We start from the raw sequence: 140,877 nt of genomic DNA, 5'->3' as shown, positions 1-140,877 counted from the left end.
TGACTGGTCTGAAACCTGCTAACGTGTCTATCCTTGTGTACTATCTGTGTGGTTTTGTGTCTGTGTCTGGATCAGTGACAGGTCTGAAACCTGCTAACGTGTCTATCCTTGTGTACTATCTGTGTGGTTTTGTGTCTGTGTCTGGATCAGTGACAGGTCTGAAACCTGCTAACGTGTCTATCCTTGTGTACTCTCTGTGTGGTTTTGTGTCTGTGTCTGGATCAGTGACAGGTCTGAAACCTGCTAACATGTCTATCCTTGTGTACTATCTGTGTGGTTTTGTGTCTGTGTCTGGATCAGTGACAGGTCTGAAACCTGCTAACATGTCTATCCTTGTGTACCATCTGTGTGGTTTTGTGTCTGTGTCTGGATCAGTGACAGGTCTGAAACCTGCTAACGTGTCTATCCTTGTGTACTATCTGTGTGGTTTTGTGTCTGTGTCTGGATCAGTGACAGGTCTGAAACCTGCTAACGTGTCTATCCTTGTGTACTATCTGTGTGGTTTTGTGTCTGTGTCTGGATCAGTGACAGGTCTGAAACCTGCTAACGTGTCTATCCTTGTGTACTATCTGTGTGGTTTTGTGTCTGTGTCTGGATCAGTGACAGGTCTGAAACCTGCTAACATGTCTATCCTTGTGTACTCTCTGTGTGGTTTTGTACGGTTTTGTTTCCAGCTGCATCCAGAGTTCTGATTGTGTCGGGCTGCTGATGGATGGTCATCTCACACGGGCCACCCTATCTAGCAGCGCTGTGCTCCGCTTGTTTAGAACTACACTGGCTGTAGAGTTACGTTGCTGAAACAGCTTCCCCCTCCATGCTTATGGCCATAGAGTTGATCAATTATTTCCCCCCTCGGTGAAACATAGCCGTGCCTTTCCTGTCCACTTCAGCCTGCCTCACAGAGTCCCTGCTAAGCCCCCGGAGCTGAAAGCAGGCCGGACCACCAGTACAGGCCCTCAGCTCCTCCATGTTGTAGTAGGCCACTGGTAGAAGGACTCTCTGGATGCTGACAGTGGTCATGGTCATGTCTGTCTCTGCCTGGTTTCCCTGGTGATGTGGTATATATATTCAGCTCTCCCAGCCTAGCTTCCACTAACCCCAAATATATATATATTTTTTAAACCTTCAAGGGCAAACAGCCGCGGCGTAATGTAATGAGATTGCAGACAGAAGCGACCAAACTGAAAGCAGCCATTTTCTACAGCTGTCAACTTCTTGTTGAAAGGGCCGACTTATTCCGATAGCTCGAATGGCAGCGCCATGGTGAGGGGGTGGGGGTTGGGGGGGGGGGGGGAGGCAAGGGTGCAGAGAAGAGAGGGGCGCAGGGAGAGGAGGAGGGAGAGGGTGGAACCTCCGGGGTTATAGCTGCTTTGCATATTGAATGTTTTCTCTCCTCTTACCCCGTTGCAGCCCGTTCCTGTCCTAGCAGGACTAGTGCAGCCTTTCAGATCAAGCCTATTTCCACACCACACGCTTAATATTTTAAAAGCTGGGTGCATAGGTTTGCGTGTGTATGTGTGCACGTGGCGTGCCCGTGTGTCCTTCTGCCTCTTTTGCATTTAGGGATATTTATTTGTGGGGACGTGTGCGTTCTCCCCGGCCAGCGTATCCATGGGTTTTGTCGAAAATGGAAGACTGATGGGAAACGTTATGTCTGTGTTGTCATCTTGAAGAATGACACATATCTAGTGATTACCCTGATGTTTCCACCATCATCGAAGCTCTGCTGTGGAATGCCAACAGGACAGTGGAACAGTACGTCTAGAATATCACACTTCCATACACAACCACATTTCCAGCCTTCAACATCATCCACTACCCCCCACCCAACACCACTCAGCCTCAGTTGAACTGATTTCCCTGCAACCACCATGGCTAAGCTTCATCCCAAATGGCAGACTATTCCCTATATAGTGCCCTGGTCAAAAACAGCGCACTATTAGGCAACAGGGTGCGGATTGGGACATAGTCTAAGTCCCTTAGTCTTGTTCCAGTCCCTCCCTGCAGTGTGTCACATTTGGTCCTCTGGTATTCAGGCCTCCTCTCATCCCATAGAAAGCACTAGTAAGTGACCATAGGTTGGACTGCCGGGGAGGGAAGGGGGTCACAACATATCCCTTTTAATGCCCAGCCAGAACATCTCTAATCCCAGTGCAGAGGTCGGGTCTGATGGTATAGTATGGAGTGTGAGGTGTAGCCAGTCCCAATATTCTGTCTTGTCTGTTACACTGGAATTTGTGCTACATTTCCTATATACTACTGTATGGATGACACATGTATGTACTGTACAGCAGTATACTATATGGATGACACATGTATGTACTGTACAGCAGTATACTGTATGGATGACACACATATGTACTGTACAGCAGTATACTGTATGGATGACACATGTATGTACTGTACAGCAGTATACTGTATGGATGACACACATATGTACTGTACAGCAGTATACTGTATGGATGACACACATATGTACTGTACAGCAGTATACTGTATGGATGACACACATATGTACTGTACAGCAGTATACTGTATGGATGACACATGTATGTACTGTACAGCAGTATACTATATGGATGACACACATATTTACTGTACAGCAGTATACTGTATGGATGACACACGTATGTACTGTACAGCAGTATACTGTATGGATGACACACATATGTACTGTACAGCAGTATACTGTATGGATGACACACATATGTACTGTACAGCAGTATACTGTATGGATGACACACATATGTACTGTACAGCAGTATACTGTATGGATGACACATGTATGTACTGTACAGCAGTATACTGTATGGATGGCACACGTATGTACTGCACAGCAGTATAATGTATGGATGACACACATATGTACTGTGTACAGTATACTGTATGGTTGAGATTGTATGTGCTGTGTACTGTATATTGTATGGTTGAGATTGTATGTGCTGTGTACAGTATACTGTATGGTTGAGATTGTATGTGCTGTGTACTGTATATTGTATGGTTGAGATTGTATGTGCTGTGTACTGTATATTGTATGGTTGAGATTGTATGTGCTGTGTACTGTATATTGTATGGTTGAGATTGTATGTGCTGTGTACTGTATATTGTATGGACGACACACATATGTACTGTGTACAGTATACTGTATGGTTGAGATTGTATGTGCTGTGTACAGTATACTGTATGGTTGAGATTGTATGTGCTGTGTACTGTATATTGTATGGTTGAGATTGTATGTACTGTGTACAGTATACTGTATGGTTGAGATTGTATGTGCTGTGTACAGTATACTGTATGGTTGAGACTGTATGTGCTGTGTACTGTATATTGTATGGTTGAGATTGTATGTACTGTGTACAGTATACTGTATGGTTGAGATTGTATGTGCTGTGTACAGTATACTGTATGGTTGAGACTGTATGTGCTGTGTACAGTATACTGTATGGTTGAGATTGTATGTGCTGTGTACAGTATACTGTATGGTTGAGATTGTATGTGCTGTGTACTGTATATTGTATGGTTGAGATTGTATGTGCTGTGTACTGTATATTGCATGGTCGCAAATCTATGTATTAACAGTCATTTGATCACTCTTGTTTCTGAGAAATGCAGATGAGCTTTGTGATTGACACAAAATCCCTGAAAACACACAGTTATATTAACAGTATTGCACCCTTCATGTAGCCTCATTTTGACCAGCTAATAGCACACCGATCAAGCAACATTCTGTATTAAACATTAAAATCCTGTTGCTGCAGGATTATTTTTCTGCGACAATATAAGTCAAATGAAGATCCTACATCTGTATAGTTTACTGTATGATAATGATCCTATATACTGTATGATAATGATCCTATATACTGTATGATAATGATCCTATATACTGTATGATAATGATCCTATATACTGTATGATAATGATCCTATTTACTGTATGATAATGATCCTATATACTGTATGATAATGATCCTATATACTGTATGATAATGATCCTATATACTGTATGATAATGATCATATATACTGTATGATAATGATCCTATATACTGTATGATAATGATCCTATATACTGTATGATAATGATCATATATACTGTATGATAATGATCCTATATTACTGTGTGTTGTATGGTTGTGATCCTATATACTGTGTGTTGTATGGTTGTGATCCTATATACTGCGTGTTGTATGGTTGTGATTCTATATACTGTATGTTGTATGGTTGTGATCCTATATACTGTATGTTGTATGGTTGTGATCCTATATACTGTGTGTTGTATGGTTGTGATCCTATATACTGTGTGTTGTATGGCTGTGATCCTATATACTGTATGTTGGTTGTATGATTGTGATCCTATATACTGTGTGTTGTATAGTTGTGATCCTATATACTGTGTGTTGTATGGTTGTGATCCTATATACTGTATGTTGGTTGTATGGTTGTGATCCTATATACTGTATGTTGGTTGTATGGTTGTGATCCTATATACTGTATGTTGGTTGTATGGTTGTGATCCTATATACTGTATGTTGGTTGTATGGTCGTGATCCTATATACTGTATGTTGTATGGTCGTGATCCTATATACTGTATGTTGTATGGTTGTGATCCTACATACTGTGTGTTGTATGGTTGTGATCCTATATACTGTGTGTTGTATGGTTGTGATCCTATATACTGTATGTTGGTTGTATGGTCGTGATCCTATATACTGTATGTTGTATGGTCGTGATCCTATATACTGTATGTTGTATGGTTGTGATCCTACATACTGTGTGTTGTATGGTTGTGATCCTATATACTGTGTGTTGTATGGTCGTGATCCTATATACTGTATGTTGTATGGTTGTGATCCTACATACTGTGTGTTGTATGGTTGTGATCCTACATACTGTGTGTTGTATGGTTGTGATCCTATATACTGTATGTTGTATGGTTGTGATCCTATATACTGTATGTTGTATGGTTGTGATCCTATATACTGTATGTTGTATGGTTGTGATCCTATATACTGTATGTTGTATGCCTGTGATCCTATATACTGTATGTTGTATGGTTGTGATCCTATATACTGTATGTTGTATGGTTGTGATCCTACATACTGTGTGTTGTATGGTTGTGATCCTATATACTGTATGTTGTATGGTTGTGATCCTATATACTGTATGTTGTATGGTTGTGATCCTATATACTGTATGTTGGTTGTATGGTTGTGATCCTATATACTGTATGTTGGTTGTATGGTTGTGATCCTATATACTGTATGTTGGTTGTATGGTTGTGATCCTATATACTGTGTGTTGTATAGTTGTGATCCTATATACTGTGTGTTGTATGGTTGTGATCCTATATACTGTATGTTGGTTGTATGGTTGTGATCCTATATACTGTGTGTTGTATGGTTGTGATCCTATATACTGTATGTTGGTTGTATGGTTGTGATCCTATATACTGTATGTTGGTTGTATGGTCGTGATCCTATATACTGTATGTTGTATGGTTGTGATCCTACATACTGTGTGTTGTATGGTTGTGATCCTATATACTGTATGTTGTATGGTTGTGATCCTATATACTGTATGTTGGTTGTATGGTTGTGATCCTACATACTGTGTGTTGTATGGTTGTGATCCTATATACTGTATGTTGTATGGTTGTGATCCTATATACTGTATGTTGTATGGTTGTGATCCTATATACTGTATGTTGTATGGTTGTGATCCTATATACTGTATGTTGGTTGTATGCCTGTGATCCTATATACTGTGTGTTGTATGGTTGTGATCCTATATACTGTATGTTGTATGGTTGTGATCCTATATACTGTGTGTTGTATGGTTGTGATCCTATATACTGTGTGTTGTATGCCTGTGATCCTATATGCTGTATGTTGTATGGTTGTGATCCTATATACTGTGTGTTGTATGGTTGTGATCCTATATACTGTATGTTGTATGGTTGTGATCCTATATACTGTGTGTTGTATGGTTGTGATCCTATATACTGTATGTTGTATGGTTGTGATCCTATATACTGTATGTTGTATGGTTGTGATCCTATATACTGTACACTGTATGAACAATATACTGAATGTCTGCCATGGCTGGCAACCTTGGTGTTTTGACTGTGTTAGAGAAGCACCAGGAATAACATCGGTGATGTACAGGATTGAAGGAGAGGAGGGAAGGAGAGAAGGAGAGGAATGAAGGCAGTGACTCACAGTGCCCCTCTATCTTTGTGTTCACAGGCAATCTGGAGGAACCGTCATTAAGAACAGGTAAGGAGGAGGAGGGGAGGAGGAGGGGAGGAGGAGGGAGGAGGAGGAGGGGCGGAGGGAGGAGAGGGGGGCAGGGGAGGAGATGGTTGCACAAGATAACAGACTAAATAAACTCTACAGGATACACAGTTACCCATGTTCACATGTACTACATAGACTTGCATTCACTTACAGTACAAATACACACACATATTTACCATCAAGTTCCCACATGTACAACACACACACACACACACACCACTGACATTATGTTGTCTAGCAGTGAACAGTTCTATTCTACCTCATTCGGCGACACTGATTTCCTCGCTCCGTTCACACATTCAGAGCACTGTCTCACCTTTCATGTGTCACTACATGCACTGTTTGTACGTTTCACTTCTGATGAGTCTCTACGTGCCCTGGCACCACACAGCCCAGGTCCTTCTGATGAGTCTCTACGTGCCCTGGCACCAGACAGCCCAGGTCCTTCTGATGAGTCTCTACATGCCCTGGCACCACACAGCCCAGGTCCTTCTGATGAGTCTCTACGTGCCCTGGCACCAGACAGCCCAGGTCCTTCTGATGAGTCTCTACGTGCCCTGGCACCACACAGCCCAGGTCCTTCTGATGACTCTACGTGCCCTGGCACCAGACAGCCCAGGTCCTTCTGATGAGTCTCTACGTGCCCTGGCACCACACAGCCCAGGTCCTTCTGATGAGTCTCTACGTGCCCTGGCACCACACAGCCCAGGTCCTTCTGATGAGTCTCTACGTGCCCTGGCACCACACAGTCCAGGTCCTTCTGATGAGTCTCTACGTGCCCTGGCACCACACAGCCCAGGTCCTTCTGATGAGTCTCTACGTGCCCTGGCACCAGACAGCCCAGGTCCTTCTGATGAGTCTCTACGTGCCCTGGCACCACACAGCCCAGGTCCTTCTGATGAGTCTCTACGTGCCCTGGCACCACACAGCCCAGGTCCTTCTGATGAGTCTCTACGTGCCCTGGCACCAGACAGCCCAGGTCCTTCTGATGAGTCTCTACGTGCCCTGGCACCACACAGCCCAGGTCCTTCTGATGAGTCTCTACGTGCCCTGGCACCACACAGCCCAGGTCCTTCTGATGAGTCTCTACGTGCCCTGGCACCACACAGCCCAGGTCCTTCTGATGAGTCTCTACGTGCCCTGGCACCACACAGCCCAGGTCCTTCTGATGAGTCTCTACGTGCCCTGGCACCACACAGCCCAGGTCCTTCTGATGAGTTTCTACGTGCCCTGGCACCACACAGCCCAGGTCCTTCTGATGAGTCTCTACGTGCCCTGGCACCACACAGCCCAGGTCCTTCTGATGAGTCTCTACGTGCCCTGGCACCACACAGCCCAGGTCCTTCTGATGAGTCTCTACGTGCCCTGGCACCACACAGCCCAGGTCCTTCTGATGAGTCTCTACGTGCCCTGGCACCACACAGCCCAGGTCCTTCTGATGAGTCTCTACGTGCCCTGGCACCAGACAGCCCAGGTCCTTCTGATGAGTCTCTACGTGCCCTGGCACCACACAGCCCAGGTCCTTCTGATGAGTCTCTACGTGCCCTGGCACCACACAGCCCAGGTCCTTCTGATGAGTCTCTACGTGCCCTGGCACCACACAGCCCAGGTCCTTCTGATGAGTCTCTACGTGCCCTGGCACCACACAGCCCAGGTCCTTCTGATGAGTCTCTACGTGCCCTGGCACCAGACAGCCCAGGTCCTTCTGATGAGTCTCTACGTGCCCTGGCACCACACAGCCCAGGTCCTTCTGATGAGTCTCTACGTGCCCTGGCACCAGACAGCCCAGGTCCTTCTGATGAGTCTCTACGTGCCCTGGCACCACACAGCCCAGGTCCTTCTGATGAGTCTCTACGTGCCCTGGCACCACACAGCCCAGGTCCTTCTGATGAGTCTCTACGTGCCCTGGCACCACACAGCCCAGGTCCTTCTGATGAGTCTCTACGTGCCCTGGCACCACACAGCCCAGGTCCTTCTGATGAGTCTCTACGTGCCCTGGCACCACACAGCCCAGGTCCTTCTGATGAGTCTCTACGTGCCCTGGCACCAGACAGCCCAGGTCCTTCTGATGAGTCTCTACGTGCCCTGGCACCACACAGCCCAGGTCCTTCTGATGAGTCTCTACGTGCCCTGGCACCACACAGCCCAGGTCCTTCTGATGAGTCTCTACGTGCCCTGGCACCAGACAGCCCAGGTCCTTCTGATGAGTCTCTACGTGCCCTGGCACCACACAGCCCAGGTCCTTCTGATGAGTCTCTACGTGCCCTGGCACCACACAGCCCAGGTCCTTCTGATGAGTCTCTACGTGCCCTGGCACCACACAGCCCAGGTCCTTCTGATGAGTCTCTACGTGCCCTGGCACCACACAGCCCAGGTCTTCTGAGAAACCCACGGCCAGACCCAGAGAGAGACAGAAGAATGATACTGTACCTTGGAAAAACAGATGCTGCATCCTCACGTTCTCACTGTAGAGTGTGGATAATGCAATGTCGACGTGTGGGTCCTGAAGTGAAATGACCTAGGTTAACTAGGCTCTGTGTCTCTCTCTTGCCTCCCTGTGCCCGTTGTGTGCCACCCTGTCTGTGCCAGTCTGGGCGAGGAGTTCTACAGAGAGGCCATCGAGCACTGCCGCAGCTACAATGCCCGCCTGTGTGCTGAGCGCTCCATGCGCCTGCCCTTCCTGGACTCCCAGACCGGCGTGGCACAGAGCAACTGCTACATCTGGATGGAGAAGAACCACCGCGGCCCAGGTGTGTGTGTGTGTCTGTCCTTGTGCGTGTATGAGGTCTAGGTTGCGTGCATGTGCGTGTATGTGTTCGTGGACAGCATTTTAGAGTGTGTTCCAATGTATGAAGCACTGTAACAAAACACAGGGTAAGAGGCAGCATGAAGAGGTATGAGGCCTGGGGTAGTGAGGTCTGGAACACAGCCTCCAGGCGTTCCGAGTTCAGTTCTCCTCTGCTCTCAGCAGCCCTTTGTCCTCTGTGTTGTTCTCCCATCTTCTCCCTCTCTCTATCTTTCTCTCTCCCCTCTACCCTCTCTATCTTTCTCTCTCCCCTTTCCTATCTATCTTTCTCTCTCCCCTCTACTCCCTCTCTCTATCTTTCTCTCTCCCTTCTCCTCCCTCTATATTTCTCTCCCCATCTTTCTCTCTCTCCTCTCCTTCCTCCCAATCTCTTTCTCTCTCCCCTCTCCTCCCTCACTCTATCCTTCTCTCTCCCCTCTCCTCCCTCCCTCTATCTTTCTCTCTCCTATCTCCTCCCTCACTCTATCCTTCTCTCTCCCTCTCCTCCTTCACTCTATCCTTCTTTCTCCCCTCTCCTCCCTCACTCTATCCTTCTTCTCTCCCTCTCCTCCCTCACTCTATCCTTCTCTCTCCCCTCTCCTCCCTCACTCTATCCTTCTATCTCCCCTCTCCTCCCTCACTCTATCCTTCTCTCTCCCCTCTCCTCCCTCACTCTATCCTTCTCTCTCCCCTCTCCTCCCTCACTCTATCCTTCTTCTCTCCCTCTCCTCCCTCACTCTATCCTTCTTTCTCCCCTCTCCTCCCTCACTCTATCCTTCTTTCTCCCCTCTCCTCCCTCACTCTATCCTTCTCTCTCCCCTCTCCTCCCTCACTCTATCCTTCTCTCTCCCCTCTCCTTCCTCTCTATCTTTCTCTCTCCCCTCTCCTCCCTCACTCTATCCTTCTTTCTCCATTCTCCTCCCTCACTCTATCCTTCTTTCTCCCCTCTCCTCCCTCACTCTATCCTTCTTTCTCCCCTCTCCTCCCTCACTCTATCCTTCTCTCTTCCCTCTCCTCCCTCACTCTATCCTTCTCTCTCCCCTCTCCTCCCTCACTCTATCCTTCTCTCTTCCCTCTCCTCCATCACTCTATCCTTATTTCTCCCCTCTCCTCCCTCACTCTATCCTTCTTTCTCCCCTCTCCTCCCTCACTCTATCCTTCTTCTCTCCCTCTCCTCCCTCACTCTATCCTTCTCTCTCCCCTCTCCTCCCTCACTCTATCCTTCTCTCTCCCCCCTCCTCCCTCACTCTATCCTTCTCTCTCCCCTCTCCTCCCTCCCTCACTCTATCCTTCTTTCTCCCCTCTCCTCCCTCACTCTATCCTTCTTTCTCCCCTCTCCTCCGTCACTCTATCCTTCTCTCTCCCCTCTCCTCCCTCACTCTATCCTTCTCTCTCCCCTCTCCTCCCTCACTCTATCCTTCTCTCCCTTCTCCTCCCTCACTCTATCCTTCTTTCTCCCCTCTCCTCCCTCACTCTATCCTTCTTTCTCCCCTCTCCTCCCTCACTCTATCCTTCTCTCTCCCCTCTCCTTCCTCTCTATCTTTCTCTCTCCCTTCTCCTCCATCACTCTATCCTTATTTCTCCCTCTCCTCCCTCACTCTATCCTTCTTTCTCCCCTCTCCTCCCTCACTCTATCCTTCTCTCTCCCTCTCCTCCCTCACTCTATCCTTCTTTCTCCCCTCTCCTCCCTCACTCTATCCTTCTCTCTCCCCTCTCCTCCCTCTCTCTCTTTCTCTCTCCCCTCTCCTCCCTCTCTCTTTCTCTCTCCCCTCTCCTCCCTCTCTATCTTTCTCTCTCCCCTCTCCTCCCTCTATCTTTTTCTCTCCCCTCCCCTCTCCTCCCTCTCTCTATCGTTCTCTCTCCTCCCTCTCTATCTTTCTCTCTCCCCCTCTCTCACACCTATATGTAGTATCAGTGTACAGAATGTATGTGCATGTGTACATAGTTTAGAGTTTGTTATGTGTGTGTGTGTTTTGAGTGTGTATGAGTGACACAGTGTTGTTTTTACTAACATAAATAACCGATGGAGGTATAGGTTTGTCAAGCACAGAGACCGATGGAGGTATAGGTTTGTCAAGCACAGAGACTGATGGAGGTATAGGTTTGTCAAGCACAGAGACTGATGGAGGTATAGGTTTGTCAAGCACAGAGACTGATGGAGGTACAGGTTTGTCAAGCACAGAGACCGATGGAGGTATAGGTTTGTCAAGCACAGAGACCGATGGAGGTATAGGTTTGTCAAGCACAGAGACTGATGGAGGTATAGGTTTGTCAAGCACAGAGACCGATGGCGGTATAGGTTTGTCAAGCACAGAGACTGATGGAGGTATAGGTTTGTCAAGCACAGAGACTGATGGAGGTATAGGTTTGTCAAGCACAGAGACTGATGGAGGTATAGGTTTGTCAAGCACAGAGACTGATGGAGGTATAGGTTTGTCAAGCACAGAGACTGATGGAGGTACAGGTTTGTCAAGCATAGAGACTGATGGAGGTACAGGTTTGTCAAGCACAGAGACTGATTGAGGTACAGGGTTGTCAAGCACAGAGACTGATGGAGGTACAGGTTTGTCAAGCACAGAGACTGATTGAGGTACAGGTTTGTCAAGCACAGAGACTGATTGAGGTACAGGTTTGTCAAGCACAGAGACTGATTGAGGTACAGGTTTGTCAAGCACAGAGACTGATTGAGGTACAGGTTTGTCAAGCACAGAGACTGATGGAGGTATAGGTTTGTCAAGCACAGAGACTGATGGAGGTACAGGTTTGTCAAGCACAGAGACTGATGGAGGTACAGGTTTGTCAAGCACAGAGACTGATGGAGGTACAGGTTTGTCAAGCACAGAGACTTCTGGAGGTATAGGTTTGTCAAGCACAGAGACTGATGGAGGTATAGGTTTGTCAAGCACAGAGACTGATGGAGGTACAGGTTTGTCAAGCACAGAGACTGATGGAGGTAAAGGTTTGTCAAGCACAGAGACTGATGGAGGTACAGGTTTGTCAAGCACAGAGAGTGATTGAGGTACAGGCTTGTCAAGCACAGAGACTGATGGAGGTACAGGTTTGTCAAGCACAGAGACTGATGGAGGTACAGGTTTGTCAAGCACAGAGACTGATGGAGGTACAGGTTTGTCAAGCACAGGGACTGATGGAGGTACAGGTTTGTCAAGCACAGAGACTTATGGAGGTATAGGTTTGTCAAGCACAGGGACTTATGGAGGTACAGGTTTGTCAAGCACAGGGACTTATGGAGGTATAGGTTTGTCAAGCACAGAGACTTATGGAGGAATAGGTTTGTCAAGCACAGAGAAACGAACATGTCCCTTCTATTTAAAGTGGATAACATCATCACCTTAACCCCCACATTATAGTTTAGTCTGCTTTTGCAGTTTTTCACGGCCTGTTGCATTGTTCTTGGTTTGGCCCCTAGGTTTGGCCCCAGGACAGCTGTATACTTACCCTGCACGCTGCTGGCGCAAGAAGAGACGGCTAAACATTCTGGAGGACCCGCGCCTCGGACCCATTGAGTTTAAGATCGGTACGAGACAAGAGAACTGGAAAGGAGGATGAGGAGGCCGTAGAATGACGGAGAAAAACCACAGGAGGCTGGTGGCTTTTTAACTGTGGAGAACAGGCTCCTGGTAATGGCTTCAGTGGGAAAGTGGAATGGTAACAAATACATCAGAAACATGGTTTCCAGGTGTTTGATGCCATTCCATTCACTCCGTTCCAGACATTATTATGAGCCGTCCTCCCCTCAGCAGCCTCCTGTGGTGTACTGTAGCTGTACTTGTGTTAGTCTGTCAGGGCAAAGGGGTAGCTGGGAATGAATTCTAACATGTAGTATCAGAGGAGTGTTACTGTAACGTACGGTATGGTGTGTGTGTGTGTTCAGACTACGAGGCGTCTCTGAAGAAGGAAGGGGGCTTGCCGGAGGGGCCGGTGTTGGAATCACTGCTCAGTGGAGAGACTCTGGACAAGAAGGTGGAGACCAAGGAAGAGGAACCTATGAGCGAGTGCCAGGTAAGAGGAGCTTAGAATCACTCATGGTGGCCCACACACACACACACACACACACACACACACACACACACACACACACACACACACACACACACACACACACACACCCTTTGTCATGATCTCTTGGAGCCCTCTGACCCATTCCTCTACGTCTTCACCTTCAACGAGTTGCTGTGTAGTTTCTTTATTCTCCTCTCTCCCTCTCTGATTCTCTCTCCAGCTCTCTGATTCTCTCTAGCTCTCTGGTTCTCTCTCTAGCTCTCTGATTCTCTCTCTAGCTCTCTGGTTCTCTTTCTAGTTCTCTGATTCTCTCTCTAGCTCTCTGGTTCTCTCTCTAGCTCTCTGGTTCTCTCTCTAGCTCTCTGGTTCTCTCTCTCCCTCTCTGGTTCTCTCTCTAGCTCTCTGGTTCTATCTCTAGCTCTCTGGTTCTCTCTCTCCCTCTCTGGTTCTCTCTCTAGCTCTCTGGTTCTCTCTCTCCCTCTCTGGTTCTCTCTCTAGCTCTCTGATTCTCTCTCTCCCTCTCTGGTTCTCTCTCTCCCTCTCTGGTTCTCTCTCTCCCTCTCTGGTTCTCTCTCTCCTTCTCTGGTTCTCTCTCTAGCTCTCTGATTCTCTCTCTCCCTCTCTGGTTCTCTCTCTAGCTCTCTGGTTCTCTCTCTCCCTCTCTGGTTCTCTCTGTAGCTCTCTGGTTCCCTCTCTCCCTCTCTGGTTCTCTCTCTAGCTCTCTGGTTCTCTCTCTAGCTCTCTGGTTCTCTCTCTCCCTCTCTGGTTCTCTCTCTAGCTCTCTGATTCTCTCTCTAGCTCACTGGTTCTCTCTCTGGTTCTCTCTCTAGCTCTCTGGTTCTCTCTCTAGCTCTCTGGTTCTCTCTCTCCCTCTCTGGTTCTCTCTCTAGCTCTCTGGTTCTCTCTCTCCCTCTCTGGTTCTCTCTCTAGCTCTCTGATTCTCTCTCTCCCTCTCTGGTTCTCTCTCTCCCTCTCTGGTTCTCTCTCTCCCTCTCTGGTTCTCTCTCTCCTTCTCTGGTTCTCTCTCTAGCTCTCTGATTCTCTCTCTCCCTCTCTGGTTCTCTCTCTAGCTCTCTGGTTCTCTCTCTCCCTCTCTGGTTCTCTCTGTAGCTCTCTGGTTCCCTCTCTCCCTCTCTGGTTCTCTCTCTAGCTCTCTGGTTCTCTCTCTAGCTCTCTGGTTCTCTCTCTCCCTCTCTGGTTCTCTCTCTAGCTCTCTGATTCTCTCTCTAGCTCACTGGTTCTCTCTCTGGTTCTCTCTCTAGCTCTCTGGTTCTCTCTCTAGCTCTCTGGTTCTCTCTCTCCCTCTCTGGTTCTCTCTCTAGCTCTCTGATTCTCTCTCTAGCTCTCTGGTTCTCTCTCTGGTTCTCTCTCTAGCTCTCTGGTTCTCTCTCTAGCTCTCTGGTTCTCTCTCTCCCTCTCTAGTTCTCTCTCTAGCTCTCTGGTACTCTCTCTAGCTCCCTGGTTCTCTCTCTCCCTCTCCGGTTCTCTCTCTAGCTCTCTGATTCTCTCTCTAGCTCTCTGGTTCTCTCTATGGTTCTCTCTCTAGCTCTCCGGTTCTCTCTCTCCCTCTCTGGTTCTCTCTCTAGCTCTCCGGTTCTCTCTCTCCCTCTCTGGTTCTCTCTCTAGCTCTCTGGTTCTCTCTCTCTCTCCCTCTCTGGTTCTCTCTCTCCCTCTCTGGTTCTCTCTCTTTAGCTCCCTGGTTCTCTCTCTCCCACTATGGTTCTCTCTGTCCCTCTCTGTTTCTCTCTCTCCCTCTCTGGTTCTCTCTCTCCCTCTCTGGGTCTCTCTCTAGCTCTCCGGTTCTCTCTCTCCCTCTCTGGTTCTCTCTCTAGCTCTCTGGTTCTCTCTCTCTCTCCCTCTCTGGTTCTCTCTCTCCCTCTCTGGTTCTCTCTCTCCCTCTCTGGTTCTCTCTCTCCCTCTCTGGTTCTCTCTCTCCCTCTCTGGTTCTCTCTCTCCCTCTCTGGTTCTCTCTCTCCCTCTCTGGTTCTCTCTCTCTTGCTCTCTTGTTTTCTATCTCCCTCTCTGGTTCGCTCTCTCCCTCTCTGGTTCTCTCTCTCTGAGCGCTTTGGTTCTCTCTCTCTAGCTCTCTGGTTCTCTCTCTCCCACTATGGTTCTCTCTCTCTCTCTCTGGTTCTCTCTCTAGCTCTCTGGTTCTCTCTCCCCCTCACTGGTTCTCTCTGTCCCTCTCTGGTTCTCTCTCTCCCTCTCTGGTTCTCTCTCTCCCTCTCTGGTTCTCTCTCTCACTCTCTGGTTCCCTCTCTCCCTCTCTGGTTCGCTCTCTCCCTCTCTGGTTCTCTCTCTCTTAGCGCTCTGGTTCTCTCTCTCCCTCACTGGTTCTCTCTCTCTAGCTCTCTGGTTCTCTCTCTCCCACTATGGTTCTCTCTCTCTCTCTCTGGTTCTCTCTCTAGCTCTCTGGTTCTCTCTCTCCCTCACTGGTTCTCTCTCTCCCTCTCTGGTTCTCTCTCTCCCTCTCTGGTTCTCTCTCTCCCTCTCTGGTTCTCTCTCTCCCTCTCTGGTTCTCTCTCTTTAGCTCCGTGGTTCTCTCTCTCCCACTATGGTTCTCTCTGTCCCTCTCTGGTTCTCTCTCTCCCTCTCTGGTTCTCTCTCTCCCACTATGGTTCTCTCTGTCCCTCTCTGGTTCTCTCTCTCCCTCTCTGGGTCTCTCTCTAGCTCTCCGGTTCTCTCTCTCCCTCTCTGGTTCTCTCTCTAGCTCTCTGGTTCTCTCTCTCTCTCCCTCTCTGGTTCTCTCTCTCCCTCTCTGGTTCTCTCTCTCCCTCTCTGGTTCTCTCTCTCCCTCTCTGGTTCTCTCTCTCCCTCTCTGGTTCTCTCTCTTTAGCTCCCTGGTTCTCTCTCTCCCACTATGGTTCTCTCTGTCCCTCTCTGGTTCTCTCTCTCCCTCTCTTGTTCTCTCTCTCCATCTCTGGTTCTCTCTCTCCCAGTATGGTTCTCTCTCTCCCTCTCTGGTTCTCTCTCTCCTCTCTGGTTCTCTCTCTCCCTTTCTGGTTCTCTCTCTCCCTCTCTGGTTCTCTCTCCCCTCTCTGGTTCTCTCTCTCCCTCTCTGGTTCTCTCATTCCCTCTCTGGTTCTCTCGCTCCCTCTCTGGTTCTCTCTCTCCCTCTCTGGTTCTCTCTCCCTCTGGTTCTCTCTCTCCCTCTCTGGTACTCTCTCTCTCCCTCTTTGGTTCTCTCTCCCTCTCTGGTTCTCTCTCTCCCTCTCTGGTTCTCTCTCTCCCACTATGGTTCTCTCTCTCCCTCTCTGGTTCTCTCTCTCTCTCTCTGGTTCTCTCTGGTTCTCTCTTGCTCTCTTGTTTTCTCTCTCCCTCTCTGGTTCTCTCTCCCTCTCTGGTTCTCTGTCTCTGAGCGCTTTGGTTCTCTCTCTCTCTAGCTCTCTGGTTCTCTCTCTCCTCTCACTGGTTCTCTCTCTCTAGCTCTCTGGTTCTCTCTCTCCCACTATGGTTCTCACTCTCTCTCTCTGGTTCTCTCTCTAGCTCTCTGGTTCTCTCTCTCCCTCACTGGTTCTCTCTCTCCCTCTCTGGTTCTCTCTCTCCCTCTCTGGTTCTCTCTCTCCCTCTCTGGTTCTCTCTCTTTAGCTCCCTGGTTCTCTCTCTCCCACTATGGTTCTCTGTCCCTCTCTGGTTCTCTCTCTCTAGCTCTCTGGTTCTCTCTCACTCCCTCTCTGGTTCTCTCTCTCCCTCTCTGGTTCTCTCTCTCCCTCTCTGGGTCTCTCTCTAGCTCTCCGGTTCTCTCTCTCCCTCTCTGGTTCTCTCTCTCTCTCTGGTTCTCTCTCTCCCTCTATGGTTCTCTCTCCCTCTCTGGATCTCTCTCTCCCTCTGGTTCTCTCTCTGTAGCGCTCTGGTTCTCTCTCTCTCCCTCTCTGGTTCTCTCTCTCCCTCTCTGGGTCTCTCTCTAGCTCTCCGGTTCTCTCTCTCCCTCTCTGGTTCTCTCTCTCTCTCTGGTTCTCTCTCTCCCTTTCTGGTTCTCTCTCTCCCTCTCTGGTTCTCTCTCTAGCTCTCTGGTTCTCTCTCTCCCTCTCTGGTTCTCTCTCTCCCTCTCTGGTTCTCTCATTCCCTCTCTGGTTCTCTCTCTCCCTCTCTGGTTCTCTCTCTCCCTCTTTGGTTCTCTCTCCCTCTCTGGTTCTCTCTCTCCCTCTCTGGTTCTCTCTCTCCCACTATGGTTCTCTCTCTCCTCTCTGGTTCTCTGTCTCCCTCTCTGGTTCTCTGTCTCCCACTATGGTTCTCTCTCTCCCTCTCTGGTTCTCTCTCTCTCCCTCTCTGGTTCTCTCTCTAGCTCACTGGTTCTCTCTCTCCCTCTCTGGTTCTCTCTCTCCCTCTCTGGTGCTCTCATTCCCTCTCTGGTTCTCTCTCTCCCTCTCTGGTTCTCTCTCTCCCTCTTTGGTTCTCTCTCCCTCTCTGGTTCTCTCTCTCCCTCTCTGGTTCTCTCTCTTCCTCTCTGTTTCTCTCTCTTTAGCTCCCTGGTTCTCTCTCTCCCACTATGGTTCTCTCTGTCCCTCTCTGGTTCTCTCTCTCCCTCACTTGTTCTCTCTCTCCATCTCTGGTTCTCTCTCTCCCAGTATGGTTCTCTCTCTCCCTCTCTGGTTCTCTCTCTCCCTCTCTGGTTCTCTCTCTCCCTCTCTGGTTCTCTCATTCCCTCTCTGGTTCTCTCGCTCCCTCTCTGGTTCTCTCTCTCCCTCTGGTTCTCTCTCCCTCTGGTTCTCTTTCTCCCTCTCTGGTACTCTCTCTCTAGCTCTCTGGTTCTCTCTCATTCCCTCTCTGGTTCTCTCTCTCCCTCTCTGGTTCTCTCTCTCCCTCTCTGGGTCTCTCTCTAGCTCTCCGGTTCTCTCTCTCCCTCTCTGGTTCTCTCTCTCTGGTTCTCTCTCTCCCTCTATGGTTCTCTCTCCCTCTCTGGTTCTCTCTCTCCCTCTGGTTCTCTCTCTGTAGCGCTCTGGTTCTCTCTCTCTCCCTCTCTGGTTCTCTCTCTCCCTCTCTGGGTCTCTCTCTAGCTCTCCGGTTCTCTCTCTCCCCTCTCTGGTTCTCTCTCTCTCTCTGGTTCTCTCTCTCCCTTTCTGGTTCTCTTCTCTCTCCTCTCTGGTTCTCTCTCTAGCTCTCTGGTTCTCTCTCTCCCTCTCTGGTTCTCTCTCTCCTCTCTGGTTCTCTCATTCCCTCTCTGGTTCTCTCTCTCCCTCTCTGGTTCTCTCTCCCTGGGTTCTCTTTGGTTCTCTCTCCCTCTCTGGTTCTCTCTCTCCCTCTCTGGTTCTCTCTCTCCCACTATGGTTCTCTCTCTCCCTCTCTGGTTCTCTGTCTCCCACTATGGTTCTCTCTCTCCCTCTCTGGTTCTCTCTCTCTAGCTCTCTGGTTCTCTCTCTCTTGCTCTCTTGTTTTCTCTCTCCCTCTCTGGTTCGCTCTCTCCCTCTCTGGTTCTCTCTCTCTGAGCGCTTTGGTTCTCTCTCTCTAGCTCTCTGGTTCTCTCTCTCCCTCACTGGTTCTCTCTCTCTAGCTCTTTGGTTCTCTCTCTCCCACTATGGTTCTCCCTCTCTCTCTCTGGTTCTCTCTCTAGCTCTCTGGTTCTCTCTCTCCCTCACTGGTTCTCTCTCTCCCTCTCTGGTTCTCTCTCTCCCTCTCTGGTTCTCTCTCTCCCTCTCTGGTTCTCTCTCTTTAGCTCCCTGGTTCTCTCTCTCCCACTATGGTTCTCTGTCCCTCTCTGGTTCTCTCTCTCTAGCTCTCTGGTTCTCTCTCACTCCCTCTCTGGTTCTCTCTCTCCCTCTCTGGTTCTCTCTCTCCCTCTCTGGGTCTCTCTCTAGCTCTCCGGTTCTCTCTCTCCCTCTCTGGTTCTCTCTCTGTCTCTGGTTCTCTCTCTCCCTCTATGGTTCTCTCTCCCTCTCTGGTTCTCTCTCTCCCTCTGGTTCTCTCTCCCTCTGGTTCTCTCTCTCTCCCTCTCTGGGTCTCTCTCTCCCTCTCTGGGTCTCTCTCTAGCTCTCCGGTTCTCTCTCTCCCTCTCTGGTTCTCTCTCTCTCTCTGGTTCTCTCTCTCCCTTTCTGGTTCTCTCTCTCCCTCTCTGGTTCTCTCTCTAGCTCTCTGGTTCTCTCTCTCCCTCTCTGGTTCTCTCTCTCCCTCTCTGGTTCTCTCATTCCCTCTCTGGTTCTCTCTCTCCCTCTCTGGTTCTCTCTCTCCCTCTTTGGTTCTCTCTCCCTCTCTGGTTCTCTCTCTCCCTCTCTGGTTCTCTCTCTCCCACTATGGTTCTCTCTCTCCCTCTCTGGTTCTCTGTCTCCCTCTCTGGTTCTCTGTCTCCCACTATGGTTCTCTCTCTCCCTCTCTGGTTCTCTCTCTCTAGCTCTCTGGTTCTCTCTCTCTTCCTCTCTTGTTTTCTCTCTCCCTCTCTGGTTCGCTCTCTCCCTCTCTGGTTCTCTCTCTCTGAGCGCTTTGGTTCTCTCTCTCTAGCTCTCTGGTTCTCTCTCTCCCTCACTGGTTCTCTCTCTCTAGCTCTCTGGTTCTCTCTCTCCCACTATGGTTCTCCCTCTCTCTCTCTGGTTCTCTCTCTAGCTCTCTGGTTCTCTCTCTCCCTCACTGGTTCTCTCTCTCCATCTCTGGTTCTCTCTCTCCCAGTATGGTTCTCTCTCTCCCTCTCTGGTTCTCTCTCTTCCTCTCTGGTTCTCTCTCTCCCTTTCTGGTTCTCTCTCTCCCTCTCTGGTTCTCTCTCTCCCTCTCTGGTTCTCTCTCTACCTCTCTGGTTCTCTCTTCCCTCTCTGGTTCTCTCGCTCCCTCTCTGGTTCTCTCTCTCCCTCTCTGGTTCTCTCTCCCTCTGGTTCTCTCTTTCCCTCTCTGGTACTCTCTCTCTAGCTCTCTGGTTCTCTCTCTCTCCCTCTCTGGTTCTCTCTCTCTCCCTCTCTGGTTCTCTCTCTCCCTCTCTGGTTCTCTCTCTCCCTCTCTGGTTCTCTCTCTCCCTCTTTCGTTCTCTCTCCCTCTCTGGTTCTCTCTCTCCCTCTCTGTTTCTCTCTCTTTAGCTCCCTGGTTCTCTCTCTCCCACTATGGTTCTCTCTGTCCCTCTCTGGTTCTCTCTCTCCCTCACTTGTTCTCTCTCTCCATCTCTGGTTCTCTCTCTCCCAGTATGGTTCTCTCTCTCCCTCTCTGGTTCTCTCTCTCCCTCTCTGGTTCTCTCTCTCCCTCTCTGGTTCTCTCATTCCCTCTCTGGTTCTCTCGCTCTCTCTCTGGTTCTCTCTCTCCCTCTGGTTCTCTCTCCCTCTGGTTCTCTCTCTCCCTCTCTGGTACTCTCTCTCTAGCTCTCTGGTTCTCTCTCACTCCCTCTCTGGTTCTCTCTCTCCCTCTCTGGTTCTCTCTCTCCCTCTCTGGGTCTCTCTCTAGCTCTCCGGTTCTCTCTCTCTGGGTTCTCTCTCTCTCTCTCTGGTTCTCTCTCTCCCTCTATGGTTCTCTCTCCCTCTCTGGTTCTCTCTCTCCCTCTGGTTCTCTCTCTGTAGCGCTCTGGTTCTCTCTCTCTCCCTCTCTGGTTCTCTCTCTCCCTCTCTGGGTCTCTCTCTAGCTCTCCGGTTCTCTCTCTCCCTCTCTGGTTCTCTCTCTCTCTCTGGTTCTCTCTCTCCCTTTCTGGTTCTCTCTCTCCCTCTCTGGTTCTCTCTCTAGCTCTCTGGTTCTCTCTCTCCCTCTCTGGTTCTCTCTCTCCCTCTCTGGTTCTCTCATTCCCTCTCTGGTTCTCTCTCTCCCTCTCTGGTTCTCTCTCTCCCTCTTTGGTTCTCTCTCCCTCTCTGGTTCTCTCTCTCCCTCTCTGGTTCTCTCTCTCCCACTATGGTTCTCTCTCTCCCTCTCTGGTTCTCTGTCTCCCACTATGGTTCTCTCTCTCCCTCTCTGGTTCTCTCTCTCTAGCTCTCTGGTTCTCTCTCTCTTGCTCTCTTGTTTTCTCTCTCCCTCTCTGGTTCTCTCTCTCCCTCTCTGGTTCTCTCTCTTTAGCTCCCTGGTTCTCTCTCTCCCACTATGGTTCTCTCTGTCCCTCTCTGGTTCTCTCTCTCCCTCTCTTGTTCTCTCTCTCCATCTCTGGTTCTCTCTCTCCCAGTATGGTTCTCTCTCTCCCTCTCTGGTTCTCTCTCTCCCTCTCTGGTTCTCTCTCTCCCTCTCTGGTTCTCTCTCTCCCTCTCTGGTTCTCTCTCCCTCTCTGGTTCTCTCTCTCCCTCTCTGGTTCTCTCATTCCCTCTCTGGTTCTCTCGCTCCCTCTCTGGTTCTCTCTCTCCCTCTCTGGTTCTCTCTCCCTCTGGTTCTCTCTCTCCCTCTCTGGTTCTCTCTCTCCCTCTCTGGTTCTCTCTCCCTCTCTGGTTCTCTCTCTCCCTCTCTGGTTCTCTCTCTCCCACTATGGTTCTCTCTCTCCCTCTCTGGTTCTCTGTCTCCCACTATGGTTCTCTCTCTCCCTCTCTGGTTCTCTCTCTCTAGCTCTCTGGTTCTCTCTCTCTTGCTCTCTTGTTTTCTCTCTCCCTCTCTGGTTCGCTCTCTCCCTCTCTGGTTCTCTCTCTCTCCCTCTCTGGTTCTCTCTCTCTAGCTCTCTGGTTCTCTCTCTCCCTCACTGGTTCTCTCTCTCTAGCTCTCTGGTTCTCTCTCTCCCACTATGGTTCTCCCTCTCTCTCTCTGGTTCTCTCTCTCTCTCTGGTTCTCTCTCTCCCTCACTGGTTCTCTCTCTCCCTCTCTGGTTCTCTCTCTCCCTCTCTGGTTCTCTCTCTCCCTCTCTGGTTCTCTCTCTTTAGCTCCCTGGTTCTCTCTCTCCCACTATGGTCTCTCTCCCCTCTCTGGTTCTCTCTCTCTAGCTCTCTGGTTCTCTCTCACTCCCTCTCTGGTTCTCTCTCTCCCTCTCTGGTTCTCTCTCTCCCTCTCTGGGTCTCTCTCTAGCTCTCCGGTTCTCTCTCTCCCTCTCTGGTTCTCTCTCTCTCTCTGGTTCTCTCTCTCCCTCTATGGTTCTCTCTCCCTCTCTGGTTCTCTCTCTCCCTCTGGTTCTCTCTCTGTAGCGCTCTGGTTCTCTCTCTCTCCCTCTCTGGTTCTCTCTCTCCCTCTCTGGGTCTCTCTCTCCCTCTCAGGTTCTCTCTCTCCCTCTCTGGTTCTCTCTCTCTCTCTGGTTCTCTCTCTCCCTTCTGGTTCTCTCTCTCCCTCTCTGGTTCTCTCTCCCTAGCTCTCTGGTTCTCTCTCTCCCTCTCTGGTTCTCTCTCTCCCTCTCTGGTTCTCTCATTCCCTCTCTGGTTCTCTCTCTCCCTCTCTGGTTCTCTCTCTCCCTCTCTGGTTCTCTCTCTCCTCTCTGGTTCTCTCTCTCTCCCTCCTCTCTGGTTCTCTCTCTCCCACTATGGTTCTCTCTCTCCCTCTCTGGTTCTCTGTCTCCCTCTCTGGTTCTCTGTCTCCCACTATGGTTCTCTCTCTCCCTCTCTGGTTCTCTCTCTCTCCCTCTCTGGTTCTCTCTCTAGCTCACTGGTTCTCTCTCTCCCTCTCTGGTTCTCTCTCTCCCTCTCTGGTTCTCTCTGGTTCTCTCTCTCTCCTCTCTGGTTCTCTCTCTCCTCTCTGGTTCTCTCTCCCTCTCTGGTTCTCTCTCTCCCTCTCTGGTTCTCTCTCTTCCTCTCTGTTTCTCTCTCTTTAGCTCCCTGGTTCTCTCTCTCCCACTATGGTTCTCTCTGTCCCTCTCTGGTTCTCTCTCTCCCTCACTTGTTCTCTCTCTCCATCTCTGGTTCTCTCTCTCCCAGTATGGTTCTCTCTCTCCCTCTCTGGTTCTCTCTCTCCCTCTCTGGTTCTCTCTCTCCCTCTCTGGTTCTCTCCCTCTCTGGTTCTCTCTTCCTCTCTGGTTCTCTCTCTCCCTCTCTGCTCCCTCTCTGGTTCTCTCTCTCCCTCTGGTTCTCTCTCCCTCTGGTTCTCTCTTCTCCCTCTCTGGTACTCTCTCTCTAGCTCTCTGGTTCTCTCTCATTCCCTCTCTGGTTCTCTCTCTCCCTCTCTGGTTCTCTCTCTCCCTCTCTGGGTCTCTCTCTAGCTCTCCGGTTCTCTCTCTCCCTCTCTGGTTCTCTCTCTCTCTCTGGTTCTCTCTCTCCCTCTATGGTTCTCTCTCCCTCTCTGGTTCTCTCTCTCCCTCTGGTTCTCTCTCTGTAGCGCTCTGGTTCTCTCTCTCTCTCTCTGGTTCTCTCTCTCCCTCTCTGGGTCTCTCTCTAGCTCTCCGGTTCTCTCTCTCCCTCTCTGGTTCTCTCTCTCTCTCTCTGGTTCTCTCTCTCCCTTTCTGGTTCTCTCTCTCCCTCTCTGGTTCTCTCTCTAGCTCTCTGGTTCTCTCTCTCCCTCTCTGGTTCTCTCTCTCCCTCTCTGGTTCTCTCATTCCCTCTCTGGTTCTCTCTCTCCCTCTCTGGTTCTCTCTCTCCCTCTTTGGTTCTCTCTCCCTCTCTGGTTCTCTCTCTCCCTCTCTGGTTCTCTCTCTCCCACTATGGTTCTCTCTCTCCCTCTCTGTTTCTCTCTCTCTAGCTCTCTGGTTCTCTCTCTCTTGCTCTCTTGTTTTTCTCTCTCCCTCTCTGGTTCGCTCTCTCCCTCTCTGGTTCTCTCTCTCTGAGCGCTTTGGTTCTCTCTCTCTAGCTCTCTGGTTCTCTCTCTCCCTCACTGGTTCTCTCTCTCTAGCTCTCTGGTTCTCTCTCTCCCACTATGGTTCTCCCTCTCTCTCTCTGGTTCTCTCTCTAGCTCTCTGGTTCTCTCTCTCCCTCACTGGTTCTCTCTCTCCCTCTCTGGTTCTCTCTCTCCCTCTCTGGTTCTCTCTCTCCCTCTCTGGGTCTCTCTCTAGCTCTCCGGTTCTCTCTCTCCCTCTCTGGTTCTCTCTCTAGCACTCTGGTTCTCTCTCTCCCTCTCTGGTTCTCTCTCTCCCTCTCTGGTTCTCTCTCTCCCTCTCTGGTTCTCTCTCTTTATCTCCCTGGTTCTCTCTCTCCCACTATGGTTCTCTCTGTCCCTCTCTGGTTCTCTCTCTCCCTCTCTTGTTCTCTCTCTCCCTCTCTGGTTCTCTCTCTAGCTCTCTGGTTCTCTCTATCCCTCTCTGGGTCTCTCTCTAGCTCTCCGGTTCTCTCTCCCCCTCTCTGGTTCTCTCTCTAGCTCTCTGGTTCTCTCTCTCTCGCTCTCTGGTTCTCTCTCTCTAGCTCTCTGGTTCTCTCTCTCCCTCTCTGGTTCTCTCTCTCTAGCGCTCTGGTTCTCTCTCTCTAGCTCTCTGGTTCTCTCTCTCCCTCACTGGTTCTCTCTCTCCCTCTCTGGTTCTCTCTCTCCCACTATGGTTCTTTCTCTCCCTCTCTGGTTCTCTCTCCCTCTCTGGTTCTCTCTCTAGCTCCCTGGTTCTCTCTCTCCCACTATGGTTCTCTCTCTCCCTCTCTGGTTCTCTCTCTCTAGCTCTCTGGTTCTCTCTCTCTGCTCTCTTGTTTTCTCTCTCCCTCTCTGGTTCTCTCTCTCCCTCTCTGGTTCTCTCTCTCTCCCCTCTCTGGTTCTCTCTTTCTAGCTCTCTGGTTCTCTCTCTCTAGCTCTCTGGTTCTCTCTCTCCCTCTCTGGTTCTCTCTCTCCCTCTCTGGTTCTCTCTCTCCCTCTCTGGTTCTCTCTCTAGCTCTCTGGTTCTCTCTCTCTAGCTCTCTTGTTTTCTCTCTCCCTCTCTGGTTCTCTCTCTCCCTCTCCGGTTCTCTCTCTCCCTCTCTGGTTCTCTCTCTCTAGCGCTCTGGTTCTCTCGCTCTAGCTCTCTGGTTCTCTCTCTCCCTCACTGGTTCTCTCTCTCCCTCTCTGGTTCTCTCTCTCCCACTATGGTTCTTTCTCTCCCTCTCTGGTTCTCTCTCCCTCTCTGGTTCTCTCTCTCTAGCTCCCTGGTTCTCTCTCTCCCACTATGGTTCTCTCTCTCCCTCTCTGGTTCTCTCTCTAGCTCTCTGGTTCTCTCTCTCCCTCTCTGGTTCTCTCTCTCCCTCTCTGGTTCTCTCTCTCTAGCTCCCTGGTTCTCTCTCTCCCACTATGGTTCTCTCTCTCCTTCTCTGGTTCTCTCTCTCCCTCTCTGGTTCTCTCTCTCCCACTATGGTTCTCTCTCTCCCTCTCTGGTTCTCTCTCTCTAGCTCTCTGGTTCTCTCTCTCTTGCTCTCTTGTTTTTCTCTCTCCCTCTCTGGTTCGCTCTCTCCCTCTCTGGTTCTCTCTCTCTGAGCGCTTTGGTTCTCTCTCTCTAGCTCTCTGGTTCTCTCTCTCCCTCACTGGTTCTCTCTCTCTAGCTCTCTGGTTCTCTCTCTCCCACTATGGTTCTCCCTCTCTCTCTCTGGTTCTCTCTCTCCCTCTCTGGTTCTCTCTCTCCCACTATGGTTCTCTCTCTCCCTCTCTGGTTCTCTCTCTCTAGCTCTCTGGTTCTCTCTCTCTTGCTCTCTTGTTTTTCTCTCTCCCTCTCTGGTTCGCTCTCTCCCTCTCTGGTTCTCTCTCTCTGAGCGCTTTGGTTCTCTCTCTCTAGCTCTCTGGTTCTCTCTCTCCCTCTCTGGTTCTCTCTCTCCCTCTCTGGTTCTCTCTCTTTAGCTCCCTGGTTCTCTCTCTCCCACTATGGTTCTCTGTCCCTCTCTGGTTCTCTCTCTCCCTCTCTGGTTCTCTCTCTCCCTCTCTGGGTCTCTCTCTAGCTCTCCGGTTCTCTCTCTCCCTCTCTGGTTCTCTCTCTCCCTCTCTGGTTCTCTTTCTCCCTCTCTGGTTCTCTCTCTCCCTCTCTGGTTCTCTCTCTTTATCTCCCTGGTTCTCTCTCTCCCTCTATGGTTCTCTCTGTCCCTCTCTGGTTCTCTCTCTCCCTCTCTTGTTCTCTCTCTCCCTCTCTGGTTCTCTCTCTAGCTCTCTGGTTCTCTCTATCCCTCTCTGGGTCTCTCTCTAGCTCTCCGGTTCTCTCTCCCCCTCTCTGGTTCTCTCTCTAGCTCTCTGGTTCTCTCTCTCCCTCTCTAGTTCTCTCTCTCCCTCTCTGGTTCTCTCTCTCCCTCTCTGGTTCTCTCTCTTTATCTCCCTGGTTCTCTCTCTCCCTCTCTGGGTCTCTCTCTGGCTCTCCGGTTCTCTCTCTCCCTCTCTGGTTCTCTCTCTCTCTCTGGTTCTCTCTCTCCCTCTATGGTTCTCTCTCCCTCTCTGGTTCTCTCTCTCCCTCTGGTTCTCTCTCTGTAGCGCTCTGGTTCTCTCTCTCTCCCTCTCTGGTTCTCTCTCTCCCTCTCTGGGTCTCTCTCTAGCTCTCCGGTTCTCTCTCTCCCTCTCTTGTTCTCTCTCCCTTTCTGGTTCTCTCTCTCCCTCTCTGGTTCTCTCTCTAGCTCTCTGGTTCTCTCTCTAGCTCTCTGGTTCTCTCTCTCCCTCTCTGGTTCTCTCTCTCCCTCTCTGGTTCTCTCATTCCCTCTCTGGTTCTCTCTCTCCCTCTCTGGTTCTCTCTCTCCCTCTTTGGTTCTCTCTCCCTCTCTGGTTCTCTCTCTCCCTCTCTGGTTCTCTCTCTCCCACTATGGTTCTCTCTCTCCCTCTCTGGTTCTCTCTCTCTGAGCGCTTTGGTTCTCTCTCTCTAGCTCTCTGGTTCTCTCTCTCCCTCACTGGTTCTCTCTCTCTAGCTCTCTGGTTCTCTCTCTCCCACTATGGTTCTCCCTCTCTCTCTCTGGTTCTCTCTCTAGCTCTCTGGTTCTCTCTCTCCCTCACTGGTTCTCTCTCTCCCTCTCTGGTTCTCTCTCTCCCTCTCTGGTTCTCTCTCTCCCTCTCTGGTTCTCTCTCTTTAGCTCCCTGGTTCTCTCTCTCCCACTATGGTTCTCTGTCCCTCTCTGGTTCTCTCTCTCCCTCTCTGGTTCTCTCTCTCCCTCTCTGGGTCTCTCTCTAGCTCTCCGGTTCTCTCTCTCCCTCTCTGGTTCTCTCTCTAGCACTCTGGTTCTCTCTCTCCCTCTCTGGTTCTCTCTCTCCCTCTCTGGTTCTCTCTCTCCCTCTCTGGTTCTCTCTCTTTATCTCCCTGGTTCTCTCTCTCCCACTATGGTTCTCTCTGTCCCTCTCTGGTTCTCTCTCTCCCTCTCTTGTTCTCTCTCTCCCTCTCTGGTTCTCTCTCTAGCTCTCTGGTTCTCTCTATCCCTCTCTGGGTCTCTCTCTAGCTCTCCGGTTCTCTCTCCCCTCTCTGGTTCTCTCTCTAGCTCTCTGGTTCTCTCTCCCTCTCTGGTTCTCTCTCTCCCTCTCTGGTTCTCTCTCTCCCTCTCTGGTTCTCTCTCTTTATCTCCCTGGTTCTCTCTCTCCCACTATGGTTCTCTCTGTCCCTCTCTGGTTCTCTCTCTCCCTCTCTGGTTCTCTCTCTAGCTCTCTGGTTCTCTCTCTCCCTCACTGGGTTCTCTCTCTCTAGCTCTCTGGTTCTCTCTCTCCCACTATGGTTCTCTCTCTCTCTCTGGTTCTCTCTCTAGCTCTCTGGTTCTCTCTCTCCCTCACTGGTTCTCTCTCTCCCTCTCTGGTTCTCTCTCTCCCTCTCTGGTTCTCTCTCTCCCTCTCTGGTTCTCTCTCTTTAGCTCCCTGGTTCTCTCTCTCCCACTATGGTTCTCTGTCCCTCTCTGGTTCTCTCTCTCCCTCTCTGGTTCTCTCTCTCCCTCTCTGGGTCTCTCTCTAGCTCTCCGGTTCTCTCTCTCCCTCTCTGGTCCTCTCTCTAGCTCTCTGGTTCTCTCTCTCCCTCTCTGGTTCTCTCTCCCTCCCTGGTTCTCTCTCTCTCCCCCTCTGGTTCACTCTCTCTCCTTCTGTGGTTCTCTCTCTCTCCCTCTCTGGTTCTCTCTCTCCCTCTCTGGTTCTCTCTCTCCCTCTCTGGTTCTCTCTCTCCCTCTCTGGTTCTCTCTCTCCCTCTCTGGTTCTCTCTCTAGCTCTCTGGTTCTCTCTCTCCCTCTCTGGTTCTCTCTCTCTCTAGCTCTCTGGTTCCCTCTCTCCCTCTCTGGTTCTCTCTCTCCCTCTCTGGTTCTCTCTCTCCCTCTCTGGTTCTCTCTCTAGCTCTCTGGTTCTCTCTCTCCCTCTCTGGTTCTCTCTCTCCCTCTCTGGTTATCTCTCTCCCTCTCTGGTTCTCTCTCTCCCTCTCTGGTTCTTTCTCCCTCTCTGGTTCTCTCTCTCCCTCTCTGGTTCTCTCTCTCTAGCTCTCTGGTTCTCTCTCTCTTGCTCTCTTGTTTTCTCTCTCCCTCTCTGGTTCTCTCTCTCTCCCTCTCTGGTTCTCTCTTTCTAGCTCTCTGGTTCTCTCTCTCTAGCTCTCTGGTTCTCTCTCTCCCTCTCTGGTTCTCTCTCTCCCTCTCTGGTTCTCTCTCTCCCTCTCTGGTTCTCTCTCTCCCACTATGGTTCTTTCTCTCCCTCTCTGGTTCTCTCTCCCTCTCTGGTTCTCTCTCTCCCACTATGGTTCTCTCTCTCCCTCTCTGGTTCTCTCTCTCTAGCTCTCTGGTTCTCTCTCTCTTGCTCTCTTGTTTTCTCTCTCCCTCTCTGGTTCTCTCTCTCCCTCTCTGGTTCTCTCTCTCCCTCTCTGGTTCTCTCTTTCTAGCTCTCTGGTTCTCTCTCTCTAGCTCTCTGGTTCTCTCTCTCTAGCTCTCTGGTTCTCTCTCTCCCTCTCTGGTTCTCTCTCTCCCTCTCTGTTTTCTCTCTCCCTCTCTGGTTCTCTCTCTCCCTCTCTGGTTCTCTCTCTCCCTCTCTGGTTCTCTCTCTCTAGCGCTCTGGTTCTCTCTCTCTAGCTCTCTGGTTCTCTCTCTCCCTCACTGGTTCTCTCTCTCCCTCTCTTGTTTTCTCTCTCCCTCTCTGGTTCTCTCTCTCCCTCTCTGGTTCTCTCTCTCCCTCTCTGGTTCTCTCTCTCTAGCGCTCTGGTTCTCTCTCTCTAGCTCTCTGGTTCTCTCTCTCCCTCACTGGTTCTCTCTCTCCCTCTCTGGTTCTCTCTCTCCCACTATGGTTCTTTCTCTCCCTCTCTGGTTCTCTCTCCCTCTCTGGTTCTCTCTCTCTAGCTCGCTGGTTCTCTCTCTCCCACTATGGTTCTCTCTCTCCCTCTCTGGTTCTCTCTCTCTAGCTCTCTGGTTCTCTCTCTCTTGCTCTCTTGTTTTCTCTCTCCCTCTCTGGTTCTCTCTCTCCCTCTCTGGTTCTCTCTCTCTCCCTCTCTGGTTCTCTCTTTCTAGCTCTCTGGTTCTCTCTCTCTAGCTCTCTGGTTCTCTCTCTCCCTCTCTGGTTCTCTCTCTCCCTCTCTGGTTCTCTCTCTCCCTCTCTGGTTCTCTCTCTCCCTCTCCGGTTCTCTCTCTCCCTCTCTGGTTCTCTCTCTCTAGCGCTCTGGTTCTCTCGCTCTAGCTCTCTGGTTCTCTCTCTCCCTCACTGGTTCTCTCCCTCTCTGGTTCTCTCTCTCCCACTATGGTTCTTTCTCTCCCTCTCTGGTTCTCTCTCCCTCTCTGGTTCTCTCTCTCTAGCTCCCTGGTTCTTTCTCTCCCACTATGGTTCTCTCTCTCCCTCTCTGGTTCTCTCTCTCTAGCTCTCTGGTTCTCTCTCTCTTGCTCTCTTGTTTTCTCTCTCCCTCTCTGGTTCTCTCTCTCCCTCTCTGGTTCTCTCTCTCTCCCTCTCTGGTTCTCTCTTTCTAGCTCTCTGGTTCTCTCTCTCTCTGCTCTCTGGTTCTCTCTCTCTAGCTCTCTGGTTCTCTCTCTCCTCTCTGGTTCTCTCTCTCCCTCTCTTGTTTTCTCTCTCCCCTCTCTGGTTCTCTCTCTCCCTCTCTGGTTCTCTCTCTCTAGCGCTCTGGTTCTCTCTCTCTAGCTCTCTGGTTCTCTCTCTCCTCACTGGTTCTCTCTCTCCCTCTCTGGTTCTCTCTCTCCCACTATGGTTCTCTCTCTCCCTCTCTGGTTCTCTCTCTCTAGCTCTCTGGTTCTCTCTCTCTTGCTCTCTTGTTTTCTCTCTCCCTCTCTGGTTCTCTCTCTCCCTCTCTGGTTCTCTCTCTCTCCTCTCTGGTTCTCTCTATCTAGCTCTCTGGTTCTCTCTCTCTAGCTCTCTGGTTCTCTCTCTCCCTCTCTGGTTCTCTCTCTCCCTCTCTGGTTCTCTCTCTCCCTCTCTGGTTCTCTCTGTCCCTCTCCGGTTCTCTCTCTCCCTCTCTGGTTCTCTCTCTCTAGCGCTCTGGTTCTCTCGCTCTAGCTCTCTGGTTCTCTCTCTCCCTCACTGGTTCTCTCCCTCTCTGGTTCTCTCTCTCCCACTATGGTTCTTTCTCTCCCTCTCTGGTTCTCTCTCCCTCTCTGGTTCTCTCTCTCTAGCTCCCTGGTTCTTTCTCTCCCACTATGGTTCTCTCTCTCCCTCTCTGATTCTCTCTCTCTAGCTCTCTGGTTCTCTCTCTCTTGCTCTCTTGTTTTCTCTCTCCCTCTCTGGTTCTCTCTCTCCCTCTCTGGTTCTCTCTCTCTCACCTCTCTGGTTCTCTCTTTCTAGCTCTCTGGTTCTCTCTCTCTCGCTCTCTGGTTCTCTCTCTCTAGCTCTCTGGTTCTCTCTCTCCCTCTCTGGTTCTCTCTCTCCCTCTCTTGTTTTCTCTCTCCCTCTCTGGTTCTCTCTCTCCCTCTCTGGTTCTCTCTCTAGCTCTCTGGTTCTCTCTCTCTAGCTCTCTGGTTCTCTCTCTCCCTCTCTGGTTCTCTCTCTCCCTCTCTGGTTCTCTCTCTCCCACTATGGTTCTCTCTCTCCCTCTCTGGTTCTCTCTCTCTAGCTCTCTGGTTCTCTCTCTCTTGCTCTCTTGTTTTCTCTCTCCCTCTCTGGTTCGCTCTCTCCCTCTCTGGTTCTCTCTCTCTCCTCTCTGGTTCGCTCTTTCTAGCTCTCTGGTTCTCTCTCTCTAGCTCTCTGGTTCTCTCTCTCCCTCTCTGGTTCTCTCTCTCCCTCTCTGGTTCTCTCTCTCCCTCTCTGGTTCTCTCTCTCCCTCTCCGGTTCTCTCTCTCCCTCTCTGGTTCTCTCTCTCTAGCGCTCTGGTTCTCTCGCTCTAGCTCTCTGGTTCTCTCTCTCCCTCACTGGTTCTCTCCCTCTCTGGTTCTCTCTCTCCCACTATGGTTCTTTCTCTCCCTCTCTGGTTCTCTCTCCCTCTCTGGTTCTCTCTCTCTAGCTCCCTGGTTCTTTCTCTCCCACTATGGTTCTCTCTCTCCCTCTCTGATTCTCTCTCTCTAGCTCTCTGGTTCTCTCTCTCTTGCTCTCTTGTTTTCTCTCTCCCTCTCTGGTTCTCTCTCTCCCTCTCTGGTTCTCTCTCTCTCCCTCTCTGGTTCTCTCTTTCTAGCTCTCTGGTTCTCTCTCTCTCGCTCTCTGGTTCTCTCTCTCTAGCTCTCTGGTTCTCTCTCTCCCTCTCTGGTTCTCTCTCTCCCTCTCTTGTTTTCTCTCTCCCTCTCTGGTTCTCTCTCTCCCTCTCTGGTTCTCTCTCTCTAGCGCTCTGGTTCTCTCTCTCTAGCTCTCTGGTTCTCTCTCTCCCTCACTGGTTCTCTCTCTCCCTCTCTGGTTCTTTCTCTCCCACTATGGTTCTCTCTCTCCCTCTCTGGTTCTCTCTCTCTAGCTCTCTGGTTCTCTCTCTCTTGCTCTCTTGTTTTCTCTCTCCCTCTCTGGTTCTCTCTCTCCCTCTCTGGTTCTCTCTCTCTCCCTCTCTGGTTCGCTCTTTCTAGCTCTCTGGTTCTCTCTCTCTAGCTCTCTGGTTCTCTCTCTCCCTCTCTGGTTCTCTCTCTCCCTCTCTGGTTCTCTCTCTCCCTCTCTGGTTCTCTCTCTCCCTCTCTGGTTCTCTCTCTAGCTCTCTTGTTCTCTCTCTCTCCCTCTCTGGTTCTCTCTTTCTAGCTCTCTGGTTCTCTCTCTCTAGCTCTCTGGTTCTCTCTCTCCCTCTCTGGTTCTCTCTCTCCCTCTCTTGTTTTCTCTCTCCCTCTCTGGTTCTCTCTCTTCCTCTCTGGTTCTCTCTCTCCCTCTCTGGTTCTCTCTCTCTAGCTCTCTGGTTCTCTCTCTCCCTCTCTGGTTCTCTCTCTCCCTCTCTGGTTCTCTCTCTCCCTCTCCGGTTCTCTCTCTCCCTCTCTGGTTCTCTCTCTCTAGCGCTCTGGTTCTCTCGCTCTAGCTCTCTGGTTCTCTCTCTCCCTCACTGGTTCTCTCTCTCCCTCTCTGGTTCTCTCTCTCCCACTATGGTTCTTTCTCTCCCTCTCTGGTTCTCTCTCCCTCTCTGGTTCTCTCTCTCTAGCTCCCTGGTTCTCTCTCTCCCACTATGGTTCTCTCTCTCCCTCTCTGGTTCTCTCTCTCTAGCTCTCTGGTTCTCTCTCTCTTGCTCTCTTGTTTTCTCTCTCCCTCTCTGGTTCTCTCTCTCCCTCTCTGGTTCTCTCTCTCTCCCTCTCTGGTTCTCTCTTTCTAGCTCTCTGGTTCTCTCTCTCTCGCTCTCTGGTTCTCTCTCTCTAGCTCTCTGGTTCTCTCTCTCCCTCTCTGGTTCTCTCTCTCCCTCTCTTGTTTTCTCTCTCCCTCTCTGGTTCTCTCTCTCCCTCTCTGGTTCTCTCTCTCCCTCTCTGGTTCTCTCTCTCTAGCGCTCTGGTTCTCTCTCTCTAGCTCTCTGGTTCTCTCTCTCCCTCACTGGTTCTCTCTCTCCCTCTCTGGTTCTCTCTCTCCCACTATGGTTCTCTCTCTCCCTCTCTGGTTCTCTCTCTCTAGCTCTCTGGTTCTCTCTCTCTTGCTCTCTTGTTTTCTCTCTCCCTCTCTGGTTCTCTCTCTCCCTCTCTGGTTCTCTCTCTCTCCCTCTCTGGTTCGCTCTTTCTAGCTCTCTGGTTCTCTCTCTCTAGCTCTCTGGTTCTCTCTCTCCCTCTCTGGTTCTCTCTCTCCCTCTCTGGTTCTCTCTCTCCCTCTCTGGTTCTCTCTCTAGCTCTCTTGTTCTCTCTCTCTCCCTCTCTGGTTCTCTCTTTCTAGCTCTCTGGTTCTCTCTCTCTAGCTCTCTGGTTCTCTCTCTCCCTCTCTGGTTCTCTCTCTCCCTCTCTTGTTTTCTCTCTCCCTCTCTGGTTCTCTCTCTTCCTCTCTGGTTCTCTCTCTCCCTCTCTGGTTCTCTCTCTCTAGCTCTCTGGTTCTCTCTCTCCCTCACTGGTTCTCTCTCTCCCACTATGGTTCTTTCTCTCCCTCTCTGGTTCTCTCTCCCTCTCTGGTTCTCTCTCTCTAGCTCTCTGGTTCTCTCTCTCTTGCTCTCTTGTTTTCTCTCTCCCTCTCTGGTTCTCTCTCTCCCTCTCTGGTTCTCTCTCTCTCCCTCTCTGGTTCTCTCTCTCTAGCGCTCTGGTTCTCTCGCTCTAGCTCTCTGGTTCTCTCTCTCCCTCACTGGTTCTCTCTCTCCCTCTCTGGTTCTCTCTCTCCCACTATGGTTCTTTCTCTCCCTCTCTGGTTCTCTCTCCCTCTCTGGTTCTCTCTCTCTAGCTCCCTGGTTCTCTCTCTCCCACTATGGTTCTCTCTCTCCCTCTCTGGTTCTCTCTCTCTAGCTCTCTGGTTCTCTCTCTCTTGCTCTCTTGTTTTCTCTCTCCCTCTCTGGTTCTCTCTCTCCCTCTCTGGTTCTCTCTCTCTCCCTCTGGTTCTCTCTTTCTAGCTCTCTGGTTCTCTCTCTCTCCCTCTCTGGTTCTCTCTCTCTAGCTCTCTGGTTCTCTCTCTCCCTCTCTGGTTCTCTCTCTCCCTCTCTTGTTTTCTCTCTCCCTCTCTGGTTCTCTCTCTCCCTCTCTGGTTCTCTCTCTCCCCTCTCTGGTTCTCTCTCTCTAGCGCTCTGGTTCTCTCTCTCTAGCTCTCTGGTTCTCTCTCTCCCTCACTGGTTCTCTCTCTCCCTCTCTGGTTCTCTCTCTCCCACTATGGTTCTCTCTCTCTAGCTCTCTGGTTCTCTCTCTCTTGCTCTCGTGTTTTCTCTCTCCCTCTCTGGTTCTCTGTCTCCCTCTCTGGTTCTCTCTCTCTCCCTCTCTGGTTCGCTCTTTCTAGCTCTCTGGTTCTCTCTCTAGCTCTCTGGTTCTCTCTCTCCCTCTCTGGTTCTCTCTCTCCCTCTCTGGTTCTCTCTCTCCCTCTCTGGTTCTCTCTCTCCCTCTCTGGTTCTCTCTCTAGCTCTCTTGTTCTCTCTCTCTCCCTCTCTGGTTCTCTCTTTCTAGCTCTCTGGTTCTCTCTCTCTAGCTCTCTGGTTCTCTCTCTCCCTCTCTGGTTCTCTCTCTCCCTCTCTTGTTTTCTCTCTCCCTCTCTGGTTCTCTCTCTTCCTCTCTGGTTCTCTCTCTCCCTCTCTGGTTCTCTCTCTCTAGCTCTCTGGTTCTCTCTCTCCCTCACTGGTTCTCTCTCTCCCACTATGGTTCTTTCTCTCCCTCTCTGGTTCTCTCTCCCTCTCTGGTTCTCTCTCTATAGCTCCCTGGTTCTCTCTCTCCCACTATGGTTCTCTCTCTCCCTCTCTGGTTCTCTCTCTCTAGCTCTCTGGTTCTCTCTCTCTTGCTCTCTTGTTTTCTCTCTCCCTCTCTGGTTCTCTCTCTCCCTCTCTGGTTCTCTCTCTCCCTCTCTGGTTCTCTCTTTCTAGCTCTCTGGTTCTCTCTCTCTAGCTCTCTGGTTCTCTCTCTCCCTCTCTGGTTCTCTCTCTCCCTCTCTGGTTCTCTCTCTCCCTCTCTGGTTCTCTCTCTAGCTCTCTTGTTCTCTCTCTCTAGCTCTCTTGTTCTCTCTCTCCCTCTCTGGTTCTCTCTCTCTAGCTCCCTGGTTCTCTCTCTCCCACTATGGTTCTCTCTCTCCCTCTCTGGTTCTCTCTCTCTAGCTCTCTGGTTCTCTCTCTCTTGCTCTCTTGTTTTCTCTCTCCCTCTCTGGTTCTCTCTCTCCCTCTCTGGTTCTCTCTCTCTCCCTCTCTGGTTCTCTCTTTCTAGCTCTCTGGTTCTCTCTCTCTAGCTCTCTGGTTCTCTCTCTCCCTCTCTGGTTCTCTCTCTCCCTCTCTGGTTCTCTCTCTCCCTCTCTGGTTCTCTCTCTAGCTCTCTGGTTCTCTCTCTCTAGCTCTCTTGTTTTCTCTCTCCCTCTCTGGTTCTCTCTCTCCCTCTCCGGTTCTCTCTCTCCCTCTCTGGTTCTCTCTCTCTAGCGCTCTGGTTCTCTCTCTCTAGCGCTCTGGTTCTCTCGCTCTAGCTCTCTGGTTCTCTCTCTCCCTCACTGGTTCTCTCTCTCCCTCTCTGGTTCTATCTCTCCCTCTCTGGTTCTCTCTCCCTCTCTGGTTCTCTCTCTCTAGCTCCCTGGTTCTCTCTCTCCCACTATGGTTCTCTCTCTCCCTCTCTGGTTCTCTCTCTCTAGCTCTCTGGTTCTCTCTCTCTTGCTATCTTGTTTTCTCTCTCCCTCTCTGGTTCTCTCTCTCCCTCTCTGGTTCTCTCTCTCTCCCTCTCTGGTTCTCTCTTTCTAGCTCTCTGGTTCTCTCTCTCTCGCTCTCTGGTTCTCTCTCTCTAGCTCTCTGGTTCTCTCTCTCCTCTCTGGTTCTCTCTCTCCCTCTCTTGTTTTCTCTCTCCCTATCTGGTTCTCTCTCTCCCTCTCTGGTTCTCTCTCTCCCTCTCTGGTTCTCTCTCTCCCACTATGGTTCTTTCTCTCCCTCTCTGGTTCTCTCTCCCTCTCTGGTTCTCTCTCTCTAGCTCCCTGGTTCTCTCTCTCCCACTATGGTTCTCTCTCTCCCTCTCTGGTTCTCTCTCTCTAGCTCTCTGGTTCTCTCTCTCTTGCTCTCTTGTTTTCTCTCTCCCTCTCTGGTTCTCTCTCTCCCTCTCTGGTTCTCTCTCTCCCTCTCTGGTTCTCTCTTTCTAGCTCTCTGGTTCTCTCTCTCTAGCTCTCTGGTTCTCTCTCTCCCTCTCTGGTTCTCTCTCTCCCTCTCTGGTTCTCTCTCTCTAGCTCCCTGGTTCTCTCTCTCCCTCTCTGGTTCTCTCTCTCCCTCTCTGGTTCTCTCTCTAGCTCTCTTGTTCTCTCTCTCTCCCTCTCTGGTTCTCTCTTTCTAGCTCTCTGGTTCTCTCTCTCTAGCTCTCTGGTTCTCTCTCTCTAGCTCTCTGGTTCTCTCTCTCCCTCTCTGGTTCTCTCTCTCCCTCTCTTGTTTTCTCTCTCCCTCTCTGGTTCTCTCTCTTCCTCCTCTGGTTCTCTCTCTCCCTCTCTGGTTCTCTCTCTCTAGCTATCTGGTTCTCTCTCTCCCTCACTGGTTCTCTCTCTCCCACTATGGTTCTTTCTCTCCCTCTCTGGTTCTCTCTCCCTCTCTGGTTCTCTCTCTCTAGCTCCCTGGTTCTCTCTCTCCCACTATGGTTCTCTCTCTCCCTCTCTGGTTCTCTCTCTCTAGCTCTCTGGTTCTCTCTCTCTTGCTCTCTTGTTCTCTCTCTCCCTCTCTGGTTCTCTCTCTCTCCCTCTCTGGTTCTCTCTTTCTAGCTCTCTGGTTCTCTCTCTCTAGCTCTCTGGTTCTCTCTCTCCCTCTCTGGTTCTCTCTCTCCCTCTCTGGTTCTCTCTCTAGCTCTCTTGTTCTCTCTCTCTAGCTCTCTTGTTCTCTCTCTCCCTCTCTGGTTCTCTCTCTCCCTCTCTGGTTCTCTCTCTCTAGCGCTCTGGTTCTCTCTCTCTAGCTCTCTGGTTCTCTCTCTCCGTCACTGGTTCTCTCTCTCCCTCTCTGGTTCTCTCTCTCCCACTATGGGTCTTTCTCTCCCTCTCTGGTTCTCTCTCTCCCTCTCTGGTTCTCTCTCTCTAGCTCCCTGGTTCTCTCTCTCCCACTATGGTTCTCTCTCTCCCTCTCTGGTTCTCTCTCTCTAGCTCTCTGGTTCTCTCTCTCTTGCTCTCTTGTTTTCTCTCTTCCTCTCTGGTTCTCTCTCTCCCTCTCTGGTTCTCTCTCTCTCCCTCTCTGGTTCTCTCTCTCTCCCTCTCTGGTTCTCTCTTTCTAGCTCTCTGGTTCTCTCTCTCTAGCTCTCTGGTTCTCTCTCTCCCTCTCTGGTTCTCTCTCTCCCTCTCTGGTTCTCTCTCTCCCTCTCTGGTTCTCTCTCTCCCTCTCTGGTTCTCTCTCTCCCTCTCTGGTTCTCTCTCTAGCTCTCTTGCTCTCTCTCTCTCCCTCTCTGGTTCTCTCTTTCTAGCTCTCTGGTTCTCTCTCTCTAGCTCTCTGGTTCTCTCTCTCTAGCTCTCTGGTTCTCTCTCTCCCTCTCTGGTTCTCTCTCTCCCTCTCTTGTTTTCTCTCTCCCTCTCTGGTTCTCTCTCTCCCTCTCTGGTTCTCTCTCTCCCTCTCTGGTTCTCTCTCTCTAGCGCTCTGGTTCTCTCTCTCTAGCTCTCTGGTTCTCTCTCTCCCTCTCTGGTTCTCTCTCTCCCACTATGGTTCTTTCTCTCCCTCTCTGGTTCTCTCTCCCTCTCTGGTTCTCTCTCTCTAGCTCCCTGGTTCTCTCTCTCCCACTATGGTTCTCTCTCTCCCTCTCTGGTTCTCTCTCTCTAGCTCTCTGGTTCTCTCTCTCTTGCTCTCTTGTTTTCTCTCTCCCTCTCTGGTTCTCTCTCTCTCCCTCTCTGGTTCTCTCTCTCTCCCTCTCTGGTTCTCTCTTTCTAGCTCTCTGGTTCTCTCTCTCTAGCTCTCTGGTTCTCTCTCTCCCTCTCTGGTTCTCTCTCTCCCTCTCTGGTTCTCTCTCTCCCTCTCTGGTTCTCTCTCTAGCTCTCTTGTTCTCTCTCTCTAGCTCTCTTGTTCTCTCTCTCCCTCTCTGGTTCTCTCTCTCCCTCTCTGGTTCTCTCTCTCTAGCGCTCTGGTTCTCTCTCTCTAGCTCTCTGGTTCTCTCTCTCCCTCACTGGTTCTCTCTCTCCCTCTCTTGTTCTCTCTCTCCCTCTCTTGTTCTCTCTCTCCCTCTCTGGTTCTCTCTCTAGCTCTCTGGTTCTCTCTCTCTAGCTCTCTGGTTCTCTCTATCCCTCTCTGGTTCTCTCTCTCATTCTCTGGTTCTCCCTCCCTCTTTGCTTATCTCTCTCCCTCACTCTCTACCCTTCTCTCTCCTTCTCTAGTTCTCTCTACCTCTCTGGTTCTCTCTCTCCCTCTCTGGTTCTCTCTCTCCCTCTCTGGTTCTCTCTCTCCCACTCTCTCGATGCCTTTCTCTCTCTCTCTCTCTCTGCCTCCCTCTCATGGCCCTGTGTGTAGTATCAGTGACTCTGGTTGGCAGTGACACATCCCCTGCAGCTATGACACACCCCCACTGGCACAGTTCCTCTCCTCCTCCCCAGAGAAAGTGTGTGTTTTGGAGGGAGGGAGAGAGAGAGCATTGATGTGTGTGTATGTATGTGTGTGTGTGTGTGTGTGTGTGTGTGTGTGTGTGTGTGTGTGTGTGTGTGTGTGTGTGTGTGTGTGTGTGTGTGTGTGTGTCTGTGTATTTGAGGGAGCATCAGTGTCTGTTGGTGTGTGTACTGTATGTGTGAATGTCTTTGTGTGTGTCTTTGTGTGTGTGTGTGTGTGTGTGTGTGTGCGTGCGTGCGTGCGTGCGTGCGTGCGTGCCTGCCTGCTTCCTCTTCCGGATGAGCTGTCATCTCCTCTCTGTGAGCTCTGTCTCCAGTCCCTACCCCACCTGCTCCAGACGTGACAGTCTTCCTTCCCTAAGGTCGACAATTAGCCAATTAGCACTTCAATAAATGGCCCACGCAGCAGGCCCAGGGCTCCACTGTGGGTAGGCCTCTGAACCTGGGCCTCGCCTAGCTGCCGTATCCAGCAGGAAGCTAACAGAGGAGTGCTTTGGTTTCCTCTTCCATTACAGCTTCTCTCCATATGCTCCTTTTAAGAGTTTGTTATTTTGCCTCTAGTGACACTTTGTGTTTTTGTCACCTCTCTTTCACATACCCATGTGTTGTACTTTTTATTTGCGGAATATATTGCTACTTGTTTTGCCGAGGAGAGCAAGTGTTTCTTTCACTCCTACGTTTTAGGAGTGAATGAATACCAGCACAGTGTTCTCCTGGTCACTAGCAGTTGTAACAGGGGGGATGTTTGTGTTAAAAGGAGGGAAGGCCACCCTTACTGGTCTAATGGAATGATTGTCCTTTGGGCTTATTTTATCTCTCTCTGTCTCTGTCTGTCTCTGTCAATTCAATCCAAAGGGTTTTATTGGCATGGGAAACATATGTTAACATTGCCAAAGCAAGCGAAATAAATAATAAACAACATTTAAATAAACAATCCAAAATGAACAGTAAACATTACACTCACAAACGTTTCAAAGGAATAGAGACATTACAAATGTCATATTATGTATATGTACAGTGTTGTAACGATGTGCAAATGGTTAAAGTACAAAAGGGGAAATCAATTAACATAAATATGGGTTGTATTTACAATGGCAATTGTTCTTCACTGGTTGCCCTTTTCTTGTGGCAACTGGTCACGAATATTGCTGCTGTGATGTCACACTGTGGTATTTCACCTCTGTAGATATGGGAGTTTATCGAAATTGGATTCTTTGTGGATCTGTGTAATCTGAGAGAAGTATGTGTCTCTAATATGGTCATACATTGGGCAGGAGGTTAGGAAGTCCAGCTCAGTTTCCACCTCATTTTGTGGGCAGTGTGCACATAGCCTGTTTTCTCTTGAGAGCCAGGTCTGCCTACGGCGGCCTTTCTCAATGGCAAGGCTATGCTCACTGAGTCTGTACATAGTCAAAGCTTTCCTTAATTTCGGGTCAGTCACAGTGGTCAGGTATTCTGCCAATGTGTACTCTGTTTAGTGCCAAATAGCATTCTAGTTTGCTCTGTTTTTTTGTTAATTCTTTCCAATTTGTGTTTGTTGATTTGGTTGGGTCTAATTGTGTTGCTGTTGCTGTCCTGGGGCACTGTGGAGTGTGTTTGTGTTTGTGAACAGAGCCCCAGGACCAGCTTGCTTAAGGGAACTCTTCTCCAGGTTAATCTCTCTGTAGGTGATGGCTTTGTTAGGGAAGGTTTTGGAATCGCTTCCTTTTAGGTGGCTGTAGAATTTTACGTCTCTTTTCTGGATTTTGATAATTAGCGGGAATCGGCCTGATTGTGCTCTGCATGCTTTATTTGGTGTTTTACGTTTTACAGGGAGGATGTTTTTGCAGAATCCTGCATGTCTCTCTCTCTCTCTCTCTCTCTCTCTCTGTGTATCTCTCTATTTGTTTGTATCCCATGTGTGACCTAGTCCCTGTTGTATTGTACTGTTATCCAGTTGCAGCAGCAGGATCTCACTGGGGTAGCTGGGCATTCTATATCGTGGGTGCTAATGGGGTGCTAGGTTTGTTCTGGAGCTTCAGCACTCCCTGGAGCCCCTCCTTGCTGATATCTCCTCTGATGTTCTGGTGTGTTTGCTGCTCCAGAAGCTGCTGGTCGGTGATTTCCCCCATGAACTGGAAGCGGAGGAGATGGAAGAGGACGTCCCCAAACGCAAGAACCGCAAGAACCGCGAAGGACGGGTAAGACGAGGGAACCACACAGGAACGTACAGCCACCTACTGTCCCTGTATTGATGGCACTGCAAAGGGCAACATTGTCCTCTCGCAAATACACAAGTGCTACGAGTTCAGATCTGATACTTCAGCTTGTAGTTTCATTGCATGTACAGGGTGTATCCTTGTGGATACCAAAACTGGTCCAACTCAACTTCCTTCTCACATTTCACTCAGGTTATAATTTTACTCATCCTGTCTATTTGAAAATTTACTGTGTTTGAAATGTTACTTTAATTTCACACATCCTCTCTTTTCTGTTTCGACTTCCCGTTAACAAAGTGTTATCTATCAAGATACGTAACTTGTAGAAATACCATTTAAGGATTGTTTTAAGGTGGAGATATGGTTATTATGTTGTAGTCATGCTCAATGCTGTTGGTTGGTCATCAATCAACAAGATAATTGAAATAAACATGCTTATTTTATTTCATAATATACACCATTTAAAATGGCCAAACTCTATTCACAACAGTATTCAGTTGGTAAGAGACAGACATTCAGTAAATACTAGGAATAGATTTTCCACCATCTACAGTTGAAGTCGGACGTTTACATACACTTAGGTTGGATTCAATAAAACATTGTCTTTCAACAACTCCACAAATTTCTTGTTAACAAACTATAGTTCTGGCAAGTCGGTTAGGACATCTACTTTGTGCATGACACAAGTGATTTAACCAACAATTGTTTACAGACAGATTATTTCACTTATAATTCACTGTATCACAATTCCAGTGGGTCAGAAGTTTACACACACTAAGTTGACTGTGCCTTTAAACAGCTTGGAAAATTCCAGAAAATTATGCCATGGATTTAGAAGCTTCTGATAGTCTAATTGTCATCATTTGAGTCAATTGGAGGTGAACCTGTGGATGTATTTCAAGATCTACCTTCAAACTCAGTGCCTCTTTGCTTGACATCATGGGAAAATCAAAAGAAATCAGCCAAGACCTCCATAAGTCTGGTTCATCCTTGGGAGCAATTTCCAAACGCCAGACGATACCACGTTCATCTATAAAAACAATAGTATGCAAGTATAAACACCATGGGACCACGCAGCTGTCATACCGCTCAGGAAGGAGACACGTTCTGTCTCCTAGAGATGAACGTACTTTGGTGCAAAAAGTTCAAATCAATCCCAGAACAACAGCAAAGGACCTTGTGAAGATGCTGGAGGAAACAGGTACAAAAGTATCTATATCCACAGTAAAAGGAGTCCTATATCGACATAATCTGAAAGGCCGCTCAGCAAGGAAGAAGCCACTGCTTCCAAAACCGCCATACAAAAACCAGACTACGGTTTGCAACTTCACATGGGGACAAAGATTGTACTTTTTGGAGAAATGTCCTCTGGTCTGATGAAACAAAAGTAGAACTGTTTGGCCATAATGACCATCGTTATGTTTGGAGGAAAAAGGGGGATGTTTGCAAGCCGAAGAACACCATCCCAACCGTGAAGCACGGGGGTGGCAGCATCATGTTGTGGGGGTGCTTTGCTGCAGGAGGGACTGGTGCACTTCACAAAATAGTTGGCCTCATGAGGTAGGAAAATTATGTGGATATATTAAAGCAACATCTCAAGACAGCAGTCAGGAAGTTAAAGCTTGGTCGCAAATGAGTCTTCTAAATGGACAATGACCCCAAGCATACTTCCAAAGTTGTGCCAAAATTGCTTAAGGACAACAAAGTCAAGGTATTGGAGTGGCCATCACAAAGCCCTGACCTCAATCCTATAGAACATTTGTGGGCAGAACTGAAAAAGCATGTATGAGCAAGGAGGCCTACAAACCTGACTCCGTTACACCGGCTCTGTCTGGAGGAATGGGCCAACATTCACCCAATTTATTGTGGGAAGCTTGTGGAAGGCTACCCGAAACATTTGACCCAAGTTAAACAATTTAAAGGCCATGCTACTAAATACTAATTGAGTGTAAGTAAACTTCTGAACCACTGGGAATGTGATGAAAGGAATACAACCTGAAATAAATCATTCTATCTACTATTATTCTGACATTTCACATTCTTAAAATTAAGTGGTGATCCTAACTGATGTAAGACAGGGAATTTTTACTAGGATTAAATGTCAGGAATTGTGAAAAACTGAGTTTAAATATATTTGGCTGAGGTGTATGTAAACTTCCAACTTCAACTGTATGTGAAAATGTCATCGTATTATAAATGTGTATTTAAATGTTTCAGAACTCGTGGAAGATTAGTCCAAACGATGACTAAAAGAGAGATTAATCAAATCAAATCAAATGGAGCTAAAATAGCCAGTGAAATGATCCATCTCCCTGAATGGGACAGTCACAGGCTCCCTCCCTCCATCCAGTTCCCTTACCATTTCAGAGAGCTAGCTGACTCTCTTGTCTAGTACATAGGACCCACTGCAAGTTATGCAAACTCCAGCCTCTCAAGTAGTGCTATCAATTCCTTGTGCTCTGGCTGGCTCTCCTCTCCTCTGCTCTGGTTGGCTCTCCTCTCCTCTGCTCTGGCTGGCTCTCCTCTGCTCTGGCTGTCTCTCCTCTCCTCTGCTCTGGCTCTCCTCTCCTTTCGGCTCCCCTCTCCTCTCTCCTTCCCGCTCCTCTTCTCTCAGCCTGTCGGCGGTACAGTAGCAGCCGTGCTCTGAGTACTAAGGAGACATTCTTTTCCCTCTCAGCTTTAAAGATTAAACAGATACCAACTCGTATTTCAGTTCACTATACTCAATTCATACATTTTGGGATGGAGGGTGGAAACAAGTCATTTTTGTAAGTGTATTAGTAGTGTATGAATTGTGTGGGCATTAGATACAGTACAATCATGTGTGCTTTAGATGCAGTACACAGTATTTGGATAAGCAGTGAGTTATCAGATTGTATACATGGATGCATTCTAAATAACTCTTATTAGACGAGAAAGGCGTCTCTCTCTCCGTCCTGTGTGAAGCCTCGCTGCAGGCTGTAACGCTGTATCTGTCATCCAAACAGCCATGTTGTTCATTGGAGCTTGAAGTTCCCTGTTAGGTGTCATCAACCCCGCCTGTCTGAGGAAAGGGTGATTAGAGAGAGGGGGGCACCTGTTAAAGTAGCAGATGATTATGGTGTGTAGGAGTGTGTGTGTGTGTGTGTGTGTGTGTGTGTGTGTGTGTGTGTGTGTGTGTGTGTGTGTGTGTGTGTGTGTATAGAGTGTGAACTCCGTTCACCCATCTGTGTTCTCGCTGCAGGCCTGTGGTGTAGGGGGTATGAGGAAGAGACAAGAACCCAGCACCATTGAGGACAGGGACAAGCCGTACGTCTGTGACAGTGAGTATCACACACGCGCACGTGCACACACACACACACACACACACACACACCATGTCTAAGAGCCATAGACAACATTCTTACTGTAAGCTAAACTACGCTGGCAAGCATATGGCTGCTGTCTCCACTCTGCACAAAGAAAGCAATTCTCTCACTGCCAATGTTATGGGGACAACTCCTCTAGTGGGAATGAGTCTGCTAGAGCAACAAGCACTAACGGAACACTATAGAGCAATATTCCAACTGAAACGGTGACATGGTATTAGCTCGCGATGGATACAGCATTCATTCATTGTGAGTGTATCTATTTACAGTGGAGCACAATTACGTTCAGTCATGTATTTACTGATGTATAGATATGTTATGATAATTGGGATACATTTAGTTCTGTCTCTTGACTTGTGTGTGTGTGTGTGTGTGTGTGTGTGTGTGTGTGTGTGTGTGTGTGTGTGTGTGTGTGTGTGTGTGTGTGTGTGTGTGTTTGTGTGCGTGTGGTTGTGTTCTAGTCTGTGGGAAGCGCTATAAAAACCGCCCGGGCCTGAGCTACCACTACACTCACACACACCTAGCAGACGAGGAGGGAGAGGAGGACTCTGAGCGACACACCCTGCCCTTCCAGCGCAAGAACAACCACAAGCGTGAGTCCATGTGTTACAGCGGGCTCTACGCTCTACCCTGAGGCTGGCTGCTGCACTATGTCATGTGTTACAGCGGGCTCTACGCTCTACCCTGAGGCTGGCTGCTGCACTATGTCATATGTTACAGCGGGCTCTACGCTCTACCCTGAGGCTGGCTGCTACACTATGTCATGTGTTACAGCGGGCTCTACGCTCTACCCTGAGGCTGGCTGCTACACTATGTCATGTGTTACAGCGGGCTCTACACTCTACCCTGAGGCTGGCTGCTGCACTATGTCATGTGTTACAGCGGGCTCTACGCTCTACCCGGAGGCTGGTTGCTGCACTATGTCATGTGTTACAGCGGGCTCTACGCTCTACCCTGAGGCTGGCTGCTACACTATGTCATGTGTTACAGCGGGCTCTACGCTCTACCCTGAGGCTGGCTGCTACACTATGTCATGTGTTACAGCGGGCTCTACCCTGAGGCTGGCTGCTACACTATGTCATGTGTTACAGCGGGCTCTACCCTGAGGCTGGCTGCTACACTATGTCATGTGTTATAGCGGGCTCTACCCTGAGGCTGGCTGCTACACTATGTCATGTGTTACAGCGGGCTCTACGCTCTACCCTGAGGCTGGCTGCTACACTATGTCATGTGTTACAGCGGGCTCTACGCTCTACCCTGAGGCTGGCTGCTACACTATGTCATGTGTTACAGCGGGCTCTATGCTCTACCCTGAGGCTGGCTGCTACACTATGCCATGTGTTACAGCGGGCTCTACCCTGAGGCTGGCTGCTACACTATGCCATGTGTTACAGCGGGCTCTACGCTCTACCCTGAGGCTGGCTGCTACACTATGTCATGTGTTACAGCGGGCTCTACGCTCTACCCTGAGGCTGGCTGCTACACTATGTCATGTGTTACAGCGGGCTCGACGCTCTACCCTGAGGCTGGCTGCTACACTATGTCATGTGTTACAGCGGGCTCGACGCTCTACCCTGAGGCTGGCTGCTACACTATGTCATGTGTTACAGCGGGCTCTACGCTCTACCCTGAGGCTGGCTGCTACACTATGCCATGTACCCTCCGCTCGCATGTCACGTCAGAGGAACCCAAGCTAGACGCAGTATCCTACAGAATGTTACTACACAGCAACTTGCACATGTCCTTTGCGGCACACAGCGTGTGAAGTACACGCTGATGTACAATGTTGTAGCGTTTATGTTTGTCTGCCTGCATGGCTTTCTGTAATGCTGTTGGATTAGCCTGGCCCTGAGTTGGACGGTGTTAATTGGCTGAGCAGGGACACTGAGAGGAAGGGTGGCGGGAGGAGGGATCTTTTTTGTCCCCTCTCTCTCCCCTAGCACATTCCATGTCCGAGCTGGTAATTTACACTGAGAGAGGTTGCATCCCAAATGGCACTTTGTAGGGAATAGGGTGTCATTTGGGACGCAGACAGAAACACAGCTGTAGTCCACATCAATGTACTTGTAGAAAAATACCCATTTACCTCCTAGACTTAATTGGCTGAGCTCTGTTTGAAATTGGCCTGTCTTAGTGGTTTGTCCGTCACTGGGTCCTGGTGCTGATGCCTCTGTGTGTGTGTGTGTGTGTGTGTGTGTGTGTGTGTGTGTGTGTGTGTGTGTGTGTGTGTGTGTGTGTGTGTGTGTGTGTGTGTGTGTGTGTGTGTGTGTGTGTGTGTGTGTGTGTGTGTGTGCAGCAGTTTTAGGGCTCTGCAGGGTGAAAAAGAAGAGAATGACTACATTTGAGAGGTTTTAATATCCTCCTCTTCTCCTACTGTTACACACACACACACACACACACACACACACACACACACACACACACACACACACACACACACACACACACACACACACACACACACATCAATATATACATCCACAAAACTAAATTCTCTTGTGAAATGCAAATAGAAGCCTAGTGTGTGAGTGCGTTTTTCTATCTTGTGGTTGCAGATGCACCCCGTCCTTTATATTACACCATATATAATAATGATATTAATATGAATGGTTATAATGAAACTGGTCCATACATTATTCATGTAATATTCTTCCTAAAATATGTCTAGACTAGAGTGTAAGCCTGGTCCACTCCACAAGGCAAATTTAAAGGAAAACTCCATCCAAAAACGATATTTTGGCATTTGTTTCATTAGTCCATTGTTGACATAGTCCCAAAATGTTTTGCAGGTCCGAAATCAAGTTTAAGACATATACGTTTCAAAATGCAGAAACTGAGAGTGGAAGATCGCTGAAATACAAAGTCTCGTTCTTCTCTTTCATTTCATTATTTTACCCCCCATTCATTCTCTCTCTTTCTCCCTTTTCCATCAGTTTGATAAAGTACAGATTATTCCACGAGGAGATGAGATTCTCACACACACATTCCCCCTCTCATTATCTCTCTTTCTCCCTTTTCCATCAGGGAGATGAGATTCTCACACACACATTCCCTCTCTCATTCTCTCCTTTCTCCCTTTTCCATCAGGGAGATGAGATTCTCACACACACATTCCCCCTCTCCTTCTCTCTCTTTCTCCCTTTTCCATCAGGGAGATGAGATTCTCACACACACATTCCCCCTCTCATTCTCTCTCTTTCTCCCTTTTCCATCAGGGAGATGAGATTCTCACACACACATTCCCCCTCTCATTCTCTCTCTTTCTCCCTTTTCCATCAGGGAGATGAGATTCTCACACACACACATTCCCCCTCTCATTATCTCTCTTTCTCCCTTTTCCATCAGGGAGATGAGATTCTCACACACACATTCCCCCTCTCATTCTCTCCTTTCTCCCTTTTCCATCAGGGAGATGAGATTCTCACACACACATTCCCCCTCTCATTCTCTCCTTTCTCCCTTTTCCATCAGGGAGATGAGATTCTCACACACACATTCCCCCTCTCATTCTCTCTCTTTCTCCCTTTTCCATCAGGGAGATGAGATTCTCACACACACACATTCCCCCTCTCATTATCTCTCTTTCTCCCTTTTCCATCAGGGAGATGAGATTCTCACACACACATTCCCCCTCTCATTCTCTCCTTTCTCCCTTTTCCATCAGGGAGATGAGATTTTCACACACACATTCCCCCTCTCATTATCTCTCTTTCTCCCTTTTCCATCAGGGAGATGAGATTCTCACACACACATTCCCCCTCTCATTCTCTCTCTTTCTCCCTTTTCCATCAGGGAGATGAGATTCTCACACACACATTCCCCCTCTCATTCTCTCTCTTTCTCCCTTTTCCATCAGGGAGATGAGATTCTCACACACACATTCCCCCTCTCATTCTCTCCCTTTCTCCCTTTTCCATCAGGGAGATGAGATTCTCACACACACATTCCCCCTCTCATTCTCTCCCTATTCTCTCCCTCACTCTCCATCGCCAGTTTACCAGGCTTTCATTCTCTCCTTTCCCGCTTCTCTCTGAATCCCTCTCTCCATTTCTTTCTCTCCTCAACTCCCTCTCTCTGTTTTTGTCTTACGACTTATCCATCGCTTATCATTTTCTTCATTTTTTTTCTGTATTTATTTCCGTTGCAGGAGTGGAAGCTGATTGTTAAACTGAACTGCAACATTAAAATTCATGGCTGCCTCTCAGTTTTTTCTTCTTCTTCATAAAGTGAGAGAGGCAGGGGTGGTGGGGGCTGGTTTTGGGCATTGATGAGATGGGGAGGAGGGAGGGGTGTTTACTTTAGAGGGCGGCCCTCTGGTGTGCACCTGAAAATTGGTTTTGTGAGCAGAAAGAGTCAAGCCAGTTCTTGTTACGTCCTCTCCCCAAATCAGAGTTGAGATTCCGAGTCTGGTTTATCTGGACGGACAGACGGTCGGAGGAGTGAGAGCAGGAGGGGGGGATGGAGGGGTGGAGGGGGGTAACATGTAATTGAGCCGTTTGAAGGTCAGCGTCCTTTCGTTCCTGTTGTTCTTTTTCTATATTTATTTATTTTCACATTTTTCTCCCCAGTTTGACCTCGCTCACAAAATGGCTTCGCTCACCTTGCTCTGCCACTGTGAGAAGGAATCCTGGCGTCCTGGCTGTCTCGGTTCTCTCTTTCTCTCCCTGTCTGTGGGGTAGGATACTATATGTGGAATGATATCTGTGGAGTGGTAGTTGGTTCTGTTCCAGCAGGTTCACATGTGATGAAAGTCCTGCAGTAAGAGAGAGAGGGTGGTCTTTTAATGAGGGTCTGGTGACAGTGGAGGGCCTGTATCATGGTAGGGACTGGGAACGTTCAGACAGCTGCACAGACACTATAGAGGCTCTAGTCTAGAGCGCCCAGTTCAATTGTATGTAATTATTGAAATATTTTGTGAGTGGGCAACATGTACTATCATCCAAAATTGACTTGTTTAATTATTTTTGAAATATGACATTATTTTATAATACGCTAATGTGGACAGTTTGTGTTACTTCTTTACACAAGCTCGCATTTTCACCTCATACAATTTAGTGATTTATTTTTTTACCTCAGATTGGTGATGTTAATGTACAAGTTTATAGTCATCAAGATGAGTCTAATTCGATTGCTTTAAACAGATTCATATCTTTGGTTTTCCGGTTGATTTGATCATACTCACCTGTCTGTCGCAGGGTTTAGAACGCAGTTGTGAAATTCACAAGGAGAGGAGTTAATATCGACAAGTATATCTAGTATACCCAATTTCGTTGTGGTTTGTATTTTAGAAGAGCGCAAATGGCAGTGAATTGTCCCCAGTTCCATTGATTTCCATACAATATTGACGTGAGTGATTCATCTGTGCACGCTATTGATTACAGTAGAACAAGCTAATCAATTTCAATCTGGAATGACTGCTTGGTAAATTTGATGCGTGAGCAGCTTTTAAAGTACTAATTTAGCAAAATACAAGTAATCTGAACACAAGTGTGACACGTGTGTATAGGGAGTAATTGTATGCATTAGTCTTCAACATATCACAACTTATTTCAGAATATTGATCATGAATTTATTTGGATATTTAAAAACGGTGTTTTGACACTCGGCTATATAAACAAAAATAGGAAGCAGTCGTATAATTTTCAATTTATGTTTTAGGAATATAAATTGCACTTTGAACGTTATTTTTTCGACATGAGTCAACTTAATCAGGTAAAAACGACTGAATGAACCCCTCAAACGTGCTATGATTTATTTGATTTATGTGATTTTGCTGGTATTGGTGACATGGTGAAAATGAGTTTGTCCTGGATAGTCATTCTGTCTGTACTGTAGCAGACAGGTACAGAGCACAGTAAGTAGCCTATACAGGAGACTGAGTGGAGACACAGGCTGGGTTCAGAGAGAGAGAGAGAGAGAGAGATAGAGGACCGGGGTGGTGGGGGCGAGGCAGTACAGTCACGACCCATGAACCCTGAACATGCAACACACACTACATGATCAGCTCACCACACCACTACAAACACAGAACATGTATACTGTACCTAACCATATACAATAAAGCTAAACATGGTCCAAATGACAACCGGTTTATGGGGTGGTTTCCACCACAAAGATTAAGCCTAATCCTGACTAAAAAAAGCATTTTCAATGTAGATTCACTATTGAGTTTCCTTTTATTCCAGGACTAGACTTAATCTGTGTCTGGGAAAATGCCCCTAGGAGTTTACTTGACTTTAGATTCTATAGTCCAGCTCAAACAGAGATCTATTTCGGTGTAGTCAGTCCCTTGCTTGCTGTAACCGGGTCTGGGATTTTGTCTACCATTTTGCCCCACCATGGTAAAGAATGTCTCTTATTAGAGGGAAGACCTTTCTGGACTTAACAAGTTAATGATTCAACCCCGACCATCACCTTTAGCTGTTATTTTGGTCTGGTTTCTTCCTGAACTTTCCACATGCCTGTGCTGCTGGTGCCAGTGCCGGTACAGTAGCTTCCTGCATAGCCAGACCAGCTCATGCTGCCTGTGCTGCTGGTGCCAGTGCCGGTACAGTAGCTTCCTGCATAGCCAGACCAGCTCACGCTGCCTGTGCTGCTGGTGCCAGTGCCGGTACAGTAGCTTCCTGCATAGCCAGACCAGCTCACGCTGCCTGCCGCCACGCCACTCCACTGCCTCCTCTGCCACAACAAAGCAGGAAGAGAAACGACTGTTGCCTAGCAATCTGGTTGCTATAGTGACTGGCTGGGATCCCTCCTAAAGAGTATGTTGTTATGTACATTGAGGTGGGAGGGGGGAGTGGAGTTTGGCATTGGAGGGGTTGAAATGGAGGGAGCAGAGGAGTTCATTAAAGGCAACAGAAAGGAGAGACAGAGTGAAGGAAGGAGAGTAAAAGTAAAGAATTCTCTTTATGATTTATCATATATATTACCCCAGACAGGGAGAAGGCAGGCTGATATTGCACTGCCTCATTTTGTATTCTGTATTAACAGAGGAGAGGCTTGCCGGGTTAGGATTGGATCCTCAGTCATTTGGCCATCTTAGTATAACCCCCCTCCCCCCATCCTGCTCATGAAAACCTATCTGTCTGTCTGTTAGGGCTTAGACACACGCACACACACACACACACACACACACACACACACACACACACACAATCTTACTAGGATCACCAAAAATGATTCATGTTTGCATTTTTCTGAGCATCAAAAAGACATTCCAGTTGGCACAGGGGTGTATGTGAAGTGTGTATGTATGGTTTGTGTTTGTGTGTGTGTGTGTGTGTGTGTGTGTGTGTGTGTGTGTGTGTGTGTGTGTGTGTGTGTGTGTGTGTGTGTGTGTGTGTGTGTGTGTGTGTGTGTGTGTGAACATATACAGTGGGGCAAAAATGTATTTAGTCAGCCACAATTGTGCAAGTTCTCCCACTTAAAAAGATGAGAGAGGCCTGTATTTCTCATCATAGGTGCACTTCAACTATGACAGACAAAATGAGAGAGAAAAAAATCCAGAAAATCACATTGTAGGATTTTTTATGAATTTATTTGCAAATTATTGTGGAAAATAAGTATTTGGCTAAATACTTTGACTAAATACTTTTTTGCCCCACTGTATGTGTGTATATACATACGTGTGTATGTGTTTATATACAAATACGTGTGTACTGTTTATGTATGTGTATCTGCTACAGACAGAGGCAGCCTCTTATGCTGCCACAGAGGCTGACATAGTGTGCAGGTCAGTGTGATTACACTGCAGCCATAGATCAAGTTTTATTATGCACCAAAATCTCCACCGTCCTCTCGCTTTGCAATGTCATTCTGTTTCAGACCCACAATGCACTGGGACTTACGCAACCTGCTGACTGGACAGGGAAGAGAAACGAGCATGTTATTGCATTGCGTCTTGCTGGTGTGTGTGCGTGCGCGTGCGTATATGCGTGTGTGCGTGTGCGTTTAAAAGAGAGATAAAGAGGGGGAGATAGAGAATTGAAGAAGGAGGTGGGGACAGATGGTGTAGGTATTTGTGTGACAATAGACGGATTGCAGAAGAAAATCAAATTTCCTCTGAGAAAGAGAGAAGCACAGCCAGGGTGAGAGAAGAAAGGTACCTCATGAGATTTCTCATCTGTGACTGACACTTTTCGTCTGACTGACTCACAGTCACTCTCCCTGCATAATACTGAACCATTGTCTCTCTCTGTGTGTGTGTGTGTGTGTGTGTGTGTGTGTGTGTGTGTGTGTGTGTGTGTGTGTGTGTGTGTGTGTGTGTGTGTGTGTGTGTGTGTGTGTGTTAGCACCACGGTTATGGATGAAGATCGTCATGAAAATAAAATAACCGTCATTTGTTTTGGGGGGGGATGTAACGAACAGCTGACTGAAGACTGGACGGCTGGGCATTCGTGCGGTTGTCTGTTTCTGCCGTAACATGGACTACAACGTGATGAAACTTTGTTGCTCCTTGCTGAAATAAGCAACGTGTTGTAGCAAACAAGTCTTCAGTTGCCTAGGCAATACCTTCCTCCCCCATTATATCATTAAATTCATGAAAACGTGGTCATTCAAGCTTGTAGCATCATACCCAAGACGACTCAAGGCTTTAATCGCTTCCAAAGGTGCTTCAACAAAGTACTGAGTAAAGGGTCTGAATTTTATGTGAATGTGATATTTCAGGGTTTTCTTTTTTATATAAATTTGCAAAAGTTTCTAAAAAAAAAACAACAGTTTTTGCTTTGTCATTATGGTGTGTAGATTGATGAAAAAACAAACAATTTAATCAATTTTAGAACAACGCTGTACCGTAACAAAATGTGGAAAAAGAGAAGGGGTCTGAATACTTTCCGAATGCACCGTACAGTTATATTCTTATTCGTGGATTAATTCACTTTTACCCGATGCCTTTCATGAAGGTTCTCGGTTGTTTTACATTCTTTTTACCTTTATCGATGAATACAAATATATCTTAAAATGACCCCGTTTTTCAGGAATTGGATTATATATAAGCCCAATCAAAAACAGTACGGGACCAGTAAGTAGGTGGGACATTCATAGGGTATAGCAGAGGAGAGGAGAAAATGTGTGAGAAAACAATAACTGTCATCTAAAATGTCACCCAGAATTCCATGACCGTCACAGCCCTAGTGTGTGTATGCATTGGATGAAAGCTGATACTGAAGGCTGGATTGGGGGCAGAGGGACTCTCATTCGTCACGCTGAAGAGAGAGGGTGGGGGTTGGGAGTGGAACGAGCCTTTAAAAGTTATGATGCAAAGATCTGCTGGCTATAAATCTGTGTGTGTGTGTGTGTGTGTGTGTGTGTGTGTGTGTGTGTGTGTGTGTGTGTGTGTGTGTGTGTGTGTGTGTGTGTGTGTGTGTGTGTGTGTGTGTGTGTGTGTGTGTGTGTGTGTGCGTGCGTGCGTGCGTGCGTGCGTGCGTGCGTGCGTGCGTGCGTGCGTGCGTGCGTGCGTGCGTGCGTGCGTGCGTGTGTGTGCGTGCGTTTGTCTCAGTGTGTACTTGCACATGTTCCGGTGTGTGCTTGTGTGCGTGTTTGCGCATGTGTGCGTGTATTGTCTGTGAATGTGAGTGTATGTATACATTATATAAGCGTGCATTTGTATCTGTGTGTGTATACATTATATCAGTGTGTATCTGTATGTGTGTGTGTCTAGATGTGGCGCTCCCCTCATTAAGCAGCCTGGCGACAGGAGTGCAGAGTGTGTGTTTTTTACACTGACGCTCTGACACAGCAGCAGCCACTTCTTCACTTCCCTCTCCTCTTTGTGTTCTGCTCTTCCTCTCTCCTCTTCCTCTCTCCTCTTCTGTTCCATTTGCTCCCCTGCCATGCTGCAATGTGTTTTGTGTTGTGGTGATGGCAGTGTGTTGGTGTGTAGGTGAGGCTAGGAGCTGATCTGTGTCTCTGTTGGTCTGGTTTGTTCACAGTGACATCATATGCAGCATCATCACTGGTTAACACTAGACTAGTAGGATTGCTTTAGTGAAACCCTGTTTTGTTGTCAGGTGCAAAACCATAATAACTAAGCTAAGCTATCTAATTGTTGGCCCGGTGTATGAGTTTAAGCTCATTGTACTGCATGCTTGGACCTGTGTGAATAGGTTTGTGCTCAGAAAACAGAGTGAAGGGACATGGGTGAGAGAGCAGAAGGAGGAATGAAAGTGTGGAGGAGAGTGAGAAGCATAGAGAAAGTGAGACCAGGCAACAGGTGCTTGTGGGTATTCCGGCGGAAGTGTTAACTCGATAAGGCTGTGGCCACTTTATCGACCAGCCAGTGCGGTATGGCTCTTAGGCCAGGGATTGTGCTGGAATGAGAATGTGGAAACTCCAGGAGCAGGCTGTATTGAGAATGAGGGAGTGAGAAAGGGAGAGTGAGTTGGAGAGAAAAAGGAGAGCGCGGAGAGAGCGAGAGAGATCGGAAAAGAGGAAGAGAGAGGGGGATGGAGAGAGGCGGAGGGGAGAGGAAGAGAGGTAGAGAGGATTATACTGAGAGAGCGAGAGAGAGAGAGGTAGACGAAGAGAGGGGAGAGAGTTAGGGGAAGAGAAAGCGAGAGAAGGGAACGGAAGGGAGTGGGGAGATATGAGGGGGGTATTTGAGGATTCATCTCTCTCCCCTAATTCCCAGTGGGTCCCCGAGACACACTTAAAAGCTGTGAAGTGTGCTGTTCTGCCTGTATTCTCCCAGTAATTGGCGGGGTGTTACAGGAAAGGTGGAGCTGGAGTTGAGGTGGGGGAGGGAGGTGTGTATCACCCATGACAACCTCAGGAACGTGCTACTTGTGATCATTTTTATCTACCTCTCTCGCGCATGTTCTTTGTCTCTGTCTGCCTGTCTGCCAGTTTTCTGTGTCTCTCTGTCTGGTTTGGTCTGTATGTCTCTATGTGTCTCTCTGCCACTCGCTTTGCTATCTCCCTCTCCCTTCCACCTTCTATTTCTCCTTCTCCCCCCCTCCCCTTTTCACCCCCTATCTCTCTTTTCTCTCTGTCTGTCTTAAGGATGTACCACCTCAGGTTAGCGTCTCAGTCTTTAAGCATGGCCACAGGCAATTAATCATCGATGGGCTTTCCTTTCTGAGCAGGCAGGCCAGCGGGCAGCACTCTCACACATAGATGTGTCAGGGCCTGCTGATTCACTCTCAGGGGTCCTCGCAGCCTCACGGTCCACAGAGCCCCAGAGCAACACTGTTTGTAGTATGTGCCGTTTGGCATATAGTTTTATGTAATTGTGTGTGCATATACAGCTTTGCTCCCCAGGGACTGTGGTAAAGCACAGTCAGCAGCAGTCTGTTGAAATAAAATACACACAAAGAAGAGGTGTGTGTTTTTTTCACAAGGCCAGAGGCTTAAAAAGAAAAAAACGTTACTCAAAGTGACGTATTTCATTAATAAACCTATTTTGGTATGCTTTCCACAGTCCCCTGAATGTACGTAATGTACCACTCCACTGTACATTACTGCCCCTCATTATACAATAACGTACAGAGCTGCCTGGCTGGCTGCTGTGCTGGTACCATGGACAGCTCCTCTGCTCTTTTCTCCTCCCCCCTCTCCTCTCATCCTGATCAGAGTTGTTTTTTTTCCTCTGGGGTTTATTGACCAACCCTGTGGAGTAGAAAACCCAATCCCCCCACCCCCCCTTAGCCCTGCTCCACCCCCGCCTACTCACCCCCCTGCCACAATCCACCCTGGGCTCGATTAATAACCTCGCTGGAGAGGGCCCTGGCTCTCCAAATCACACACCAGACAGCCGCTGATTACTCCACCATGCCGACTGCTGCTGAATTCTCTCTCTGTGTGTGTGTGTGTGTGTGTGTGTGTGTGTGTGTGTGTGTGTGTGTGTGTGTGTGTGTGTGTGTGTGTGTGTGTGTGTGTGTGTGTGTGTGTGTGTGTGTGTGTGTGTGTGTGTGTGTGTGTGTGTGTGTGTGTGTGTGTGTGTGTGTGTGTTTGCGTATTCGGAATGAATTCCTGTGTGTGCTTGTCTAGTCTACTGTATACTGTTGTCTGTCTTCTTCTGTCTTACATGGCACGATGGTGAGTCATTGTGATGTTCCTGTCCATTACATCTTAATACAGGAATAAAGGACACATACAAATACACTGTCCTGGTTACGTGATCAGAGATATTAAAGTTATTATGCAATCGACTGCAGTCAGTGAGACAGAGAGGATGCATGCAGAGGGACGTTGCTCTCCATTAATGGTTATTCTAAAATGGCTTCCCGCCGCGCACCTGCCGCTTGATGCGCACCTGCCGCTTGATGCACAGCAAGTCTGTCCCAGCCCCCCACCGTTCCTTTGACAATATTTAACAGACCCCTGGGCCTCCCAGTGGCGTTTCCTTCCCGTCTTACTCCTCCCTTCCCTGGCTGAGCACGAGCTGGCGAGTCCCCGGCTTTAGCGGGCCTGCTGCTTGCTTTACCAAAACCAACATATGGAGGAGGGTGAGTTTTATCCAGCTGGGACGCTCTGCAGTCTGGTTGGCTGGAAGTCTCATATTCTCTGTCTCATTCTATGTTTCCTGTCTCTGCCGCTTTCATTCGTTTCTGCTTACTCTCTCTCTCACCCTGTCTCTCTCTCTATCTTCCTCTTTCCCTCTCCAAACCTGCGATGTTCCTCCTACGTCAGTCTAGTCCTAAGCCTGTTGAGTCCTCAGCTCTACACCAGCCTCAGTAGCAGAATTATCAGTAACCACAGACCACAGCCATAGACTCTGTGCTCTAGGTCTGTGCTCAATGGAGCTTCATACAATTGCTGGATTACTCTTATATTCTAGAGCATAGAATATAGGAGTAGTATGCAGCTTTTCTGTAGGAGTGCGTTTGTTAGGGAAAGAGCTCTGTCGTATGTAACCTTTCCACCTGTGTGATTGCAGCTAAGAAAGCTGCAGATGGGTCGGTCATCCCTAACGGCTACTGTGACTTCTGCCTGGGCGGCTCCAAGAAGACCGGCTGTCCCGAGGACCTCATCTCCTGTGCCGACTGTGGACGCTCAGGTACGGACAGACAGACACTCCTATGGACACCGGTTTTAGTTGGTGTTAAATGTGTCATTATGACACAGATGTTATTATGTGTGGGTGTAGTGGAAACAAGCCCAACTTGATGACGACGACAACGATGGTGACGAAGTGTAACATGAAGAGTGTGTATGTCCCTCTCTGTGTCGCCAGGCCACCCGTCCTGCCTGCAGTTCACAGTCAACATGACGGCAGCCGTACGGACCTACCGCTGGCAGTGTATCGAGTGCAAGTCCTGCAGCTTGTGTGGCACCTCCGAGAATGATGTGAGCACCACACGCACACACACACACACGCCCCTTCACACTCCCAAAACATCTATACTGAAAATATATATAAATGCAACATGCAACAATTTCAAAGATTTTACTGAGTTACAGTTCATATAAGGAAATCAGTCAATTGAAACAAAATTCATTAGACCCTAATCTATGGATGTCACATGACTGGGAGTACAGATATGTATCTGTTGGTCACAGAAACAGTTTTAAAAAGTAGGCACGTGGATCAGAAAACCACCATTTGCCTCATGCAGCGCGACACATCTCCTTTGCATAGAGTTGATCAGGCTGTTGATTGTGACCTGTGGAATGTTTCCTCATCACGGTATCTCTGTGCATTCAAATTCGTCAATAAAATGCAATTGTGTTCGTAGCTTATGCCTGCCCATACCATAACCCCACCGCCACCATGGGGCACTCAGTTCACAACGTTGACACCAGCAAACCGCTCACCAACATGACGCCATGCACGTGGTCTGCGGTTGTGAGGCCGGTTGGACGTACCAACAAATTCTCCAAAATGACATTGGAGGCTTATGGTAGGGAAGTAAAACATTTCTGGCAACAGCTCTGGTGGACATTCCTGCAGTCAGTATGCCAAGTTAGTGGCCTTTTATCTTCCCCAGCACAAGGTGCACCTGAGTAATGATCATGCTGTTCAATCAGCTTCTTGGCAAAGGTGAAATGCTCACTAACATGGGATGTAAACCAATTTGTGCACAACATTTGAGAGAAATAAGCTTTTCGTGCGTATGGAACATTTCTGGGATCTTTTATTTCTGCTCATGAAACATGGGACCAACACTACGTGTTGCGTTCATATCCCACTCTCCATTTACCCCAACAACACTCGCCTGGACTCCTCCTCCTTAGTAAAGGTTAATAACACGCAACAAAAATGGGTGCAATCTGGGCCTGTGCAAATCTGGGCCTGTGTGAGTTATGTGTAGTATGTCCTATATTTGATTGATAATGTCATAACATTATTTGTGTTTGTGTGTTTCCTTGTTCCAGGATCAGTTACTATTCTGTGATGACTGTGACAGAGGCTACCATATGTATTGCCTGAGCCCCCCTATGGCGGAGCCCCCAGAGGGTAGGTACACTACAGGATATGTGGAGGATATAGGCCAAGTGTAGTCCTATAGAATACTGTATAGTATACCTAGGCCGGCATATTGTTGGTAGTTGATGACCATGCAATGGCTGGGTTCATGATGTCCCTTATACAGTAGGTGCATTATAAGGGGAAAGGCCACGTGCTGCATGCTTAGGTCATCCGTAAGTCAAGTTGACATGGCTAAGAGATTGCAAATCTATCACACTACCTGACCACAGTATGTGGTGATGCACTCGCAATCAGTATTCAGTTTACAGTGGTCATTTATTCTGCAAGGGTTAATCCCGAGGCTTTCCAATAACCAGTGAACTTGTGAACTGTTGATCTTCCAGGGAGCTGGAGTTGCCATCTGTGTCTGCGACAGCTGAAAGAGAAGGCCTCGGCCTACATCACCCTGACCTAATCTACCACGTTACCCCCCCCCCCGCCCTAAACATAACAACTGGACCAACTCCAATCTGAGAAGACACCCCCAACGCCCTGCAGTTTTTCCTCCTCTATGAAACGACAACAGACGTCTGTCCACCTCTCCAGTCATCAGGTCTCCCAGCCCCAGCTGTTTTAACGTCAATGGAGGTACCTACATCCCAGGGTGCACCATGCTCCATCCAGGTCTCCTCCAGTCTGCCCCTGCTGAGGCCCAGCCACCTGCCCCTGGAGTCCCCTCCACCTCTGGCACCTCTGGCCCATGAGGAACCACCTTCTATCCCAGCAGCCTCAGCGGGGAGCATCTGATCATCAATAGCCTAACTGGGCTGCCCCCGGGGCTTGCTGTCCCTCCACCGGCTGCCTCCAAAGAGCTGTTTATCAGTAGCCCACAAGGGCACTCAAGAGCCATGCTCTCCCCTGTGAAGGGTCCTTAGAGGAGCCCTAACGAGCATCAGCTGCCACTGTGGCCCTATACTCCCATACACTCCCATACACTCGGTTGTGGCCCTGGCAGCAGAGTACACAGAGAGAGGGAGAAGCAGGCCGTAGTGACGACCAGACTCCTCGTTAGGTTTAAAGCAGCTGCAGCCCCGCCCCCTTCCTCCCACATGGAGCCACCACTCAAGGCCTTTGAAAGTGAAGTACTCTGGGATTGATACCATCGCGCAGAGCTGTTGTGGCTTTATGACATTTGCAGAGGAGAGAAAGTGGAGAGGTCGTCACTCTGTCATCAGCCACTTAGATCAAATTTTGTGTCCAAAAAAATTATGAATTAGAGCAAAGGTTTTCCTCAACTATGAACCTCTGGTTACCTTCATTTCCTTCAAAACAACAACTGAAAAAGCCAACATGAGACTGCTATGACTTTGGTGGAGCTTGGTGTATTTTGTCTGTGTGTTTAGCAAGAATGTAGGTATGTTTTAAGTGTGGACAATGCAGGTTTTATTGTCTGGCCTTGTCAAAAATACAGGGCCCAAATGTTTTTTTAACATTTTATTTGGTACTTTATTTGCATGGTGTTAACATTATAGTTTTTAAAGATATTTTAAGGATAAAATGTATTTAAGAAAGCACACTTAATTCGCAATAATGTGTTTGTGACCCATTTGGGTAAAGTTGTATGTGTGTGTGTGTCCATCTGTATATGTGCGTGTGTATGCGTGTGTGAGTGAGGGCAAATGTGCCCTCCTAAAACTGCGTGGAAATGAGAGCCAACCGTAGCCAACCAGGTGCTAGGCAGGACCTATGGCAGGGTCAGGGAGCAGGAAGGGGAGTGGCTTCTGATGATTCTGATTCCTAGAAACACCACCATGACTTACTGTATTATGTTTTCTGTTGGACCAAACGAATTCAAGCCAGCTTGCGCCGTTTCTCTCTTCCGAGCCCTTGTTTTTTCTCAAAGGATAACTCATTTTTGTGAAAAGTCATCAAAACTAGTAGAATTGAGCTCTTTACTATCTGCAAGACTGCTTTGTGTGCTAGGAACTTGTAATATAATGTGCTTTCAAAGAGTAAGCTAAAAGCAAGGACTTCTACTAACTGGGACGCCAGCATGTGAGTTTGTGCGCTTGCACTGAGACGAGTCTTTTTTCAACCCAAAGTCCCCTCCCCTCGTGGCCTATCTGACTGGACTATTGTATGAGGCTGCAACTTTGATTGGTCCAATGATCCCTCCTACTCTTCCTAGAGCTTTAAGTTGGGAGACATTTTGCTGTAAATAGATTGTCACTCTCTCTGTTTATCATAAAGACTAATTGCCATTTCATAATTCACCGTCTCAGTGCATATCGAAATAGGAACTCAAAAATACAATTTGTGTCTATTTAAATGCACTTAAAAGTGGTTGTCCTATTTACCTCCATATTTGTAATGTCTCTACTCCTCAAATGTATGTTTATATTCTACTATGGTATGATCCAACACACACAGCCATATTGGGGGGAAATGTTACTACCTGTGCTACCCAAAATGTATGTACCATCATTTAGGCATGTGTGATACCAGACATTCTCTCGATTTCATATTTTGATATCTACTTTATTTATTTTTCTCGAATAACTAGGGATGTTTTCACCTCTTCTCTCTCAGTATTGTTCTCTTATTTGTTTATGTCTGTGTTTTTCTACTTCAAACATTTTGCACAGTGTGTTTGTTTGTTTGGCATGTGTGTGTACGTGTGTGTGGCTGTGTGTGAGAGAGAGGGAGAGACACTCAGGCGGACTTGAAGGCGATGTCTGTCTGTCAGTGGTTCCGTTCCAAATGACACCCTTTCCTCTTTATGATGCACTACAATGGCCATAGGGCTCTGGTGAAAAGTAGTGCATCACATAGGGAATAGGGTCCCATTTGGGATGCACAGTCTCTTTAAACTCATAATGAGGTCCTTGAAAAACAAACAAACACAGTGAAAAGACGGTTATTATTTTTCAAACTTCCTCTCCATGACACAGGCTGCATTCCGATACATCCAAGAATACAGTCAACACTAGTGTACTACGCTAGAATGGGTACTGCTGAAGCCACAGTACTCGCTACCGTCGTTGGTCCCGAGTGACAGTAGCCTGATCCCAGATCTGTTTGTGCTGTCGCATGACAATGACCCTTGGAGAACAGATCTGGTATCGGGCCAAAGTGCCAGAATGTTATTCTACTGAATTTTGGGCCCCTTGATTGTGATAAGTGCAATGTGTCATAATAGATTGTGTCCTATAATTAAACTCTTCACCTTTTAATGGACAGGCTCCTCAAAAGACAATGTGAAAACCTTCACCACATTACTCTTTCGTCCTTTTAAGTGTCCCACCAATATCCAATCCGAGTTGTGTTCAGAGCCAGTCCTGAGGTAATAGCCGGATGATGAATTGTGATTCTGTGTGAGTGAGGTGAGCTGATGTGAACGTGTTTACTGATAAGCCTTCTGAATTTATTCCTGGCACTTATGAGGATGTGGTGGTCAAACTACATTGATTGTACTATCTGAAAAGATGCAGTTGCAGAAAGAGGAGTGACTCAAGCTCAGATATGACCTTTGACCTCGCCCCCCCCCCCATCTTTAGACTGGGGGTAGGATCAAAAGGGAAAGAAGATTATTGGCCAGTCCTCAAACGAAGCAGGATTTTGGCCCTCTTGTAAATTGTCGTGCTGTGATCTTGCTTGCACTTCTTATTCCCCAAATAATAAATTCCTGTGTGAGTGTGTGCACATTTTCCTTTCTTGTAACTGTCTGTTGGAAAAAAAGAAACACTGGATAAAATGAATTTGTTCGTATTTACCCTGATGGAGATTAAATCTTCCTGGACACTTGGGTTGTTTTTTCCTTCTCTGCTGTCTCCTACCTGGGAACGCTTTGAAATATTGACTGCAACTGCATAGCTGTCATTCATTCATTCACTGTAAATTCATCTTGTCTTTCTCGAGGCACCCAATTTTCCCAAATTTTTCTCTCCTGACTGTTTTTTTCATTTACAAACAATCATTATTAAAAGTTGTAACTCCTGAAACCGTCTGCTGTGGTGTGTGTCTGTGTGGAGCTTCTGAACACCCACCAATTTAGCAATGTTTGTGTATTTCTGAAGAAAATGTGAAAAGCTGAAAATTCATCCATTATGTTTTAAGTATCATAAATACGCTATTTACAATAGATGGTTTGGAGCTTGGATCCATAAACCCAGGTGGGCACTTTTCTCCCCAAAATATAATGATCTACCACAGTATGATTGCATTACTTGAACCTCGTATGGCTTGAAAGTAAACAGGTTCTCTTTGAGCTATAATGTTTGTATGGGATAGATTGGAGAATAGGCATCTATCATACTGTAGTCCTGGAGAGACCTGGCTGAACAAATCCTGAATTCCATTCTTCACCTTCCAGAAGCCAGAATCATCGCTAGTACACACCTTTTTTTCTTGGGGAAAATTTATATTTTAAAATATATATATTCTTCCATCCATTTCTTGGCAAAATTCCCACTTCCACCTTTTCCCAAATTCTGTATACCCCCCCCCCCCCGGCTATCCAACAAACAAGAGACTACTACTAGTCTACTCCCACCTCTTTTCCTGCCCACATTATTCTGACCCCTTGTCTCCCTCTTCCATTTCCAAGGATGTCTGTGAAGCTTATGTGGATTGTGTTGGTGTGTTTATAGTACTGTATGCGTGTTTGTGTGTATCTGTATGTGAAGTGGATGGGGGGGGGGGGGGGTTGAGACTCCCAGCCAATTACCACATCTACCAGACAGGCTCAGACTGCCACTGTGCCAGCCAATCAGAGAAGAGCTGCGCATAGCTGGGCCCATGGTGGTTGCCATGGTAACTCTGGGGCTGTTTGCATGATGGATGATGGAACATTGATGGATTACAGTGGGAGGGAGGGAGGGAGGGAGGGAGGGAGGGAGGGAGGGAGGGAGGGAGGGAGGGAGGGAGGGAGGGAGGGAGGGAGGGAGGGAGGGAGGGAGGGAGGGAGGGAGGGAGGGAGGGGGAGGGGAGGGAGGACTCATACATAAATATATTGGAAATGAATTGATGTTGAAAAATGAAGGGAGTGATTGGGTGATGGGGGTGCCTAAATGTAGGCTACCTATTTGAGTCTGTCTGTCTGTCTTTCTGATTACAGTAACAGGGAGGGAGGGAGGACTCATACATAAATATATTGGAAATGTATGAATACATCTTAAATTAATTGATGTTGAGAAATGAAGGGAGTGATTGGGTGATGGGGGTACCTAAATGTAGGCTACCTATTTGAGTGAGTGAGTTAGTGAGTGAGTGAGTGAGTGAGTGAGTGAGTGAGTCTGTCTAGTCTAGTCTAGTCTAGTCTAGTTTAGTCTAAGGCTTAAAGAATAGCCTGGGATGCAGTCTGACCTTTTGTCTCCTCAAGTCATTGGGCCATTAGGACCTTAGACTGTGCTCTGAATGACTTCCTCAGTCCAGCTATAGTGCACTGTCGGTCCAGCAGTAGCCTACCAGAAAGGTAGATAGATGACAATTTGTGGAAAGGGCTCAAGATTTAGAACACTAAGCACAGTTCAGATACAGTCAGTGGCCCAGTACTGTATCACTCACATGCTACACACTTAAACTATACACACATTTTACTACACAGTATACACAACAACGGCTTGCAACTAACTAGGAAAGCAGCACTTCTGAACACACCATTGGCATTTAGACAGACAACTATTAAAGTAACAACCTGTCTGATCCATAAGCATTATTTACCCATAATCCATGTGATTAGTAACAAGCAATTTAAAAAAAATGGGCCAATCAATTGAGTGACCAGGATTAATGTCAATGTAGGCACAGGTGCCTGTAAGTCCAGGAACATCTATTCACATCCAGTAATTCAGCCTTGACAAATGAATGCCTGGAAAAAAATCAGCCTGTGTGTTCCGTGCTCTTGCCTTCCCGGAAAACCAATCCTCCATACAATAATTCTACATTTTGAGATGTAGCACATTTCAATTGTACAACGATGTCTACTGGATAAATGTATACTGGGTAAAAAATTGGTACAGCTACTGCCTGCATTCTGGAATGTTGTACCATGAGGATCATGGGACACATACAGTAGCCAGGCCTCCCTGTTTACATCCCAAACATCTGATACAAACCTGACATCTAGTGGCAAACTTTAAGAGCAGCACCAACTAACATTACAATATACTGTGTTGGTGTGGATGGGGCAACCGGACACAATTTGACAGCCAGCTACCACTTTGAATGCAACATGGTGTGAATGATTGATATGAAAGATGAGAGTGCGAGGCCAAAGCAAAGTACTTACTATACATGAGAAATCTAAGACTGTACTGTATACTGTAGATCTGAATTAACAAGGTTATAGTCAAATGATTTACTTGATGTAAGTCTCCTCATAGGCCTATTGTTGTGGAAAAATCATAACTGGTTAAATCCCTTGTTTCACACTTTTGATATCCTCATCCTCATTTCCCCTCATGCCTCTTAGGGTTCCTGGGCGAGCGCGTGTGCCAAGAGGGTGAGGCCAGACCAGGAATCGAGCCAGGTTTACTCTTGTCTGGGAAACCAACACGAGACGAGTTATACAACCAAGACTTAGCCACAGACTTTGACGACACCAACAATGATTCATAGAAGCTCTACCATAAGATTGACATGTGAAGGAGAAATGGGTGTGTCATTTAGAAGTTTGAACATAAAAATGAACAGTGCCAGTCAAAAGTTTGGACAAAAGTTCTTTATTTTTACTATTTTCTACATGGTAGAATAATAGTGAAGACATCAAAACTATGAAATAACACATATGGAATCATGTACTAACCAAAATTCGAATTATATTTTATATTTGAGATTCTTCAAAGTAGCCACCCTTTGCCTTGATAACAGTTTCGCACACTCTTGGCATTCTCTCAACCAGCTTCATGAGGTAGTCACCTGGAATGCATTTCAATTAACAGGTGTGCCAACCAGTTGTGTTGTGACAAGGTAGGTGTGGTATACAGAAGCTAACTCTATTTGGTAAAAGACCAAGTCCATATTATGGCAAGAACAGCTCAAATAAGCAAAGAGAAACGACAGTTCATCATTACTTTAAGAGAAGAAGGTCAGCCAATACGGAAAATGTCAAGAACTTTTAAAGTTTCTTCAAGTGCAGTCGCAAAAACCATCAAGTGCTATGATGAAACTGTCTTTCATGAGGACCACCACAGGAAAGGAAGACCCAGAGTAACCTCTGCTGCAGAGGATAAGCTCATTAGAGTTACCAGCCTCAGAAATTGCAGCCATAATAAATGCTTCACAGAGTTCAAGTAACAGACACATCTCAACATCTTGTGGGGCTTCCGAGTGGCGCAGCGATCTAAGGCACTGCATCTCAGTGCTAGAGGTGTCACTACAGGCACCCTGTTTCGATTCCATTCTGTATCACAACTGGCTGTGACAGGGAGTCCCATAGGGTGGCGTACAATTGGCCCAGCATCATCTGGGTTTGGCCGTTGTATGCCATCATTGTAAATAAGAATTTGTTCTTAACTGACTTGCTAAAGCATGGAGGAGGTGTGAGGGTGCTTTGCTGGTGACATTGTGATTTATTTAGAATCCAAAGCACACTTAAGCAGCATGGCGACTCGAGCATTTTGCGGCGATACACCATCCCACCTGGTTGCGCTTAGTGGGACTATCATTTGTTTTTGAACAGGACAATGAACCAACAAACCTCCAGGCTGTGTAAGAGCTATTTGATCAAGAAGGAGAGTGATGGAGTGCTGCATCAGATTATCTTGCCTCCACAATCACTCGACCTCAACCCAATTGAGATGGTTTGGGATTGAGTTGGAATTCAGAGTGAAGGAAAAGTTGCCAACAAGTGCTCAGCTTATTTGGGAACTCCTTCAAGACTGTTGGAAAAGCCTTCCAGGTGAAGCTGGTTGAGAGAATGCCACGAGTGTGCAAAGCTGTCATCAAGGCAATCAAGGCTACTTTGAAGAATCTCAAATATAAAGTATATTTTTATTTGTTTAACATTTTTTTGGTTACTACATGACTCCATATGTTTCTTCACTATTATTCTACAATGCAGAACATAATAAAAAATAAGTAGGTGTTTGCAAACTTTTGACTGGTACTGCACATTGCTCTATCATTTTTTGGATTTAAAAATTTCAACTAAAATGTCAATTAATGTTACCGGAACTATCTGCACTGACCCTACACACACACATTTACTAGACTTCACATACAGTGCATTCAGAAAGTATTCAGACCCCTTGACTTTTTCCACATTGTTACGTTACAGCCTTATTCTAAAATTGATTAAATTAGATTTTTTCCTCGTCAATCTACACACAATACCCCACAACGACAAAGCAAAAACAGGTTTTTCAAAATGTTTGCAAATGTATACAAAGAAAAACGGAAATATCACATTTACATACAGGTAGGTATTCAGACCCTTTACACAGTACTTTGTTAAAGCACCTTTGGCAGTGATTATAGGCTCGAGTTTTCTTCGGCATGATGCTGCAAGCTTGGCACACTAGTATTTGGGGAGTTACTCCCATTTCTCACTGCAGATCCTCTCAAGCTCTGTCAGGTTGGATGGGGAGCGTTGCTGCACAGCTATTTTCAGATCTCTCCAGAGATGTTAGATCAGGTTCAAGTCCAGGCTCTTGCTGGGCCACTCAAGGACATTCAGAGACTTGTCCCGAAGCCACTCCTGCATTGTCTTGGCTGTGTGCTTAGTGTTGTTGTCCTGTTGGAAGGTGAACCTTCTCCCCAGTCTGAGGTCCTGAGTGCTTTGGAGCAGGTTTTCATCAAGGATCTCTCTGTACTTCGCTCCGTTCATATTTGCCTCGATCCTGGCTATTCTTCTAGTCCCTGCCACTGTAAAACATCCCCATAGCATGACGCTGTCACCACCATGCTTCACCGTAGGGATGGTGCCAGGTTTCCTCCAGATGTGACGCTTGGCATTCATGCCAAAGTGTTCAATCTTGGTTTCATCAAAAGCAGAACAGCTGGTCTATGTAATGTACACACCACCTGAGAGAACCATGTACATTTGGATCTACCCAGACACTGTGACCTGCTGGTTAAACAGGCTATACGGGTTCAACCATTGGGCTCTGCTTCAGAGGCATAGCTTGGTGCAGGACAGGTGAGTGGGAAGACAGCTAGTCGTGACCAGAGAACACGAGGAGAAAGCAATCAACTAGGAAGTAGGAACGTCCCATCCAATGATGCCGATCCCAATAGCCCTGTCTGTATTCCTGGCTGGAACCCTGTCCCTTGTTGAGGGGGATGTGATGGCCAACTTCGAGGACATCTCAGAGTGTGTGGAGTATTTTTTACCAGGGAAGGTACTAGGCTGGGGCGCTGACTCCCCCGGTGCTGCCCGCCTGTGCCAGCGCTTCTACAACAGGTACCACTTTGCCACGCTGCACGACACCAACCACCGCATTGCTGTGTATTCAGCCTACCGCTTCCAGCCCAGCAACGGAGGAGGCAGGGAGAAACGCTGGTTTGTGGAGCCACAGGTGGGTCATGAGAACAGGGCAGATGTGTCTGTGGCTAGAAACAGACATGGCATAGGAAGGTCTCCTCAACAACTCACATCAATAACTATGTTGGTGACACAAATTGAAAAAGGCTCTAGATTATCATATTTGTTGTGTCCTGTGTTGTACGATACGGAGGCAGATTGTTGCCTAAATAAATTGTGAGAAAAAACATTGAAATGAACTGAGATGCCTAAAATGTTTCAAGACAAATGATATTTTCTGTTTGAATTGATCTAAAACTTTGGGTTGTAACGGCAGTTTATTTTCCCTCCCAGCTCGCGGGGTGCAGAGATGAAGGATGGGTACTGGCTGGGGAAAGATCACCCTGGGGTTTACCTGGGTGAGAGAAAGGCGCTCAACGAGGACTACACCCACTCTGACAAATTGCTTGAACCTACAATCTATCTCTCCTTTTTCCTCTCTTCTTAATCTCACACGGTCACCCACTTCCTTTTTCCCCCCAGTCGTAATGCCACCTTCACCCTGACCACCGTGGTGCCCCAGAACCCCAAGCTCAACCAGAACGCCTGGGCCCGCCACGAGTCCCAGCTCACCGACCTGTTCAAGGCCCACTGCGCTCAGGCCTACGTGCTGGTGGGCGCCATCCCCTCCACAGACAACTGGATTGTCAACGACAACGTCCGACGCGTCGACATCCCCGAGTACATCAGGAACGCTTACTGCTGTGTGGACAACAACGGTGAGCCTGTCCATAGCGGTGGCGCCACCACCCTCAACGCTGAGCAGAATTGAGTGGACCAGCGCTCACTGCTGGAGCTGAACGGTTTCCTGCAGCAGTACTCTAAAGTACCAACAGGGGACTTGTTTCACAACAACTGCCAAGCAGTGACGGAGAAGTAGTATCCCACTCATGCGTTTCTATTCATGATTTGACAGTGGCAAAGTGAGCTAAAACTACTTCACATACCAGTACCAGTCCTTCAGCCAAGTCCTGCTTCCTACTGTGAAAATGTAATTATGAACTACAGTGAATGAATGAAGAACTGTTTGGAGAGATTTATTATTCTTTATACAGTGGGGAGAACAAGTATTTGATACACTGCTGATTTTGCAGGTTTTCCTACTTACAAAGCATGTAGAGGTCTGTAATTTTTTATCATAGGTACACTTCAACTGTAAGAGACGGAATCTAAAACAAAAATCCAGAAAATCACATTGTATGATTTTTAAGTAATTAATTTGCATTTTATTGCATGACATAAGTATATGATACATCAGAAAAGCAGAACTTAATATTTGGTACAGAAAACTGTGTTTGCAATTACAGAGATCACACGTTTCCTGTAGTTCTTGACCAGGTTTACACACACTGCAGCAGGGATTTTGGCCCACTCCTCCATACAGACCTTCCCCAGATCCTTCAGGTTTCGGGGCTGTCGCTGGGCAATACGGACTTTCAGCTCCCTCCAAAGATTTGCTATTGGGTTCAGGTCTGGAGACTGGCTAGGCCACTCCAGGACCTTGAGATGATTCTTACGGAGCCACTCCTTAGTTGCCCTGGCTATGTGTTTCAGCTCATAGTCATGCTGGAAGACCCAGCCACGACCCATCTTCAATGCTCTTACTGAGGGAAGGAGGTGGTTGGCCAAGATCTCGCGATACATGGCCCCATCCATCCTCCCCTCAATACTGTGCAGTCGTCCTGTCCCCTTTGCAGAAAAGCATCCCCAAAGAGTGATGTTTCCACCTTCATGCTTCACGGTTGGGATGGTGTTCTTGGGGTTGTACTTATCCTTCATCTTCCTCCAAACACAGCGAGTGGAGTTTAGACCAAAAAGCTCTATTTTTGTCTCATCAGACCACATGACCTTCTCCCATTCCTCCTCTGGATCATCCAGATGGTCATTGGCAAACTTCAGATGGGCCTGGACAGCGCTGCAGGATTTTAATCCATGACGACGTAGTGTGTTACAAATGGTTTTCTTTGAGACTGTGGTCCCAGCTCTCTTCAGGTCATTGATCAGGTCCTGCCGTGTAGTTCTGGGCTGATCCCTCACCTTCTTTGTGATCATTGATGCCCCACGAGGTGAGATCTTGCATGGTGCCCCAGACCGAGGGTGATTGACCGTCATCTTGAACTTCTTCCATTTTCTAATAATTGTGCCAACAGTTGTTGCCTTCTCACCAAGCTGCTTGCCTATTGTCCTGTAGCCCATCCCAGCCTTGTCCAGGTCTACAATTATAACCCTGATGTCCTTACACAGCTCTCTGGTCTTGGCCATTGTGGAGAGGTTGGGGTCTGTTTGATTGAGTGTGTGGACAGGTGTCTTTTATACATGTAGGAGTTCAAACAGGTGCAGTTAATACAGGTAATGAGTGGAGAACAGGAGGGCTTCTTAAAGAACAACTAACAGGTCTGTGAGAGTGGGAATTCTTACTGGTTGGTAGGTGATCAAATACTTATGTCATGCAATAAAATGCAAATTAATTACTTAAAAATCATACAATGTGATTTTCTGGATTTTTGTTTTTGATTCCGTCTCTCACAGTTAAAGTGTACCTATGATAAAAACGACAGACCTCTACATGCTTTGTAAGTAGGAAAACCTGCAAAATCGGCAGTGTATCAAATACTTGTTCTCCCCACTGTATGTGCTTTCTAGGAATAAGTGAGAATAATATAATAATACAAATTAAGTAACAAGTGGTACACTTCTATAGCTTTGTATACAGTATCAAAAACATATGCGACTTCAGAATAAGGACTTCAGAATAAGGTGCTTTATTGGGCACATAACTACATTTGGAATGAAATAGACCCTGTAAAATATCCGACTTATGATGAATAAGGCACTTGCGCGGACTCTTCTGAAGTGCACTAGAATAGACAATTGCATTTATAGCCAACAATAGAGCCAATCTCCTCAGCCAGCCCTTTGTGATAACTTCAAAAACCGTTATGATTATTTATTTATTTGCACAGTAGACGCAACCATGATTGTTGCAGTAGCATTTCTACACCAGGCCAGCAAAGTCCTAATCAACACCCCTTTACCTTAACCCGTCACCAGACGGTACCTACCCTTCACCAGCAATCCCTGACCTGTGACCTCTGACCCCCAATTTAAGGGGGTGACCTCCCCTATAGGTCAGCCATACTGGGCCATAGGGTGGTCGCTCCACACCGGCATGTTAGAGAGCTTTTCCTCTGTAGCGGGCTCAATGGGCCAGCCCCAGGCCTTGAAGAAAGGAGCCAGGTTCCTCTCGACCACCAGGGAGAAGGTCTCAGCATACAGGTTCATCTTTCCCTGGTTGTCTTTGGGCACGTTCTGCATGGTGTGGTAGGCAGCAAACACCTTCTTGAAGGCGTCCCAGCCAAACTGGTCCTGGAGCTGGTGGGAAGGAGGACAACGAAGAGAAACTGTTTACACAAACTCAACCCTAGATAAAGTTTAAAAAAATTGTAGATGTTTTACTGTCGCATCTATGCTTTCCTGTCTAACTACACATGCCTTTTCACAAGCACTAATTGTAGGGTTTGTACATAACCTACTCTTCAGCAGGGCGTACTATACAGTATACGTCGCTACAATCTCATGTCACCTGCATGTAGGTCTCCAGTGCCACCCACATGTCCCAGCTGGCCAGATTCCTGCCCCCTTTAGCGTACCCCTCGGCACGGCTCTGTCGGTTGGCCAGCGCCATGTTGGGGTGGGCCTGATCCCGATTCACCCCCAACACCTCCTCGTGCACGTACACTGACCACAGGTTACACGTGCACTCAGTGGTGTGCGAGGGGAACTCCCAGACTCCTCTCTGCTGGTTGTGACCCAGCTCGTGGATGGCTCCCCACAGGCCCGAGCTGCGGGCTGCCACAGGGTTCACCAGGTTTGGGGCGGAGGAGGATTGTATCATGATAGGGTAGCCTGCATGCATGAAGCCTGTAGGGGGGGAAGGGAGAGAGGAAGGAGATGGTCTAATTAATGTCTGGATACTAACAGGGCAGAGGTTGTGCAGCCCACTGCTATACACTCTTTAAAATAAGGGTTCCAAACGGGTTCTGTGTCTGTCCCCATGGGAGAATACTTTTTGGTTCCACGTAGCTCTGTGGAAAGGGTTCTACATGGAAGCAAAAAGGGTTCTACCTGGAACCAAAAGGGCTTCTCCTATGGGGACAGCCAAAGAAAACTTTTAGTCTCCTAAGAGTGTAGGTTACTTGCGTACAACACATTTTCTACAGCACAACAACTTACTCACTTAGAAACTGTATCGGTACTGTCCTACCTGACTCAAAATACATATACATTTTTGGGGGGGATATATCTTTTCAGATAATCTCTCTTTTTCCTGTTCATATCCAGCAATGACACAATCCCTGGTTCCCTACCATAGTCAATTCCAGTCAAGACGGTTTGTCCATGCTAAGAAATAAGAGGGACAGATGCTGACCATGGGAGATCTGGACGTCGGCCACGAAGCGCTCCTTGCGTGGGAACTTGGCGGGGACGGCAGCCAGGTCAGCTATTCCCCTCATGATGTCATCCCAGAGCGCTGCCACCAGGTCAGGCCGATCCAGACCTCGGACCACGTCAGAGTGGACGGTCAGGATGATGTTCTCAAACTCCATCTCTGCCCAGGGGGAAGGGGCGGTCCGCAGAACTGCCCAGTCTGCAGGCGTGGTCACCCCTAGAGACAGGAGAGAGGCAATGGTTGGAGGAAAATACAGGATCATTTGACAGAATTGATCATTTTAATGAGGTGTTATGACTGGGCTGTGTGTGTCTTCATGATCAGTCAATCAATCTCATCTCAGCTTGGTATGCCAATTAGAGGTAACAGATAAGCCTAGCATAGGTGAACAACATACATTAAATGGCCTTCATGATGACTATTACCAGACACATCTTTGGGACAGTGTGATTTCCTACCACAATGATGAGTAGCACATTGCAAATCCATTCTCATAACAGCAGGGATTCAGCTTCAGTTTTAATAACACAGCTGCAATGACACAGTCTATCTGAGAGCATAGCTGTTCTCAGCTTAGTTCATCTCTGTATTCTACAGATGTTTCATAGAGAACAAAGGCTGTGTCATTTCCCTTTTTAATCTGTGGCAGCCTTCATCATTGTACATTCTAAATGGCAACAGCGAGCAGGAAGCAACTCAATTATGTATTAGGAATACATGAATAGCAGATCAGAATACATGAATACAACTCCGAGAAATGAATAAAGATTTGATTCATTTACAAGAAATTGGGTACAAAAAGAGGTTAAAAGATATGAAATATTCTGCCTGGATGAAGTGAAAAGGTTCCCAGACAGATATATTGTAAATTAATAAATGAGGGGGCTGGATGGAGTAATGTACTTTGTTCTCTTTATGGTGTATGTATCTTTTATTCACCTGGTATTTATCCAGGTTAGTCTCATTGAAATATCCTCTCTGTGAAACTTTCTAAGAGGCACACACATATAATAAAAATGGCACACTTATAGTGCATTATAACACTTGCTATAAGTGATCATAACAACTCATGGGTTATAACAACTCATAGTTGTAACACCCTTATAATAAATCACTTGGATGCATTGTAAGACCAAAGTGTAAAATGCATCATAGACTCCCACCTCTCCCACCCACTTACCAGTCTTGTAGTAGGGGGCCGGCACAGCCCCCTGAATAATGACATCCACCCCCTCCACCTGGGTCTTAGGAGGGGCGATGAGATAGAGGAGACCGCCCCACAGGTTCCACACCTGCATCATCTCTGAGTCTATGGGGAAGCGCTCATGAACCACTGGCGCTCGCTTCAGCTCGTTCGAATTCCCAATGTTGTCAGTCTGACAGCCTATCTGGACCTGATGGTAACAGGGGCATCAGTCAATCAATCAATTCACAAAGTTCTTGAGGGCTTGATCGCAAAACAAATAAAACATTATTTGATTCAATAGAACTTATAATTATAAGACAAAACAAAAAGCAGTATTGGATACCTTCCAGCCCTGGTTGACGATTTGTGGTGGCATGGCCATGTACGTCCTCATCCCAGGGGAAAGGAACAGACCAGTGCTGAGCCACTCCTCTCCGCCTAAGACAATGTTTCGTAGTGGTTATATTCCAACACAACAGAATATCATAGTGAGAGTAAGGTTAGAAACACGCATTACCACGCTAACCAATGAACTTGCATATAAGCAGAGTAGCTATTGTGAAAAGTATTTTTTCACACCCGTTTTAGCTAAGCCATTACTCCTGGTGTGTTTCATATTGGTTCCCAAGACTAAACCATCTCCATTAGACCCATGATCCTCCATTTTAGAGCTCATGTCCCATAAGAGAGAATGAGAGACAACTAACCTGCTGTATTACAGTTGATCCTAACCCTGGCATTGGACAAGGCAGGCATCATTGGCTGGTCCTTGATCAGGTAAGGCAGTAGGGCGTCTGGGTCCTGGCACACCTTGTACACCTCCGCACCTACACTGAGCAGCAGGTGGTCCTTGGCGCTTATCACCGGACAGCTGTGGCACACCTGGGGGATGCCCGCCTCCTTCAGCACGTCAGTGAGCATGGCCACCACCGAGGTGTACGAGGCACAATCGTGCGCCCGCATGTGCAAGTAATTGGCACAGTCGCTGCCGAGCTTCTTCAGACCGGCCTCCTCATGCTCCGTCAGCGCCTCGCCCTGGGTCACGTGACCGGCAAAGCGGCGCAGCAGGTGGCGGAAGTGGAAGCCCTCAGAGCAGGTCTGACCCGGGACGGGGGCCTTGTAGCAGCCTGCATCCAGAGTGTTCCCCAACAGGCTGAGGCCCATCTTGTTGAGGATGCGGTTGCCTGCGTACCCTGTCATGGCTTTGTGGCCCGGGTTAGCCTGGGCCCAGTACCAGGCGTGGCCCCCGATCAGTAGGCCCCCGCCCTCGGCCACAAAGTCCTGGATTTCGTCGGCCTGGGCGTCGCTGTAGGAGGTGCAGACATAGACGCTGAGCTCCTTTCTGAAGCCGCTCTTCTCACAGGGCAGGCCAGACTTGCTCAGCAGGGTGTGGGCGGAGCCGAGCTGGGGCAGAATGCCTACCAAGCCGTTACGACCCTGATCTAACCAGCGCACGGCATTGAGCATGAAGGGGGACATCTGCTCTCGGCCCAAGTATCCCTCGTGGGTGACCACGACGACTCGGCCCTGGCCGTAGTATGCCCCGGCCAGAAAGGCCCTGCCGTCCTGTGTGGTGCCAATGGGGAATGCCAGAGGGCCGTGTACCAGCACCTCTGAGCAAATAGCCCCGCCCTGGATATCAAACTCAGTCACGCCCTCCAGCAGGAACTCCAGGTCATCCTTGAAGTCCATGCTCATCCTAGGGAAAGAAGAGAGTGAAAGTGTAGGTATGATTTGACACATAAACATAAAAATAGCTCAAAGAAACAATTGATTAAACATTTATTTAACCAGGTGATTTCTGGAGTTAAATAAACTCCGCTTTCTTGTTTTGTTTTTTACACCTGGTTATAGGAGGTGGTGATTTGAGGCAGAAAATACCACCATGTATACATTTCCGTTTTACTACATTATCTCTATATTAATATGCCACCGCCTTTTTCTCTTCTCTCTATGAAGTGCCAAATACTTACGCCACAGCCAGCCAGCTGGAAGGGATCTGTGGAGGCACAGGGAGAGTACCCAGCTCCCCAGGGTGCTCCGAGAAGTAGATGCCAGCCACACTGGACACCTTGTTCCCAGGGAAACCCAGCAGGGTGTTCTGTTTGGGTCCCTCGGCCCAGCTACACGCCTGGCCAGCCATCAGCAGCCCACCTCCCGCCTTCAGGAACTCTACCAGCTCCTTCACCTCTGGGCCCACGCAGTACGCATCTGTCACATACACTCCCAGGCCCTCGCAGAATCCCCCTACCTTGGGTTGGAGGCTGGAGTAGCTCAGATTGTCGGCCACGGCCTTACAGCTCTGGTGGACGCCCACGGTCGTGCTGTCACAGGACGAGCCTGTCAGCCAGGTCAGCGCATTCTCCACCAGGGCAGGAAAGGCAGTGAGGTAACTCTCGTGACCCAGCACCACCACCCGGCCTCGGCCGTAGAATGAGGCAGCCATCAGGACCTGGCCACAGGCGTTCATGGCCAGTGGGAAGGCTTGGTCGCCAATCAGTACTAAGTCGCTGGGTATGTTTGGCCCGTTGAGGTCCAGCTCCTTGACCCCCCTCATCAGGGCAGTGTAGGCCTCCTCACGGAACATGCTGCTTTGGGTCATGGCTTAGTCTGTGGGCTGACGATCCTATTGGTGGTGGAGAAAAAAAGGATTTTAAATGACAGATATGTTTAAAACAGTATAAGTACTGGAGTTTGACAGTCCAGTCCATGTACAACTCTTTTCAAACTGTTGCTAGGAAATAAAACACGTTTCTGAATTTTACTCTGCGGTAATCTCTACAACAAAAGCATCATAAATAGTTTAGAACAAACAACGGCATCTGTAAAACCTACCTAGAAACAAAGGAAAACCAACAGCTGAAGATCAGTGTCAAACCAAAAATGGAGTTCAGAGCAAGCAGAGCAGCAAGCTGTGTTACATTCTACTGAGCATACCTGGGGCAAAGTCTGAATGAAGGGAAGAAAGAGATCATCACATCAGCAAAACAAGTTAAAGGAGCAGGGAGGGACATGTGCGTGGCCAATGACTGGCCACTGTGACCTGAGCAGACAGGGCAGGGCAGGGGAAAGGCAGGCATCTGTCAACAGTGAGTCTATATGAATACAGTGTGCTCACATGGGTGGAGTCAGCCAATTACCAGAAGGGTTGCCTAATACATCAGACTGAAACTAAGTCACCCTAAAAAAGAAGCCAGAATGATGAATACAATGATATTTAAACTGACTTCACCAGTTGTCCGTGGTGATGGTCCTTTTGGTGATAGGAAGTGAAGATAAGATGTCCACAGGAAAATATTATTAACCAGACTTTTTGGGGCACCGGTTTGGCTCTGTCTGCTTGTATTTCCGGTATGTATTTTTAATCTCTGATGCATTGCCCTGCCCTGCCCTTTCTCCCTCACTAACTTTATGCATCAGCTATCAGCGCAGCTCACAGATCACTGCACCTGTACATAGCCCATCTGTAAATAGCCCAGCCAACTACCTCATCCCCATATTGTTATTTATTTATTTTTGCTCTTTTGCACCCAAGTATTTCTACTTGCACATCTATCACTCCAGTGTTTATTTTCTAAATTGAAATTACTTCGCCACTACGGCCTATTTATTGCCTTACCTCCCTAATCTTACATCATTTGCACACACTGTATATAGATTTTTTCCTATTGTGTTATTGACTGTACTTTTGTTTATTCCATGTGTAACTCTGATGTTATTTGTGTCGCACTGCTTTACTTTATCTTGGTCAGGTCGCAGTTGTAAATGAGAACTTGTTCTCAACTGGCCTACCTAAAATTGCACTTGATGTACATTATGTACACAATAGCCAAATGTACGCGAACATTATACCGAAGCAAGTTTCCTTGCAATCAGCTGGAAGTGGTTGCATCTTACTGCAAATTAAAAGTTGGCAACGTTCAGTCTGTGGTTCGGTTAGGCGAGGCCATTGTTGCAAAATTGTGCAAGTGTTTACATCGTGTCACGCCCTGACCCTAGAGAGATTTTTTTGTCTCCATTTTGGTTTGGTCAGGGTGTGATTTGGGTGGGCATTCTATGTACATTTTTCTATGTTCTGTATTTCTTTGTTTTGGCCGGGTATGGTTCTCAATCAGGGACAGCTCTCCCGTACGGGCTCGGGAGAGAGAAAGGTCGGAAGCCATGCATCCTCCGAAACACAACCCAACCAAGCCGCACTGCTTCTTAACACAGCCCGCATCAAACCCGGAAAACAGCCGCACCAATGTGTCGGGGAGGAAACACTGTGCACCTGGCGACCTGGTTAGCGTGCACTGCGCCCGGCCCACCACAGGAGTTGCTGGAGGTCCGTCCTCTTCTTTTAACGGCCGTGACAATGCTTCCCACCACAAACGGACCAAACGGCGTGGTAAGGAAGCATGGACGTGGGAGGACATTTTGAATGGCAAGGGATCCTGGACGTGGGAGGAGATCCTGGCCGGGAAGGATCACCTGCCCTGGGAGCAGGTAGAAGCAGAGAGGAAGGAGAAGGCAGCAGCTAAAGCATAGCGGCAGCGTTATGAGCGAACACGGCTAGCCCGAGAGGCAGTCCCCAAATGTTTTTGGGGGGGGTGCACGGGGAGTGTGGCAGAGTCAGGTTGGAGACCTGAGCCAACTCTCTCACCATAGCAGACAAAGAGCTGGTCTGTTCTCACCGACCATGTCCCCTCCACATAGGCAGCCAGTGCCCGCACCCTCCGTCTCTTTTTGGGACCACAAATAAGTGGAGTAGAACCCACCTAGCCATTCTGATGTCTCGATCCTGCGGATGGCACCCTTGTCCAGGAGTGAGGAGATCTCCAGTCGCAGGGTTTTCATCAGTGGGTCGGCCACAGTGGTGACACGAAGGTCCCTGAAGGATGGTGGCCGGCACCGAAATTGGAATCGGTACCCCTCGAGCATTGTGGATACCCCACTTTGCCCTTTGAGACTGGGAGAAGCGGCCGAGGCCGGGGAAGGGTGTGTTATGGGTAATGCCGGGGCCCGCCTCTCCTCTGGCGCCCTGAGCGTCTGGGTCCCCCAGGCACATCCCACTGGTGGTGACAGTTGACACCATCACACCTGTCACAACTTGAAGCCATAAGCTTAGCCAAGCCAACAAGGCCACGGAGCAGGGGTCCGATGCCCTGGGAGAGCTTATGTCGTGACCCGCTTGGAGGAATAGGAACCCGGTGAGGGATAAATTACCCAGTACCTCTGCAAAAAAACGGGGAAGACCCGTGTGGGAAAAACAAGCTGTTGCTTCATTGCACGCTGTGCCCCTCCCCGCTGTTGTCCCTTAGCACGAGGTGGTGGGGCAGGAGAGGGACCCCACCATCGTTCGGGTGCAGGTGGGTGGCGAAGGTCCATCTGCCTTGGACCCGGGGCCTGACGAGGTGGCATGAACTGTCTCATGGTCTCCCGGTCCTTACGAACCTTATCGGTCTGCTCCAGAATATCATCAACCCCTCAGCTAACGTCAGCCCTGTGGTGATGGGTTGAGTAGTAAATGTGCTCTGGAGAGCAGCTGGCAGACGGGATTGGGCCAGCCAGAGATGGTGCCAGGAGGTAACCGGCTGCACCATGGCCCGTGCGTTCAGTGCGAGCCATATCCCTCTAGAGCAGGGAAAGCAGGCAAGACACCTCCATGGCTTCCCGGAGAAACTCCTCTGTGCCTACCTGCAGCTGAGGCAACAGGGTCGGCTAGGCTGGGCCCTGTAGAGGGACTAACAGCTCGCTGCACACCACTCCTGAGGGAGGGAGCTCGTCCCCAGCCTAGCCGACCCACTCGCGCATGGCCTCCAATCGCACCAGGCGTAAGCGTTATGTGAACACCACACAAACGGGCATCCAGTAGGGGTTCCACCTTCCTCTCCGTGTGGCTCAAACCCAGGCAGTGCATACACGAGGTACACAAACTTCTGTCACAAACAGAAGCCATGAGCTCAGCCAAGCCAACAAGGCCATGGAGCAGGGGTCCGACGCCCTGGGAGAGCTTATGTGGTGACCCGCGTGGAGGAATAGGAACCCGGTGAGGGATAAATTACCCAGTAACGTTTTTTTACTGCAATATTACCTATGTAAAAACAGCACAATGATGGAGTAACTCTGTTAAGGAACACCAAAGTTAATGTCTCAACATAGTGGAAGCCCACCACGATACTCTTACACTCTGCAAGGAAAAGAACAAGAAAAAACCATGCAGTATAATTAGCAGGTGTCAAGCTGGCATGAAGGATCGGGAGACAGGCGCAGGAATGCGTAATAGTTTTTTTTAATTATACCCCAAATTACAGCGTACCATGTAAAGGCACGGGGACGAAGACCAAACAAACACGTAACAAAAACACAGGGTTGAAACCCAAACAGAAGAGCGAGGAGTACCTTGAATAAAACACAGGCGCACAATGATTAACAGAGGACGAGACCCGTAATCATCTGCACAATCCACAAGGGCACGAAAGCCCAAAAAACACAGCATAGGTACTCACGCACCAACGGACATGTTAACAATAATGGACAGCACCATGGTATGCAGATCCCCAGGGATCACCATCACACCTGTCACAAACAGAAGCCATGAGCTCAGCCAAGCCAACAAGGCCATGGAGCAGGAGTCCGACGCCCTGGGAGAGCTTATGTGGTGACCCGCGTGGAGGAATAGGAAGGGCACATATACAGTTGAAGTCAGAAGTTTACATACACCTTAGCCAAATACATTTAAACCCTGTTTCACATTTCCTGACACGAACGACAAATTTTCACCTTGTCAGCTCGGGGATCCAATCTTGCAACCTTACAGTTAGACCAACGCAATAATGACCCGCCTCTCTCTCGTTGCACTCCACAAGGAGCCTGCTTGTTACACGAATGCAGTAAGCCAAGGTAAGTTGCTAGCTAGAATTAAACTTATCTTATAAAAAACAATCAATCATAGTCACTAGTTACCTACACATGGTTGATGATATTACTAGATATTATCTAGCATGTCCTGCGTTACATATAATCTGACTGAGCATACAAACATACAAGTATCTAAGTATCTGACTGAGCGGTGGTAGGCAGAAGCAGGCGCATAAACATTCATTCAAACAGCACTTTCGTGCGTTTTGCAAGCAGCTCTTCATTGTGCATCAAGCATTGCGCTGTTTATGACTTCAAGTCTATCAACTCCCGAGATGTGTCAGGTGTAACCGAAGTGAAATGGCTAGCTAGTTAGCATGCGCTAATAGCGTTTAAAACGTCACTCGCTCTGAGCCTTCTAGTAGTTGTTCCCATTGGGTAACGCTGCTTCGATGGTGGCTGTTGTCATTGTGTTGCTGGTTCAAGCCTAGGGAGGAGCAAGGAGAGGGACGGAAGCTATACTGTTACACTGGCAATACTAAAGTGCCTATAAGAACATCCAATAGTCAAAGGTTAACGAAAAACAAATGGTATAGAGGGAAATAGTCCTATAATTCCTATAATAACTACAACCTAAAACATCTTACCTGGGAATATTGAAGACTCATGTTAAAAGGAACCACCAGCTTTCATATGTTCTCATGTTCTGAGCTAGGAACTGAAATGTAAGCTTTCTTACATAGCACATATTGCACTTTGACTTTCTTCTCTGACACTTTGTTTTTGCATTATTTAAAACAAATTGAACATGTTTCATTATTTACTTGAGGCTAAATTGATTTTATTGATGTATTATATTAAGTTAAAATAAGTGTTCATTCAGTATTGTTGTAATTCTCATTATTACAAAAAAACACCCCCCCCCCCCACCAAAAAATAAAATAAAAAAAATATAAAAAAATAAAAATCAGGCAATTAAATCGGTATAGGCTTTTATGGCCCGCCAATAATCGGTATCGGCGTTGAAAAATCACAATCGGTCGACCTCTACTCCAATACCTTGACTTTGTTGTCCTTAAGCCATTTGGCCACAACTTTGGAAGTATGCTTGGGGTCATTATCCATTTGGAAGAACCTTTTGCGACCAAGCTTTAATTTCCTGACTGATGTCTTGAGATGTTGCTTCAATATATTCACATAGTTTTCCAGCCTCATGATGCCATCTATTTTGTGAAGTGCACCAGTCCCTCTGCAGCAAAGCACCCCCACAACATGATGCTGCCACCCCCGTGCTTCATGGTTGGCATGGTGTTTTTCTTTTTCCTCCAAACATAACAATGTCCATTATGGCCAACAGTTCTATTTTTGTTTCATCAGACCAGAGGACATTTTACCAAAAAGTACAATCTTTCTCCCCATGTGCAGTTGCAAACCTCAGTCTGGCTTTTTTTATGGCGGTTTTGGAGCACTGGCTTCTTCCTTGATGAGCGACCTTTTAGGTTATGTCGATATAGGACTCCTTTTTACTGTGGATATAGATACTTTTGTACCGGTTTCCTCCAGCATCTTCACAAGGTCCTTTGCTGTTGTTCTGGGATTGATTTGCACTTTTCGCACCAAAGTACGTTCATCTTTAGGAGACAGAACCCACCCAGTTACATATAATCTGACTGAGCATACAAACATACAAGTATCTAAGTATCTGACTGAGCGGTGGTAGGCAGAAGCAGGCGCATAAACATTCATTCAAACAGCACTTTCGTGCGTTTTGCAAGCAGCTCTTCATTGTGCATCAAGCATTGCGCTGTTTATGACTTCAAGTCTATCAACTCCCGAGATGTGTCAGGTGTAACCGAAGTGAAATGGCTAGCTAGTTAGCATGCGCTAATAGCGTTTAAAACGTCACTCGCTCTGAGCCTTCTAGTAGTTGTTCCCATTGGGTAACGCTGCTTCGATGGTGGCTGTTGTCATTGTGTTGCTGGTTCAAGCCTAGGGAGGAGCAAGGAGAGGGACGGAAGCTATACTGTTACACTGGCAATACTAAAGTGCCTATAAGAACATCCAATAGTCAAAGGTTAACGAAAAACAAATGGTATAGAGGGAAATAGTCCTATAATTCCTATAATAACTACAACCTAAAACATCTTACCTGGGAATATTGAAGACTCATGTTAAAAGGAACCACCAGCTTTCATATGTTCTCATGTTCTGAGCTAGGAACTGAAATGTAAGCTTTCTTACATAGCACATATTGCACTTTGACTTTCTTCTCTGACACTTTGTTTTTGCATTATTTAAAACAAATTGAACATGTTTCATTATTTACTTGAGGATAAATTGATTTTATTGATGTATTATATTAAGTTAAAATAAGTGTTCATTCAGTATTGTTGTAATTCTCATTATTACAAAAAAAACACCCCCCCCCCCCCCCACCAAAAAATAAAATAAAAAAATATATAAAAAAATAAAAATCAGGCAATTAAATCGGTATAGGCTTTTATGGCCCGCCAATAATCGGTATCGGCGTTGAAAAATCACAATCGGTCGACCTCTACTCCAATACCTTGACTTTGTTGTCCTTAAGCCATTTGGCCACAACTTTGGAAGTATGCTTGGGGTCATTATCCATTTGGAAGAACCTTTTGCGACCAAGCTTTAATTTCCTGACTGATGTCTTGAGATGTTGCTTCAATATATTCACATAGTTTTCCAGCCTCATGATGCCATCTATTTTGTGAAGTGCACCAGTCCCTCTGCAGCAAAGCACCCCCACAACATGATGCTGCCACCCCCGTGCTTCATGGTTGGCATGGTGTTTTTCTTTTTCCTCCAAACATAACAATGTCCATTATGGCCAACAGTTCTATTTTTGTTTCATCAGACCAGAGGACATTTTACCAAAAAGTACAATCTTTCTCCCCATGTGCAGTTGCAAACCTCAGTCTGGCTTTTTTTATGGCGGTTTTGGAGCACTGGCTTCTTCCTTGATGAGCGACCTTTTAGGTTATGTCGATATAGGACTCCTTTTTACTGTGGATATAGATACTTTTGTACCGGTTTCCTCCAGCATCTTCACAAGGTCCTTTGCTGTTGTTCTGGGATTGATTTGCACTTTTCGCACCAAAGTACGTTCATCTTTAGGAGACAGAACGCGTCTCCTTCCTGAGCGGTATGACAGCTGCGTGGTCCCATGGTGTTTATACTTGCATACAATTGTTTGTACAGATGAACGTGGTACCATCAGGTGTTTGGCAATTGCTCCCAAGGATGAAACAGACTTGTGGAGGTCTACATTTTTTTCTGAGGTCTTGGCTGATTTCTTTTGATTTTCCCATGAGGTCAAGCAAAGAGGCACTGAGTTTGAAGGTAGGCCTTGAAATACATCCACAGGTACACCTCCAATTGGCTCAAATGATGTCAGTTAACCTATCAGAAGCTTCTAAAGCCATGACATGATTTTTCTGGAATTTTCCCAGCTGTTTAAAGGCACAGTCAACTTAGTGTATGTAAACTTCTGACCCACTGGAATTGTGATACAGTGAATTATAAGTGAAATAATCTGTCTGTAAACAATTTTTGGAAAAATGACTTGTGTCATGTACAAAGTAGGTGTCCTAACCGACTTGCCAAAACTATAGTTTGTTAACAAGACATTTGTGGAGTTGTTGAAAAACGACTTTTAATGACTCCAACCTATGTGTATGTAAACTTCCGACTTCAACTGTATACAAATACAATCAATGGGGGCCAGGTGTGCGCAATGAAGGTTCCAGAGGGATCCGTGACAGCAGGATGTTAAAGCAATTCACAAAACACACATAGAACAAGCCAGTGGGCAAGTTGTGTAAGGTAAATTACAGTTTGTGGCAGCAAGAGCCACCATACTAATGGATGCACACGGAGTCGTAGTGTAACGCTAACAAACCACAAGTACGACAAACCACGGGCGGAAGATAAAGATCAACCAAGCGCAGCAGGTGGAGCACTCAAGAGGAAGGGCTGGCCATGTGGCCAGCTGCTCCAGGCTGCAAACAGCCATTGAGTATACTTCCACGCAAGATATTACACTTACCAGTGACTTACCAAGCGAATTTCAGAAAGTTTGTACCTCAGACCTTGCGGGCGTCCGTCAAGAAAATGAAAGAGAACATGGGGTCTATATATAGGGGCGGATCCCAGCCGTGACAAGGGAGTAAATCTGTAAATCCTCACCTCGGATGTATCCCTCCTCCGCAGAGTGTTACCAATATATTGGAGTGATCCAATATAGTGAAACATAGCAGTTGTTTTGATTAAAGAAGCAACTAAACTGGCCTTCTTTAGACTAGTTGAGTATTTGGAGCATCAGTATTTGTGGGTTCGATTACAGGCTCAAATGGCCAGCAAGAAAGACCTTTATTTTGAAACTCGTCAGTCTATTCTTGTTCTGAGAAATGAAGGCTATTCCATGTGAAAAATTGCCAAGAAACTGAAGATCTCGTACAACGCGGTGTACTACTCCCTTCACAGAACAGCGCAAACTGGCTCTAATCCGAATATAAAGAGGAGTGGGAGGCCTCGGTGCACAACTGTGTAAGAGGACAAGTACATTAGAGTGTCTAGTTTGAGAAACAGACGCCTCACAAGTCCTCAAATGACAGCTTCATTAAATACTAACTGCAAAACACCAGTCTCAACGTCACCAGTGAAGAGGTGACTCCGGGAGTTGCAAAGAAAAAGCCATATCTCAGACTGGCCAATAAAAAGAAAAGACTAAGATGAGCAAAAGAACACAGACACTGGACAGATTGGAAAAAAGTGTTTTGGACAGACAAATCCAAGTTTGAGGTGTTCCGATCACAAAGAAGAACATTTGTGAGACGCAGAACAAATGAAAAGATGCTGGAGGACTGCTTGATGCCATCTGTTAAGCATGGTGGAGGCAATGTGATGGTCTGAGGGTGTTGTGTTTTGGTGATGGTAAAGTGGGAGAGTTTTACAGGGTAAACGGGATCTTGAAGGAGGAAGGCAATCACTCCATTTTGCAACACCATGCAGTACCCTGTGGACGGTGCTTCATTGGAGCCAATTTCCTCCTACAACAGGACAATGACCCAAAGCACAGCTCCAAACTATGCAATAACTACTTAGCGAAGAAGCAGTCCGCTGGTATTCTGTCTATAATGGAGTGGCTAGCACTGTCACCGGATCTCAAACCTATTGAGCTGTTGTGGGAGCAGCTTGACCGTATGGTATGTAAGAAGTGCCCATCAAGCCCATCAAGCCAATCCAAAAACTTGTGGGAGGTGATTCAGTAAGCATGGGGTGAAATCTCTTCAGATTACCTCAAGAAATTTACAACTAGAATGCCAAAGGTCTGCAAGGCTGTAATTGCTGCAAATGGACAATTATTTGGCAAAAGCAAAGTTTGAAGGACAACAATTATTATTTCAATTAAAAATCATTACAAGAAATAGATGACAATGGTGGTCAACTCGTATTTGTTTCCCAACTTCTATGAGTGGTGGTGTCGTCTGCTAAAACAATTGGCTCATAGTTCCATGATTGGGAGATCTAATCCCACAAGTATAAGGGCACAAGGTGAGACCCAAAGTCTTAGTTTTGTATTTATATCCAAAAAGAGTAGGCAAGAGAATGGTCGTGGACAGGCAAAAGGTCAAAACCAGATTCTGAGTCCAAGAGGTACAGAGTGGCAGACAAACTCGATATCAGGGCAGGCAGGCGGGTCCAGACAAAACAGGCAGGGGTCAAAACCAGAAAGACTAGGAAAAGGAAACAGGAGCACGGGAAAAACATGCTGGTTGACTTGAAAACATACAAGACAAATTGGCACATAGAGACAGGAAACACAGGGATAAATACACTGGGGGAAATAAGTGACACCTGGAGGAGGTAGAGACAATCACAGGAACAAGTGAAACAGATCAGGGCGTGACAACACGGGGCAGAATTTTTATTTTTAAACAAAATCCTTTATTTACTAAATTAATGCCGTACCCACACAGTTGTAATTATATCAAGTGAAAGCATACCTGTGAGAGGGTCACCCTGGTAGTAGTTGTAGGTTTTTATACAGTACCCAAGACCAATATGTGAGTTAATTTGACCATTGGAAAAAGAGCTGCTGTGTAAATACTGCTATGCAGGTTGGATTGAACTGAGCTCTTGATCTTCAAGAACACGTGGGCGGACGAAGAGAGAGCAGTAGGAGTAGCAGTGTTATCTGTGGTGATCCATGTTTCCGTCAGTGCCAGAAAGTCGAGGGACTGGAGGGAGGCATAGGCTGAGATGAACTCTGCCTTGTTGGCCGCAGATCGGCAGTTCCAGAGGCTACCGGAGACCAGGAACTCCACGTGGGTCGTGCGCGCTGGGACCACCAGATCAGGGTGGCCGCGGCCACGCGGTGTGGAGCGTTTGTATGGTCTGTGCAGAGAGGAGAGAACAGGGATAGATAGACACATAGTTGACAGGGTACAGAAGAGGCTACGCTAATGCAAAGGAGATTGGAATGACAAGTGGACTACACGTCTCGAATGTTCAGAAAGTTAAGCTTACGTAGCAAGAATCTTATTGACTAAAATGATTGAAATGATACAGTACTGCTGGAGTAGGCTAGCTGGTAGTGGCTGCGATGTTGACACTACACTAATCAAGTCGTTCCGTTGAGTGTAATAGTTTCTACAGTGCTGCTATTCGGGGGCTAGCTGGCTAGCTAGCAGGTTGATTGCGTTACGTTACCTTAAAAGAACGACAATAGCTGTCTAGCTAACCTAGAAAATCGCTCTAGGCTACACAATTGTCTTAGATACAAAGACGGCTATGTAGCTAGCTAGCTACGATCAAACAAAACAAACCGTTGTACTGTAATAGTTACTACAGTGCTACTATTCGGGGGCTAGCTGGCTAGCTACGTTAAAAGAACGACAATAGCTGGCCAGCTAACCTAGAAAATTGCTCTAGGCTACACAATTGTCTTAGATACAAAGACGGCTATGTAGCTAGCTAGCTACGATCAAACAAAACAAACCGTTGTACTGTAATAGTTACTACAGTGCTGCTATTCGGGGGCTAGCTGGCTAGCTACGTTAAAAGAACGGCAATAGCTGGCCAGCTAACCTAGAAAATCGCTCTAGACTACACAATTGTCTTAGATACAAAGACGGCTATGTAGCTGGCTAGCTACGATCAAACAAATCAAACCGTTGTACTGTAATGAAGTGAAATGAAAATGTGATACTACCTGTGGAGCGACGCGGAATGTTGACCGGGTAGTTGGAGTTCAATTCGGTAGAGGTTGGCTAGCTGTTGGCTAGCTAGCTAGCAGCATTTCCTACGTTAAGGACGACAAATAGCTGGCTAGCTAACCTCGGTAAATAAGATAATCACTCTAAGTCTACACACTCTAAACTGCACAATTATCTTGGATACGAAGACAGCGAAGACAACTATGTAGCTAGCTGACACTACGCTAATCGAGTCGTTCAGTTGAGTGTAATAGTTTCTACAGTGCTGGTGTTAGCTAGCTGCTTAGCTAGCTGCTGGGCAGATACGTTAGGACGACGAAATACGATAATTATGCAATTATCGTTGATACAAAGACGGCTATGTAGCTAGCTAAGAAGAAATTGCTAAGATTAGACAAATCAAACCGTTGTACTATAACGAAATGTAATGAAAAGTTATACTACCTGCGGACCGAAGTGTAGATGCGACCGCTCGCTCCAACCGGAACCGGAAACAGCTTCATTTTCTATATGATGATTGTACTTTTCTTCACAACACAATCAAACTCGCCACTTTTAGTCTTAAACCCGGGAATTACCTCAGGTTCATTCAACCATCCTTACAGGAAAAATGAATGGGGAAAGAATAGGGTTTTGGAATAAATGCTGAAAGTAAGGTCTGAGGTTAACACAGGTTTAGGAGATGTTATACATTTTGTTCTATGAGATATTAGCAGTTAGTTAAAATGACCTTTATGAATTATAAGCCTTTGTGCTTTAAAACATAAATTCTTCCAAAATTCACACAAAGTGACATTAGCTGATGAAGATGATCTCATAGAACAAACTTAACCAGTGTTTACCAGATAAGTTATTTTCGGAGTTCTTTGTCCAACGAACCATGCCTACAAAAAGACTCCATTACTATTTATTTCTAACACAATACCGCAATAAATGAGAGTTTCCATATCAAAGATTTGTTTTGCACCCATGGGGGATTCAAAATTAAACTGCAAGTGGCAATGCACACATCAGCTTCCTGTTTAAAGTGGTAACGGGAAATTGTTCTCCTTGCAAAGCCTGTAAATGTTTTAATCAAATTAGTATATTAATCTGACAATCCACAATACTCGCAAGTAATCATACTTATTGGGGTTGAGTAAGTTTTAACAAAACATACAACTCTATGCACAATGAGTACTTTTAACAAACACAAAACCTTTACTGGAAAAACTGCAGATGTAAGCTTTGTATCTGCACATTTCTTTCTGTCATTTTTTATTTTTTTTTGTCAAATATTTGGTGGAAATTGTTCAAAGTACTCATTGTGCATATAATTGTGTGGTTTGTTAAACTTTTTTTTTTATATACATAAAGTGAAAATCGGAGTATCATTTTAATTCCATTACTATGGAATTGCCAAACGAACTACATTAACCTGAACTATCTCTTGAAAACCCTTCTCCGTATGTAACGTTAGGGTTTTCAGCTGTTAATGAAAAAAAATCTAAACTCCTACAGTAAGAGTTGCACAGATGTGTGCCTCTAATTGTCGAACTACACTTCCTCCCAAGTTTCGCTTGATTTATGTACAGGTGTTCAGAGCGAGCTAAATAGCTAATTGGCACAGATGGCAGCCTATTTCTCCTGTAAACAAGCGATGTAACATGGAGATAGGGCCTTGTGGGAACACTAACCATATTAAGGAGTGCAGTAATTTAATGTACCCTTTGTTCAACAGAAGATACTATGTCAATATGTGCTAAAGCAGTTAGCGTCTTTGAATTGGGTAAACCTCGGCTAGTCAGATGTCTGTTTCGACAAACCGGTTTTTCGGCAGGCAGGTATTCTAATAGCACTTCTGAGACTGACTCCATCCATGTGAGTAGTCTTATTGTGGAAAACGAATAGAGGGTATGATGGCAGAGTGATAAAACATGGAAAACAAGCCCACTAGGTTCGGAACCATATATGAGATGGATGTTTCTAAACGAAAGTGTTTTTGTGACAAACCAATAAAAGTTGGCAAGTGCCACCTTTAAAGTGTTCTGCTTATTTCTCTGCAATATTCCATACCTCCTCTTGTGTAGTTGTGAACTGAAAATAACGAGTACACTTTTGAATGACCAATGTGGATGTATTCACCACGCAAAGCTTGGCTTTGGCCCATGCATGACTACACGAATACATGGCTAGCCAGTAGCTAGCGTTTAATTTATAACGCTACATTACTTATTATCGCTCTTGACTTCAGTCAAATTTGGCATGGTTAATTCACGTTACAGCCATTTTAAAATGACATGTTACGGACACCCTTACGTTATTTGTTGTTCACTACTGTCTCTTGTCTTTGCAGATGCAGCAGTGCTCAGTAGTCAGTGCATCCGGAGTTTGTGTCCCACTAGCCGATGACCGAGCCGTGATCCTAGGTCGTGGTCCAGAGACTGTAGTTGTTGACAAGAAGTGCTCCCGAAACCAGGGTAAAAGGACTAGCTAGTTAACGTTCGATACCAATAGGTATCAATGGCTATGTTCGGATTATTTCTATTTCCTCCCAAGGTGTGCGCACTTGTTCACTTTCCTTCATGGATTTAAAAGGAATGGTACATGGAAACTTCCTCTAGCCTTTGCTTACACCAATGCAAAGCTTTTAAATGTGAGAAGAGTAGTGAATGAGTGTAGGCTTCAGGAGAAAGGACAGATTATTGGGATACATATTTCTGTTGCATAATTTTAAATGGGTGTCTAGTGGGATTACTCAAGCCAGCTATCTAAACTGCATAACTATATAAAATGTTTCATATTCCTTCTAGCGAAGCTGGTGGCCTGTTATGCAGACAAGGAGATACTTGTAATACAGGTATGAAATTATTACATTGTGCCTGTTGATGAGGCCAACACTCTAATCTTAGTTAAACACTCAACACTACTGCTTAACCTGTCTGTAATTGCTGTCAAAGTAACAATAGTTTTCCTCTTCAGCTTGGTCCAAACTCTTCCTTGGGCAGCGAGAGTCTTGGTCGAGGCCAGTCTGGCCGACTAACCCATGACAGCACCTTCTACCTGGTCAACCAGAGCCACCCCTTCAGAGTGTAGTTCTCTACTTCCAACGAAACCTCCTCATCCCCTGCCCAGAAGGGGAAGACTGTAGAAAGGTTGAACGTGTTGGATAAGACAAAAGGAGGAATGAACAACTGAGTTTCAGAGCACAGGTCTCAAACGCAGTATCCAATACTTTTTTGCTTCCTCTCCCGAGAAGGTATGAGAACACGTTTATCTTTAAAGGAGAAAATGGCATGCATTTTAATTTGTCTAGCAATATTTTGAGGAACCAAGAGGACTGAACGTATCACTTCTACTGTTCAAAATACACCATGTTTTCACAATGCCAACCTCAATTTACTTGAAGTTTTATTTGACCATACCATGATTGCATTTTTGTTTTTGATGCAGGCATCCAAGAGGCCACGCAGTTCCTAGGAGGACCCGCAGGAGAACTGGAGGACTGAGGGCTCAGACAGCGGGGGCGAGGATGAGGCTGAGAAGCTTGCTGAGGAGAAGCTCTGACAGCTCCAAGAGATATCAGAGAGGGCTTCAGGGGCCATCAGAGATGGTTTCCAGCAGCAGGCATCAGCCTCAGCATGTTCTGAAAGCCACTGGCAACAGATTGGAAACCTCATGCTCTACACAGCTGCTGGCATCACTGGAAGCACCAAGGTTAGAGGTAACTCTGTACAACTAAATATTTGATTCAAGCCAATTAATCTTTGCGTTATGTTTGAATGAGATGCTTTATTTATTGTCCATCAAAGGATTACATTTTTTAGGCCTACATTTGAGCACTTTGGACCAACCAAGCAGTACAAATACAATTACTTTTAGTAATTTGTTTTTTAAAGCCAACCCATCTTTCTTCTTGGCCCAGACATTCTTCTGTTCTGTCTAGTCCTGGCTTTGCATACGACCTCCTCTCGCTTTGCTTGGTCTATCGCTCTCTCCTCATCTCTCTTCTTCGTCTCTTGACTTTTCCTTCCCTTTATTTGTTCTCTTATCTCCTTCACAGGATTCTCTTTCCTGAGATCCAGCCCAGACAGGCCAGCTTATTAAATAAAGGTTACAAGGTAGTGGCAAACCATAAATATATTGTCAAGCACGGACACTGCAAAGCTGTTTTATGAGACCTGCTTCTTACATGCTGACCACAGCGCTCGCGTTGCAAAATAAATGTACACATACATGTTATTCAATCATTGCACCCATACTGCTCGTGCGCACCAACGAGCGTCTGCGTTGCCAAGCACTAAAATAGAAGTCAGTTCTATTTATGACGCTGAACGTGGTGCAAGTCCTGCCTCTCCTATATCCTCATTGGTTTATAGAAGCAGATACCCACGTGCCATCTCCTCATTGGTTATACCCACGTGGGTGATTGAAAGATGAACTGAGGTCGGTCAGTTGTGGTAATACACCTTATTATGAAAGTTAGATGCCAATCGCCATATAAAGTCCAAAGAAGAAAAAGCCTGGAAGGAGGAGAGATGACTAGAAACGATACGGTTGACCTTTTTATGTGTCGATTAATTGTCAGAGTTGAGGACCTTGTGCATTTCAGGTAAAATAACAACTCAACGTTTATATCCCAGGACAAATGAGCTAGCAACTGCAAGCAAGCTAGCTAAATTGCCATCAATGTTTAATGCTTTTCGACCTGTCCCCAAATTAATATAATTGGTTCTGAGTTTGTTTTGAAATCTCAACCTGTGTGTCGTGATCGCGTTTGGTGTTGGAGGACAAAATCAATTTGCGCATGTTTGTGCACGCCGATGTACACACGCGTCCAGTTTGGGCATGGTGTTATGCATCCTTTTAATGGTCATTTGTGTCTAGATGAATAGCTAACAATGTCCCTGTTACCCCCCCCTAGGTTGTGTTCGTCACCATTCAGATGGGCATCTCTAGGGGGAAACTGAAACCTGAGGATTTCAAGTCTAAAGTGGAGACCATTCTAAAGACATTACAGCTCCCCGTACAGGTTAGTCAAGAAACATTTACACACAAAGATGGAGCTTGGAAGCAGATACACTGTGTTGTATTTATGTGTTTGTCTGTATTTTATTGTGTGTAATTCAGATGTTGACACCTCAAACTGTATGTGTCTCATGTCTTTGTGGTGTCTGGTTCTGTGATCTACAGGAAGTCAGTGATGGGGATGTGGGAGCACCTTTGTGAGAAGGTGAGACCAGAAGAAGACATGCCTCATATCAGACATTGTGAATAGGGATTAAAGGGTGGCTATGGTTGTATCCTTCTACAAAATACCACAACATGGGTGTGTCGCAAAAGGTCCACAATACCAACTCCCTTTGGCATTGTCGAGTTGTGCTTGTCATCCACTTAGACCACATTACCCTGGTGAGTCATGACATAGACCAGTCACTGCTTCAACATTTACTCTACCTTTTAGTCATTTATCAGACTATCTTATCCAAAGCAACTTACAGTAGTGAGTGTGTACATTTTCATACTTCAACAAGCGCATGGTGCGGGAAATAAATGGAATAGAATAGAAATATCAGATTAGAATACAATAGAAATATTAGGATAGAAAAGTACTTTAATTTGTCCATATGTTTCCCGCATATGCTCCCCCCCCCCCCCAACAACAAACAAACATGGTACACCATGTGCCTGTGCTTTTCCTTTCTCAGGCAAATGGCGGTGTGGCTGTAGACAAGAGCCAGAGTCTCTGTGGGAGGTGAGTCAACAACAACAACACCCCATAGCAACATATCATCTTCCTCTTACTTAGCCTATTCTTATCCTGACTCTTGTAAGTGATGTGCTGCTTATGGTCACATTTGATGAACGTGTACTCGCCCTCCAGCAGCTGAGAGCCTGAGACCTTTCTCTCTCCTCTGCCACAGATGCAGAGGGACGGCCTGTTAACTGGGCTCCTGTCAAGAAGAAGAAGAATGACTTCTCCTGCCGTGACCGACTGGTGAGAGGACCTGCACTAACCAGTTTGTTCAACTGCCCACCAGTCTGTCCTGACTTCTAGTTCCTGCGCATCTTCATACACACCAAACAGAAAAAGTGTCCCAAATAGTGGGTTGAAATAAGGAATTTGAATATGATACAAATCAATGGAGACAAATCGGCAGAGAAACGGTTGTGTCCACTGACTGTATGAAAGGTGATTCTCGCTATGTTGTAGATACACTTTATGACCAGGTGTTGTACAGGCATGCATTGCACATCTTAATAGTGCCTGATTGTCTCTCTCGACTAGTTTGCTCTGAATCTTGAGCTGCAGTTCCAAACTCCAGAGTTCTTCCTGGTGCTGGAAGAGCGCCCCCTTCAGTCTTCCTCCATTTGATCCTGTGAGTAACCTGGTGAATATCAGTGGTATTCTGTCTGCACAGAATACTGAAACTTTTTAAGCCTCTGTATGAGTCTCTCTCTCCAGAGGAAACGTGACTCCAACGCCCGTCTGTATGACCTGCCCAGTGCCTCCATCACCTCCACCAAGCAGGAAGTCATCATTGCCGTGGGTTTCCCTGCTGGCAAGTGGACGTGTATTCCTTTTTCTTTCTCTTCCTCACTTTTTACTGACAACTATCTGCCTTCTTTTTTTTATCTAGCCGGGAAGTCAACCTTTTTCCACACACACGTCATCCCAAAAAAATCACGTGCACAGGGTGAGTGGATCAGTGTGCTGTTCGATCTTTTAACACCCACACACACCAATCTACACACACTGACCTGATCTGTGTTTGTCAGGACACCCTGGGATGGTAGCAGAGCTGTGTATCGGTCTGTGAGCGGGCTCTGATGGAGGGCCGCAGCGTGGTGGAGGATAACACCAACCCAGACCCAGAGTCTTGCAAACGGTACCTGCCTCTGTGCTACTACTAGTGTGTGGACCACTTTTGGTTTGTAATTCATGAACAACCTAAACAACGTCCATAGCAGATGGTGGTAAATCTGCTACATCCATGAACCTAACCCTCCAGGTATGATGCTGTCAGCAAGAGTTTCGGCGTGTCCTGTTGCTGCTTCAACTGCTCTGCCTCCCTGGAGCAGGCCAAGCACAACAACAGAGTAGGTCTCCTCTCTCCATCTACGGAACTGCGTATACCAGACTACACATGGTTCATTCTAGTAGAGTAGAAGGTAATGTGAACTTGGGACCTGATCGCCCACACAGTATAGCCCAATCTGGAACTTAAACTACAACCATCTGGTTCAATGTCCACTTCTTAAACCTTATAAAATACAGGCCATGGGAGACACGCAGTTCAATATAGGCTCTGAGGTGCTGCCCTGATGCATAGTGTTGTTCATTATTGGGCTCTTCCTGTGCTTTACAGTTCCGTGAGATGGCCCCCTCGCCACTAAGCACCTCAAAGTCAATGGCATGATCTTCCACAGTCACAAGTAAGTGACATTGGATATTATCAAGGGACTTCACAGCATCACATTCTCAAAGTAGGGATTCACTGGCCTCCACATTGGGTTGAAAGGATCAGAGCACACTAATATACCAAATATGTCTTTATGAATTTTATGGTTTACACAGCCATCCCAATTGTGATCTTTTGCCCAACAATTAGCAAAAGGGCTGATCTGATATCAAAAATATCAGAATTGGGTTGCCTGTATAAACGCAGCATATACATATGTCATGTAAAATAAATGCATGTCCGAAGGTATTTGCCCACTCTGAACAGACTTTTTCTCTCCACACAGGAGAAATCCTGCAAGTTAATTTTGTCCCAACCTTTACAGACAATCAATCAGAGGCCCTCTTCAGGCAGTTCTCTGAAGGCTGATTGGGTGGCTGGCATTCGAACGCTATTCTAACCTAAGATTTGTCAGAATGTTATTGGTGCAGAGTAATTTCAGGAAAATAATCTAGCCGTTGTACCCTGTGGCTGTATGTAGACAAACTATTTAGTTACCTGCTGCTAATCAACAAATCACTGTTATTGCACTACATACATTTGAAGGTACAGATGTTTTAACTAAATGTAATCACAGCAGACAGCATTTTTGTTTGATTTGCTTGAGTGTCATATTTTCTTGTCAGATATACAGTACTTGTTTCCAGAAAACCTAAAAAGTAAAAAACAACAACATTTAATTCATTTTATATTTTAATAAATTGTTATTAATTTGATTATTTTTACAATGGGTCTTATTCTGTAAAGTAGGGAAACGGAAAGGCATCTTTTTCTGCTATTAAGCCACCTTCCTAAATTGGCGCTACTAAATCAATATTTTAAGCTTTTTGTGAGAATCCAAGTTGAAACTCAGTCGTTCATAGGTAGAAACTCCAGCTCCGTCCCCAGGTGCTGTTTTAACCATGGCAGCAAGTGGAAGACACTAATGTGGAAGTCCCTTGCATCAGGAGGGGGCCTGTCACTACTGTCTTGTGGCTCACACACGTTCTTGGTGCCCCAGCTCACTACTCCCACCTGCAGGATAGATGGAATAGAACCGCGGGTGTGGATTCATTCCTACAGTTGAAGTAGGAAGTTTATGTACACAGTAGCCAAATACATTTCAACTCAGCTTTTCACATTTCCTGACATTTAATTATATTACAAATTCCCTGTCTCAGGTCAGTTAGGATCACCACTTTGATTTAAGGTGAAATGTCAGAATAATAGTAGCGATAATGATTTATTTAGGCTTTTATTTCTTTAATCACATTCCCAGTGGCTCAGAAGTTTACATACACTCAATTAGTATTTGGTAGTATTGCCTTTTAAATTGTTTAACTTGGGTCAAATGTTTCAGGGAGCCTCCCACAAGCTTCCCACAGTAAGTTAGGTTAATTTTGACCAATTCCTCCTGACAGAGCTGGTGTAACTGAGTCAGGTTTGTAGGCCTCCTTGCTTGCACATGCTTTTTCAATTCTGCCCATTTTCTATATGATTGAGGTCAGGGCTTTGTGATGACCACTCCAATACCTTGACTTTGTTGTCCTTAAGCCATTTTGCCACAACTTTGGAAGTATGCTTGGGGACATTGTCCATTTGGAAGACCCATTTGTAATCAAGCTTTAACTTGAAATGTCTTGAAATGTTGCTTCAATATATTCACATCATTTTCCATCCTCATGGTGCCATCTATTTTGTGAAGTGCACCAGTACCCCCTGCAGCAAAGCACCCCCACAACATGATGCGGCCACCCCCGTGCTTCACGGTTGGGATGGTATTCTTCGGCTTGCAAGCCTCCCACTTTTTCCTCCAAACATAACGAGGGGTCATTATGGCCAAACAGTTCTATTTTTATTTCATCAGATCAGAGGACATTCTCCAAAAAGTACGATCTTTGTCCCCATGTGAAGTTGCAAACCGTAGTCTGGCTTTTTTTATGGCGGTTTTGGAGCACTGGCTTCTTCCTTGATGAGCGGCCTTTCAGGTTATGTCGATATAGGACTCCTTTTACTGTGGATATAGATACTTTTGTACCGGTTTCCTCCAGCATCTTCACCTTGTGAAGATTGATTTGCACTTTTCGCAACAAAGTACGTTCATCTCTAGGAGACAGAACGTGTCTCCTTCCTGAGCGGTATGACTGCTGCATGGTCCCATGGTGTTTATACTTGCGTACAATTGTTTGTACAGATGAACGTGGTATCTTCAGGCGTTTGGAAATTTCTCCCAAGGATGAGCCAGACTTGTGGAGGTCTACAATTTTTTTGGGGCAGATATTTTTTGATTTTCCCATGATGTCAAGCAAAGCGGCACTGGGTTTGAACGTAGGTCTTGAAATACATCCACAGGTACACCTCCAATTGACTCAGGCTAATTGACATCATTTATCAGAAGCTTCTAAAGCCATGACATCATTTTCTGGAATTTTCCAAGCTGTTTAAAGGCACAGTCAACTTTGTCTATGTAAACTTCTGACCCACTGGAATTGTGATACAACAAATTATAAGTGAAATGATCTGTAAACAATTGTTGGAAAAAGGACTTGTGTCATGCACAAAGTAGATGTCCTAACTGACTTGCCAAACCTATAGTTTGTTAGCAAGAAATGTGTTTGAAAAACGAGTTTTAATGACTCCAACCTAAGTGTGTGTCAACTTCCAACTTCAACTGTATATGCCTGATCATTGAATAGTCATACAAAAAGTACACTTAGCTTGGCCTAATGAACCAAACACCAGATACTGGTACGTAGTTCTATATGCTAGTATGAAGTATGCTTATCATGGAGAAGATTTAGTGGAAGGGGAGTTTCTCACTTGAAAATACCGCAGTCTGTTAAGAAGGAACAGAGCACCTCCAGAGTCACCTGTCAGGAAAAGTTGGATCATATCACACATGAGAATAACATAAAGGTTTATCCTATTATTTGTATATGAATTAATTTGTCTTCCCGAGTTGTATAATGTGACTTCCCATGCTGTCTAATCCTACAAACATACCTTTGCAAGTTACTGCATCTATATGATCGGCAGATCCGCCCGAGCACAGAAACCTGTCTGGCACGTATTCATTCAGAGTTGCATTGTGAGGAGTTAGAAGTGTGTTCTCAGCCTGTTTAATACAGTCAGGCCTCTGCAAATAGGAACATCAAACAATGGTTCTACCAATTAACACCACGCCCTTCATACGAAACCCTTCACAAACATGCACATCAATTAGACATAATTTGCAGGCATACATGCAGAGAAACTCTTATTCACAAAGTACATTTGTAGAACTTCACTCCTCATACACAAATGGTAGTAAATGCAGAGCCAACGATAGAGATTATATTGTAGAAGGCCTGTGGATTTGACCAAGACCTTTATGAATGTGTGTTTGGTTGTTGAGTACCACTAACCTTACTCCCTGTATGAATGTGTGTTTGGTTGTTGAGTACCACTAACCTTACTCCATGTATGAATGTGTGTTTTGGTTGTTGAGTACCACTAACCTTACTCCCTGTATGAATGTGTGTTTGCTTGCGTTTTGCATCCTTGACTGAAGCCCCCTTGTTGATGAAGTAGGCTCTGGTCTCCTCCATGGGTAGCAGGGCTTTCTCTGCAGACACACACTTCATTAACAGGCTATTATACACTCACCAATGTATTATTTATTCCACCTCTCTCATTAATGAGCTGTTCTCGCCCACAGGACTGCCACTGACTGGATGGTTTTGTTTGGTACTGGATGTGGCTCACCAGGGGTGGCAGGTAGCCTAGTGGTTAGAGAGCTGGGCCAGTAACCGAAAGGTTGCTGGATCAGAATCCCCGAGCTGACAAGGTAAAAATCTGGCATTCTAACCCTAAACAAGGCAGTTAACCCACTGTTCCCCGGTAGGCCGTCATTATAAATAAGAATATGTTCTTAACTGACTTGCCTGTTAAATAACAATAAAGGCACCAACGTTCACCATGCTCAGTCACTTAGGTCACTTGTTTTGCCCATTCTAACATTCATTCCAACAGTAACTGGATGCCAGTCTGCCTCGTGACTCACTGTCTGAGTCATCCATTTTCATGAACTGGGTGGTGTACCTAATAAACTGGCCAGTGAGTGTATATGTATGTGTGTATATATATATATGAAATATAACCAGAGCCAAGACATGATCTGATTCATGGGTGGATGACACCAGTCATGGCCAGCAGTACCAAGTTCAACTAGTTGAGTTGGGCTTGTCAAGCTAAAAAATAAAAAAATAAAAAAAGCATTGCACTCTGTCTGCTTGTTCAGGTGGAGTAATAATCATCTTACCGTGTCGTTCACAGGTGGAGTTGGGACTCATCTTCATGGCTCGGTTGGCAGGCTTGGTACACGGCAAGCAGATGGGCCTGTAGAGAACACATACCAGATAAACAACTCAGGGAGGTACAGGAAGTCATGTAGTTACACAAGAATAGAGTGAAATAAAGTACTCATATGTTAATATTGTAACAATGTCATTGCTGGTGAATGATTTGACCAAGTAGATGGAATCGTGGTGGTTTGGAATGAGAACCATTTACAAGGGAATGATTTCATGAGCTAGTGTTGCTGCTCAAACCCACCTCGCCGTCCATGACAGCTTGATTGTTTCAACCTTGACCAGAGCAATGTCGTAGTCATAGAACTCTTTCACCTTCTTGTGGCTGAGTCCGTCAACGTTGTACTGTGGGTGCGAGATCACCAACAGCACCTTTGCTGCCTTATTTCCTTCAAAACCTGGGGGACATTGGCATGAGGTTGATCCTTACTAGTAAGCGTTACTTGGGGATGAAAGGTAGAATAGACATCACCTATTTGATCATCAGTAGTCTGTGCTATCTATCACCCGCGTTATAGATTGGTATTTCTAAATGGGCAGACGACACACTGCCAAATGACCCATGAACAGTTTGAGGTCAATGCAGAGACCTATGTGCAAATTAGGTAGGCTACTGACCATGCTTCACAGTCACTTTCTCTTGGTCCACTTTCCCCTCAAATCTGACGGCAGAAAAGCAGTGAGCTGCGGTCAGGATCCAGTTCTGGGTCACGATGGATCCATGGCAGGTCTCAGACTTAACGCCAGTCTGTAGAGGGATGAATGGAGTAGATTGTGTTGACTGCACATTCCTTGGTACTGTATTGAGTTGTCTTTGATAGTGTGTATTGTGTACAGTCTTCTATGTTCTGTTAAATGAGGCTTACTGTGATGACATTGACATGCCACGGCCTGGTATAGGCTTTCTTGGTGGGCCCAAACACCTCCTGATTCTCTGACACATCTTCCTGTGCCACCCCACACATGGTCACACTTTTATCACCTAGAAATAAATGCATCCTCACTATTGCATTTGACTTCATTCTGCGTGGTTCCGACATTCTATTGCTAAATATATTTTATACAACGACTTTGATACAGAATTTGTACCAGGAAATGATCAAATGCATTTGTTGCGGTAAATCTAATGATGACACCAAGACAACCCACTGATCATGCTGTTGAACACTTCTCCCAGCTGTTTGTAGTCTTTCAGAATGAACAGGTGCTTCTCATGTCTCTTTCTAGAGGCTATCAGATTCAGCTCGTTCTTATTCACGTTGTCTCCAACACCAAACACGTAGACATCTGCATAAAATACACACACACACACACACACACACACAATCTGAGTAGATGTTTATAAAGTCTTAAGTGAAGCATCATAGAACTGTACGGTTGTCAGTGTGGCTCCCTAGCAACTGACCTAGCAACTTGTCTTCAGTGTGGCTCCCTGTGTAACTGACCTAGTAGCTTGTCTTCAGTGTGGCTCCCTGTGTAACTAACCTAGCAGCTTGTCTTCAGTGTGGCTCCCTGTGTAACTGACCTAGCAGCTTGTCTTCAGTGTGGCTCCCTGTGTAACTGACCTCGCAGCTTGTCTTCAGTGTGGCTCCCTGTGTAACTGACCTAGCAGCTTGTCTTCAGTGTGGCTCCCTGTGTAACTGACCTAGCAGCTTGTCTTCAGTGTGGCTCCCTGTGTAACTGACCTAGCAGCTTGTCTTCGGTGTGGTCGAGAGCCGAGGTGCTGTACCCAAGCAGGGAGCGGATCTTAGCCAGGACAGCCAGGGGACTACCCCCTGTGTTGGAGTACCCTACGGGGCAGAGAGAATACACATGGATGCCTCTCTCCTCTCCCTACACAATGAACATTCTATTGAAAAAGGCCTTGAGTAGGTTGAACCCTCCCTACAATGTACCATCTGTTTCAATGAGGATGACGTTCTGCGTCTCACTGAATCGGGTCTCGTTCCTCTCTCTCAGGATGGCCATGCGTTCATACACATGATACAGAGCAGCGTACAGGTTGGTGCCAGTCTTGTTCCCGTGGCCTGTAGGTGACAGGTAATTGTATCAAACCACACCAGGCACTCTACGCTAATCAGTCATGCATGCTAATCAGTCAAGCACACCTCAACAATTGTCAACTGCTAAAGTATATGCTTTCCTGTACAGTGTCATAGCTTCATAAAGTGCAGAAAGGGAGAGGTGCTGACATACTTCGGTGATCAAACGCTGCCAGTCTCTTTAGGACACTCTTCACGTTGCTCCTGACATGCTCATCCTTGTTGGACACAATGTCCACAATGTCTTTGGCCTGGCTGGCGTAGGAGATCACCTGGAAATTCAGCTCAATCTCGTAGCTGTCAAGCTGAGAGAGAAACCTGTTAGTTAGACTTTTGCGTCTTTCAGCGGCTTATCATAGAATAGTGTGTTGTTTACCATCTGTGAGACGTTTTTTAAGTTCTGAGGATTCTCAGGGCTGATTTTGCAGGCACAGAAATGAATCTCCATTGAAAGTGCTTTTTCAGTCTAGGACTAGGCTTAATCTGCATCCTCAATGTTTGTGGGGACATAAATTAAAGTAAGACCTTGCGTATGAGGTCAGCAATGGCACCCCTGGCCAGGTTAAAGTGGGTCTTGGAGATGCTGCCTGAGGTATCCATCAGGATGAACACGTTCATACGACCATCAGCCACCCGCAGGGTCCTAGCAAAGGTGACTCCTGGAATGCAGGGACAAGATAGGGGGTGTAATGATCTCAGCTTAAAGTAACACATATGACACACCGAGTATACACAGATACAGAGATACAGCATACTCACAAATGCAAGCACGTACACACTATAATGGATCACCTTTGTTTTTCTTTATGAACTCAGGTGACAGAACATCCATGACTCCAGACAGAGAGCCTCCCATAGCCTCTGCCACTGCACTGGGGGAGTCAAAGGCATACTGGGCTGTTTTGAGACAGATAATAGCATATTAGCATATACAGAACTTTGACTCTGTAAATAACATTGGATTGAAGTGTACATATAAAAAGGTAGCAAGTTGGTATGGCCATAATGTTGCAGCAATGTATTAGTCTAGCGTAGCCTGGTCCAGTCAAGGCACTGACTCTGGCAGCGTGTCTCTGAGCCGCTCCACTCCCTGGACTCCAGACAGACCCTCTCGGCTGAGCCCAACAGGTCCAGACCCATCTGGCAGCGGTACTGGACCTTCTCCCCTTTCCGGAAGCGGCCCTCGGACCTCAGGGCACCCGGGGGCACACCTGGGTTCTTACAATCATCAGCTGAAATGAGAAGATTTTGTATGAGCCATGACACATGCACTAATCAAGACTAACTTAAATAATAAGAACCAAACGCCTTTATTTGACTGATCCGGTGGTAAATCATGGAACAAGAAACGCTAAGGTTATGGGATCAAGTCCCGCAGGGGTCACGTGTCGGTGTACTAAAATGCATGTCCTCACTGTAATGTAAGTTGCTTTCCATAAAGGTCTGCTAAATGGCATATATTATTATATAGTACTGCAAAAAGCATATGCAGAGGGTTATAATGCATAATATGAAAAGCGCCATTCATCTCTGTGCCTGTCAATGTGTTTCTACGATTCAAAAAGCTTCTTATATCAAAGTATCAAACCGAAGTAAGTGGGGCTCTATGCACACCTGTATGCACTTGAACACAATTGGTGCAGCCAGCTCTCAACTAATAAATGCCCTCACACCAACCAGACCTCTGTAAGAATGGGCATTGGCCTGAATGCACACAATATCAATATCAACGGTAGTTACAACTTTACCACTATGACAAAATGGCAGTCCAAAATGGCAGCCTGTTCCCTAAATAGTGCACGGGGCCCTGGACAAAAGTAGTGCACTATAAAGAGAATAAGGTGGCATTTGGGACGCACCCTATGTCTTCAGTGTAAAGGATGTGTTTATGTCAATAGAGCGGTAGTGCTTAGTCAGGATCGTTTACGTCCGGCCACAGGGTATATAGTGATTAATACATCATGCCCAGCGGTTACATACAGGCAATCTGAGTGTTGAATCAGCTGATAGGCTCGGCTGATATTGAACCAATTATGTTAATCACACTACCTTAATATGGCGGTCTATTTAGTATACCAGGTTTGCACAAAAATTCTCTATGCGCTTCTGTTTTTGGTGACATGCACATTTTTTATTTTATTCATTTAACCTTTATTTAACTAGTCAAGTCAGTTAAGAACAAATTCTTACTTACAATAACGGCCTGGGAACAGTGGGTTAACTGCCTTGTTCAAGGGCAGAACGACAGATGTTTACCTTGTCAGCTCGGGGATTCGATCTAGCATGCTGTAACATGCACTACTCGCCATGTGTGTGTGCTTTCTGCTTTCGCACCCCAGCCTCCACCTGTTGGGGCTCTGCTTTTGTTTCGGTCAGGGGGATTGGTATAGGTACATTGTTCACTGCCTGTTATTAATATATCTTACATGATTTATGCTCTGGCAGTGAGCTACCCAGAAGGAGCAGGGCCTAATGCCAAGACCATTGTACATGTATTGTAATCTTCTAATAAATGGTTAAACGAACACGTGGCATTTCCTGTCTGAACTTAGCTAAGGTAAAGTCCACTCTCTTTGGCACAGTTTTATGAATCAATACTGAGATTTTTTTGCACACAAGTTCTTTGCACCAAATATTACCTCTACCTTAATGTTTTACTTCTGATATGAATCCTCGTTCTACCACTTAATATATTGTGCACCGTACGGAGAAACACGTGCTGAAGCTTACTTTACCTGGTATGTTGTACAAGGGTGAGTGCTTCTCACCTTGGCTATCACACACTGGGATGGTGCCTGTCCAGTCTCCTAGAGAGGTGCAGTTCCTCTGAGCCGACCCAGACAGGCTGAAGCCACTGTGGCAGGAGAAACTCTGGCTCCCGCCTGGCTTCAACCACTGTTCCCTGGGCCAGAACTCACCATGGTCCAATTGGAGCTGGCCTGGACACATTATCTCTGTGAGAGAGAAAGAGAGAGCGAGAGAGGGGGAGAAACACATTGTGTGAGAGAAAGAGATGGAGAGACAGAGGAGTAGTTTATCAGATACTAACTCATCACCTGCCTCCTTCTGTATCCCCCGGAAACACTACCTTTACAGGAGGCTCGCGACACTCGTCTGCCATCGGCCAGTCTCATGGAGGACCACTCCCCATCGGCGCTGCACACCCGTTGGCTGACGGGGTACGGGTAGTATCCTGCCTTACAGTGATAGGTCAGCACGCTGCCCTCGGTACCCGCCTGAGAGTAGGACACGTTGCCGCCTCTGATCTTCTCAGCGATGGAACAGTTCTGGGGCTGTTCATCCTCATAGTCCCCGTAGTCTTCCCCCTGCATCCACACTGAAATACAGGCAGACATATGACTGAAATCCAGACATAATACTGAAATACAGACATCATACAGAAATGCAGACATAATACTGAAATACAGACATAATACTGAAATGCAGACATATGACTGAAATCCAGACATAATACTGAAATGCAGACATAATACTGAAATGCAGACATATGACTGAAATCCAGACATAATACTGAAATGCAGACATAATACTGAAATACAGACATAATACTGAAATGCAGACATAATACTGAAATGCAGACATAATACTGAAATACAGACATATGACTGAAATCCATACATAATACTGAAATGCAGACATAATACTGAAATACAGACATAATACTGAAATGCAGACATATGACTGAAATCCAGACATAATACTGAAATGCAGACATAATACTGAAATACAGACATAATACTGAAATGCAGACATAATACTGAAATACAGACATATGACTGAAATCCAGACATAATACTGAAATGCAGACATAATACTGAAATACAGACATAATACTGAAATGCAGACATAATACTGAAATACAGACATAATACTGAAATACAGACATAATACTGAAATACAGACATATAACTGAAATTCAGTCACAAATTACTGAAATACAGGCACATTACTGAAATGCAGCCACATTACTGAAATACAGTCACATATTACTGAAATGCAGCCACATTACTGAAATACAGTCACATATTACTGAAATACAGTCACTGATGTTTTAAGTAGAAATTGTGCACCAATATTGAATTTTAAAAGCCTGTTATATTAAATGAAGTGTGATTTAATATCGACCACATGGAGAATTCAATAAGTCAGATTTATTATTTGAATAAAAACTTGATAATATGCCATTTTGACATGTCCCTCCGTGAATCCTTTACATCTGTCCCTCATTTTACGGTCAACCCTGTGACGTGAACTGAACTCTTGTTTTAATATGGTGAAACCTTCATTTTTTTCAATATTTATTTCAAAAGAAACATTAAACATATAATAGTCAAATCATGTAAGCTCTTTTTGGAAATTCTCTGGTGTTTTGTGATGGAAAACTGAGCGGATCGAGCATAACACATCTACCCTGTTACCCATAGATGGGCTAGAAATTGTTGAACCATTTGTTTTTTTGTGAAGCTTGCATTCAATTGCCACTCCCTGTTGCACACAACAAGCTTCCTTTCCTGTTGTCACATGGGGATTTTTATTTTTTTTATTTTTTATTTAACCAGGCAAGTCAGTTAAGAACAAATTCTTATTTTAAATGACAGCCTAGGAACAGTGGGTTAACTGCCTGTTCAGGCGCAGAACGACAGATTTGTACCTTGTCAGCTCAGGGGTTTGAACTCGCAACCTTCCGGTTACTTGTCCAACGCTCTAACTACTAGGCTACCCTGCCGCCCCAGGACTGATTTATGATGAAATCGCCAACCCGGTTACGGTCAACTTTATTTGGCACTTAAAAGGCACTTACTATTGTGATTTTATTAATTTAACATCTTCAGATGGGATTTTTTTAACGAAGTTGAACATGTGCTCTTTATGACAGAATGTTAAAAATAGTTGTAATCAAACATGTTTTTTATTTATTTTTTTATTTACAAAGCTACACTTCTAAAAAGGCTCCTTGTTGGTGGAACGACCCACACACATTTCTGAAATACATATATACATATGACTGAAATACAGACACATTACTGAAATACGGACATGACTGACATACAGACACATGTCTGACGGAAATTCAACATTTTACTGAGATACAAACACATTACTGATAGATCGTGAATGGTGTTGTTGGTTACAGTAACTTCTGACTCGTGCATCTCCCTGACCATCTCCGTACTCACCCTCTTTGACAGAGCTGAAGGAGAAGGCCGCACACAACAACAGAGTGACAGCATGCATGACAAGTATGTGCTTACTCCTTTCCGTCTCTGTTGGTGCCTGACTTAAAAAATATATGTCTACAAAGGATGTAGTTATCTTGTTTGATGAGTGACTATCCATTAACGAACCACAGCAAACACAAAAGCATGGATTGAGTCACGTTTTCCTAGAACTGGGTGATTTCACTTTACATTTAGGATTCATAAAACACTATTATCCGTGTGTTGGTATCTTTATTTTAACTGTAATATTTTACTTTGAGACTCAAATAGCCTGTAATATTTAGAAATTGTTGCATCATCTACTGAGTCAGGGGATGACCATCAATGAGAATCAGAAATGTGGTTGTAAAACAGAAACTTAAATCTGAGATCAAATCCTTTTAACCCAGTTCCACTACAGGGTCCCAACTTCACTTCAAGTTAGGGCCATGTTGCCAATACACTGTATGATTTGTAAATGACACAGTTTGTGCTTGCCATTGTTTATGTGTGTGTAGTGTGTGAGAAATGTTTTAGGAGATTAGGTGATCATTATGGGTATTATAGAGAATTTACTCTGAGCGCCCCCCACACCCCACTCCACCCAACCCCCTCCTGCTCTAGAGCTCAGCCCTCTCAGCTGACTCGGCTTTGTGGAACACTGTGAAGGAAGTTCTAGGCGTCTTTTATAACAAATTACTCACCCTCAACAAAACAAGAGCAGACTGCACATCTACCTACCTCACACACACACAGACACGCTATGACTTAATAAAGTGATGAAAGGAGAACCGAACTATAAACACCGGGGGGACTTTCACTCGATTTTAAACCTCAAATTGGTGGACTAAATATTTTGTTATTGTGGGATTTTTTACATTGTGGATTTATATAGATATATAAATATATTTTGGGGGCATTCGTAACAAAATGATGAATCATTCACTCTGGAAAGATACAGGCCTCTTTTATCTGTCACATTGAGATTTTCTGCTGAAACATTTTTTCGCCTTTCACGTTCCAACAAACCTGTTGTTGATGTGCTCTTAACAACAACACAAGACTACGTTGTGGGTCGAGTGGGTATTAGGATGTGGATTTTCAATGTTTCCCTGGAAGACTGAAACTGAACCGAAGATGACAGACCTCACCGAAGTATCTGTTTACTCAGAATCCTCTGACATTTACAAAGTGAGGACAGAGACAGCTTGTGTGGGCCTGGAATTCTGGTTTCAATTTTTATATCAACCTTGTATTTCATGGTGGGAAGTTACTTGGTGTTCCATGTTATACCAATTGTCTTTTCTTTTCCCAGAATGTTTTCTGCAACCCCGCGTTTGAGCTTGAGGGTGAGCGTGAGGAGAAAGTGGAAGGATTCAGTTCTGCCTGTACTGTCATGTCCTCAGAACCAGTAAAGAACCAAGCAGCAAACAGTGAGTCTGACAACCTAGTTACCCCGTTCCATAACATCCTATAACACCAGAGTTGGATATGCAATTGGATTGGTTGTTTCCAGATGCCAAGACCTATTCAATTTGACCTAGTTGTTGTCTTCCACAATAGGAAAGTGGAAACAAGAATTATCTGAGGGACAGGAATTATACAACAACTTCAAGTTTCCTCAACCACCCATGTCTTTCCTCCCATCTTCCTCCCTGTGTGTGTGTGTGTGTGTGTGTGTGTGTGTGTGTGTGTGTGTGTGTGTGTGTGTGTGTGTGTGTGTGTGTGTGTGTGTGTGTGTGTGTGTGTGTGTGTGTGTGTGTGTGTGTGTGTGTGTGTGTGTGTTGGTTTGCGATTGTTGGTGTGCATGCGTACGTGTGTATGTGTCCCAGGCCGAGGTGTGTTCAGTGTGTGTGTGATGCGTCTGCGAGGTTCGTGGTCTAGCTGGGGGGCCCTTGCGGTCTCTGCTGCTGTTGTGCTCCTGGTAGCAGCCCTGGTCTTGGCACTGGTGCTCATCTTCACACGTGAGGGATGGGATGGGGATGGGGACAGTGGGAGGAGTGGGACCACACAGATACTGTAAATCGATGTAATTCTATGGGTGGAATAGTGGGACCTCTGATCCTCAAAAGGAACTGATTACAGAGCATGGTGTACATACATTTCACTCATCTCTCAAACAAAGCAAGAAGAACCCTAATTTTAAAAAATATCAACGTCATAGACACCTACATAATTATGGACACAATGTCCTTATTTAAACTAACATTGCTAATTCATACACTATATGGTTCCTTGAGCATGGAATAGCAGAACAGTACCTATGAACATCACAAACTTGTGTCATTCACTAATGTCCTCTTACTCTCTCTCTCACTGGGTTCTTCACACCACAGAACTAAAGGGGCAGAGTGTGGATGGGGAAGTGGTGTCGACCAATCCCCTGGACTTGTTGACTGGAGATGGACTGCCTCGTGGTCTACCCACAACCCCTACCAACCACAGTCAGAGGGACAGTATAGTGGCCTCACAGCCAGCCAGATACCCTACCCCTGAAACTAGTGGGTATTTATCTACTACAGTTGTATCCATAGAAAAAGACTAAGTAATTCTATTCCAATGATTGTACCTTACAGATGCGTACTTACCTACAAATATTGTACGTCCAACACAGTAATAATACTGTGATACACTACCCTGTACTTTTCTCACTGTCTGTCTGTCTGTCTCAGGATGTGGGGGCGTATTGACAGACTCAGAGGGTAGCTTTAGCTCCCCCAACCACCCTGGGTCGTATCCCCCAGACTCTCTCTGTGTCTGGGTGATACGGGCACGCCCCCCATCCCTGGTCCAGATCCATGTGTCCTCTCTGACCATAGAAGGACCGTCCCCCTGCCTCTTTGACTGGCTGGAGCTTCAGGAGGAGATGCAGCAACCTTCTGTTGTCACCAGGTGGGTCAAACGCACTGTGTCTATACCTGTTTCGAGGTAGAAGATGCCTCTAATCGCAGATCTAGGATCAGATGAACCTATACTGAAGGGGATGTAACATATAGTGACTATGGACATGTTTTACATGCTTCTGAACCTAGTGCATGGCAGCCTCTTGAAAAAGCATCCTCTTCATGTCACACTGTGGCAGCTAGGTGGCATACAAGTTCTGTATAGGTAGCAACTCTTTCTACTTTATGCCCCAGAAGTTTTGTTTTGCAGTTCTGCTGTTCAGGGATTTTAGGTGAAGAATAACGATACATTATGGTTGCCTTTTGGGGCAGACATTTTCAAAGTGAACGTTTCTCTCCACCCTAGGTTCTGTGGCAACGTGGCACCCCCTACTGTAAACACCAACAGCAGCACTGTGTGGGTGACCTTTCGTTCTGACGGGAGCATCGGAGGCAGAGGCTTCACCGCCCAGTACCACGCCATCACACCTGAACAGAGTGAGTACTGGGTCAGAGGTAGAATCGACAGGTACACTGAACTGATCTTTGCCTTAGGAAACATATATGTTCACAGTACATTAACGCGTAACATCAGCAACGTGTGTGTGTGTGTGTGTGTGTGTGTGTGTGTGTGTGTGTGTGTGTGTGTGTGTGTGTGTGTGTGTGTGTGTGTGTGTGTGTGTGTGTGTGTGTGTGTGTGTGTGTGTGTGTGTGTGTGTGTGTGTGTGTGTGTGTGTGTGTGTGTGTGTGTGTGTGTGTGTGTGTGTGTGTGTGTGTGTGTGTGTGTGTGTGTGTGTGTGTGTGTGTGTGTGTGCGCGCGTCTGTTCTCAGAGAGCTGCTCCAGGGAGGAGTTTATGTGTGACCACGGACGCTGCGTCCTGCCTGTGTCAGTGTGTGACGGTCAGCCACACTGTCATGACCTCTCTGATGAGGCCAACTGCAGCCACAAGCACAAAGGTAAGAACAGGGTGTGCAGCACAGTACACACTCAGCGTCAGAGTGACTTACCTGCATACGCACAGCAGCTACAAGCAAAATAAGGCTGATATGTAAAATGGTAGACTCGCACTGTCATTCGTCTAAGTCTCGTTCATCACGTGGACAAAGTCGTGAGGAAGCCTGGTAATCAATTATAGTAAAAGGGCAATTGTTTGCTTATCTATGCAAAACAAATTATCCTCGTTTTTTGCTATGTTGTTGAACAGAGTGTGGGGGCCAAAAGACTGGACCCTACGGCTACCTGGCAACTCCAAACCACCCAAAACCTTACCCTCATCAACAGGTACTGTACCTACCTACACCTGATCTAGCAAATCACCAAAACCACCAACATGCATCGTATCTAATGACATACCCAGCTATATACCCAGAATAGACTTCATGAAATCCTACCATGGTAAAGTATGTTTAATCTACTCTTATTTCTCTGTCAGTTGTGCACATGGCGGATCTCTGTTGAGGAGGGTCATGTTATCAGGCTGAGTTTCCTCAACTTCAGTCTGGAGACCCAGGACGTGTGTGAGTTTGACTATGTGGAGGTGCATGACAGTGCTGACAGCGAGACCGGCAGAGTACTCGGACGGTAAAATCTGTTATGTCAGCTTCACAATGTGTTCTTTCATACACTACCTGTAAATGAGCTCAGAAGGGGTGAAAAGGGAATGTTCAAAGCAAGTACATCCAGTCAAATGACATTTTCTGAAATCAAGCATAAAAAATCAAGCAAGTATGACACTATATGACACTATATGTATACCATAAAACATTCAAAACAGTAACAGCACTCTTAATTGATAAGAAGGTGTACTGTAGTAGCCTGTGGTGGGGACTCCTATGGTTGCAAAACAGAAGTTGGTCATAAACAGATCTGGCTAATTGTACCCTACTGTGCCACAGCCTGGAACACAGTACTACTGTTACTGTACCACAGCCAGCTCTAGTGTTCCTTCTCTATCCTGTTCCAGGTATTGTGGCACTAGCCTGCCTCCTGAGCTGACCTCCTCTGGGCCCCAGATAACCGTGGTGTTTGTGGCTGACGAGGGTGTAGCAGACAGTGGCTTCAACGCTTCCTACCAGGCCATCTCCCTTTCCGAGAGTGAGTCCCCCCCCCCCCATACACAGAAGAGTAGTGTTCAGTAGGAAAGACTGTAGCAAAAAAGTTTAGCAACAATAAACAAGGTTCCATTCAGGTAGTACCTCCCCGTTTCACTCTGTTTCAAAACGTTTCCTTCTTACTGAACACGACCCAGATTGGTATCCCTGTATCTAGTCTATTATGGCTCTTCTAACGTAGAAAATAAGCCAATTTATTAAAACATCTAACAGTGGTTTAAGGGATTTGCGCTGGAAATATGAGGAGTGGATCACCCGTTTCCTTGTTTGTGACAGGAACATGCAGTCCTCCTCAGTTTGCCTGCAGCAGTGGGGAGTGCCTGCACCAGGAGTGGCTGTGTGATGGCTGGACTGACTGTGCAGATGGGACAGATGAGCACGACTGTGACAACTCAACCTATCCCCCTTTCAGTGAGCCATCAATACACAACACACACATCATATAAACTCAGCAAAAACAGAAACGTCCCTTTTTCAGGACCCTGTCTTTCAAAGATCATTTGTAAAAATCCAAATAACTTCATAGATCTTCATTGTTAAGTGTTTAAACACTGTTTCCCATGCTTGTTCATTGAACCATAAACAATTAATGAATATGCAACTGTGGAACGGTCGTTAAGACACTAACAGCTTACAGACGGTAGGCAATTAAGGTCACAGTTATGAAAGCTTAGGACACTAAAGAGGCCTTTCTACAGTCTGAAAAACATCAAAAGAAAGATGCCCAGGGTCCCAGCTCATCTGCGTGAACGTGCCTTAGGCATGCTGCAAGGAGGCATGAGGACTGCAGAGGTGGCCAGGGCAAAAATCGCAATGTCCATACTGTGAGACGCCTAAGACAGAGTTACAGGGAGACAAGACGGACAGCTGATCGTCCTCACAGTGGCAGACCACGTGTAACAACACATGCACAGGATCGGTACATCCAAACATCACACCTGCGGGACAGGTACACAATGGCAACAACAACTGCCGAGTTATACCAGGAACGCAGAATCCCTCCATCAGTGCTCAGACTGTCCGCAATAGGCTGAGAGAGGCTGGACGGAGGGCTTGTAGGCCTGTTGTAAGGCAGGTCCTCACCAGACATCACTGGCAACAACGTCGCCTATGGGCACAAACCCACCGTTGCTGGACCAGACAGGACTGGCAAAAATGGTGCAGTCCATGAGGAGATACACTGCAGTACTTAATGCAGCTGGTGGCCACACCAGATACTGACTGTTACTTTTGATTTTGACCCCCCTTTGTTCAGGGACACATTATCCCATTTTTTATAGTCACATGTCTGTGAAACTTGTTCAGTTTATGTATGTTGTCGAATCTTATGTTCATACAAATATTTACACATGTTAGGTTTGCTGAAAATAAACACAGTTGACAGTGAGAGGGATGTTTCTTTTTTTGCTGAGTTTATTTGTATATTTGTAACACAACTGCTAAGCCTTCAGTAGAATGACTCCATTATGGCAGACTTGTAGCCTTTTCTGGATCCGTCTCTCCATGCCTCTCCCCCAGGCTCGTCCTGTGAGCCCATTGAGGTGGAAATGTGCCAGGGCCTGAGCTACAACCTCACCTCCTTCCCTAACATCTGGCTGTCCATTGCTGACCAGAGAGAGGCAGCCACGCTGCTCCGCCAGTACATGGTGAGACCGCACACCTGGCCTGTCAACACACAACCACACCGAACAATAGCAATTTCACATGAAATTGATATTTTATTTAATTGGTTTTCAGTTAACTTGAACATTATTTGTAACATAATATAGGTGCATAGCGGTAGAGGCTGCTGAGGGGTGGATGACTCATAATAATGTCCGCAATGGAATGGTATCAAACACATGATTTTCATGTGTTTGATACCATTCACTCCATCCCAGCCATTACACTTGTTTCTACCACGATAAATCAACTACACACTGAAGAATACCATACATGGGATGTGCAGGACCTCCCTTAAGTGTTTGATTCAGATGGAACTAGATACCATACAGCCACTCTCCTCTGTGGTTTGTGGTTATTACTAGGTGCTGACAGAGCTGGCGTGTTTCCAGCCTCTGCGCCGGCTGGTGTGTGGGATGTTCATGCCCCACTGCAGCCCTCAGGGTGGGGTGCTGCAGCCCTGCCGGTCAGTGTGCTCCTGGGCAGAGCAGCAGTGTCGTCAGGCCCTGGACGTATTCACCTTCAGTTGGCCCTTCAACTGCCACCTGCTGCCTGACTCCCAAGACCCTATGGAGTGCTCCAGTCCCTGATGCCTCTGTAGCTTAGCACTTGCCCCCCTGAATGTGCTACAGTACAACCATAGTAATGAAAGGAATCCAACAAAGGACTGACTAGAAGAACTCTTAAGAATACCATCAAAGCTCCAATCTTTTCAAGGAACCTGAGACATGCAATCACAATGTTGCACTCTGCCGACTCAATATGGTGCTAGCTTTGTACAGCATAATACAGATGGATGGAACAGAACTGGTTGGAGTTTACGTGGGAATAGAAAATAAATGTACATATTAACAAAAGCATTAAGGAATTTGACATACTGTAGCTTGATGTTTTGCAAATGTGTGTGATTGGACCATGCATTTTCTGTATAATGAATTTGACTGAATTATGTTTTCCTTTTCAACAACCAGAGACAATACCTGTATGTTGTACATCAAATGCACATTTGTTGCAATATATTTATTTCTGTCTGTATGTCATAAAATAACAATTGATCTTGTCCAGAAGTCTATGGAAATAACATTTAAAAAAAGGATAGAATCAGCAAACATTTTCTGACACACCCGAAACACTGCGAGTTGCTTTCATAAGGTTAGTGAATGACTGAGGGAGTACTGCAGATTATTATGTCAGTATTATAAAATACAGTGATATTACAATCCAGTGGCTTTGACATGGAAGGTGATTGTTCCTTACATGACCCTACCTGATATCTCATATATTCAATATATCACTTCTGACATGTACTGTTGGTTATAAGGGATACATTGACTATAAGAAGTCATCAATTGAGCTCTAACCCCCAATGATTTTACATATGAAACAAATAATTAATTATTCTATCATCACAAATACTTTACAAAAAAAAAAACAGTATTGATGGCTGGCATGATTGGTTGTCATGGTGGCATGATGAGTTTGAGCGTGTGTTCGAGGGCTACGGCAGTGAGTCCCCACACGCGGTGCTTCCCGTTGCGGATCACAGGCAAGGTGTATCCATATCGCTCACCGGTACGGAAGTTGGTGTATCCCCGATTCTGTGGGCTGCATACGTGGGAGACCGACAGGGTGAAGATCTCTTCTACCTGAGAGACAAAGGTAAATGTCATTTTAACTCCACATTAGGCAGTAAGTGTTATTTCAGCCCAAAGGGAAAAAAAAAGTGTGATTGTAACTGTACCTCGGCAGGATTTGGCTTGAACGACAGCGCCTCCAGGGGCCCGAGGTTGGCCAGTACAGGGGCTATCATCATTCCAGACTGAGAGAAAAATGTGCCATGATTAGAAAAAGCAGCAGATAAACAATTTACATAGTGAAGACATATTAAGAAATGTTTCACTGAAAGAATACTACCCCATCTCAAATGGTGTAGAGCAGAGGGGAGCTACTAACTGTCAGTGCATCACACAGAAAGGTTGGGGATCATGGAGGATTATGGGTAGGGTTAAGGTCCTCACCATATCCCTGAGTGGTTTCAGCACGCCCCAAACTTGGTTTGTTGCCACAGTGACACCCAGTTCCTCACCAGCTTCTCGCAGGGCGGTGTCCACAACGTCCTTGTCCGAGGGGTCACGCTTGCCCCCTGCAAAACTGGACATTCACACAGCACTGTCAATTTCCAGCCTTGTGTATTACTTCATACATGCATTTACATGACAATATTGTCAAATCACACTAATAAAGTTGTCAATTTCAGAGTAAATAAGTTCTGTCAAATGACATCATAAGTCAAACATTAAATACCCCAAAGCAGTGGGAATGGTGCAGGAGTCTGTGGTTACCTGACATCACCCTTGTGTCTGCCCTTCAGAGCTGTGGATCTGAGGGTGAAGAGGAAGGCGGGCTCTCCCTCCACAGAGCAAAGAGAGACCAGCACGGATGCCCACTTCCCCTGGGCCTCACTGGACCCCCTCTTCCCCCAGACGTCCTTCTCATAAAGAGCCACGTTAGGCCCCAGGCTCTGACGGCAACGTGCCTCGTTCACCAATGAAAGGCACTCCCTCAGAGCACCCACTGGGCAGGAGGCAGTTGCCTGGTGCAGGCCGCGGCTCTGGAGTGAAAGGCTTCTCTGGGGATCCACAGTCCACAGTTTGGGTGTGGACGCAAGCAGTCTGTGAAAAATGTCCTTGCCACTTTGAACAGGACTGTAACTATTACTTTTAACACTGAATGTGACGTTCACCTTCTCCTCAGCAGATAAACATTGGCTACCATTGTCAGTTTGCCTCCTTTGTAGAAGGCACTTGAGGTCACTAAAACATTCAGGGACTTTAGAATTGCCCAAATGTTCCAATAAAGTGGTTTTCCAAGGGTCACATGCTACAAGCACCGGCAGTCGTGGTGTACGTTTCAAAGAAACAAAGCTAGAGTCCTGAGACAATTGAGGACGGTTGGCTGTGTGTTGAGGTGCAGCATTTAGGAGACAACTCCCACAACAGGAGGTGCCTCTGCGAACAAGTTGTGAAGAAATGGCTGAAGAGAGGGATACTGCCTCCTCCCCTCCATCCCCCTGACAGAGACTTCTCCCTGTTTTGGGTCCAGGCCACCTCTGACAGGCGAGCTCAGGTAGGGCAGGAACGTTGGGGTCTCTGCCAGACAGCTGCAGGGGTCTGTGGGTCCTGACAGGGCATGTCAAGGCCAGAATCTGTGGACTCCTGAACATTCTAGAAAACAGAGAAGAGACAAAATAATCTTTTCCATTGCTCCACTAAACAAGGCTCAATGGTTATGTTATTTTTTTTTTAAGAAGCCTATTTTGACATGAGTACAGTGCAAAGAAATAGTTTGTCTTCACTGCAGCAGTGGTTCTCAAACCGCTCCTCGGAGATCTCCCGCAGTTCGTGAATTTCCAGTGCTAGCACACCTGATTCAAGTTAATCACAACCTTAATTAACTTAAGGGAATCAGGTGTGCTAACGTTACTTCGGGGCTACAATATAATTGTGACACGTCTGGTGGTCCCCGAGGTGAGGTTTGAGAACAGTTATTTAAGACTGCTGCAATACAAAGAAGAAACGGGAAAAAAAAGCGTAACATAGGTCATTTAAGATTGCACATTCTGTAGCTAACATTGTGCAACAACGCTGAAGGTTCAAGTTGCTGTCTGCTAATGTTAGCACAATGCAAACGCAATCTGGCAAATGGCTAGCTAACGTTAGTTTTATAGCCAACGCTATTCAAGGTTGCGTTGGTTAGCTAGTTAAGTTTCTTAGAAGTAAGCTACTTTAAAAAAGGACTTAAAGGTAACGTTAGCTATTATCAAAGTTGTCAAACAAATCCAATTCGGGTCTAGCTGTCTATAGCTAACGTTGCCATTGTTTTAGCTAGTGAGGCAATGTTCCCAAACTCATACATTTTGCTAACAAGTTTTCGCATGCAACCTGTACGAACAAATTAAGTAAATCACATATCACAAGGATCCCAATCTTATTCCCGGTCCGGTAAGAAACGGAGGTTAATGAAATCCCCGGTGCACCTCCCTAAACAACTCAAATAAATATTACATAGCGGTAGACAACTGACCTTGAACATCGACAGCTAGCTACTGCGCCAGTACCCAATATGTCGCTGAAAAAGCTTCATGTCAATCACTTGCACGTACAAGGTGAAACGTTATCAACCATTTAGAGTTGCCATACCACAAATAATATAAGGCCTGTCAAACCATTAACTAAATATAATCGTGTATGACGTTAAGATTTTCAAAAGAAAATAGCTAAGACTATACTAATTTCCTAATTGAAGCAGGGCAATACCACTGTGACAGAAATTCTACGAGACTCAGATTATTCACTAAATTGTATGCCATTCAAAAACCATTGCCTTTAAAAGTTTAACAAACCATAACTCTTAGCACAATGACTACTTTGAACAATTTTACACTGGATATTTTACAAAACAACATTTACTGGAAGAACTGGGCAGATGCAAATTTTGGTAACAATTTCTGTCAAATCTCCTTTTATTAACAAAAAAAATGTGACCATGTTTTCCATGAACTCTTAACCCTTTTGTTCCCAAATTTTTCCCAACCTTGCCACAAGGCAAATAGTATGCCTTAACCTTGGCATGTAATCCTTTTTGTTTTGATATATATAAACTCAGCAAAAAAAGAAAGTCCCTTTTTCAGGACCCTGGGTTTCAAAGATGACTTGTAAAAATCCAAATAACTAAACTGATTTTCATTGTTAAGGGTTTAAACACTGTTTCCCATGCTTGTTCATTGAACCATAAACAATTAATGAATATGCACCTGTGGAACGGTCGTTAAGACACTAACAGCTTACAGATGGTAGGCAATTAAGGTCACAGTTATGAAAACTTAGGACACTAAAGAGGCCCTTCTACTGACTGAAAAACACCAAAAGAAAGATGCCTTGCTCATCTGCGTGAACTAACCTTAGGCATGCTGCAAGGAGGCATGAGGACTGCAGATGTGGCCCGGGCAATAAATTGCAATGTCCGTACTGTGAGACGCCTAAGACAGCGCTAAAAGGAGACAGGACGGACAGCAGACCAAGTGTAACAACACCTGCACAGGATCGGTACATCTGAACATCACACCTACGGGACAGGTACGGGATGGCAACAACAACTGCCTGGGTTACACCAGGAATGCCCAATCCCTCCATCAGTGCTCAGACTATCCGCAATAGGCTGAGAGAGGCTGGACTGAGGGCTTGTAGACCTGTTGTAAAGGCAGGTCCTCACCAGACATCACCTAGCCTACAAAGTCAACAACGCAGCCACTGCCAGCTAGCCTACTCCAGCAGTACTGTATCATTTCAATCATTTTAGTCAATAAGATTCTTGCTACGTAAGCTTAACTTTCTGAACATTCGAGACGTGTAGTCCACTTGTCATTCCAATCTCCTTTGCATTAGCGTAGCCTCTTCTGTAGCCTGTCAACTATGTGTCTATCTATCCCTGTTCTCTCCTCTCTGCACAGACCATACAAACGCTCCACACCGCGTGGCCGCGGTCACCCTAATATGGTGGTCCCAGCGCGCACGACCCACGTGGAGTTCCAGGTCTCCGGTAGCCTCTGGAACTGCCGATCTGCGGCCAACAAGGCAGAGTTCATCTCAGCCTATGCCTCCCTCCAGTCCCTCGACTTCTTGGCACTGACGGAAACATGGATCACCACAGATAACACTGCTACTCCTACTGCTCTCTCTTCGTCCGCCCACGTGTTCTCGCACACCCCGAGAGCTTCTGGTCAGCGGGGTGGTGGCACCGGGATCCTCATCTCTCCCAAGTGGTCATTCTCTCTTTCTCCCCTTACCCATCTGTCTATCGCCTCCTTTGAATTCCATGCTGTCACAGTTACCAGCCCTTTCAAGCTTAACATCCTTATCATTTATCGCCCTCCAGGTTCCCTCGGAGAGTTCATCAATGAGCTTGATGCCTTGATAAGCTCCTTTCCTGAGGACGGCTCACCTCTCACAGTCCTGGGCGACTTTAACCTCCCCACGTCTACCTTTGACTCATTCCTCTCTGCCTCCTTCTTTCCACTCCTCTCCTCTTTTGACCTCACCCTCTCACCTTCCCCCCCTACTCACAAGGCAGGCAATATGCTCGACCTCATCTTTACTAGATGCTGTTCTTCCACTAACCTCATTGCAACTCCCCTCCAAGTCTCCGACCACTACCTTGTATCCTTTTCCCTCTCGCTCTCATCCAACACTTCCCACACTGCCCCTACTCGGATGGTATCGCGCCGTCCCAACCTTCGCTCTCTCTCCCCTGCTACTCTCTCCTCTTCCATCCTATCATCTCTTCCCTCTGCTCATACCTTCTCCAACCTATCTCCTGATTCTGCCTCCTCAACCCTCCTCTCTTCCCTTTCTGCATCCTTTGACTCTCTATGTCCCCTATCCTCCAGGCCGGCTCGGTCCTCCCCTCCCGCTCCGTGGCTCGACGACTCATTGCGAGCTCACAGAACAGAGCTCCGGGCAGCCGAGCGGAAATGGAGGAAAACTCGCCTCCCTGTGGACCTGGCATCCTTTCACTCCCTCCTCTCTACATTTTCCTCCTCTGTCTCTGCTGCTAAAGCCACTTTCTACCACTCTAAATTCCAAGCATCTGCCTCTAACCCTAGGAAGCTTTTTGCCACCTTCTCCTCCCTCCTGAATCCTCCTCCCCCCTCCTCCCTCTCTGCAGATGACTTCGTCAACCATTTTGAAAAGAAGGTCGACGACATCCGATCCTCGTTTGCTAAGTCAAACGACACCGCTGGGTCTGCTCACACTGCTCTACCCTGTGCTCTAACCTCTTTCTCCCCTCTCTCTCCAGATGAAATCTCGCTTCTTGTGACGGCCGGCCGCCCAACAACCTGCCCGCTTGACCCTATCCCCTCCTCTCTTCTCCAGACCATTTCCGGAGACCTTCTCCCTTACCTCACCTCGCTCATCAACTCATCCCTGACCGCTGGCTACGTCCCTTCCGTCTTCAAGAGAGCGAGAGTTGCACCCCTTCTGAAAAAACCTACACTCGATCCCTCCGATGTCAACAACTACAGACCAGTATCCCTTCTTTCTTTTCTCTCCAAAACTCTTGAACGTGCCGTCCTTGGCCAGCTCTCCCGCTATCTCTCTCAGAATGACCTTCTTGATCCAAATCAGTCAGGTTTCAAGACTAGTCATTCAACTGAGACTGCTCTTCTCTGTATCACGGAGGCGCTCCGCACTGCTAAAGCTAACTCTCTCTCCTCTGCTCTCATCCTTCTAGACCTATCGGCTGCCTTCGATACTGTGAACCATCAGATCCTCCTCCCCACCCTCTCCGAGTTGGGCATCTCCGGCGCGGCCCACGCTTGGATTGCGTCCTACCTGACAGGTCGCTCCTACCAGGTGGCGTGGCGAGAATCTGTCTCCTCGCCACGCGCTCTCACCACTGGTGTCCCCCAGGGCTCTGTTCTAGGCCCTCTCCTATTCTCGCTATACACCAAGTCACTTGGCTCTGTCATAACCTCACATGGTCTCTCCTATCATTGCTATGCAGACGACACACAATTAATCTTCTCCTTTCCCCCTTCTGATGACCAGGTGGCGAATCGCATCTCTGCATGTCTGGCAGACATATCAGTGTGGATGACGGATCACCACCTCAAGCTGAACCTCGGCAAGACGGAGCTGCTCTTCCTCCCGGGGAAGGACTGCCCGTTCCATGATCTCGCCATCACGGTTGACAACTCCATTGTGTCCTCCCAGAGCGCTAAGAACCTTGGCGTGATCCTGGACAACACCCTGTCGTTCTCAACCAACATCATGGCGGTGGCCCGTTCCTGTAGGTTCATGCTCTACAACATCCGCAGAGTACGACCCTGCCTCACACAGGAAGCGGCGCAGGTCCTAATCCAGGCACTTGTCATCTCCCGTCTGGATTACTGCAACTCGCTGTTGGCTGGGCTCCCTGCCTGTGCCATTAAACCCCTACAACTCATCCAGAACGCCGCAGCCCGTCTGGTGTTCAACCTTCCCAAGTTCTCTCACGTCACCCCGCTCCTCCGCTCTCTCCACTGGCTTCCAGTTGAAGCTCGCATCCGCTACAAGACCATGGTGCTTGCCTACGGAGCTGTGAGGGGAACGGCACCGCAGTACCTCCAGGCTCTGATCAGGCCCTACACCCAAACAAGGGCACTGCGTTCATCCACCTCTGGCCTGCTCGCCTCCCTACCACTGAGGAAGTACAGTTCCCGCTCAGCCCAGTCAAAACTGTTCGCTGCTCTGGCCCCCCAATGGTGGAACAAACTCCCTCACGACGCCAGGACAGCGGAGTCAATCACCACCTTCCGGAGACACCTGAAACCCCACCTCTTCAAGGAATACCTAGGATAGGATAAGTAATCCTTCTCACCCCCCCCCCTTAAATGATTTAGATGCACTATTGTAAAGTGGCTGTTCCACTGGATGTCAGAAGGTGAATTCACCAATTTGTAAGTCGCTCTGGATAAGAGCGTCTGCTAAATGACTTAAATGTAAATGTAATCACTGGCAACAACGTCACTTATGGGCACAAACCCACCGCCGCTGGACCAGACAGGCCTGGTAAAAAGTGCTCTTCACTGGCGAGTCGCAGATTTGTCTCACCAGGGGTGATGGTCGGATACACCGAGGCCTGTACTCTGGAGCGGGATCGAGGTGGAGGGTCTGTCATTGTCTGGGGCGGGGTGTGTCACAGCGTCATCAAACTGAGCTTGTTGTCATTGCAGGCAATCTCAACACTGTGCGTTACAGGGAAGACATCCTCCTCCCTCATGTGGTACCCTTCCTGCAGGCTCATCCTGACATGACCCTCCAGCATGACAATGCCACCAGCCATACTGCTCGTTCTGTGCGTGATTTCCTGCAAGACAGGAATAACAGTGTTAACAGTTATTAACAGTGTTAGGGCCAGGGCCACCCCCCCCTATCCCCTCAGAAATGTCTGGGAACATGCAGGTGCCTTGGTGGAAGAGTGGGGTAACATCTCACAGCAAGAACTGGCAAAACTGGCAAAAAAGTCCATGAGGAGGAGATGTACTGCAGTACTTAATGCAGCTGGTGTACTTAATACTGACTGTTACTTTGGATTTTGACCAACCCCCTTTGTTCAGGGACACATTATTCCATTTCTGTTAGTCACATGTCTGTGGAACTTGTTCAGTTTGTCTCAGTTGTTGATTCTTGTTAAGTTTGCTGAAAATAAATGCAGTTGACAGTGAGAGGACGTTTTGTGTGTGTGTGTGTGTGTGAGATATATATATATATATATATATACTACCATTCAAAAGTTTGGGGTCAATTAGAAATGTCCTTGATTTTTAAAGAAAATCCCATTTTTGTCCATTAAAATAACATAATATTGTTCAGAAATAGTGTGGACATTGATAATGTTGTAAATGACTACGTAGCTGAAAACGGCAGATTTTTTTAATGAAATGTCTACATGAGTGTACAGAGGCCCGTTATCAGCAACCATCACTCCTGTGTTCCAATGGAACATTGTGTTAGCTAATCCAAGTTTATAATTTAAAAAAGTTTAATTAGAAAACCCTTTTGCAATTATGCTAGCACTGTAGTTCTGATTAAAGAAGTAATAAAACTGGCCTTTAGACTAGTTGAGTATCTGGAGCATTAGCATTTGTGGGTTCGATTACAGGCTCAAAATGGTCAGAAACAAAGAACTTTCTTCGGAAACTTGTCAGTCTTTTCTTGTTCTGAGAAATGAAGGCTATTCCATCTCCCTTCACAGAACAGCGCAAACTGGCTAACCAGAATAGAAAGAGTGGGAGTGGGAGTACATTAGTGTCTAGTTTGAGAAACAGATGCCTCACAAGCCTTCAACTGGCAGTTTCATTAAATCATACCCGCAAAACACCAGCCTCATTGTCAACAGTGAAGAGGTGACTCCAGGATGAAGGCCTTCTAGGCAGAGATGCAAAGAAAAAGCCATGTCTCAGACTGGACAATGAAACGATTAAGATGGACAAAATATCACAGACACTGGACAGTGGAACTCTGCCTAGAAGGCCAGTCTGAGATATTTGTATATGTGGACATACCCGTTGCTGACAGGTGTATGCAATCGAGCACAACGCCATGCAATCTCCCTAGACAAACATTGGCAGTGGAATGGCCTTACTGAAGAGCTCAGTGACATTCAACGTGGTACCGTCATAGTCAGTTCGTAAAATTTCTGCCCTGCTAGAGCTGCCCCGGTCAACTTTAAGTGCTGGTATTTTGAAGTGGAAACCTCTTGGCGCCTTAACGGCTCAGCCGCAAAGTGGTAGGCCACACAAGCTCACAGAACGGGACTGCCAAGTGCTGAGGCACGCAAACATCGCCTGTCCTCAGTTTCAACACTTAATAACGAGTTCCAAACGTGCACTGGAAGCAACATCGGCACAAAAACTGTTTGTTGGGAGCCTCGTGAAATTGCAGTCTGACGGACGAATCTAAGGCCCTTTCTTGTTTCGTCATTGGCAAGGCCCCCGTGCACCAAAGGAGGTTCATACATAAATGGTTTGTTGAGATGTTCCAACATCTAGTGGAAAGCCTTCCCAGAAGAGTGGAGGTTGTTATAGCAGCAAAGGGTGGACCAACTCCATATTAATGCCTATGATTTTTGGAATGAGATGTTCTACGATCGGGTGTCCACATACTTTTGGACGTGTGTGTGTGTACTGTATGTAAAAAAATAAGTGTCACATTTGTGACCACTGCTCTGCCTATAATAAAATTAACAATTTCCCCAATATCTATTTACCCCAGCCCACTTACTTCCTATACAGCAAACAAACAAACAAAACACCATCCAACCTGGAACTGAGTGAGTAATGCTTAGTCTGAAGCTATTTTTTTACTTTCAAAAGCCAAGAAGAAAAATACATTACAATGATACATTTGACTTTATAAGGACTGAATGCTAAGGCTACCAACTTGCTAGGACAAAGAGATAAAACTTCAATTACCACTGACATGTGAAGCAAGATGTTATGAAGCCTTTGAGCCCAACAAATGGTAGGCTATCCCACCCAAATCCAGAGGCCTTGAAGCCACCTCCTGCTGTTCAGGGCCTACCACCAGCATTTTATGCAAGTAATCTGCTACACTGCTGCTTGGATTCTCTCCCTAACCTACAAAGGCTAGCCCCGAGTCGTTCTATATTTTTTTCCAATCTTGGACATCTTGCTATTTGCCTCATGACTCCTGCATGCGTTGTTGACTACGAACTTTCTTTACCCTACCGTGGGACAGACTTATGTTTGTTCCCACACTCGGGACTCTGACTCTCTATTGGTTACACAAACTTTTGGCCTCCAATCCCATTCTAACCACCTCTCACCGGCTTTGTATTCATGGTACCTGATGAAATTGCTGTACAATATGATGTTGTTGCCATCTGATGCACATTCAGATGTCCTAAATTCGCACTGCAGAGCTCTCCCTGTCCTATGCTGTGCCCTGATTGTATTACTGTTGATGATATCTGGAAATGTGGATGTACTCCCTGGCCCATCTACTGTTGCTAGCCCCAATTCTGACTTGTGCTCTGATATCTGCTTCACTGATTTATGCTCTCATAAAAGCCTGGTTTTTCTGCATGTTCACACTAGAAGCTTTTACCTAAAATGGATCAATTGAAAGTGTGGGTTCACAGCTCCAATCCAGATGTGTTGGTCATTACTGAGACGTGGTTAAGAAAGAGTGTTTTGAATACTGAGTGAAACCTTTCTGGTTATAACCTTTTTCGGCAAGACAGATTTTCCAACGGTGGAGGAGTGGCAATCTTTACCAAGGATCACCTTCAGTGCTCGGTTGTGTCCACCAAGTCTGTCCCCAAACAATTTGATTTTCTGGTTTTAAGTATTAAACTTTCAAATAGCTCTTTGTTGACTGTTGCTGGATGCTATCGTCCTCCATCAGCACCGGCTTGTACCCTACCTACCCTAAGCTCTCCCCTGGCCCCTTACACTAAGTCTGAATTTGTCCTGCAAGTTGACCTAAACTGGGACATGCTTAAACCACCTGACCAAGTCCTAAAGCAATGGGACTTCCTAAATCTTTCTCAGATTATTACCAATCCCGCAAGGTATTACTCCAAACACCCAGAGAAGGCTACTATTCTTGATGTTATCCTCACAAATAATCCTGATAGGTATCAGTCTGGTGTTTTCTGTAATGACCTTAGTGATCACTGTTTTACAGCGTGTGTTCGTAATAGCTGCTCAGTGAAACGACCTGTCCTGATTTGTCATAGACGCTTGCTAAAAAACTTTAATGAGCAAGCCTTCCTTCTTGACCTTGCCTATGTAAAACGGTATAAAATCAGCTTGATCCCTGTTGAAGACACTTTAAAAAATATTTTCAGTGGTATTGTTAACAAACATGCCCCCGTAAAGAAAATGATCATTAAAAACAGGTTCAGTCCCTGGTTCGGCCGTGATCTTGCTGAGTTACTCCACCTCAAGAATTGCATTTGTCGAAAGGCTCAGCACACACATTTTCAGGCTGACAGGCTCTCATTCAGGCAAATGAGAAAAAAGTGCATTCAAGCTATCAGGGAGGCCAAAGTTAGTTACTTTCAAGAGCTGTTCTCTCTCTGTGGGTCTAACCCCAAGAAGTTCTGTAACATTTTTAAAGACCTGGAGAATTAACCCTCCTCCTCACAGCTGCCCGTCCCTTAAAGTTGATGATGTGGTTGATACTGACAAGAAGCACATGGCTGAGCTATTTAATCACCACTTCATTTAGTCAGGATTCCTATTTGACTCAGCCATGCCTCCTTGCCCGTCCAACATTTCCTCACCCCTTCTAATGCAACTATCCCTGATGCTTCTCCCTCTTTTTCCCCTGCCCAGCTACAAGGTTTCTCCCTTTGGGCAGCCACTGAGTCCAAGGTGCTAAAGGAGCTCCTGAAACATGGCCCCAAAAAAACATCTGGGTCAGATGGTTTAGACCCTTTCTTCTTTAAGGCTGCTGCCCCTATCATCACCAAGTCTATCTCTGGCCTTTTTAACTTGTCTCCCTTTTCTGGGGAGGTTCCCATTGCTTGGAAGTCAGCCATGGTTCGTCCTTTATTTAAAGGGGGAGATCAAGCTGATCCTAACAGCCTGTTTGGCCCTGTCCGGGGGTATCGTCGGATGGGGCCACAGTGTCTCCCGACCACTCCTGTCTCAGCCTCCAGTATTTATGCTGCAGAAGTTTATGTGTCGGGGGGCTAGGGCCAGTCTGTTATATCTGGAGTATTTATCCTGTCTTATCCAGTGTCCTGTGTGAATTTAAGTATGCTCTCTCTAACTCTTTCTTTCTTTCTTTATCTCTCTTTCCCTAGCTCTCTTTCTTTCCTTCTCTCGGAGGACCCGAGCCCTAGGACCATGCCCCAGGACTATCTGGCCTGATGACTCCTTGCTGTTCCCAGTCCACCTGGCCGTTCTGCTGCTCCAGTTTCAACTGTTCTGCCTGCAGCTATGGAATCCTGACCTGTTCACCGGACGTACTACCTGTCCCAGACCTGCTGTTTTCAACTCTCTAGAGACAGCAGGAGCAGTAGAGATACTCTGAATGATCGGCTATGAAAAGCCAACTGAAATTTACTCCTGAGGTGCTGACCTGTTGCACCCTCGACAGCCACTGTGATTATTATTATTTAACCCTGCTGGTCACCTATGAACATTTGAACATCTTGGCCATGTTCTGTTAATCTCCATCCGGCACAGCTAGAAGAGGACTGGCCACCCCTCATAGCCTGGTTCCTCTCTAGGTTTCTTCCTGGTTTCTGCCTTTCTAGGGAGTTTTTCATGATATTTTTCCTGACATGATATAATACAGATCATTAATAGACAACAGCTCAAGGACAGAACTACATCAATTTTTAAAAATGACAAAAGGCACACATAGCCTACATATCAATACATACACACAAACTATCTAGGTCAAATAGGGGAGAGGTGTTGTGCCGTGAGGTGTTGCTTTATCTGTTTTTTGAAACCAGGTTTGCTGTTCACTTGAGCAATATGAGATGGAACGGAGTTCCATGCAATGATGGCTCTATATGGTACTGTACGCTTTATTTAATTTGTTCTGGATTTTGGGACTGTGAAAAGACCCCTGGTGGCATGTCTGGTGGGGTAAGTGTGTGTGTCAGAGCTATGTGTAAGTTGACTATGCAAACCATTTGGGATTTTCAAAAGATTTAATGTTTCTCAATAAAGACTTGAAGTGATGCAGTCAGTCTCTCCTCAACTCTTAATCAAGAGAGACTGGCATGCATAGTATTTATATCAGCCATCTGATTACAATGAAGAGCAAGACGTGCCGCTCTGTTCTGGGCCAGAGTAACCGATGTGAAATGGCTAGCTAGTTAGTGGTGGTGTGCGCTAGTAGTGTTTCAATCGGTTTATCATTATTGATGGATAACAATAATTTTTCCACCTCTCCCACACTAACTTTACAACACCCAATGCTTTTCTTTTATTATTTCATTTTTTATGCATGAATTCGATGTCTCACTGTTCGTTGTTGGCATTTCATGCCTAAGTTTGCTCAGTTTGCCAATGAAGCAATAATTAAAATAATTGGCAACATCAAATGGTTTTGTGATGAATAAGGCATCTGATTTGATGAAAGCTGTAGTTGAATTTGTCTTTCTGCCCATAATTTCATTTAAAGTACTCTACAAGAAAAAATGTGATAATCATTATTTAATTGATCTTGGCTTCATAATACAGTTTCTTCTTTTTGTTGAGTTTAGTCATATAATTTCTCAATTTGCGGTAAATCAGCCAGTCAGAGGTGCAGCCAGACTTATTAGCCACTCTTTTTGCACCATCTCTTTCAACCATACAGTTTTTCAATTCCTCATCAATTGATGGAGACTTAACAGTTCTAACAGTTTTTTAACAGGTGCATGTTTATCAATAATTGGAAGAAGCAATTTCATAAATTCATCAAGTGCAGCGTCTGGATGCTCCTTATTTATCACATCAGACCAACAAATATTTTTAACATCATCTACATAAGAGTCAGCTAAATCTTTTGTATGATCTCATACACTACTTTAGGCCCAGCTTTTGGAACTTTGGCTTTAATGGATATAGCCACTGTATTGTGATCACTTTATCCAATGGCTACGGATACAGCTTTAGAACAAAGTTCTACAGTATTAGTAAAAATGTGATCGATACATGTGGATGATATAGTTCCTGTAGTGTTTGTAAACACCCTGGTAGGTTGATTAATAACCTGAACCAGATTACAGGCACTGGTTACAGTGAGAAACTTCCTCTTGAGCAGACTTTCCTCTAGGATCAGATTATAAAAATATTGACAGAAAACCAGTCAATATTCAGGTCCCCAAGAAAGTAGATCTCTGTTGACATCACATACACTATCAAGCATTTCACACATACTGTATTATTTAGATACTGACTGTTAGCACTTGGTGGCCTATAGAAACACCCCAAAAGAAAATGTAGTGTATTTTTGTTAACAAGAACTAGGCTATTTATATCCACAGAGAAGGTTAAAATGTGGTTCCTTCTTGGAGAAGGTGAAAAACCTGTTGTTCTACCTCCTTGAGATTATTTAAAAAATGTAGACAACTGAGGCGGAGGCCTGCAACTACAGTGTTTTTGCCTCATCAATGTGACTGTGACATTTTTTTACATTCCTTTTTATTGAACCTTTATTGAAGGAAAAAGGAAACCGCACAGTGCTCTTGATAGTATCACTGATATTTAATAAGCTTACACATGAGGCCGATACGTAAGATAATTAAATATCAGTGATACTATCAAGAGCACTGTGCGGTTTCCTTGATCCTTCATCTTGTTCAACTGTTGCCATGCACCTGCAAATAAGATTGCTCAGATGTGCGAGTGCCTTTTGAATTGAACTTTTATTTAACTTGGCAAGTCAATTAAGAACAAATTCTTATTTACAATGACGGCCTACCCCAGCCAAACCCTTACATCAGTCAGAATGTTTTGGAAACTCCTTTCTGGTCTTACCTGTTTTTCCTGCCTCGCCCAAGCCCAGCCCATTTTGGTTTTAACCAGCATGCTGTGACATTTGGGAAGCATTGTCAGTCTTACTTAGAATGACTGTGGTCCACTCTATCTCCAGGACCTACATTTCCCACCACCATGGCCACTGCCGCATGGCCTGAGGAGGAGTTTGTGTGCTCTGTCTGTCTGGAGACGCTACGTGACCCTGCCACGTTGCCCTGTGGTCACACGTACTGCCTGCCCTGCATCCAGGGGCACTGGGACCGGAATGAGGCCAAGGGTCAGTGTAACTGCCCCCAGTGTAGACAGGTCTTCACCCCACGGCCCTCTCTGGCCAAGAGCACAGTGCTAGTGGAGGCCATGGAGAAACTGAGAAGAAAGGGCATCCAGGAGCATCCCTACCTCTCCATCTCGTCTGCCCCACCATCCATGCCTGTCTACCTGGAGGTGTGTGCGGACACAGGTCTTCGCCAAGGGGGGATGTACCCCCAGCTGCCAGTCGTCAGCCACAGGCTTTGCCCTCAACACCAGCGGCCCCTAGAGCGCTACTGCCATGACGATAAGGAATGTGTGTGTGACGAGTGTTGTCGTCATGGACACAAGGGCCACCATGTGGTTAAGCCAGAAGAGGAGAGGAAGGAGAGACAGGTAAAGAACCATGACTGTGTTTTGTCTGTTGCCACAACTATTTTATTTGAATATAACGGCATCATCTGAATTTGAGAAAATACTGGGTGCTTGAGAGAATCCGGTGTTTCTGTATACTGTGTCCCTATGTGCAGAGGGAGCTAGTTCCGATGCAGGCCGAGACACAGAGGAGGATCCAAGAGATGGAGAAGGAGCTCAAGGAGTTCCCACAAGCTGCCCAGCTCCACAAAGTAAAGGAAACCCCTCATCAATGGCAGTATGAGTAAAATATGTTGTGGTTACAACATTTGTTGTCAGAGCCTAGTAGTTAGTCACAGTTTCATAACACTCTGTCCCCTCTTTCACTTCCTCCTCGTCTCTCCCCCTCTATCCATCCCTCCATTTTTGCTTTGCTTCTCTCAATGTCTGTGTCCCCTCTCTTCTCAGAGCTCAGTCCATGCCCTACAAAAGGAGGGTGTAGAGCTCTTCTCTGAGCTGGTGAAGAGTGTGGAGCTGATGAGTACCGAGGTCGGGGAGCTGCTTTGTACCTATGAGGCCTCCATGGGCAGCCGGTCTGAGGGCCACATCCACAAACTGGAGCAGGAGCTGGCCCAGCTCCGCAGGAAAGACCAGGAACTCAGCAGACTGGCCAGCATGCAGGATCACATCTGCTTCTTAAAGGTACAAGGGGACAAGATAATGGGATTGAGATGATGACAGTTTAATTCAGACAAGTGCCAACGACCATCCTCACCACCAGGTGTTATTGTCTTAATCATCCTTCACAGAATTTCTTCACCCTGGAGCCCCTCACACAGAATGGGGGCAGAGAGGGGTTAGAGCTGGGTGAGGAGGCCCTTGTGTCTGAGATTCAAACCGTGATGGAAGAGCTAAGAGATGGACTAAAGTATCTCTGTAAATCCAGCATGGCCAAGCTCTTCCGAACTGGTGAGTCCATGGGTGTTTTCAATGGCCTGAAACATATACAGGGAAATTAGGACCGGTTTTCCTATTTTCCCTTTTGATTGTGTTGGTTCTGTTGAGAATGCTCAATGGTTGAGCAATATATGCTTCTCAATATTACTGAAACTATTTCTTGCTTGTAGTGAATGATGCCACTCTTAGTCCATCTCAGTTGTTCAGTGGTCAAGCTGCAGGGAACGGAGCATCTACTGACAACAATCAGGTGGCTACACAAAACACAGGTAAGCATCTACAAGTCATGTTTAAAAAAAAAGAAAACACAGAACGGTGCAGCTGCCATTTCCATTCAGAATGTTAGTCTTTTTTTATTTGTGTTCATCTCTCTGCAGCTTCCGAGGTGCCATCAAACCCTCGACTGAACACAGGTACATTTTTCATTCAGTCTTTGTATGAGAAGATTATCAAGTACATCAACCTTTAATAACAGACTAAAGATGCTTTCCCCTTATTGCATTTTAGTATGTGAAATAACATTAAACCCTTCACCTCTACCTGCACCTAGCTGATTCAACTCCACGGAGTTGAGTGGCGATTAGTGTCGGCAGACTTGAGCTCCAACGTCACATATATACGTTTTTATTTAAAAAAAGATTGATTTCAGCTCCCAGAGAATAGCCCGCAATTACACACATTGTGCACTATTCTTTGGGTGTTGAAATCAGTCGTTTTTTATTTTTAAAATGTATGTGACAGAGCTCCAGTCCACCCATACTCAACTTGATCATAAATCGTTGAGTTTAGTAGGCTACCTCCACCTAGACCTCAAGGTAAATAAATGGATTGAGTATTCTGAAAAAAGTTTCATAATAACCATAAAAACAGGTGTCACCTCTATTGCTTTTCTTTAGTGAATGAAGTGACATCAACAGTGTACTTCCAAAGTTTGCGTTAAAATGCAAATAAAATGTTGACATTAAACATTCTTATTTTCTCTCACTTTTAGTGAACCAGGTGACCACTGTTGGTTTGGCAAACCCAGAGCCAAAAACCAGAGAAGAAATGCTCAAATGTGAGTACCCCTTTTACTGCTTTCCACCCTTTAAATAGTAATAGAAATCTAGCCAAATTCACCATTGAAGCGTCTTCAGATCTTCAGACAAAAAAAGTGAGTGTGGACTACAAAGGAAGACAATAGCATCACCAGTCTTTCCTGCATTTCTCCATGTAGTTTGCTTAAATCCGACATTCGACCCCAACACTGCGTACCGCCACCTGAAACTGGGTGATGGGGATCGTAAAGCCACTCTGAAAGCAGAGAAGCAGAACCAGCCGGAGCACCCCGACCGTTTCATCTACTGGAGACAGATACTGTGCAGGGAGCCCCTGGCTGGAAGCCCTTACTACTGGGAGACAGAGTGGATGGGCCAGAAGGTGTGTTATTACTGGCATAGAAATAGAATTACTGGAAGGGACCCAGTGTCCCAGGCTACGACCATGTTTGACTTGAAAACTCATGCGTACACACCAGTGGAGGCTGCAGAGGGGAGGACGGCTCATAATAATGGCTGGAATGGAGTCGATGGAATGTTATCAACCACATGGAAACCACGTGCTTGATACCATGCCATTCACTCCATTCCAGACATTATTATGAGCCGTCCTCCCCTCTGCAGCCTCTACTGGTACACACTCAATCTAATTATATTTCTATGGTTGCTCCCTCGTCATTAAGATCACATCAACTTATGTTATGTACTTGAGAGGTGCCCTTGATTTGAATCTATCATCAATTGACTAGTTTTCACTGTTTTGGCTATGACTATTTTACTTTTTTATCTTTTGTCACTCAGATCACTATCGGCGTGGCCTACAGAGACTTGGGCAGGAAGGAGGCTGACGACAGCAGCAGGCTGGGCTACAACGAGCAGTCTTGGAGCCTGAACTGGTCTGGGACGGGCTTCTCCATGTGGCACGCTGGGAAGGAGACCCAGCTAAGTTCAACCAAGGCTCGCAGGCTGGGGGTGTACCTGGACCAACATGAAGGAGTACTGGCCTTCTACAGGATCTCCAACAACCAGGCCCATCTCATCCACTCCCTCCAGACAGACTTTACTGGCCCCCTCTATCCCGGGTTCCGCTTCTGGTCAGGGGTTGGGGCGTCTGTGACTCTATGTCAACTGGACTAGGCTGGCATCTGGTCGTTCAGATCCATTCTGGAAACCATGAGAAGGAAGTCAGCAATGACAATACAGTGCTCAGTGCTTAACAACAGTTTATAGAACTGATAGGAAAGTTCCAGTAGTAGATGCTGATTTGCTGAAAGCTTGTTCCAGCCAAATCTCAGCTGCTGTCCTATTGTCATGTGCCCTTTTGGATTGTGAGAATTATATTCAAATGCATGATAAATAAATAAAAAATAAACATAAAAAGAGTTGATTCAGGTGAATTTGAATTGCTTTCAAAATGCCAGTAGTAGCTTTCCACATAGGAAGAGCAACACTGGAATACCTGTCACTCATTTGCCCACTGTTCTTATTTTCTCCTGGTTTGAGATAAGATTTGGCCCACCAGCCCATAATGCACTGTCATGACAATGATCTTTTGAGCTTACAGTGCATTCTGAAACTATTCAGACCCATTGACTTTTTCCACATTTTGTTACGTTACGGCCTTATTCTAAAATTTATTACCTTTTTTCCTCAATCTACACACACAACCCCATAATGACCAAGCAAAAACATGTTTAGACATTTTTTGCTAATTTATTAAAAATAAAAATTACCTGTGGCAATTTGGACACACCTACTCATTCAAGGGTTTTTCTTCATTTGTACTAATTTAGATTTTTTAAATTTTGTTTTAACTTTATTTAACTAGGCAAGTCAGAACAAATTCTTATTTTCAATGACAGCCCAGGAACAGTGGGTTAACTGCCTGTTCAGGGGCAGAACAACAGATTTGTACCTTTTCAGCTCGGGGGTTTTGAACTTGCAACCTTCCGGTTACTAGTCCAACACTCTAACCACTAGGCTACCCTGCCTAATAGTGAAGACATCAAAACTATGAAATAACATCTATGGAATCATGTAGTAACCAAAATAGTGTTGAACAAATCAAAATATATTTTATATTTGAGGTTCTTCAAAGTAGCAACGATTTGCCTTGACAGCTTTGCACTGGTACTGTAAGTATTCAGATCCTTTACTCAGTATTTTACTTTGTTGATGCACCTTTGGCAGCGATTACAGTCTTGAGGCTTCTTGGGTATGACGCTATAAGCTTGGTATTTGGGGAATTTCTCCCAATCTTCTCTGCCGATCCTCTCCAGCTCTGTCAGGTTGAATGGGGAGTGTCGCTGCACAGCTATTTTCAGGTCTCTCCAGAGATGTTCGATTGGATTCAAGTCCGGGCTCTGGCTGGGCAACTCAAGGACATTCAAAGACTTGTCACGAAAGCAACTCCTGCATTGTCTTGGATGTGTGCTTAGGGTTGTTGTCCTGCTGGAAGGTGAACCTTCGCCCCAGTCTGAGGTCCTGAGCACTCTAGAGCAGGTTGCCATCAAGGATCTCTCTGCACTTTGTGCAGTTCATCGATCCTTCTCCTGACTACTCCCAGTCCCTGTCGCTGAAAAACATCCCCACAGCATGATGCTGCCATCACCATGCTTCACTGTAGGGATGGTGCCAGGTTTCCTCCACACGTGATGCTCGGGATTCAGGCCAAAGAGTTCAATCTTGGTTTCATCAGACCCAGAATCGTGTTTCTCATGGTCTGAGAGCCTTTAGGTACCTTTTGCAAACTCCAAGCGGGCTGTCATGTGCCTTTTACTGAGGAGTGGCTTCCGTCTGGCCACTCAACCATAAAGGCCTGATTGGTGGAGTGCTGCAGAGATGGTTGTCCTTCTGGAAGGTTCTCCTATCTCCACAGAGGAACTCTAGAGCTCTGTCAGAGTGAACATCGGGTTCCTCCCTGACCAAGGCCCTTCTCCCCCGATTTCTCAGTTTGGCTTGGGCGGCCAGCTCTAGGAAGAGTCTTGGTGGTTCCAAACTTTTCCATTTTAAGAATGATGGAGGCCACTTTGTTCTTGGGGACCTTCAATGCTGCAGAAATGTTTTTGTACCCTTTTGATCTGTGCCTCGAAAACATTTCTGTCTCGGAGCTCTACGGACAATTCCTTTAACCCCTTGGCTTGGTTTTTGCTCTGACATGCACTGTCAACTGTGGAACCTTATTTAGACAGGTGTGTGCCTTTCCAAATGATTTACTACAGGTGGACTCCAATCAAGTTGTAGAAACATAGCAGGATTGATCAATGGAGGAAACAGGATGCACCGGAGCTCAATTTTGAGTCTCGTAGCAAAGGGTCTGAATACTTATGTAAATAAGATATTTCTGTTTTTATTTTGTATAAATTTGCATAAATTTCTAATCCTCTTTTTGCTTTGTCATTATGGGGTATTCTGTGTAGATTGAAGAGTAAAAAAAATGTTTCAATCAATTTTAGAATACGACAGTATCGTAACAAAATTTGGAAAAAGTCAAGGGGTCTGAATACTTTCCGAATGCACTGCATATTTAGAAATCTTTGTCTAAATCTGTATTGATACATAACTGTTTGGAAGAGACTATCATCATCCTTATATATGATTAAATGCTGCACCATAATTGGCAAGGATGAATACAATTGCATGCATTTGAAGGAAACAAGACATGCAAATTGTAACGTTTGGGGGAAGTCACACATACAGTGTTGAAGACATGCCAATCCATTCCTAACTATACCTACTGGAAGATGTAACCCAATCTCAATTATTTTCTCTTCTCCACCGCTTACTTTATTATCCAGTTTGTTGCTTAGAGTTACATTTACATACATGTAATCACTCACGTGTTTTGACTATCTCACCACCTAGAACTTCTGAGAGGATTGTGCAGTGGATTTGATGGAATAGTTAGTATTATGTTTTACATCAAATCACACGTTTCACAACTTTGCTCTTTCTCCCTCTCTCTCTGATCTAGATGTTGGATACATGTATGGTGGAAAAAGGAGTGCATCAGTGTAAACTACACTGTAGAGTGTCTGGCCATTCAGAGTAGTAGTAGTGGAATTCCCCCAAATGTCGGACTGAAGTTGGACGATTAGGCCTGGCTCGCAGCCGGCGTTCCAAATCATCCCAAAAGTGTGTGATGGGGTTGAGGTCAGGGCTCTGTGCAGGCCAGTCAAGTTTTTCCAGGCCGATCTCGACAAACCATTTCTGTATGGACTTTGCTTTGTGCACTGGTGCATTGTCATGCTGAAACAGGAAAGGGCCTTCCCCAAACTGTTGACACAAAGACTGAAGCACAGAATCATCTAGAATGTCACTGTATGCTATAGTGTTAAGATGTCCTTTCACTGGAACTAAGGGGCCGAGCACTAACCATGAAAAACAGCCCCAGACCAGGATTCCTCCTCCACCAAACTTTACAGTTGGCACTATGCATTGGGGCAGGTAGCGTTCTCCTGGCATCCGCCAAACCCAGATTTGTCCGTTGGACTGCCAGATGGTGAAGTGTGATATATCACTCCAGAGAACACATTTCCACCACTCCAGAGTCTAATGGAGGAGAGCTTTACACCACTCCAGCTGACGACTGGCATTGCACATGGTGATCTTGGGCTTATTCTGCCATGGAAACCCATTTCGTGATGCTCCCATTGAACAGTTATTGTTCTGACTTTGCTTCCAGGGGAGGTTTGGAACTCGGTAGTGAGTGTTGCAACCAAGGACAGACTATTTTTACACGCTTCAGCACTCGGTGGTCCCATTCTATGACCTTGTGTGGGCAACAACTTTGCGGCTGAGCCATTGTGTAGATGTTTCCACTTCACAATACCAGCACTAACAGTTGACCGGGGCAGCTCTAGCAGGTCAGGACTTTTACAATCGGACTTGTTGGAAAGGTGGCATTCTATGACGGTGCCACGTTGAAAGTTACTGACCTCTTCAGTAAGGCCATTCTACTGCCAATGTTTGTCTATGGAGATTTCATGGCTGTGTGCTCAATTTTGTACACCTGTCAGCAATGGGTGTCGCTGAACTAGCCAAATCCACTAATTTGAAGAGGTGTCCACGTACTTTTGTATATATAGTGTACTTTAACACCTACTCCCCCTGCCCTCCCTTCCCAACATGCTATGCTGGGAATGAGTTCACTGTTTTTCAACTCTTGCTGATCAGCACACCCACCAAGCAAATCCAACACAAACGCCCATCGCCCGTTGCATCAGGAAAGGGTCCCCTGACGACTACCTGACACTCTCACCATCTCCCATTAAAATACACAATGAGCAGGTGGGAGCTGTCTGACACCTGAAAACACAGGTAAAGTGTCGTTGCAGTTCAATGGGAACTACATGGTCCGGGTGACAGACAATACCTGTCCCACATATCCAGGACACAAAGCCTGTCACTGCCCAGTCCACAGAGGACAGAGTGGGAGGTGGGGTTTATAGGCCGAGTTCCTTTCCTGGTGACAGTCAAGCCATCCCATCCCGCTATCTGTGAACATCGATTGCCATCCCCAAGCTGCAAAATGAGAGGTGGGCGTCTATGATTTCCTATATGACAAGCATACTGCAGATTTAGGCTCCAGAGTGGTTGTATGAGGACAGAGGAGGTAAGCTTTTGCACAGGGGCATTGTCATGCATAGTGCCAACTATAGCCAAGGGGGTGCACCAATCCTGTCCTGGAAGGCAGCAGTCCTGCTGCTTTTTGTAAGGTGAAACAATTTAACATATCACTGGAACATGCTGCTAGATCAGGTAGTCTATGAGAGATTCAAGTTACAACGACTATTCCATGGCTCTTATGTTTATACTTTCCCTATTCAAATACAGTCTGTTCGGTTGTGAGTGGTGTTGATTCTCTCTGCACGTACCATTTGTCTAAGATAGTGTGTCGCGGCAGGTGTGTGTACAGTATATGGAAGAATGCATACTGTGGTGTAACTGTGTGCTTACTCTCTCCATCACTGTAACTAACATGCGCTCTTCTCCTACAGCTATCGTACTGCTGTGGTTGCTGCGTCACCCTGCCCATTGGATGCTTCCTGTGCGACGAACAGAGCCACTACAACACCTTTACAGGCTTTCTGCTCTACGCCACTGACTAAGTCTGAGCTGAAGCTACTGAGGCTACCACACCCCACCACCTTCGCCCTGTCTTTAACTCCTTTGCCCAGTCCTGCTTCATGAAGGGAACCTGGAGCTGGTCTTGAGGCTCTGTGATGAGAATGTGATCAGGGGCCAACTCCTCCAGTGAATGTCAATCAGAACTACATTCATCTTTCCAGGACCAGAACTAGGCTCACCCCAGCCTTGACCAACTTTGGTGTAACAACGTCTTACCCAATCAAGTTAACAGGTTGTGTATGTCGTGATGGGAAAAATACATTTGCATGTGTTAGATTATTTAAATTTTTATAAGCCATGATTATACAACAAGTACTTGGTCTGTGTATATCTTTTATATCTCTCTGTGTTATTGCATTACTGTATTCATACTAATACTAACATTACTTAATGATCCTAAGGGTCCACACAAATAGAGACAAACATTTACATGTACTGAGATGAGTGGGGTGAAAGTACAGCCTCTGCACAATAAAGATAAATGCCAAATTAGCATTTTTGAGGGGGAAAAAAATCAAAAGTCTGTCACTGTCGTGACAAATAAACGCAAACAGACAAGTCAACTTGCCTTTGTATTGCTATCGATTCACTCAACTAAATCGTTACACATTGAAAGCGTACATTGTCCTCTTGAGTGAAATGGATTAATTTGACACCACTTTATGTAACCTGATCATATTTCTCAACTTGTTGCTATTTTCTGAGCTCTGTACCATACAGCTCAGCATGTTGTCAGGGATGTACAGGCTAGGGGTGTACAGAGCAGTGAATTTAAGCCATCTGCATTAATACTGTATCTATGTAACTCTATCAGTATCTGTCTCTGTGGCCATCAGACTCCACATGAGACAGATTTGACCTCAGTGACCCAAGAGATAATGTGCCAGAAAATCCAGGGAGGAGTTATGGACGAGATAATATCATTTGCATGAATCAAAACAATAGAGTTGCACAAGTGTAATACAATGTGTATTTGGCTCGGCAATAGTGACATGAATAACTTTACAGCTTTTCTTATGTCCCTTTCAGCAGCACATTGCTTAAATGCTATGTACTAGCTACATACTGTATGTAGCACAACCAGTTCACTGGTCCTTGACCATTATTTAGGTGTTATATATTTATGTCATCAACATACATGCAGACGTTGTAACAGTTTTCTTGGTGTGAAGGAGAGTCAAACCAAAATGCAGCGTGGCTATTGAGATTCATGTTTGATGAAACACAAATCAATACAAAAACGTAACGTGAAAACCGACACAGCCTAAACTGGTGCAACCTAACACAGAACAAGAACAGGAACAATCACCCACAAAACCCAACACCAAACAGGCTACCTAAATATGGTTCCCAATCAGAGACAATGACTAACACCTGCCTCTGATTGAGAACCATATCAGGCCAAACATAGAACTAGACAAACTAGACATGTAACATAGAATGCCCACTCATATCACACCCTGACCAAACACAACATAGAAACATACAAAGCAAACTATGGTCAGGGTGTGACAGACGTACAATGCAACATTTATATTCACATATACTGTGTATATTCTGAACAAAAATATAAACGCAACATACAATTTCAAAGATGTTATTGAGTTACAGTTCATATCAGGAGATCAATCAAATGTAATTAATGAATCAAATTGAACTAATCTATGGATTTCACATGACTGGGAATGCAAATATGTATCTGTTGGTCACAGATGTAATCTGATAATATTTTTCAACATGTTGCTATTATCTGACATCTGTACCATACAGTTATGCTCAACACGTTGTCAGGAATGTACAGGCTAGGGGTGTAAAGAGCAGTGAAGTTTAGCCATCAGCATTAACACTGTGGTCAGGTGCCACAAAGAGGGACTTGGGAAAATTACACTTGGCCCGGAACAGGGCAACAGCATCAGTGGCAACCCGTCATTCAGAGTACAGCCCCACCTTGCATGTTATTTTGGCATTAATAGGTGTCACATATCAGTTCGCAAACAATGTAAAATAAAAATCATTGAGTTAATAAAGCTGCATACAAATATGATCTCTTTTTTGCTTTCTTGAGTAAGGCAGCTCCAAAATGCAGGTGTTTCAGCCTACAGCAGTTCAGTGCTTTCTGTGGTGGTGGGGCAGCCAGCGGAAAATACAGAGTGAAGGGGTTGGTAATGTTCTCTAGTTACGCCGTGATTGGCTCAGTGTTCTGTCACTCATGGGGACACTACATCACCTCAAAATCTATGGGGAGAGCTCGAAAATTCAAGCCCCTTGGGTGCTACCATAGAGTTACATTAGAGGTGCCCATCCAAGAAGGCTCAAGGTCATTGGCCACAGATAAAATTACTTAAAATCATGTTATATCTACAGTAGCTTTGATTGGAATGATCATGTCAAGCTAGCAGTCATCATCATGAATCAAGTCAACAATCTATTGGCAAATCCTTTTCAACCCTTGTCATATGAAGAGAAATTATGAAGAGAAATGATAGATAAAACGTATCAGTACTCATCGGCCATTGGCCATAAACATTAGACAACGAGTTGGAAATTGCAAATTCAACAATGAGTGGTTTGGAGGTGTTAGCAGTTGATGTTCCTCTTCAGTAACACGGACCACAAAGCAAATCAGGGGGAGAAAAATAGGTTTATTCAACAAGGACAAATCATGGATGTTATGCTGAGGTAGATGTTCATTATCCCCTGTCCTCAGTAATTCTCTCCACAGAACAAAGAGACAGAATGTAGTTTAATAACCGAACCCTAGCCTGTGGTTGACCAATTAGAATTCCTTGCAATAAAACCAAATAACAAGTATCCTGTTCCAGGCTCAATGCCGAGACAACTTTCTCCCATGTCTCTCACCCATTGATCATTAATTCCCTACGACATAAAAAAACACTATTTCCATTGATCGTTAATTCCCTCTTGACCATTAGTCCTCTGCGTTGTGTATTTATCGTCGAAATATTCTTACACGTCCCCCTAGACCATTTTAAAAAGAAATATACTTCAAATGTCTTTTTAGAAAACATTTTTAAAAAAATGGACAGTATTAAAAAGCATTAGCACTAAGCGTAAAA

General features: G+C 46.3%; 5 protein-coding genes and 3 pseudogenes across 11 annotated transcripts; 5 read left to right on the top strand and 3 right to left on the bottom strand.

Annotated features, from left to right (window-relative positions):
* LOC135552710 (zinc finger protein neuro-d4-like) overlaps positions 1-62,082 on the top strand; it is a 73,290-nt pseudogene extending 11,208 nt beyond the window's left edge.
* Positions 62,083-67,266: 5,184 nt separating this feature from the next.
* Positions 67,267-68,560, top strand: LOC135551507 (endonuclease domain-containing 1 protein-like; annotated as a pseudogene).
* A 1,796-nt stretch (positions 68,561-70,356) lies between these two features.
* On the bottom strand, positions 70,357-87,843 carry LOC135552707 (TRPM8 channel-associated factor homolog). Of its 5 annotated transcripts, none has more exons than XM_064984495.1 (10): positions 87,778-87,843; positions 86,122-86,512; positions 76,082-76,195; positions 75,220-75,872; positions 73,954-74,945; positions 73,590-73,684; positions 73,241-73,454; positions 72,040-72,276; positions 71,194-71,531; positions 70,357-70,982 (listed from the first exon to the last, which is right to left on the bottom strand). In XM_064984495.1, exons 4-10 carry the CDS (start codon positions 75,846-75,848, stop codon positions 70,740-70,742), a joined length of 2,748 nt encoding a protein of 915 aa, XP_064840567.1. In that variant the 5' UTR covers positions 75,849-75,872; positions 76,082-76,195; positions 86,122-86,512; positions 87,778-87,843; the 3' UTR covers positions 70,357-70,739. The 5 variants fall into 5 exon arrangements, with proteins under 5 accessions (XP_064840567.1, XP_064840568.1, XP_064840569.1 ...); XM_064984496.1 differs by lacking the exon at positions 87,778-87,843 and adding an exon at positions 87,330-87,415; XM_064984497.1 differs by lacking the exon at positions 76,082-76,195.
* A 37-nt stretch (positions 87,844-87,880) lies between these two features.
* Positions 87,881-95,792, top strand: LOC135553362 (bifunctional polynucleotide phosphatase/kinase-like; annotated as a pseudogene).
* Positions 95,451-106,466, bottom strand: si:ch1073-280e3.1 (complement factor B). Of its 2 annotated transcripts, none has more exons than XM_064984500.1 (18): positions 106,344-106,466; positions 104,234-104,482; positions 103,914-104,099; positions 102,204-102,377; positions 101,938-102,042; positions 101,671-101,804; positions 101,300-101,450; positions 100,999-101,130; positions 100,789-100,893; positions 100,253-100,390; positions 99,970-100,085; positions 99,722-99,851; positions 99,348-99,501; positions 99,055-99,131; positions 98,252-98,358; positions 97,758-97,890; positions 97,575-97,624; positions 95,451-95,789 (listed from the first exon to the last, which is right to left on the bottom strand). In XM_064984500.1, the coding sequence occupies exons 1-18, from the start codon at positions 106,399-106,401 to the stop codon at positions 95,625-95,627; spliced, it is 2,364 nt and encodes a 787-aa protein (XP_064840572.1). In that variant the 5' UTR covers positions 106,402-106,466; the 3' UTR covers positions 95,451-95,624. The 2 variants fall into 2 exon arrangements, with proteins under 2 accessions (XP_064840572.1, XP_064840573.1); XM_064984501.1 differs by having other exon boundaries at positions 95,747-95,831.
* A 584-nt stretch (positions 106,467-107,050) lies between these two features.
* LOC135552705 (membrane frizzled-related protein-like) lies at positions 107,051-114,080 on the top strand. The gene is made up of 13 exons (XM_064984492.1): positions 107,051-107,555; positions 107,680-107,797; positions 108,197-108,328; positions 108,701-108,865; positions 109,037-109,256; positions 109,614-109,744; positions 110,078-110,203; positions 110,452-110,528; positions 110,680-110,828; positions 111,211-111,341; positions 111,635-111,769; positions 112,877-113,004; positions 113,386-114,080. The coding sequence occupies exons 1-13, from the start codon at positions 107,469-107,471 to the stop codon at positions 113,608-113,610; spliced, it is 1,824 nt and encodes a 607-aa protein (XP_064840564.1). The 5' UTR covers positions 107,051-107,468; the 3' UTR covers positions 113,611-114,080.
* On the bottom strand, positions 114,006-117,190 carry LOC135552706 (uncharacterized). Of its 2 annotated transcripts, none has more exons than XM_064984493.1 (5): positions 117,104-117,190; positions 115,363-116,244; positions 115,039-115,171; positions 114,762-114,839; positions 114,006-114,666 (listed from the first exon to the last, which is right to left on the bottom strand). In XM_064984493.1, the coding sequence occupies exons 2-5, from the start codon at positions 116,241-116,243 to the stop codon at positions 114,481-114,483; spliced, it is 1,278 nt and encodes a 425-aa protein (XP_064840565.1). In that variant the 5' UTR covers position 116,244; positions 117,104-117,190; the 3' UTR covers positions 114,006-114,480. The 2 variants fall into 2 exon arrangements, with proteins under 2 accessions (XP_064840565.1, XP_064840566.1); XM_064984494.1 differs by lacking the exon at positions 117,104-117,190 and adding an exon at positions 116,988-117,095.
* An 11,959-nt stretch (positions 117,191-129,149) lies between these two features.
* On the top strand, positions 129,150-133,064 carry ftr86 (finTRIM family, member 86). The gene is made up of 9 exons (XM_064982715.1): positions 129,150-129,719; positions 129,854-129,949; positions 130,146-130,379; positions 130,487-130,646; positions 130,805-130,903; positions 131,012-131,047; positions 131,626-131,691; positions 131,851-132,053; positions 132,473-133,064. The coding sequence occupies exons 1-9, from the start codon at positions 129,210-129,212 to the stop codon at positions 132,806-132,808; spliced, it is 1,740 nt and encodes a 579-aa protein (XP_064838787.1). The 5' UTR covers positions 129,150-129,209; the 3' UTR covers positions 132,809-133,064.
* The last annotated feature ends 7,813 nt before the right edge of the window (positions 133,065-140,877 follow it).

The sequence above is a fragment of the Oncorhynchus masou genome, chromosome 13, assembly GCF_036934945.1.
Source record: "Oncorhynchus masou masou isolate Uvic2021 chromosome 13, UVic_Omas_1.1, whole genome shotgun sequence".
Lineage (NCBI taxonomy): Eukaryota > Metazoa > Chordata > Actinopteri > Salmoniformes > Salmonidae > Oncorhynchus > Oncorhynchus masou.
This window is presented reverse-complemented; position numbering and strand designations above follow the sequence as displayed.

Coding starts and splice junctions, on each gene's coding strand:
- ftr86 (XM_064982715.1), top strand. CDS start 129,210: ATGGCCACTGCCGCATGGCCTGAGGAGGAGTTTGTGTGCTCTGTCTGT. Junction 130,647..130,804: donor GGCCAAGCTCTTCCGAACTG/GTGAGTCCATGG, acceptor TCTTGCTTGTAG/TGAATGATGCCACTCTTAGT. Junction 132,054..132,472: donor CAGAGTGGATGGGCCAGAAG/GTGTGTTATTAC, acceptor TTTGTCACTCAG/ATCACTATCGGCGTGGCCTA.
- LOC135552705 (XM_064984492.1), top strand. CDS start 107,469: ATGTTTCCCTGGAAGACTGAAACTGAACCGAAGATGACAGACCTCACC. Junction 107,798..108,196: donor AAAGAACCAAGCAGCAAACA/GTGAGTCTGACA, acceptor TATGTGTCCCAG/GCCGAGGTGTGTTCAGTGTG. Junction 109,257..109,613: donor CAACCTTCTGTTGTCACCAG/GTGGGTCAAACG, acceptor TCTCCACCCTAG/GTTCTGTGGCAACGTGGCAC.
- LOC135552706 (XM_064984493.1), bottom strand. CDS start 116,243: ATGTTCAGGAGTCCACAGATTCTGGCCTTGACATGCCCTGTCAGGACC. Junction 115,172..115,362: donor AGACACAAGGGTGATGTCAG/GTAACCACAGAC, acceptor GTGAATGTCCAG/TTTTGCAGGGGGCAAGCGTG. Junction 114,667..114,761: donor TCAAGCCAAATCCTGCCGAG/GTACAGTTACAA, acceptor TTTGTCTCTCAG/GTAGAAGAGATCTTCACCCT.
- LOC135552707 (XM_064984495.1), bottom strand. CDS start 75,848: ATGACCCAAAGCAGCATGTTCCGTGAGGAGGCCTACACTGCCCTGATG. Junction 73,455..73,589: donor TCGTCAACCAGGGCTGGAAG/GTATCCAATACT, acceptor TGTTACCATCAG/GTCCAGATAGGCTGTCAGAC. Junction 71,532..72,039: donor CGACGTCCAGATCTCCCATG/GTCAGCATCTGT, acceptor CCCCCCCTACAG/GCTTCATGCATGCAGGCTAC.
- si:ch1073-280e3.1 (XM_064984500.1), bottom strand. CDS start 106,401: ATGCATGCTGTCACTCTGTTGTTGTGTGCGGCCTTCTCCTTCAGCTCT. Junction 100,391..100,788: donor CACCGAAGACAAGCTGCTAG/GTCAGTTACACA, acceptor TATTTTATGCAG/ATGTCTACGTGTTTGGTGTT. Junction 98,359..99,054: donor CTCCACCTGTGAACGACACG/GTAAGATGATTA, acceptor GTGTGTCTGCAG/AGAAAGCCCTGCTACCCATG.